The 117,803-nt window shown below is 38.1% G+C and overlaps 5 protein-coding genes and 2 long non-coding RNA genes across 20 annotated transcripts; 6 read left to right on the top strand and 1 right to left on the bottom strand.

The window, feature by feature from the left end:
- Window positions 1-8,701: 8,701 nt before the first annotated feature.
- On the bottom strand, window positions 8,702-20,970 carry LOC141909594 (uncharacterized). Of its 2 annotated transcripts, none has more exons than XM_074800075.1 (4): window positions 18,985-20,970; window positions 17,798-17,941; window positions 16,683-16,817; window positions 8,702-13,096 (listed from the first exon to the last, which is right to left on the bottom strand). In XM_074800075.1, exons 1-4 carry the CDS (start codon window positions 19,067-19,069, stop codon window positions 10,341-10,343), a joined length of 3,120 nt encoding a protein of 1,039 aa, XP_074656176.1. In that variant the 5' UTR covers window positions 19,070-20,970; the 3' UTR covers window positions 8,702-10,340. The 2 variants fall into 2 exon arrangements, with proteins under 2 accessions (XP_074656176.1, XP_074656175.1); XM_074800074.1 differs by lacking the exon at window positions 16,683-16,817 and adding an exon at window positions 17,322-17,459 and having other exon boundaries at window positions 18,985-19,206.
- An 88-nt stretch (window positions 20,971-21,058) lies between these two features.
- On the top strand, window positions 21,059-49,767 carry LOC141909595 (E3 ubiquitin-protein ligase RNF19B-like). 7 transcript variants are annotated; one of them, XM_074800080.1, is made up of 18 exons: window positions 21,059-21,221; window positions 25,323-25,450; window positions 27,431-28,337; window positions 28,639-28,727; window positions 29,173-29,233; window positions 29,384-29,542; window positions 30,365-30,630; window positions 30,919-31,165; window positions 31,868-31,928; window positions 32,026-32,150; window positions 38,926-38,986; window positions 39,347-39,509; window positions 40,326-40,589; window positions 40,795-41,041; window positions 47,692-47,957; window positions 48,327-48,573; window positions 49,275-49,335; window positions 49,433-49,767. In XM_074800080.1, exons 6-7 carry the CDS (start codon window positions 29,507-29,509, stop codon window positions 30,584-30,586), a joined length of 258 nt encoding a protein of 85 aa, XP_074656181.1. In that variant the 5' UTR covers window positions 21,059-21,221; window positions 25,323-25,450; window positions 27,431-28,337; window positions 28,639-28,727; window positions 29,173-29,233; window positions 29,384-29,506; the 3' UTR covers window positions 30,587-30,630; window positions 30,919-31,165; window positions 31,868-31,928; window positions 32,026-32,150; window positions 38,926-38,986; window positions 39,347-39,509; window positions 40,326-40,589; window positions 40,795-41,041; window positions 47,692-47,957; window positions 48,327-48,573; window positions 49,275-49,335; window positions 49,433-49,767. The 7 variants fall into 7 exon arrangements, with proteins under 7 accessions (XP_074656181.1, XP_074656183.1, XP_074656178.1 ...); XM_074800077.1 differs by lacking the exon at window positions 21,059-21,221 and adding an exon at window positions 21,320-21,622 and having other exon boundaries at window positions 28,007-28,337; XM_074800079.1 differs by lacking the exons at window positions 21,059-21,221; window positions 25,323-25,450; window positions 27,431-28,337; ... (1 more) ...; window positions 29,173-29,233; window positions 29,384-29,542 and adding an exon at window positions 30,158-30,204.
- LOC141909948 (E3 ubiquitin-protein ligase RNF19A-like) lies at window positions 38,547-40,952 on the top strand. Its single transcript, XM_074800633.1, has 4 exons — window positions 38,547-38,584; window positions 39,347-39,509; window positions 40,326-40,509; window positions 40,795-40,952. The coding sequence occupies exons 1-4, from the start codon at window positions 38,547-38,549 to the stop codon at window positions 40,950-40,952; spliced, it is 543 nt and encodes a 180-aa protein (XP_074656734.1).
- Window positions 44,091-45,550, top strand: LOC141910196 (uncharacterized). Its single transcript, XR_012619862.1, has 4 exons — window positions 44,091-44,204; window positions 44,484-44,572; window positions 45,055-45,115; window positions 45,213-45,550. It is a non-coding gene; the product is annotated as an uncharacterized LOC141910196 (long non-coding RNA).
- Window positions 49,768-50,527: 760 nt separating the features above from the next.
- LOC141910056 (E3 ubiquitin-protein ligase RNF19A-like) lies at window positions 50,528-55,570 on the top strand. Of its 2 annotated transcripts, XM_074800762.1 has the most exons (8): window positions 50,528-50,644; window positions 51,240-51,328; window positions 51,812-51,872; window positions 52,233-52,395; window positions 53,225-53,490; window positions 53,688-53,934; window positions 54,796-54,856; window positions 54,955-55,570. In XM_074800762.1, the coding sequence occupies exons 4-5, from the start codon at window positions 52,360-52,362 to the stop codon at window positions 53,444-53,446; spliced, it is 258 nt and encodes an 85-aa protein (XP_074656863.1). In that variant the 5' UTR covers window positions 50,528-50,644; window positions 51,240-51,328; window positions 51,812-51,872; window positions 52,233-52,359; the 3' UTR covers window positions 53,447-53,490; window positions 53,688-53,934; window positions 54,796-54,856; window positions 54,955-55,570. The 2 variants fall into 2 exon arrangements, with proteins under 2 accessions (XP_074656863.1, XP_074656862.1); XM_074800761.1 differs by lacking the exons at window positions 50,528-50,644; window positions 51,240-51,328; window positions 51,812-51,872; window positions 52,233-52,395 and adding an exon at window positions 53,029-53,064.
- Window positions 55,571-55,828: 258 nt separating this feature from the next.
- Window positions 55,829-65,544, top strand: LOC141910054 (E3 ubiquitin-protein ligase RNF19B-like). Of its 6 annotated transcripts, XM_074800757.1 has the most exons (10): window positions 55,829-56,183; window positions 56,778-56,866; window positions 57,303-57,363; window positions 57,461-57,605; window positions 57,766-58,002; window positions 58,290-58,536; window positions 63,327-63,592; window positions 63,880-64,126; window positions 65,029-65,089; window positions 65,187-65,544. In XM_074800757.1, the coding sequence occupies exons 7-8, from the start codon at window positions 63,463-63,465 to the stop codon at window positions 64,035-64,037; spliced, it is 288 nt and encodes a 95-aa protein (XP_074656858.1). In that variant the 5' UTR covers window positions 55,829-56,183; window positions 56,778-56,866; window positions 57,303-57,363; window positions 57,461-57,605; window positions 57,766-58,002; window positions 58,290-58,536; window positions 63,327-63,462; the 3' UTR covers window positions 64,038-64,126; window positions 65,029-65,089; window positions 65,187-65,544. The 6 variants fall into 6 exon arrangements, 5 of the variants coding, with proteins under 5 accessions (XP_074656858.1, XP_074656857.1, XP_074656861.1 ...); XM_074800756.1 differs by having other exon boundaries at window positions 57,461-58,002; XR_012619816.1 differs by lacking the exons at window positions 63,327-63,592; window positions 63,880-64,126; window positions 65,029-65,089; window positions 65,187-65,544 and adding exons at window positions 59,438-59,498; window positions 59,596-60,094 and having other exon boundaries at window positions 57,461-58,002.
- A 753-nt stretch (window positions 65,545-66,297) lies between these two features.
- LOC141910222 (uncharacterized) lies at window positions 66,298-67,510 on the top strand. The gene is made up of 3 exons (XR_012619872.1): window positions 66,298-66,433; window positions 67,009-67,097; window positions 67,501-67,510. It is a non-coding gene; the product is annotated as an uncharacterized LOC141910222 (long non-coding RNA).
- Window positions 67,511-117,803: the final 50,293 nt, after the last annotated feature.

Raw genomic sequence — 117,803 nt, 5'->3', positions numbered from 1 at the left:
AGTTAGGGTTAGGAGTTAGGTTTAGGAGTAAGGTCGAAATTTAATTACGGAGAACTGAGTGAGAAGAGTAATTATAAATGATGATAATTAATAACTAAGTGAGTGAGTAGATAATTAATTAATTAAGGAACAACAAACTAAAACAAATCAAAGAGAAATAAATCAAAATGAAACTATATCAAAGTAAAATAAACCGATGGTATCTAAGAGCAACGAATAACAAGAAATGGAAGTCCGGTTACAATTAATAACAAACGAAATTAGGTTCTGTATCGGGACATGAATCCTAGATCGCGATTGAGGCCAAGATTAACAGGATCACCGCGTTGAATAAGTTTTTGTTCCATGATTTGCGCGATTGTTTATTAGAAGTGTTCATTTTATGTAACGCGGTCACTTTAAGGTTACTGATGGTGTTGTTCGGAAGATTGAAATGTTCGCCGATAGGTTTATCCATTTTCTTGTGTCTGATATCAAATTTGTGACCATTTAAGCGTTGACGTAATGTTTGTCCAGTTTCTCCGATGTAGATGGTTCCAGGGCTAAACAACGTTGGTGGAGTCGCATGTGCAGGGTTCAGTGACTTTGAGTTGTTGGTTGTTGGTTGCGGTGACGGTCGGTGATGAGTTGATGAGAGGGAAGAGTTGACATCTAGATTTATTGCAGGGGCTCGTGTATTTGTTATCTGAGTCTTCTACGGTGGATAGTTTGCTGCTGATGAGGAGTTTTCTAAGGTTAGCTGGTTTGCGGTACGCGATGACTGGTCTCAGTGGTAGTATGTCGCGTAGATGATTCGATTATGGGTTGGAGATCTGATATGATTCGTTGGATTCTGCGCAGGCGCGGACTGTAGGTGACTGCGATGGGGATTCGCTCAGTTTCTCTAGACGTTGCGGATTGGAGTGTTGTTTCTCTGGGTATGTGAGTAGCGCGAGTGATTTGTTGGTCGATGATTTCAGGGTTGTACTGGAGTTGGTGGAACGCATTTTTCAGTTGTTGAAGGTGTTGGTCGCGGTCTTGAGTGTTGGAGCAGAACATTTTCTTCTCACAGCATCGGCCCAAAAAATGCCTTTTTTCGTTTTACTTTTCATGCCTTTTAAATTGGATATGGTGCCGCCCCGTTAACTGTCACGGGGACCTAGGGTTGACCAGTAACAGTGCCCTTTTTCATGAGATCATCCGGAATTTGGGCCCTTTGAAACAAATTGTCATCGTATAATAGGCCCATACAAAGTGTGCTTTTATTTGTCCTTTTTACTTTATGTTCCCTTTTCATTGGATATGGTGCCCTTTTTATCTGTGTTCACCAATCGTCTCGGGGTTGATTTTGTTTTCACAGAAATCTAATGCTTTGATTTTAAAAGGGTATTTTGGAAATTCGTATCCTTCCTTCCGGAAGGCATGGAAGGTAAGCTGGATGCGACCCTGATCCGCACGAATCATGAATTCAACTCAGATGCGGATTGGTCGACGACCTTTTCTTGGTTACATCGTTCTCATGTCTGTGATAAACGGGTCTGGAATCTACTGTACTGTGTCACTGGTCTGCTTGTCTTGTTCACGTTAGGAGCGTTCCTGATAGCGATAAGTCGCAGATTCCGCAGTTTACCTCACGCTATCTATCCGATCGCTTTGTGTCTCAGTGATTCCTTGCACTTTATCAAATTAACACTGATACCTGTTTAACAGTTCGTTCTCTTTCGCGATAAAGGCGTTCCTATATTCATCACGAATTCACTGATCAGTTGTCAAATATATGATCTGTGATGTCACTTGCAGGCTGTAATAGTAAATCGAGACTCGGAGCCACGGCACGAAATTTGCGGCGCTCAGATTGTTCGAATGCGTCGATTTTATGTCGGGGCCGTAGTTTTAGGTGTACAATCAAAGAGAGTTGACAAATTTGCAAACAACACAAACACCTGAATACGGACCACGTTACGCCCCCTAGTGGACGATAAAGTATATAGCGAACAGAGAAAAGAGGTCAGAAGATTATGTTGTATCCACTTTTTATACGATTAGAATTCAATTCCTTTAGGAATTAGCGAAATATCGGAAACAAAACATCTTAGTTAGGACAACAAACTCCCAAGAAGGCAGTGCAACATCTGGAGTCGCAACAACCACCAAACCAATATGTGCCGGTTTTCCCATGACATGTACACGGAGTTCCTCTCTTTTCAATCTGAATTACTGTAAATAGATTGATCTATATTGATTTAACTTGTAAGCAAAATATAAACTCGTGTTTTAAAAAAACCTAACGAAATAACTTCAGTTGCCGCGACAGAAGCTCCAACGACCATAAACAAGGCCAAGGCGATGAACAGAGTTTTAGTAAACAATCTGAAAGTGAATTTGAAATGTTAAAAATAGCCACTGAGATATAACACTGTAACAGTTACTAGAATGGTCGATTTAATCCTTTCGTTATTCGCACTTAATTCGCAAATTTTTACCGTCAAAAAAGTGAAAATATTGTAAACAGATAAAATGGGTACTTGTTCCTTATTGGAACGGAATGTTTAATACAAGAAACGAGTAACTTACTTAACTGCGGTTTTGTTTTGGTGACAAATCACGGATTTATACGAGAAATTCACAAAGCTGGAATAGAAACAAATAAATCCGAGATATTTGGACTGATTTCCAGCAGTCATCAAAAATATTCAATACATCTCTAATTGATCATAAAACCTAGCAAAATTTAACAGAATCAAATACACAATCCTACAAATAGAAATAAGTTTTGATATTTCAAAAATATTTTATCATTTCTGTCTAGAAACAGCAACAAAATATCAGATCAATGTTGACTCGATGATTCAACAGCATCAAAATTGAACTTACCTTCGAATACAAACGATTCCAAGTCGATGAAATGTTGATGAAACTGATTGGTTTATATTGACTGTGTCCGCACCACCCGCCTCTCATCTCAAACTGGGTGAAATTATCAAAGCAGAAATTTACAATCGATCCTTTTTTGTCGAATCAGAAATTGAAAAAGTGAATAAAATCACGGGTTTTCTGATATTTTGAACTCCTCGTGATTTGAACAGGAAATCAGAAGTGTTTTTAATTTTTCAGGGATTTGAAACTGTGTTCGATGTTTGAACTGTTTATCTTGTAAATTAAATAAACTCATCTCCTTCCAATTAAATACATAAAAACATCCAATAATAAATTTTCTTTGACAAAAAATGTGGAACTCTGGATTTTGTGTTTCACACTCAACGCTACAGAATAAATTCGATGACTTCCGATACAGATTCAATGACCTTCAGTAGAAAATGAGCAACATCTCGTGAAATGTGTCAAAATGCCCACGTGACGCGCGGGTCCCATCGAAACCGGTTTCATCTAGTTTACATTACGCATATTTCGTACCAATTAGCCAATCATCGACGAGTATGACTAATTATGCGTCCTATCATTAATGAGGATGTTTTGGAAGGTGGACCCGGTTTTAGCGGCAAATTTAATTATTCAATTTTCAAATTAAATCATTTTGCTATTAGAGATGTGTGATTTATACCGATATATACTTCATGCAGTTCAGAATGGATTGGTATCTTCACTAGAGTCACCGCGCAGTTTATAGAGCGAAGATGGATTATGACCAGTGACCCAATAGTTAGATAATATGAAATATGAAGCTTCATTGTGTTCGACAATTCTTGTCGTTCGCGCAGATTACTACATCTGGGTGTCTTGTATATGTTCGCACCTGGAGGTTATCGCGATGGTGTATGGTTTACCAGTCTGGACAGAGGTGCTCAAACTGTCTCCCGTAAACAATTAGACACCTCTTGTGAACATATTAGGATTTATTCTGAATGTTATCTCGCTGAAACGAAAGATAAACCGTTCTCAAAAACTGAGCCGTTACTGGAAATTCAATGGAATTTGAATTGTTATCTTGTTCAGGATTTATTTGGAATGAAATCGCGCTGAAACTAGTTCCGGATTGATATAAACTGTGCTCAATAAACTGAACTTTTATCAAAAAACACAAGGATTCAAATTGACTCAAGGATAATCATTCATACATTACACACACAGGATTGGATAAACTGTAAGTTAGAAAAAACATTAACAGCTGAAATTATGTTTTATAGGTTTAGTTAGTTATTAGGAACTTACTCGGTGAGTTAGTAAGTTAAAGAAATGCATGAAAATTAGTACAATTTCCAACGAAATGTGTAAGTTTAAGTAAAGGAATTTGGGTGCTATTTGCAACAGGGACCTGTGGAGTCTCTGGTTCTCTGGTCTTGCAGATAGAGAAAGCAGTTTGTTTATTTCGATGCCTAATATATTTATTTTCACTAACGGTTTCACTAATGTCTCTGTCGGTCAAATAGATAAATAACAGGTTAGCCTGGCTGTATTGCGCAATGTTGAATTCAGTTGTACATGTATCATCATCAGGGTCACCGAAACCGGTTCTGTCCAGTTCAGGTCATCATTAGCTATGCGCGCCACTTGACCAATCAGAATTACTTATTGCGCCCCGCATCAATTATGCGGCCAATCGCCGGCCGCGATGACCAGCCGCGCACGAGCCGAGTGCAAAGCGAGCAAGGAACCCGCTTCATTAGAATCCGTCACAATCGCGGTTTAATTTACATCATAAAACACGAAATTAAACGATAAAAAAACAATTCAGAAACGAAAAAACTGATACGGATAAGATGAATGCGATTGTTAGGTGAGTTTGTCGAGATTTCCGCATCGCAAATTTCAACATATTTACGTGAAAAAGTGAGTTGATTTTCACACGTGTGAAACCCAGCAATGTAAACGGTATATGAATTTCTTCTTGTTACTAATAGACTATCTAGATACAAGGGAAGATGCAGGGTTTATTTTTAGGGGGGGGCAACATACGTGGGGTACCTTTTCGATTACAAGGGGCACCCCCCCCCCCCGTAAAGCGAGTGCAGTGAGGCGCGAAGCTGTGAGGGGATTTTGCCCGGGAAATGAATTTATCGGTATTTCGACTATGGTTGTTTGAATTTCTTCTTTGTTTTATTTTTCAGGCTTCACGGAATTTGGAATGAAATCGATTCAATCGGAGTTCAATTTAAATCAGGATTATTGCGATATTACAACAAACTGCGCTCATAACAAACTGTGAACTATTATAAAAAACACGAGGATAAAAACTGACTATAATTTTGAGGATCCCTGGATTCATACATTACACACACATGATTGGATAAACTGTGAGTTAGAAAAAAATAACAGCTGAAATTATGTTTTATAGGTTTAGTTAGTTATTAGGAACTTACTCTGTGAGTTAGTAAGTTTTTAGAAAGGCATGAAAATTAGTAAAATTTCCAACGAAATGTGTTAGTTAAAGTAAAGAAATTTGGGTGATATTTGTATCAGGGTCCTGTGGGGTCTCTGGGTCTCTGGTCTTGCAGATAGAGAAAGCAGTTTGTTTATTATTTATGCCTAATATCTTTATTTCAGGATCCTGTATTTTACGCTTCTATTTCCAGGGTTTCTCTCTATTTTCAGGTGTTTTCCTTTTATTTCAGAATTTCCGTTTTTTTCTAATCTTTTGTTTTATAAGAAAACGACTTTCATGTAAAAACGTCTAGTTGAAATAAAAATGACAATTTCAGGGTCATCGCTGAGACAAGACCCCAGAAGACTAGGCCACAGAGTACGTGTCTTCACCCCCAGCACACAACAGAGTGGCCCGATTCAGGTGCGGCCTGTATGTTCTATTTCAGTGTGAAGAACAAGACCCCCTAGTCACAGAAGATTGAATCTGAAGTTGAATGATGATGACAGAGTGACTGAAGAATTCCGGTGTGACTGTATAACATGTCTCTATTTCAGTATCCCCCTCCCTAACCCCTAAACCCGAGCCTGAATAGGTGGGCCGAATATATAGGTTAGGTTAGAATAGTTAGTTGATAAATCTGTGAATTAGAACATAATTTCAGCTGTTGATATAAAATGCAGTTGTAATTTCAAGTGGAACTTTTTAACAATAAAAGTTGCATTTATTTACAATGAACTTGATTGAAAATGTTTGACAGTTTGTGAGTTAAGTGTGATTTGATTAAGATGAAGAGTTGAACTGTTGAACTCTACTTCTTATAAAATACAAATGACATTTACTTACGTACAACTGGTTTCAGGTTCAGACAGCACCCCCCCTCACCCGGTCGGGTCCTATTCCTGTGGTACCTGGGTTTCTGGTTTATTTGGTTGAATTAATTTACTGATTTTGGTCGCGCTGTTTTTGATGTCGATATTTCTCGCGTATATTTTTAGGAGACGCGGTTTTTTTAATTGATGATTCAAATCATTGAATAATTATTACATTTAAATCATTCACACCTTGTTATTTTGAGGTCTCCTCTCAAATTAATCTCGTAATAGAAGCGGTTGTTTTTGTACCATTGAACATCAGTGTTTTATTGCAAACATAGAAATCCATTACATAAAACAGAATTAGATTCAACAATTTATTACAATTATTCTATATGTAGATTATAAATGTTGGATGTGGCTACGAACTTTTTAAGTCATCATTTTGAAGTCATTTCGTGTTGTTTTATTTTCCTCACGCCGATTCTAGGTAGGTCTCTGTGTATTGTAATTTTGCGAGGTCTGTTCCTCCAATTTCACAACCTTCTCGTTGTCGATAAAATTAAATTTCAAAGTTTTAAAATTCACTGTTGAATTCGTTATAGTTGTGACGATAAACTCAACCAAACGAACATTTCACTTAGAAATAGGCCTGAAAGAAACTAAGGCTCCGATGTAAATGTAACGACTTATCAAAATGAAATTTAATTTCACTTCTTTCAGGTTTTGGTGTCTGTGAAGAGTTCACATGCTACTCATTGCTTCCTCTAAGATGGCGGATGTTTATAGGTTATAGGATGGATATTCTCCTCCTCCACTAGGAGGCGCTGTAGGTAAGACGCGGTACAACAATGTTGACAAAATAGAAGATATTCAGCTGATAATTCTTGATAGCGTCGATAGAAGAGAAAGTCTTTAATTTATTTCTGGCGGCGGCAATTTAGATCAGGTCTGATTAGAAACTGTTGTAATCAGAGAATAATAGCGGGTAGTCAGTGAAGAGTCACCACATCTGACTGGTCACTGGTCACTCATCTGACTGGTTACTGGTCACCGAACCTGACTGGTCACTGGTCACCGCACCTGACTGGTCACTGGTCACCACACCTGACTGGTCACTGGTCACCGAACCTGACTGGTCACTGGTCACCACACCTGACTGGTCGCCGGTCACCACACCTGACTGGTCATCAGTCACCACACCTGACTGGTCATCAGTCACCGCACCTGACTGATCGCCGGTCACCACACTGACCAGACCAACTTACAAACTCGGTTAGTCACTACTGATCTATGGTCCAGTGGTCAACATGCTCGGCTGGTATACTGAGGATCGCAGGTTCGAGTCCTGCTAGGGTTAGGATCGAACTAGGATTAATGTTACCAGAGCTAGGGCTTAGGGTCGAACTAGGGTTAGGGTTACCAGAGCTAGGGTTAGGGAGATTAAGGGTTATTTCTGTTCTTCCCAGCATGTCATTTTGGTGGGAAAGGCGTAATTTATTACCGGGGGCGATCGGGTCTGATTAGAAATTGTTGAAATCAGAAAGATCATAACTTTTTGATATTTCACAAGCAAGATAAACTTGTTCGACTTTTATAAAACAGAAGTAGACCGTATGACGTAAACATCAAGCGATTGAAATATTCACTTAACTTTTATTTAGCAAAAAATCCTCGAGATGATTTTGTTTGCTAGATTTAACTTGTTCAATTAAACAACTTAGTATTCAAAAATGATGGTAGTTTTGTTTTTATAATTTTCAATATCAATGGTGGGACTTACTTTTTAGAATATTTGATAACGCAATCGATGCTTCAAAAAATACCGATAGAAAAGGAGGAATTAGATATATTTATTACATAATAACATATAATTTTCTGACCGATTAGAGGGATTGAGATCGGCCCAAGTGGAATTCTAATATGAGGAGCAAACTAAGGGCAATAACCTAATATAGCAGCGGTAAATATCAGTAAAAATTGAATATCTAATAATAGTTTATCGCAGTTACCCGAATATTTTAAAATCTGTGTTTAATTCTATCGTTGCGAGGAAAAATGAAATTGGTTTTTTCAAAATGAAAATTGTGAATTCTTTGAAATGCGTCGAAAGTTGGTTTACGGTTTTTGGGAGAAGGCTATCAATACTCACTGTGATCAGCTTAGTCGCGACCCGGATCACAGTTGTGTCATCTCTCAGTCGCGACCCGGATCACAGTTGTGTCGTCTCTTAGTCGCGACCAGGATCACAGTTGTGTCGTCTCTTAGTCGCGACCCGGATCACAGTTGTGTCATCTCTTAGTCGCGACCCGGATCACAGTTGTGTCATATCTTAGTCGCGACCCGGATCACAGTTGTGTCGTCTCTGTCGCGACCCGGATCACAGTTGTGTCATCTCTCAGTCGCGACCCGGATCACAGTTGTGTCGTCTCTTAGTCGCGACCCGGATCACAGTTGAGTCGTCTCTTAGTCGCGACCCGTCTCTTAGACCGGGCCCAGTCCATATAGAAATGGAAACTTGTGTAAGATTAGACCGGGCCCAGTCCTATCTCCTCACAATGAAAAATGCCCAGCTCCAAATAAACACCACACAACAATCTGTATAAACTAGATGACACAGTCTTTATTTTCAGCAGAATATATTGGGCTTAAGGGCACCATCTTTTCCAAGTAACAACTTTTCCGTACCCTTCTTTTCACAAAACAAACAACACTCTTCACCATCAAACACCCTTTTCCTCTTAACTGACTCCATTCAGCTGCATTGCTTCATCCATGGCAAAGATCTGAGACATGATTTTAAAACAACACCCATTAGGCTAAACAAAAAGATGCCTTGTTTCTCCATAGCGGCCGGGTCATTTTTTTAAAATATAAAATTTATAAACAGTTCATTTCTATAGCGGCCGGGTCTGTTATGGTAAAATTGATCACGATTTTAAAAAAGTAATGTATAGGGTAGATAGGCGGCTGGCCGGGTCAACATTTAAGCTCAGCAGAGCGGAGAAACAAGGTATCAATTTTTTTTTGCCTTATTGTCGTTTCCAAGGATATTTTGAGCAAACCTAAATTTGAATCATTAGCTGCAAATGAAGTCATGATCATTTCATCAAAATACAATGGATTTATATGGGATATGATGATTCCAGAACTATTTATTAGTGGTCGGACTACTAGATTTTCATTTTATTTAAGTTGTAGCTTTTTTCTCTGCCCAAAAACGGGTAGAGCGACCCGGAAAACATAGCAATCGATACCAGTATCACTTTTCTGCGACAACTCGAGATCGGACTGTAACCAAAATAATTTCATAGGCATTTTCCGCCTTGGTTACCATGGAGACAGTCAACAATGTTGGAGTACAACCTTTAACAGTATGTGCTTCCATGGTAACGGAGTTTGTTTGATGATGATGTCCCACAGCAACAGGAAAGTCGGTTATCCATTTATCCATTAATTGAATCTAAATCTATGGTGTCATAGCAACGACGTTTCAACAATGATGGTCATTATGATTCGTCATGTGAAACACGGGCAATAAATGAATTATGTTATTATTTAGTTAACTAAAACTGATTAATATAATTCCCGTGTCTTTGCATTAACAGAAATTTTCAGCCCTGTGAACAGCGCCCACATTAGGTTGCTAGGCAGCAGCCAACAATATATGATTTTAAACGTTGGATTCCTGGGTTTGACAAAACATGTATAAGCGTATATATATATATGAAACCATACTCTGCTGACGCGCAAAAGGTTAACAACCTTTTAAGGTTAATTTGCAATATATTTGACGATTTTCCTTCCTAACGAATACCTCGTATTTAGCGCCCCCTATAGGTCGAAAGTGAAAAATCACATAGTGGCAGACAGGTGTTTCAGGGGGTGGGGGGAGTCTCACCTTTCATTTAAGCCCGGGTGCCAAGCTCTACCCAAAAATGCCCAAAGATTGGTCTTGGATAGCTAGGTTGAGACCTTCTCTGTCCCGTACAGTGAATAAACATTGGTTAACAATAAAATAGACACGAAATACACAATTATATAAACAATTGACTACAGCGAGCAAGATAAAAATGGTGAAACGATTAAAATCAGTAAGAAGAGAACAAAAATTGAAAAGATACATGAAGTAATAATTAGTCCATATCTCACACTTGACGATATCTTGTGCGAGATCGAATCCTCGGGTTTTTTTAACTTGATTGAATAAATTCTTGATTTATTTACTATATCTCTATTCCTACTCTCACTCTTTTATTGAGTTTTTTAAGTTCTGATATGATGTAATCTCTCGTCGTATCGCGGTCGGTGCTCCTGCAGTCGATACACAGGTCAGAAAGATGCGGAAGATTATTGATTAATTCGACGATTGATTTGACGAATAAATCGATATCGTGCTGTGTATTAATCCGCGCTCGGAGTGAACTGTAGAACTTTAAATAACGAATTGATGAGACGTGTTTTAGTTGTTTAAAGATACGATTGTTCTGTTCCGGTCTATCGAGACAGCTATCAATACGGACTTGTATCAGCTGATTTACCGCATCTGTTGATAGATACCGAACAAGTGCGTCAACATCAGCTTCTGACTGCAACTTTATTTCTAATACAGTCAGCCGCGGCAGGTGACCTAGAACGCGGTGTATTGGTAAATTAAATCCGTAAATGCCAAGACGTTTTAGTTTCTGCATTGAACCGACACTATCACTCATTGCTGCACATTCATCTGTCGTTAGTTCGTCCAGTCCTTGCCGTCCGAGCCGAATTGTTTCGATGTCTGACGATTTTAATGTGTTGTTAAAATCATTCAATTCCTCCGAACCGATCAAATCTTTATCGAATATTACTCCACCAAGACATAAGGTTTTCAAACTCGGAATGATGTTTATCAGCCCTCTGATTGTATTTCTATCGAGCTGATATTCCTGCCGTAGCAGAGATCTGAGATATAGATGTTTTATGGGTGGATACGATTTGTGAATATTGACTAAAATATTACCTAAACTTTCCGCACTAACATCAATAATCAGACTCTCCACTGTATTGTGTGTGTTAGTATCACCACTGATCAACCGCGCGTCAGCTTCAGATTCAATCACGTGACTTGTAATAATCCATTCATTATTGAGTTTCTTGTAACATTCACCAGTGTGGATTCCCCCTAGCCGCACAAACCAATTTATACTGTTGCTCTTCTTACACATAGTCAAGTACTGATCGGGTTTTGCTGACCAGTCTGCATCTATTATCATACCGTGAAGACTAGTGTTACTCGCTATGGCTGTTTCTAATACGCGGTATTCGTCGGGTTCCAGTTCGTGAATACCCAGTATGTAAACTAGCTCGATCTGACATTGTTTGTGTTCGAGTATTTTTGCGAGCATGTTTATCCACGATCTGCCATATGCAGATACGGACAACATTTTCTGCATGTAGGGAACTATTTCACTAATGGCGTCGTCCGGCCAGTCGGCTTCATCCATGCAGATTAACAACTGATCAGATAACTGATGAGATAAAACAGTTCTTTCGGATCGGAGTTCGATGTAGCGTTCGTAATCGGGGATGAGCGGCATATCTGCCGATTCCCTAGTAACCGTAACCAAGGGCTCGTACTCATCCATTATTGTGACTGCTTTTAAATGTTCATCTATTAAAGTCTTGAAAAGTTCACCGAGGCCGCGGTTAAACTTGTAACGATACAGCAGCCCTGCCATGAATCTCGGGTATAATTCACCATATTTCACAAGTTCGTCCGGTAGTTGTTCAAACGCGCATTTATTCCAGGGTGTTTTCCAGGGTATTTCATTACTGTTGTTGAATTGCACGACCGAGTGTACCGCCGCCAGAAATTCGTGCACAGATTTGTGTATGAACCGTAGCTGGACGGAGCGGTCTGATTTCCGTCGCGGCGACATCTCTTTGCACGTCAAAGCCGTCCTTTTCGATTCGTCGAGTTCAAGACGACTTTCGGTGAAGCTGTTTTGATGCTCGATGAGCGTCTCATACGCGACTTGACAAATTTCTTTAAGCGCTTCAGAATTTCCGATATTGCGGAAAAAACATTCCTTCGACAACTCGAGGCCCTCGCGTTTACTGATTAGAAAACATGTCAAATCGATGTAGATATCGGTGAGTTTTGATGGTATCGTAATTTCTTCCTCGTCCATATACAGAAAACAAAACATATGTAGTATCAGCGGGTTGTAGTAGATACTTTTAAATATAGGTGGCGCTGCGGCTTTAAGCCTGTAGAATAGCTGATATGGATTGCACTCGGGGAATTTTCTCTCCAGAATATCGATGACTTCTTCCTGTTTGAAGCCGGATATCGATACAACGGTGAATTTGGGATCAGTGACGATCATGCTGCCCCCGGACTCACGTGTTGTTATGACGATATGCGCTTTCGGTAATTTATTGGTCACGTGTACGATGTCTATTTTCGCTTTATCGTTTTTCAACTCGTCGAAGCCGTCTAGAAAAAATATCGATTTTTCTGCATTTTCCTCAACGAATTCTTTAAAACTATCAATCGGCAGAACCTTTCTGATTTCTCGACTCAAAAGATTTTTGTAAATGTACTTATAAATACACGCGTTATCAGCGGGCAGTTCATTTAACGGTATATAGAATAACATAGGAAATCTTTTCAGAAACGGTGATCGCTCCCATGACAACACTTGATTAACAATCTGAGTTGTTTTACCCATACCGGGTTCACCTACGAGGCACACGGGTTTCACATCACTCTCTTTATAAGTGAAAAGCTTCTCGAAATGATCGGGTAAAATAACTGGCTGCTCCTCACTTCCTTCATTTTTCTTCGGGTTTCGTTTTTGGGCTCGAATTTTCGCGTGTTCTTGGGCGAAGAAGTCGTTGAAATTGACGAATTCATCGCTCCACGAAACCTCTTTGTAATTTTCATCATCGATCATTCGTTTATACGTTTCTTTCAGGTTCTTCTGAACTTGATCAACATCTGTAAAAATAAAACCAGTTTGAGATTTTTTTAGAATTTCTATGGCGGCTGATTTTGCCTGAAAATCATAGAATCATAGAAAATGTCATGAGCTTAAATTGTACAATTGACCGCAGTTACAAAATATGCCTAGGTACCAAGGAACTAATGAGTTATTCTGCTATTCAACGCCCCCTAGTGACCTTAAACAAAAACCAACGAACCTGAAACTCACCACAATCATACATCATGTCATGAGCTAAAACTTTGCAATTGATTGCGGTGACAAAATATGCACCAGAAAGAATCTTTCTGTGGGGTCGGATTAGCAACAAGTTCGATCAGAGACATTCAAGGTCCCATCTACACGAGTGGAAAAATCCTTTATTTTCAATCTACACGAGGAAAACATTTCCAAAAAGTCACCTTTAAAAAAGTCGGCTTTTTCACCTTTTTTTAAAATTATACTTAATCTAAAGATAAACGGCTTCATTGATTTTGGTGAACTTCACGTGTTACTAAAACAAGGGCGCTATCATCACAGCTCCGCAGTAAATACTGCAAACTACGCCGCGCATCAACATGCAATTTTCAGCACAGGACAAGATGTTTATTAATCTTTCTCATCTTTCTCAGAATTTCAGTTTGAGTTAATCAGATGACAACAATTCATTTCATTTAGTTCTTAACTTTTGAAATGAGGATCGGAAAACTGTATTAGTCACGTGATACACGATGAACTATGGTTTTCTAAACACAAATGTTAGCTGCTTACGCGCATAAGAAGTGCTGGTTTTAAGTCCTTGCGCAGGTAAACCAAATATACTTTGTTAATTTAGATTTCATCAAGAAATTGTTTCTAGGCCTGGGATATACAATACAATAAGTAGCGGCACACTTCAACGAGTATGAATTACTTTTTTAGAAAGGTCGATCAGCCATATCGGTGCGCAAAAGACAAGGGATATCCCGATATGACATCAGGCGGGAAAATAATTATTATTTTACAGAATTCCTTCGATTTCTTCTTTTAGAAATAAATTCATTCGTTCTTTCAATAAACCCAGGAAAGTGCAACAAATTTCCCTGAACTAATTACAAAGCTACGTATCTTGTGTCAAATAACAGAAAAAATGGGAAAATGAAGTCGAACCACTAAAACATCGTGGTCGGCGTTGCTACGCGACCCGACCACAAAAATGAAATCAGTTTGAGATATTTTAAGCCGGGTGTAAGTCGGTTGCGACGCGATAAGTCTTTTTACAGTTGCCAGGCGCCATTTTTGGGTACCCACCGGGTCCGCATTGTTGAATTCTTGTCCCAATTTTTTCCTCAGTTTAATTTTCTTATTTCGTTCATATCTCTGGATTGGATTAAGATAGAAATAAGGTAAAAATATCGATGAACTCAGCTGATAATTAACTTTTCTATGATATCACTCATTCATAAATTTAAAGCAACAATGCGCGCTGGTGAAGTTATAAACATTCATATCCTCTTCCCGATAATTCAACTTGAATTTTTGCTCATCTCATTCAAAAGTTCATAATTCTTACAAATCTTAATCTACATTTTCATTGTTCAATTTTGAAGGCAGGGTCTGGACTACCGATTCCCAACCCCGAAGTCTGTCCTTGTTTTACTAGAACTGCCTATATATCTTTATTTGCCATTTTTTTCAAATGGCTAAGTACCCTTATTTCCATAGTTATTGATTTCAATAAAGCAGGGGCCGGTAAAATTGTGAAATTTCCTGATATAAAGATAGGATCGTACTTGCGATTGTCACGTGGTAACTAAAATTGGAACCAAACCACGCAAAGATAAAAAGTTTCGAATTCTGGCCTATTAGGGAAAATTGGGTTTCAACACAGCTATTTAGTAATAGTCATTGACTTAGAGCTAAAATAACTGGTCTTTATGGTCAAAGCAGCTTGAAAACAAATGAAAGAGATTAAATTCTCGATAAGAAATTCTACGAATCCTTCAAAAAAAATTATTTCAAAACGCATCTCACAACTATTGTGGGTTCGAATCCCAGTATTACTGGATAAAATCGCGCATCTCCCAGTCACGAGAGGGCGTAGCCGTAGGTTTATTGCGACGATCGCGTCGCAGTAAGTAGAACATGTGCGACTTGCTGCGACTGGCGTCGTTAAAATTTCTATGCTCGCTGATTTGGTCTCAAAATTTCCGGTCGATTGAGAAAAATTAGCTAAAAGAAAATATTTGTTCCAGCTTGTTCGAAAACAGCTTTTATTTGAGCGCTCACTGAAAAAAACTTATAGGTCCTGATATCAACGAGTTGATTTAAGCAAATCAACTTTTAAATCAATTCATTGATCGCGTTTACAAAATATGCAGAGTTACCAATATAAATGGAAAATTTTATTCAATTCAATATTTAATTCTCCTGGTGGCTTGAACAAAAGACCGAAATTCCATGTCCTATGACAATGCTGATAACGACCAAATATCAAGACTAAGTTAAAATCACTTACCCACTATGTGAAAATGACATTTTCCCCCAAAACACCTCTTTTCATATGTGTGCAAGAAATTACGTTAAAATTGAATGATGAAAAAAACCTGTCTGATGTGTCAGGAAATCCCCTTTCCAAAAAAATACCCATCACAAATTTCAACAGAAAATACCAAACAATTAGGAAGCTACAGGTCTCGGAATTTAGACCAAAAATAGGTACAAAAAGGTCTCAGGACGGCCATATTGAGTCCGATCGACCAAATTTTAACTTTTTCTTATGCTGATGTGCGCTGTGGAGATATATATACTTATAAAAGATAAAGGATATTGATTAAAGTCATTCCAATTCCAATATTTGATGAATTTTCATTATAAGTAATCTGTTTATTATTAAGATTGAAATTATGTTATTTTCGTTTTTCAATTCTCAAGTTAATCAAATCATTGTAACCTTTAGAAAGTATTAAATCATCATTTCTTTCTTTAAAAGGAGTTTCAAGAATATTCATTATTTTTTCATCTAAATTACCTTTATAATCTAAAACTGTATTGAATATTTTAGGATTTCTGGAGCCATTATGGAAAGTATCTATTAGTTCAGTAATTAAATATGTTTCATTTAATAATATTTGATTAATTACAGTAATATTATCAATTTTATTTTGTCGTCCATAAACTAAATTTGTTGCTGAGATATAATTTTTAATGTTTAACAATCGAGGAATTCATGCCTGAAATGTGGCTATAAAAACTGATCGTAAGTTTACTAGATTTTGAGTAGGTGTCAGTCACAAGTTCTTCCAATAGCAATAAATATGTATGAACTGGCTGCCTGTCAGCCATCTTGATCGTGAACAGGGACAATCCGAAATAACTGGATTCCATCTACGGACGAACGGGCAAAAAGTGAAATCAACAGCCAACTGGGACTAAAGTCCCAACTGGGCTTAAACAATCGTACGCCACCTGGTGGATAGAATGTCTTGAAATAATTTTCTATCATTTTAGTTAAAGATTTAGAACGATCTTTAGAGACATGGTCAAAGACTTCGGACCCGTCTTATGATTTAGGATCACATTTGGACTCAAGCACGAGTTCTGATGGTAGAAATCTATAATTACCGAGATTCTCAGCAGGTCTGTCGATAGTTTGTGTATCTCCAAGGTAAAAATTCATCGTATTATTGCCACCCATTTGAACCATTGATTCATTTACATTCACTTTATTTACATTACTCTGTACCAAAGCACCACAAACTGGCCTTCACACGCAAACCTCTCACTTGATACTAAACAAAGCGAAGTGACTCACTACCGGAACCAGTTGACCCGCACCTGGTCCGACGTTTTTGGTCGGGCCAAATTGGGCCCAGGCCCATTTTGAATTATAGGGTTAGGATTGAAACGTGATAGTATCTGATCACGGTAACTTTCACCCGGCGGTCTTATTTTACTGTTAACAGTATTTATACTGTTAATCTGTTTTTATTCCTACTCGAGACTGATAAACAAACTGTGTCACCAGATGTGATAAGAGACCATAATTCAAAATACCGATTATAGAACCAGACCCTGACAGTATTAGTCAAAGATTTAAAACAATCAGGTTGGTGGGTCCATTTTGGTACTCAGAATCTTTAAAGACAATATATTACTTTCGCCTCAAAACTTTACACCGGATTTATATACGAGATCACATTTAGACTCAAGTCACATCATTCTGTACTGAACTGAACTCTGATGGTTAAAATCTATAATTACCGAGATTCTCAGCAGGTCTGTTGCTGGCTTGAGTAACTACGTGGATATTTTGATTCACTGTATTATTGTCACCGCTTATACTTAAATTAGAATTATCTGCATTTATTCCTGGATTACTCGCCGCCATAGTAACGTTTACTGAAAAACAGAATTTAGAATTCAGTCATTTTATCTCAACAAGTGCAGCACAGTTTTCCTGAAAGAAATATGCTGGTTGGCCAAATTGTAAATTAGTACATATCACATGCAGAAGACCAGATAACAATGATAAAAGCTTACTATAATACAAGTGTAGCAACCCAAGAGATCTCAATAATAACAATAATGAAATGTATGAATTTGTGAGCAGTATTCGCCTGTTAATAATAAGACATAAACTACATGAAACACATTCTAGCCACAAATATTACCAGTCTCGCTAGCCATATACTCATTCTGTACTGAACTGAACTTTGATGGTTAAAATCTATAATTACCGAGATTCTCAGCAGGTCTGTTGCTGGCTTGAGTAACTGCAGGGATAATTTGAGTCACTGTCATCGTATTATTGTCACCGCTTTTACGCATTTTAGAATTGTCTGCATTTATTCCTGGATTACTCTGTGCCATAGTACCACGAACTGAAAAACAGGATTTAGAATTCAGTCATTTTATCTCAACAAGTGCAGCACATTTTTCCTGACCTAATTGTTGTGTCCAGTATTTACACAATCAGCCTCTACTCATATTCAGACTGAAGTTTTCTTTGTTTCCGCTACTGATAAAGGATAATGGAATGTAGGAAAAAAATGGCCGAGGAAAATTTATGAGAACTACTGACAATGTTAATAAAACATTAAGCCTTCAAAATAATGACATCATATATTTTTCATCGGGCTTAAAACAATTAAAATCGGTATTAATGAGTTCAGAAATTTGATTAACTTACATTTCATTTCATTACAGGATTGCTACATTGGAGAGTCATTGAATCCTATGTCTGAACTCAACTAACCCATGATGAGTTCACTCCTACATGTAGCAATCCTCCACCTAATATCAATTATATCTGATATTGTGCAACTCGATACTAACGACTATAGCCGCGATCACGGGGAGACGATTTGACCCGGGCGGCAAAATTGGTACGGATCAGGTTCGAGTCAAATTGGCCTTAGAGATTGCATTCACACGCAAACCTCTAACTTGATACTAAACAAAGCGAAGTGAGTCACTACCGGAACCAGTTGACCCGCACCTGGTCCGACGTTTTTGGTCGGGCCAAATTGGGCCCAGGCCCATTTTGAATTATAGGGTTAGGATTGAAACGTGATAGTATCTGATCACGGTAACTTTCACCCGGCGGTCTTATTTTACTGTTAACAGTATTTATACTGTTAATCTATTTTTATTCCTACTCGAGACTGATAAACAAACTGTGTCACCAGATCTGATAAGAGACCATAATTCAAAATACCGATTATAGAACCAGACCCTGACAGTATTAGTCAAAGATTTAAACCAATCGGGTTGGTGGGTCCATTTTGGTACTCAGAATCTTTAAAGACAATATATTACTTTCGCCTCAAAACTTTACACCGGATTTATATACGAGATCACATTTAGACTCAAGTCACATCATTCTGTACTGAACTGAACTCCGATGGTTAAAATCTATAATTACCGAGATTCTCAGCAGGTCTATCGACGGTTTGCTCCTCGTCATCGCGAACATTTTCTGCATTTATTCCTGGATTACTCTCCGCCATTGTAACGTTTACTGAAAAACAAAATTTAGAATTCTGTCATTTCATCTCAACAAGTGCAGCACATTTTTTCTGACCTAATTAGATGTTATCGATTTAGAGTTAGAGTTTTTTGTTACATGAATTTGTATAGCAATATAAAGTTCCATCAAAAACGATAAAAGTCTGAAATCTGTAATTGTGAATTTTGTATCAGTTTCAGCCCAAACTGTCGTTAGTTGTGTTCTAGTTGTGTCTGACACGCGATTTCTAGTGGTAAATAGCGGATATCAAACTGTCGTTAGTTGTGTTCTAGTTGTGTCTACCACGCGATTTCTAGTGGTAAATAGCGGATATCAAACTGTCGTTAGTTGTGTTCTAGTTGTGTCTACCACGCGATTTCTAGTGGTAAATAGCGGATATCAAACTGTCGTTAGTTGTGTTCTAGTTGTGTCTACCACGCGATTTCTAGTGGTAAATAGCGGATATCAAACTGTCGTTAGTTGTGTTCTAGTTGTGTCTGACACGCGATTTCTAGTGGTAAATAGCGGATATCAAACTGTCGTTAGTTGTGTTCTAGTTGTGTCTGACACGCGATTTCTAGTGGTAAATAGCGGATATCAAACTGTCGTTAGTTGTGTTCTAGTTGTGTCTACCACGCGATTTCTAGTGGTAAATAGCGGATATCAAACTGTCGTTAGTTGTGTTCTAGTTGTGTCTACCACGCGATTTCTAGTGGTAAATAGCGGATATCAAACTGTCGTTAGTTGTGTTCTAGTTGTGTCTGACACGCGATTTCTAGTGGTAAATAGCGGATATCAAACTGTCGTTAGTTGTGTTCTAGTTGTGTCTGACACGCGATTTCTAGTGGTAAATAGCGGATATCAAACTGTCGTTAGTTGTGTTCTAGTTGTGTCTACCACGCGATTTCTAGTGGTAAATAGCGGATATCAAACTGTCGTTAGTTGTGTTCTAGTTGTGTCTGACACGCGATTTCTAGTGGTAAATAGCGGATATCAAACTGTCGTTAGTTGTGTTCTAGTTGTGTCTACCACGCGATTTCTAGTGGTAAATAGCGGATATCAAACTGTCGTTAGTTGTGTTCTAGTTGTGTCTACCACGCGATTTCTAGTGGTAAATAGCGGATATCAAACTGTCGTTAGTTGTGTTCTAGTTGTGTCTGACACGCGATTTCTAGTGGTAAATAGCGGATATCAAACTGTCGTTAGTTGTGTTCTAGTTGTGTCTACCACGCGATTTCTAGTGGTAAATAGCGGATATCAAACTGTCGTTAGTTGTGTTCTAGTTGTGTCTGACACGCGATTTCTAGTGGTAAATAGCGGATATCAAACTGTCGTTAGTTGTGTTCTAGTTGTGTCTGACACGCGATTTCTAGTGGTAAATAGCGGATATCAAACTGTCGTTAGTTGTGTTCTAGTTGTGTCTACCACGCGATTTCTAGTGGTAAATAGCGGATATCAAACTGTCGTTAGTTGTGTTCTAGTTGTGTCTGACACGCGATTTCTAGTGGTAAATAGCGGATATCAAACTGTCGTTAATTGTGTTCTAGTTGTGTCTGACACGCGATTTCTAGTGGTAAATAGCGGATATCAAACTGTCGTTAGTTGTGTTCTAGTTGTGTCTACCACGCGATTTCTAGTGGTAAATAGCGGATATCAAACTGTCGTTAGTTGTGTTCTAGTTGTGTCTGACACGCGATTTCTAGTGGTAAATAGCGGATATCAAACTGTCGTTAGTTGTGTTCTAGTTGTGTCTACCACGCGATTTCTAGTGGTAAATAGCGGATATCAAACTGTCGTTAGTTGTGTTCTAGTTGTGTCTACCACGCGATTTCTAGTGGTAAATAGCGGATATCAAACAAGACGCAGGTCTTTGTTTTTACCTGATTCTCCCTGATGTCTCATTCTGTGTGTATTTTTATAAAAACTACTCCCTTCCCCTAATCAGAATCACGTTCTGTTCAAACACAATTCCCGAAAATGACTACAATATTTAAAACAACGTACCTCTTGGTTTGTGACAAAACTGTATGAAAAATGTCCGTAGAAACTACTGCGCATTGGGTAAAACACTGAACTGCGATCAAATTGAGATTTCACCGACCAATATTTCACCGCACTCCCGTCACGTGATATATCGTATTTTTAGATATGAGGTAATAATCTTCACGTGTCCTGTGAACCCCGTACATTACCTGACATTACGTCGTTCGATTAGAATAAGACACTGATTATTTTTAGACCCCGTAGAAAACCGCTGTCGTTTCGGGCCACACGATTGGTCGTAACATTAAGAAATATTTGTGTAATCAACTAGATTTCAGCGTCCAATGAAATCAATTTTTAGGTCCTGAAAACAACAATCTCAAAGAAATTGTTCCGAGTAAGAGTTCAATTTCAAGTCACGGCCCAGGGTATATAGTTTGAGAGTCTTGTGACAAAGGCATCATGTGTTATTTGAGTATATTTTAAGTGACCACATTTCACTCAGACTCCAGATCGACTTTGATAAACAAAGCTTTGAAGATGTCCGATCAAATAAACCTAAAATAATATCGTAAGTTATCAATGTAGCTAGATTCAGATAGCGCTGTATAAAATACTAATAATTAAAAGTGAATAAAATCACGGGTTTTCTGTTTATTCGAACTCCTTGTGATTTGAGGCAGTATTTTCATTGGTTGAGATTTGAACCTGTGTTTGATGTTTGCGCGGTTGGTCTTGTAAATAAATAAACTGATATTATTGAAAAGTTCTCATGTTCTTGGTCAGGATTGAGATTCTATGGAGATATTACTGTTTCACTAAACAGTCACATATAAATTTTAAGAACCGTGGAATTCGGTCCAGATTAGATATAAACTTTGTATAAAGGTTTTTTTAAATTTTAAAGTTCAATCTGTGATCAATGCAAAGCTTATATCACCTCTTTAAAATCGAGACGTTGCTTGTGACATAAAAATGATAAAGTTCTATGCATTCTGATAAGAGTATTTGACTCATTGAGCTGAACGACAGATTTCAGTAAACAATTGAATTGACCTGATTGTACTTTTTAATGGTTTCATATATAATTTTGTCGCTCATTCTAAGGAATATATATGTTAAACAATAAATTCAGCTAATGACCATCTGTACTATACATAATCAGGACTCAAACAGGACCTAGCGCCTGATGTAGGTTCAGACATACACATTTTTGGTTAAGTTAACATTTTTAGAATTTTGATTTCAATCCATAAACATGCTGAACAGATTTAAGAGTCTTTAAATCAGCTGGTATATACTGGTCTATTATAACTGCTTTTTATTGTGTTAAATATCATCCTCGCTTGCCAGGGTTTGATTGCGAGGACGGTTAAATATATGATATTGAAATGATGCGCATACGACCAAGAGAATTCGAATGTTGAGACCTCTGTTGCCCGGTACAGATGCAGCAACTATTGATGTCTCGGTTATAGTTTGCACGTAATTTAGGCCCTAGATTTTCTTGTTGTATTAAGTCTAACATGTCTCACTTAAACCAATAAGTTTTTATGTGGAACCTGGGCCATTTTAACCTAACCAACGTTTGATTCTGATGGTTCGGTTAGATACGTGTTCATTGATGACAGGTGCGTCAACATATATGACATGTACATGTCACATGATAAAAACCACTCGCAGTGAAAAGACTGATATTTTTGCTAATTTTAAGAATTGTATAAAATGCGTCTCATTAATCGATGTTATCGATTTAGGGCCAAACTATTGTCGGAAGATTTAAAGCCTAGCTAAAGATGAATTAAACTTCTTTCAACTGTTTTAATAGCAGCTTTGCGAAATTCCGCGAAATTCCGCGAAATTCCGCCGGTAGCATTTTATTTTAGTGCAAAGCCATTGCAACAGACGGGCTGAAATAAACACCATCAGAAATTGTCACCTTTCTGCCTTCAACCAGCCCTGGCAGTGGTTGTCTCCACAGAGATCATCCTAGTGTACCCAACTGCCCAAACACCTCAAATTCGCGTGACTTTGACACCGACCACAGTTCAAGCGGCTTTTTTATCTGTGTTTAAACTGCGATATCTCAGCTCATAAACAACTGATTTTGATAACTTTCTACACTGACCTTAAGACGTTTTACGTTTATATCTTTTTGACGATTGAATTTAATTACGGTCACCAGTCACCAGTTTGAACCGGTTGTTTTCACAGTACGTGATATTTTCCATGAATTCCTTTCATCAATTTATAACCATTTTTATATCTTTATTTCTTGAAGAAAAGCTGTTACTATTGGTCAAACAATATCAGTCACATGATTGACCTATTTCTGTACGTTATAGCATTGTTTATCGGTGTCCCGGAAAAAAATGTCCCATTTTTGTAAGGTAGGAAAACATGTCCCGGTCTATCATTACTAACTTTTTAATTTAGTCAATTTCACATCAAAATAACACCAGAGAACAAACTTGGTAATACATTTTGATTACATTTTTAACATCTAACAAAGAATGGCTCTACTTTGATTTGATTAATTTGTATGTAAAATCCTCTTAAGTTTGACGTATTTATTTAAGTAACAGTGCTTTTACTTAATAACTTTTCATAATGTTCTCCATTAATAATATATTATTTAGCAACTGCGCATTCATTCAATTCGATTGTAAAACCTTCTTAAATTTGACGTATCATGATAATGTTAATATACACAATGAATTCTCATGTTCACTTGATAAAACTCGTTCCAAATGTGTGTCGTTAAAAAAGAATTCATACAATCTTATAAAGCGTTGACGCGGCCTGTAAAGGGAGATAAGCCTCATTCACTTTCCTAACATGTACGCCTATATATAATCTATACTTTCATATTTGCACTGAGTTTGTTTTTTTATTACTTACACAATATCAATTTCCATATGAAATGAACATTGCCAATCTTATTCCAACACTGATCGCTTATTAGAATTCAATGGTTTAGTCATCATTATGATTTCACATGATGATTGTCCCGACTAAGACTTTACTCTCACAAGGTTTGACGACTTAAAAAATAATCTCCTCTCTTCGCTTTTGTATGAAGGCGAGTATTTCTTATAACGATTTTTTAAGGTGCTAATATATTTTCAATGCGGTTTATTTTTTATAGCGGAATTATTTTCACTTGTGAATATATTTTGATGGAAATCTATTTTTTTCAAAACGAAATAGTTTTTTGTGAAGAAATATTTTAATTGCCCTTATTATCAGCCACCATGGTATGATATTTGATGATGACTGATATTTCCTTTAACGAGTCAAAATACCATATATAGTTGATGGATAGATTTTTATGCCAAATGTGATTAAATTGCATCTCACAGACTAAAAAATTTAAAATAAAAAAACCGACCCCCTTATTGAGCTATGGCATATATAACAGAGATCTTAAGATTTGTGAAATGATATGAATCAGTTGTAGCTCACAATATCCGTGATAAAACGATAAGTGTAAAATCAAACCCACATAAATGAATCTTTTTTTCTTAATATTGTTCTATTATTTATTTATTTATTAATGTGGCATACACATATAATTAGATTAACATATAACATATAAATTGGTGCCCAGCCCAAAAAGTCACAATTGTATTTTCAATGCTATATATAAGCTACAAGTCATAAGAAACGTATGAGAGATTTAGAAAATAACCTAGATCAAACACAGCTATGGCCAAAATAATTGATAGCTAAAAAGATTTTAAAAATTATTAGAAATATTTCGGGTGGTTCCTAAGTCTAAAAATGGAAAAAAATAGTAGATAAAAACAGCCACTTGTCTATGGAAAACCAACATTGGAAAAAAATGTTTAGACCGGGAAAGGGTGGTAGCAACCACCCGAAATATTTCTAATATTTTAAATAAACATTTATAGCTCTCAACTCATTTATTGTTGTATTTAAGTGTCTCATATGGTCAAATTTTTGACGAGTGAAATAAACCAATTCGTTTAGCCTATATGACTTCTCTTCCGGCGGAAAAAGGATTTATTAACCGTATTCGTGCTAAACAAAACCAAAACAAAAAAATAGGAAAAGCATTGACGAAAAGTAATTAAGAGATATAGTGTATTTTATTAAAAGAAATAGTGTAATTGATATTTAAAAAAATCAATCTTTAATATATCTGAATTGTATGAATCTTCGGTGGGCTCATTTAACATGAATTCAAAAAGGTATTTTATCTATAATATTGGCGTCTGATCTTTTCAATTTCTAATTGTTTTTTTCAGAAATCATTCGAATTGGAATCGCATTCAGGATTAATATAAAACGTTTCTGAAACTGAAGGGTTTAAATTGACTTTAAGGATCCTCACTGAATTCATACATACACACACATGAGTCGCAGAATCTGTAAGGTAGGAATAAATATTGATCGCTGAAATCATATAAACTGCGCCCGATATTAGAATTCCTGAAATAAACCACGTGATATACTGCGAGATTTTAACACCGAAGATTCTGATATTTCTTACTCTACCTGATGTGGGCTTACGAGTCGATTGTGACCCTTAGCCTAATTCTGTCTCTGTATCAGTTAAATACATCAATATTGTCAAAATAGAACAAATTCAGCTGGTAAATTTTGATAGCGTTGATAGAAGAGAAAGGCTTTAATTCATTACTGGCGGCGGCAATTTAGATCAGGTCTGATTAGAAACTGTTGTAATCAGAGAATAATAGCGGGTAGTCAGTGAAGAGTCACCACACCTGACTGGTCACCAGTCACCGAACCTGACTGGTCACTGGTCACCACACCTGACTGGTCACTGGTCACCACACCTGACTGGTCACTGGTTAACACAATGACCAGACAAACTTACAGTCCGCGTTTATCGTTACGTTACCGGTGTATGGTCTAGTGGTTAACATGCTCGTCTGGCATGCTGTTGGTCGCAGGTTCGAGTCCCGCTAGGGTTAGGGTTACGGCCGATCTAGGTTAGGGTTGGCGAGCCAGGTCTAGTGTTGTTGCCTATTATTTGGGCTTATTTTGTCGACTATTTTGCCTTTGTTTGGGGCTATTTCATGATTCCTGTCGTCTCCTAAATGCCATTTTGGTGGAAAAGGGGTAATTAATTATTGGCGGCAATGGGGCCTTGATTAGAAATTGTTGTTATCAGGAAAATGATAGCTTTTCGACAGATTACAGACCAGATAAAACAGAAAACAGAAGCAGACCGTATGACGTAAACATAAAGCGATTGAAATATTCACTTAAGGTTTTATTTATTACAAAAAATCCTCGAGTTGATTTTGTACGTTACAATTAAGTTGTTCAATTAAACATTATTAAAGAAAATGATTGTTGGGTTTATAATTTTCAATATAAATGGCGGAACTTACTTTTTAGAATATTTGATAATCGATGCTTTAAAAAATACTAATAGAAAAGGAGAAATGGAAGATGAAATGAAATAATTTTCAGATTGACTAGAGAGATTGAGATCTTCTGGTGTTCTACATCTTATGTTCAAAATACACGTATTTATTATAGTGGTACCTGGTTTATCGTGGGCTGATTATATGTACAGTCAGTCTGATATTCAAAAGGTTAACTAAATCTGGTAAACATGTAGTCCAAAACCTGGGCCCTATAAGTGTCAATTTCGTAATCTTAATTTGCTCTAACTGACATTGAATCACATAACTACGTGATAGGGGGAAATGTTCGTATTTTCAAAGCGTGGATTCCCGAACATCATCTACGGTGAATCAAACAGTGAAACAGTCGATACCGTATACAACTAGTGAAGATGGAGGAATTCAAATTTGATCAGTGTCATTAATTCAAGTCAATTACAGATAATACAGTCGTCTGTCAACAAAACGGTTACTATTATCAGTCACCAGCTGTCCTTGTACAACAACGCGCGTCACACATATAGACAATACAGATGTTTATTACTGTAGAAATTGTTTTTTAATTTCGAGGTTTTACTTGAAAAAGCCGCCATCTTGATTTTGATCTTTTAAAGGACATTTGACATTTGAAATGTAGTTTCAGATTTAAATAGCTATATCAGACAGGAATAAAACACGTTATTGATAGTTTATATCATTATGATGATATTTATGTAAAGAAGACAGGTTCTGTTACGGGTGATGAAGCTCTGCAGTTTTACACCCGGAGACGGTTTAGGACGGCGTCCAGAATAGACTGAACGAGCTCCAGAGTGTGGAAGGTTTTTGTATTGTATCGAGTTTGCCGGGTTTTGATCGTCAGTTTGTACGTAAACATCGACCATGATTTGTGGAACTCGACGTATTGTATTCTAGCGATCAGAATTAGGCGCAACAACAAAATGGCAAAAAAGCTTTTGATTTCTAGTATTTTTCAGCATTTTATTGTTTACTGGAGAAGTTACTCCAGATTTTTGGTCGGATTTCTATGAACTCGCTCTGCCCTTTAAGTTTATATTGTAAGCGTTCATTGGCAGACCTCGATCTGCGGGTCCTACAGAACTAGCCCTCCTCAGTGTGGAGTATGTACCATTCAACATGGCGGACGAATCAATCGAGGATTTTCACTTGAAATATTCAGAAACTTCTCTTTCAACGCAGAAGCGACAGAATGTCTTCAAACCATTTCAAAATTGAAATACAGTAAGTAAATTTACTTATGAATCGAACACTCGTGATGTATGAAGGTGATTCGAGATGGAGAGCGACATAAAACAATCGGGTTTAACCCCACGAGCTTGAAGTTAACCTTGAAGTTCTGGACCATATTCAAACTAACGTTAAGTTCAGTAGAGCAGTAGCGTGAGGGTGGCGTACGTGGATAGTGGATTTGTGACTTCGTCATTCAAGAAACAATTAAATGTGATACATATCAAGTGTGGATCGAGATCTAATTACTATCGATACTGATGGAGTATTTGACCCTGGATTTAGGATTTTTATGTTTATTTCAGGGTGATGCTCTACCAAAAAACTGCATTCATCAGGAATTCAAATTCCGAATTTCGTGGTATTTCCCGCAACCATATATTCGGAGCGGCATGTAAAGTTTACCGCGGGCACTACCGTGAACTCTTTAGTTGGTGCCCGGAGCGCTCTTGCCACTGAGTCCTAGTCGACCTCGATCTGCGCGGACTACAGAACTAGCCCTCCCAAGTGAAGTATGTCCCATTTAAGAATGATGGCGGACGAATCAATCGCAATTTTCACTTGAAATATTTAGAAGCTTCTCTTTCAACCAAGATGCGTCAGAATGTCTCCAAACCATTTCAACATTGAAATACAGTAAGTAAATTTACTTATGAATCGAATACTTGTGATGTATGAAGGTGATTTGAGATGGAGAGCGACATAAAACACTCCGGTTTAACCCCACGAGCAGCAGCAATCTTAGTTAGTTACCTAATCGTTGGTGGTAAGCTTTTATAATCGGATGGGCTTATACCAACGTGAAAATATCCGATCGTGAAACTAAACCACAGACAGGTTACTGACTACAGCGATCTCTATTCACTGATGCGTGCTGTAAAACCATCATCATTCAGTAAAAAGTGCTTTCTCTGACAGGTTTCTATGTTTATTTCAGGGTGATGCTCAACTAAATAACTGCAGTCATCAGGAAGTTCAAGGAATAACTGTTTGGCGATGAAGTGAACAAGTGATCCCTCAATTCAGGTAGATAAATCTTAGGCCCTAATCACAGACCTCTACAAACCAGTTTCAGTGGTGTTTTAAAACCGAGTTAACCAAAATCCAAGCAGGTTTTCAGCGCCGTTCTCAAATCATTGATGCCATCATTATTTGAAAGCTTGTCAAAGATTGCGGCTCAATTTACTGTGGAAATATCAAACATGTTTGAATGTTGCGATTCACCTGCTGCTGAGCAACGAACACGCTGCAAATTTCGATTTGAAATCTGTAATTTCAGACGGTGTGGGAATAAATTCATATAGTGTTCCCTGCTCTAAGTCTGAACCAATTTACCGTTAAGTCTTGTATGAAAAAAAGATTGTACCACTGAAAATTCTTGGCACTAAAAGCATTTTGAATCTTGTTGAATCTGTTTTCATTTTTTATCTGATGAAGAAATAATGATTTTCAGTGTTTTGTATTATTTCAGATGTAGGCGTAACGCTAGAGTTTTGTTTATTCTACTCAAAAGAAGGTGATGTTTAGATCAGGTTCGTTTAGTTACTCTTATTTATATCGAATATTTGATATGATTTAATTTGATTTGATTGTGAATTGTTCTAATGATGTTTAATCGATGATAAAGGTTTATAAGTCCTTAGAAATTGAGTAATAATTTAGTCGATTATGTTGATTTTTAGTCCGTCTGGCTGCACTTTCTGGGGTAAAAGCCATGGAACCGAAAGAAGATATTGTGGCAACTCGGCACGTTAGTTGGCGCTCCGGTCGGTATCGGACTCGTTGCTGGAATCGCAGTTCCCGCGATGATCATAGGGATTCCCGTCTGGGTCGGACGCAAGGTAAATTATCGACTAATATTAGGAATCCATCTGCCGTCTGTCTGTGAGAATCTCAATTTAGTGATCATTATTATATTTCCACACGAGTCACAAGGGCCTCGTGCCCAAAAGGTCATTTTTGGTCTGAATTCCGAGAACATATACGCATGGACACATAACTGAAAGTCTTTTATACGTGAGGCCTACCACACAGGGTGACCACGTGAGACATAAAATGATAGCTTAATATGTGTGGTAGGTCAGCTTTCCGACTACAGTTTGTCAATTTGAGGAAATTGTTGAACTAAAGGAATTTAAACCAAACAGATGAACTGGGATTCAAAGTGTTCATTCAATTGAATGCCTCATTACAGATATCATTATGACCTTTGAAAAGTCCTTCATGTTGAAATTAAACCCACACAACTGTTAAACTCAATACAAAGTCAATTCCAGTCAATCCCAGTTTTTCAATAATTGAATATAGCCAAAAACTGGGATTGAATATAGACTGTATTCGAATTGAATTCACAGGGTGACGTTGAATAACCAACACTTAGAAGTAATAAATCCTTATTGATTTGATTTGTCAAAATCCTAGTTCTAAACACTGCGCATAAACCAGATCAAGTGGTTACTGTGATTTAACCGTAATGACAAGGACATATGATAAGGCTTATCGGGTGAAATACAGGATATCGACAAATTCAAGTTCTGAAATTACTCGCTTGATGGCGCTAGTCAGAAACAGAAATTGGAACCTAAATCCACCACACGCGAGATTTTTATCGCAAATTTTACCATGAAAAATGCTATTTCTCATGTGTTTATCTTGTGTTTCAGTTACATACACGTTACGGTCACCTACCACAGCACAAGAGGAATATGGTAATAGCCGGTGGTGTAACTGCGTCTGTTATCGTAGCGCCAGTTGTCGCTAGTTTAGCCGTTGGTATCGGTGTACCGATATTATTGGCGTATGTTTACGGCGTGGTACCGATATCGCTGTGTCGCAGCGGTGGTTGCGGCGTATCGACGACTGACTCCGGGCGGAGTTCGATTTGAGTTCGAAGAGAACGAAGGAAGTGGCCCATCGGGGCCTTACGCCCGTAAGTACTTAAACCATACTTTTCATATAGCGCAGGGTCCGGAATCAGCTGTCTTTCTAGGAATCTGAAGGGATAATTTGATGATGTCAAAGGGGGGATTTATTGGAGGTGGCCAACTTTTCTACATTTTGTATAGACTAGCCATAAAGAGAAAGATAATTTGATGATGTCATAGGGGGATTAACTGATAAAGCCATGTTGTCTGGTGTGGCTGCTATATAAATCCCCCTATGACGTCATTTAAGTTAGTTCAGTACTAGTATGAGTGAATGTTTATATTTGTTGTAGCTGATTCTCACAGTATAGAAACGACCAGTCACCGGGTAGCGAACCCCAGTATCGGACCTAGTATCGGTGAGATGTCTATGGCTATGACTGGCAGTCTTAGCGCTAGCGGAAGCCACATCGACCGAGTCGGGATAATCCGCGATGAGAGCGATCGCTAATCGGCCAGTAACAGAGCGATTGCTGGCTCCAGTTTGAACGGTAGTTTATCGGGGAGCGCCGTTGCCGGACCGAGCGGATTCCAAAACAGGTAAGAGATTTTCCCGACTACAATCTCCAGTTGCTGCTGTATCTGTTCGACATAAGCCGGCTTGCGACGGCAACCCGACGCCTACCGACTCGTCCCAAGCCGTATCGGGCTAGTTGCCCGTGTTCTACTCCGGCCTAGGGTAGGCCAACAGTTGCTTTCGATGGCAACTGACACAAACTGCTGTGATATGCACGGCGTTGCACCACTTTTAGTTGACGAATAAAAAACCCACAGTAGATTTGTAGAAACAGTTTCGAAGTTAAAAACTGTGGTGTTATAAAACCGAGTTAACCAAAATCCAAGTAGGTTTTCAGCACCGTTCTCAAATCATTGATGCCGTCATGATTTGAAAGCTTGTCAAAGATTGCGGCTCAATTTACTGTGTTTGGGACTAAACAAAAATTTTGCTGCAATGAAATTAACTGTGGAAATATCAAACATGTTTGAATGGTGCGATTCACCTGCGGCTGAGCAAAGAACAGGCTGAAAATTCTGGTGTGAAATCTGTAATTTCAGACGCTGTGGGAATAAATTCATATAGTGTTCCCTGCTCTAAGTCTGAACCAATTTACCGTTAAGTCTTGTATGAAAAAAAATTGTAACAAATTCTTGGCACTAAAAGCATTTTGAATCTTGTTGAATCTGTTTTCATTTTTTATCTGATGAAGAAATAATGATTTTCAGTGTTTTGTATTATTTCAGATGTAGGCGTAACGCTAGAGTTTTGTTTATTCTACTCAAAAGAAGGTGATGTTTAGATCAGGTTCGTTTAGTTACTCTTATTTATATCGAATATTTGATATGATTTTTGTGAATTGCTCTAATGATGTTATAATGAATGTTGTTTGATTTATTTTCAGTCTAATGGAGGAGGATCTCAATAACTGAAACCTGCGACACGTCTACACCTAAAATTGAGTGCGAGTCAAATGAATGAATTATTGATTCTAAATGACTGTGATGTTTCATGCTGTTTAGAGGATTTGTAAGAAATGTCCCAAGTTCAAACCCAGTGATTTTGATCAGATGATAAACCAGGGTGTATGATATATACTGATGAATAGTTACTACGACATGATCGCCGCCTATTAGAATTTTGCTGAACTACCAAATTATTGGATTTAACTGTTATCACATATGCCATCTATTGGAAATTTAGAAATTTATATCTCGAGTGTCAAATTAAACGTGAAATTTATTTTAGATAAACACAAAATAGTTCTCAAATTGAGTCTGAACTGTTGGTTTGATCTGAATGCAGTGGAACACAATATCTGAGTGACTGTTAAAACCCTTCCAGGATTGGCACTGTCTTCCAGAGATGATTTTGATAAAACCAGTGTCTCTAGTTAACTTTGCATCATTCAGAATCTACTCAACCAAAATAGGGAAACTTGAAACCAATTTCAATAATCTACAGGGCTTCATTTCTGAATGATTGTTGTTTGTTTTGACTGGTGCGTTGTCATGGTGATGGCAAGGTGATATTCTGGATCCGATTTTTGGAAAAATAGTAATTCCTGAAAACAGAGCCAAATTTTATACTGAAATGAATAACTACACTTATTTTCATCGATATGATTACAGAATGAGTTTATTTGAGCAAAAAATTTCACAGATATTTGTTACAGAAATACAAAACTTGTCGATACTCTCGTCCGTGCCCCGCTGAAAAAACTATTCGGTTAAATACGTGTTGTGAGTCACCAATTCAACGTAAAAGATTATTTGATTGTTTTATTAATTTGTAATAATTTTAGAATGTTTTATTCGAACAATAGCTCGGAAGTTCAGTAGAATTGCTTCGTATTGCTAATTCCATGGAATTCATTACCCCCGCTAGTAATCCGGAGCGGTATCTAAAGCCATCCGCGGCTAGAACCGTGAACTCTTTAGTTGGTGCTCGGAGCGCAAAGCCTGAGTCCGAGTTGACCTCGAGCTGCGCGGTCTGCAGAACTAGCATGGCGGACGAATAAATCGCTATTATTTTCACTTGAAATATTTAGAAGCTTCTCTCTCAACCTAGATGCGTCAGATTGTATCCAAACCATTTCAACATTGAAATACAGTAAGTAAATTTACTCATGAATCGAATACTTGTGATGTATGAAGGTGATTCGAGATGGAGAGCGACATAAAACAGTCCGGTTTAACCCCACGAGCAGCAGCGATCTCTATTCACTGATGCGTGCTGTAAAACCATCATCATTCAGTAATAATATTAATATTAATATGTGTCTTATATAGTGCTAAATCCAGCCAAGCTGCTCAGAGCGCTTTACATTTTTCGGTATTATTACCCCGGCCAGTTTTAATACTCTAACATGTATCAGTCATCTCTCCCTTTTGAGAAGTAACACCGAGCTGCTAACAAGCGCTCAGGAGTCTTCTATCTGGCCAGGTACCCATTTACTCCTGGGTGGAGAGAGGCAGTGAGGATAAGTGTCTTGCCCGAGCACACAACGGGGATCGAACCCATGACCTGGCTTCCCAGAGCTGAACGCTCTTACCACTAGCCCTCACCGCAGTAAAAAGTATCAATAACATAAAGAGTGGATCGAGGCCTAAACTATTACTATCAATACAGATGGAGCATTTGACCCTGCTGATACCCTGGATTTTAGAGTGCTTTCTCTGACAGGTTTCTATGTTTATTTCAGGGTGATGCTCAACTGAATAACTGCAGTCATCAGGAAGTTCAAGGAATAACTGTTTGGCGATGAAGTGAACAAGTGATCCCTCAATTCAGGTAGATATATCTTAGGCCCTAATCACAGACCTCTAGAAACCAGTTTCAGTGGTGTTTTAAAACCGAGTTAACCAAAATCCAAGCAGGTTTTCAGCGCCGTTCTCAAATCATTGATGCCATCATGATTTGAAAGCTTGTCAAAGATTGCGGCTCAATTTACTGTGGAAATATCAAACATGTTTGAATGTTGCGATTCACCTGCTGCTGAGCAACGAACACGCTGCAAATTTCATTGTGAAATCTGTAATTTCAGACGGTGTGGGAATAAATTCATATAGTGTTCCCTGCTCTAAGTCTGAACCAATTTACCGTTAAGTCTTGTATGAAAAAACAATTGTAACACTGAAAATTCTTGGCACTAAAAGCATTTTGAATCATGTTGAATCTGTTTTCATTTTTTATCTGATGAAGAAATAATGATTTTCAGTGTTTTGTATTATTTCAGATGTAGGCGTAACGCTAGAGTTTTGTTTATTCTACTCAAAAGAAGGTGATGTTTAGATCAGGTTTGTTTAGTTACTCTTATTTATATCGAATATTTGATATGATTTTTGTGAATTGCTCTAATGATGTTATAATGAATGTTGTTTGATTTATTTTCAGTCTAATGGAGGAGGATCTCAATAACTGAAACCTGCGACACGTCTACACCTGAAATTGACTGCGCGTCAAATGAATGAATTATTGATTCTAAATGACTGTGATGTTTCATGCTGATTAGAGGATTTGGAGGGATGTCCCAAGTTCAAACCCAGTGATTCTGATCAGATGATAAACCAGGGTGTCTGATATGTACTGATGAATAGTTACTACGACATGATCGCCACCTATTGGATTTCTGCTGAACCACCAAATTATTGGATTAATAGGAATACGTATTCGTATTGGATTAAACTGTATATCACAGACGCCATCTATTGGAAATTTAGAAATTTATATCTTGATTGTCAAATAAATGTGAAATTCATTTTAGATAAACACAAAATAGTTCTCAAGTTGAGTCTGAGCTTTTTTTTGATCTGAATGCAGTGGAACACAATATCTGAGTGACTGTTAAAACCCTTCCAGGATTGGCACTGTCTTCCAGAGATGATTTTGATAAAACCAGTGTCTCTAGTTAACTTTGCATCATCCAGAATCTACTCAATCAAAATAAAGAAACTTGAAACGAAATTTAAGAATCTACAGGGCTTCATTTCTGAATGATTGTTGTTTGTTTTGACTGGTGCGTTGTCATGGTGATGGCAAGGTGATATTCTGGATCCGATTTTTGGAAAAATAGTAATTCCTCAAAACAGAGCCAAATTTCATACTGAAATGAATAACTACACTTATTTTCATCGATATAATAACAGAATGAATTTTTAGCAAAAAATTTCACAGATATTTGTACAAAACTTGTCGATACTCTCAGCCGTGCCCCGCTGAAAAAACTATTAGGTTAAATACGTGTTGTGACTCACCAATTCAACTTATAAGATTATTTGATTGTTTATTAATTGGGAATAATTTTAGAATGTTTTATTCGAACAATAGCTCGGAAGTTCACTAGAATTGCTACGTATTGCTAATTCTGTGGAATTCATTACCCCACTCGTAATCCGGAGCGGTACCTAAAGCCATCCGCGGCTAGAACCGTGAACTCTTTAGTAAGTGCTCGGAGCGCAAAGCCTGAGTCCGAGTCGACCTCGAGATGCGCGGTCTGCAGAACTAGCATGGCGGACGAATAAATCGCTATTTACACTTGAAATATTTAGAAGCTTCTCTTTCAACGCAGAAGCGACAGAATGTGTTCAAACCATTTCAACATTGAAATACAGTAAGTAAATTTACTTATGAATCGAATACTTGTGATGTATGAAGGTGATTCGAGATGGAGAGCGACATAAAACACTCCGGTTTAACCCCACGAGCAGCAGCAGCAATCTCTATTCACTGATGCGTGCTGTAAAACCATCATTCAGTTAAAAGTATCAATAACATGAAGAGTGAATCTAGGCCTAGTATAAACCATTACTATCAATACAGATGTAGCATTTGACCCCGCGGATACCCTGGATTTTATAGTGCTTTCTCTGACAGGTTTCTATGTTTATTTCAGGGTGATGCTCTACTAATTAACTGCAGTCATCAGGAAGTTCAAGGAATAACTGTTTGGCGATGAAGTGAACAAATGATCCCTCAATTCAGGTAGATATATCTTAGGCCCTAATCACAGACCTCTAGAAACCAGTTTCAGTGGTGTTTTAAAACCGAGTTAACCAAAATCCAAGCAGGTTTTCAGCGCCGTTCTCAAATCATTGATGCCGTCATGATTTGAAAGCTTGTCAAAGATTTCGGCTCAATTTACTGTGTTTGGGACTGAACAAAAATTTTGCTGCGATGAAATTTACTGTGGAAATATCAAACATTTTTGAATGGTGCGATTCACCTGCTGCTGAGCAACGAACACGCTGAAAATTTCAATGTGAAATCTGTAATTTCAGACGGTGTGGGAATAAATTCATATAGTGTTCCCTGCTCTAAGTCTGAACTAATAAAAAAAATTGTAACTGAAAATTGTTGACACTAAAAGCATTTTGAATCTTGTTGACTCTGTTTTCATTTTTTATCTGATGAAGAAATAATGATATTCAGTGTTTTGTATTAGTTCAGATGTAGGCGTAACGCTAGAGTTTTGTTTATTCTACTCAAAAGAAGGTGATGTTTAGATCAGGTTTGTTTTAGTTACTCTTATTTATATCGAATATTTGATATGATTTTTGTGAATTGCTCTAATGATGTTATAATGAATGTTGTTTGATTTATTTTCAGTCTAATGGAGGAGGATCTCAATAACTGAAACCTGCGACACGTCTACACCTGAAATTGACTGCGCGTCTAATGAATGAATTGTTGATTCTAAATGACTGTGATGTTTCATGCTGTTTAGAGGATTTTTAGGATGCTCCAAACCCAGTGATTCTGATCAGATGATAAACCAGGGTGTCTGATATATACCGATGAATAGTTACTACGACATGATCGCCACCTATTGGATTTCTGCTGAACTACTAAATTATTGGATTTAACTGTTATCACATATGCCATCTATTGGAAATTTAGAAATTTATATCTTGAGTGTCAAAATAAACGTGAAATTTATTTTAGATAAACACAAAATAGTTCTCAAATTGAGTGTGAACTGTTGGTTTGATCTGAATGCAGTGGAACACAATATCTGAGTGACTGTTAAAACCCTTCCAGAATTGGCACTGTCCCCTAAAGATGATTTTGATAAAACCAGTGTATCTAGTTAACTTTGCATCATCCAGAATCTACTCAACCAAAGTAAAGAAACATGAAACCAAATTTAAGAATCTACAGGGCTTCATTTCTGAATGATTGTTGTTTGTTTTGACTGGTACGTTGTCATGGCAAGGCGATATTCTGGATCCGATGTCGTAAAAATAGTAATTCCTGAAAATAGACCCAAATTTCAAACTGAAATGAATAACTTATGTTCATCGATATGATAACAGAATCAATTTATTTGAGCAAAATATTTCATAGATATTTGTCACATAAATATAAAATTCGACCTCGAATGATATGAAAGGGGTAATGTTGAGTCTTGGTGACCTCTAGATACTTCAGACCGCACAGATGATGATGATGATGATGATGATGATGATGATGATGAAAACTGTTATTTGTGTTCTCCTCTTCTTCAGAATCAGTCTATAAATAGATTGAGAAAAGATATCTGTATTTTTACTCTAAAAACAGTCAAGTATTTTGCTTTCATCAATATCAATAGGGTTTGCGCCCCCGGGCCGGGCAGGCCTTCTAAATCAGGTTGCACTTTATTTCCGGATTGTTGATAATCTCGCGAGAACGAAACTAGATTTATACAATATTAGCGCTAGTCTCGCGAGATTATCAACAACACAGAAATAAAATTCATAAGTCAGTTTGCCGGCTTTGGCTCTGTGCCAGATCCATCTTGATACCTTCTAAAAAATAGTTTATTCCTCTCGTAAAGTCCACATCAGTCTCGGAGCCCTTCTCGTCGTTTGACTTCAACTGAATATCATTGCATCACTTCACACCTAATCAGTTTTCACAATAGGTGCCATTCCACGACGGTATAACGGCGATCAAACTCGTCTAAAGATCATGAAAATGTCATCAGCTGTTTCACAAAATCTACCGGAGCACCACCTGTTAGATATTTACTCCAACCGGGAAGGGTCGAGTCCCGCTTAATACCCAGTCAATCGGACGTTGTTTGTGTCTGGACGTATTTATCCCGTTCAGATTGATACCAATTTGTTGCAGGATTTTAGTAGGAAATTCATCTGTTCAACTATTGCACGGAAATCGCTACAAATTTCTAATTTCGTGGTATTATTTCCCGCAACTATCAATTCGGAGCGGCATGTTAAGTCTACCGCGGGCACTACCGTGAACTCTTTAGTTGGTGCCCGGAGCGCTCTTGCCGCTGAGTCCTAGTTGACCTCGATCTGCGCGGACTACAGAACTAGCCCTCCCAAGTAGAGTATGTCCCATTTAAGAATGATGGCGGACGAATCAATCGCTATTTTCACTTGAAATATTTAGAAGCTTCTCTTTCAACGCAGAAGCGACAGAATGTCTTCAAACCATTTCAACATAAGTCCTAAATCCAAGTAGGTTTTCAGCGCCGTTCTCAAATCATTGATGCTATCATGATTTGAAAGCTTGTCAAAGATTGCGGCTCAATTTACTGTGGAAATATCAAACATGTTTGAATGTTGCGATTCACCTGCTGCTGAGCAACGAACACGCTGCAAATTTCATTGTGAAATCTGTAATTTCAGACGGTGTGGGAATAAATTCATATAGTGTTCCCTGCTCTAAGTCTGAACTAATAAAAAAAAATTGTAACTGAAAATTGTTGACACTAAAAGCATTTTGAATCTTGTTGAATCTGTTTTCATTTTTTATCTGATGAAGAAATAATGATTTTCTGTGTTTTGTATTATTTCAGATGTAGGCGTAACGCTAGAGTTTTGTTTATTCTACTCAAAAGAAGATGATGTTTAGATCAGGTTTGTTTAGTTACTCTTATTTATATCGAATATTTGATATGATTTTTGTGAATTGCTCTAATGATGTTATAATGGTGGTCTTAAATCTTGGGACTGGTCTTAAGTTGTTAGATTAGCTATAGAACTAAGTTGGTCTTGGACTAGTCTTAAGTCTAAGCCATGACTATGCAACTGGCCCCTGCACACATGGCAATTCTCTAGTTGTCAGAGCTCTGAATCAAATGGTTGCAAGTGATAGAATAAATCCATTGATATTTATGGTCCTTCCTTGTAAACCCGAGCTCGGCCTTTAATCGATGATAAAGGTTTATAAGTCCTTAGAAATTGAGTAATAATTTAGTCGATTATGTTGATTTTCAGTCCGTCTGGCTGCACTTTCTGGGGTAAAAAGCCATGGAGCCGAAAGAAGAAGATATTGTGGCAACTTGTCACGTTAGTTGGCGCTCCGGTCGGTATCGGACTCGTTGCTGGAATCGCAGTTCCCGCGATGATCATAGGGATTCCTGTCTGGGTCGGACGCGAGGTAAATTATCGACTAATATTAGGAATCCATCTGCCGTCTGTCTGTGAGAATCTCAATTTAGTGATCATTATTATATTTCCACACGAGTCACAAGGGCCTCGTGCCCAAAAAGGTAGTTTTTGATCTGAATGCCGAGAACATATACGCATGGATACATAACTGAAAGTCTTTTATACGTGAAGCCTATCACACAGGGTGACCACGTGAGACATAAAATGATAGTTTAATATGTGTGGTAGGTCAGCTTTCTGACTACAGTTTTTCAATTTGATGAAATTGTTGAACTAAAGGAATTTAACCCAAACAGATGAACTGGGATTCAAAGTGTTCATTCATTGAATGCCTCATTACAGATATTATTATGTCCTTTGAAATGTCCTTTCATTTTGAAATTAAACCCACACAACTGTTAAACTCAATACAAAGTCAATTCCAGTCAATCCCAATCCCAGTTTTTCAATAATTGAATATAGCCAAAAACTGGGATTGAATATAGACTGTATTCGAATTGAATTCACAGAGTGACGTTGAATAACCAACACTTAGAAGTAATAAATCCTTATTGATTTTATTTGTCAAAATCCTAGTTCTAAACACTGCGCATAAACTGTATCAAGTGGTTACTGTCATTTAACGTTAATGACAAGGACATATGATAAGGCTTATCGGTGAAATACAGGAGATCGACAAATTCAAGTTCTGAAATTACTCGCTTGATGGCGCTAGTCAGAAACAGAAATTGGAACCTAAATCCACCCTGCGCGAGATTTTTACTATGAAAAATGCTATTTCTCATGTGTTTATCTTGTGTTTCAGTTACATACACGTTACGGTCACCTACCACAGCACAAGAGGAATATGGTAATAGCCGGTGGTGTAACTGCGTCTGTTATCGTAGCGCCAGTTGTCGCTAGTTTAGCCGTTGGTATCGGTGTACCGATATTATTGGCGTATGTTTACGGCGTGGTACCGATATCGCTGTGTCGCAGCGGTTTGCGGCGTATCGACGACTGACTCCGGGCGGAGTTCGATTTGAGTTCGAACAGAACGAAGGAAGTGGCCCATCGGGGCCTTACGCCCGTAAGTACTTGAACCATACTTTTCATATGGTGCAGGGTCCGGAATCAGCTGTCTTTCTAGGATTCATATGGGATAATTTGATGATGTCATAGGGGGATTAACTGATAAAGCCACGTTGTCTGGTGTGGCTGCTATATAAATCCCCCTATGACGTCATTTAAGTTAGTTCAGTACTAGTATGAGTGAATGTTTATATTTGTTGTAGCTGATTCTCACAGTATAGAAACGACCAGTGACCGGGTAGCAAACCCCAGTATCGGACCTAGTATCGGTGAGATGTCCATGGCTATGACTGGCAGTCTTAGCGCTAGCGGAAGCCACATCGACCGAGTCGGGATAATCCGCGATGAGAGCGATCGCTAATCGGCCAGTAACAGAGCGATTGCTGGCTCCAGTTTGAACGGTAGTTTATCGGGAAGCGCCGTTGCCGGACCGAGCGGATTCCAAAACAGGTAAGAGATTTTCCCGACTACAATCTCACAAATCACGAGGATCCCCTGGAAAATTGGAGAAGGGCACGGCGAACGTACGGGTGCAGATTTAGGAAAATCTCATAGAGAAGGAAGAGCAGTTCTCTGAGAAAGCAGGATTAAGACTGACTTATGTCGACAAGCAACGCGATGCCTACCGACACAACTGGGTTTATCGCCGATTAACGGCCTACGAGAGGCCGCCAGTTGCTGCTCTATCTGTTCAACGTAAGCCGGCTTGCGACGGCAACCCGACGCCTACCGACTCGTCGCAAGCCGTATCCGTCTAGTTGCCCGTGTTCTACTCCGGCCTACGGTAGGCCAACACTTGCTTTCGATCGCAACTGACACAAACTGCTGTGATATGCACGGCGTTGCACCACTTTTAGTCGACGAATAAAAAACCCACAGTAGATTTGTAGAAACAGTTTCGAAGTTAAAAACTGTGGTGTTTTAAAACCGAGTTAACCAAAATCCAAGCAGGTTTTCAGCGTTGTTCTCAAATCATTGATGCCGTCATGATTTGAAAGCTTGTCAAATATTGCGGCTCAATTTACTGTGGAAATATCAAACATGTTTGAATGGTGCGATTCACCTGCTGCTGAGCAACGAACACGCTGCAAATTTCATTGTGAAATCTGTAATTTCAGACTGTGTGGGAATAAATATATATAGTGTTCCCTGCTTTAAGTCTGAACCAATTTACCGTTAAGTCTTGTATAAAAAGAAATTGTAACACTGAAAAATCTTGGCACTAAAAGCATTTTGAATCATGTTGAATCTGTTTTCATTTTTTATCTGATGAAGAAATAATGATTTTCAGTGTTTTGTATTATTTCAGATGTAGGCGTAACGCTAGAGTTTTGTTTATTCTACTCAAAAGAAGGTGATGTTTAGATCAGGTTTGTTTAGTTACTCTTATTTATATCGAATATTTACTATGATTTTTGTGAATTGCTCTAATGATGTTATAATGAACGTTGTTTGATTTATTTTTAGTCTAATGGAGGAGGATCTCAATAACTGAAACCTGCGACACGTCTACACCTGAAATTGACTGCGCGTCAAATGAATGAATTATTGATTCTAAATGACTGATGTTTCATGCTGTTTAGAGGATTTGGAGGGATGTCCCAAGTTCAAACCCAGTGATTCTGATCAGATGATAAACCAGGGTGTCTGATATATACTGATGAATAGTTACTACGACATGATCGCCACCTATTGGATATCTGCTGAACCACCAAATTATTGGATTAATAGGAATACGTATTCGTATTGGATTAAACTGTATATCACAGACGCCATCTATTGGAAATTTAGAAATTTATATCTCGAGTCAAAATAAACGTGAAATGCATTTTAGATAAACACAAAATAGTTCTCAAGTTGAGTGTGAACTGTTGGTTTGATCTGAATGCAGTGGAACACAATATCTGAGTGACTGTTAAAACCCTTCCAGGATTGGCACTGTCTTCCAGAGATGAATGTCTCTAGTAAACTTTGCATCATTCAGAATCTACTCAACCAAAATAGGGAAACTTCAAACCAAATTTAAGAATCTACAGGGCTTCATTTCTGAATGATTGTTGTTTGTTTTGACTTGTGCATTGTCATGGTGATGGCATGGTGATATTCTGGATCTGATGTCAGGAAAAATAGTAATTTCTCAAAACAGAGCCGAATTTCAAACTGAAATGAATAACTACACTTATAATCATCGATATGATTACAGAATGAGTTTATTTGAGCAAAATATTTCATAGATATTTGTCACATAAATATAAAATTCGACCTCGAATGATATGAAAGGGGTAATGTTGAGTCTTGGTGACCTCTAGATACTTCAGACCGCACAGATGATGATGATGATGATGATAACTGTTATTTGTGTTCTCCTCTTCTTCAGAATAAGTCTATAAATAGATTAAGAAAAGATATCTGTATATTTACTCTAAAAACAGTCAAGTATTTTGCTTTCATCAATATCAATAGGGTTTGCGCCCCCGGGCCGGGCAGGCCTTCTAAATCAGGTTGCACTTTATTTCCGGATTGTTGATAATCTCGCGAGAACGAAACTAGATTTATACAATATTAGCGCTTGTCTCGCGAGATTATCAACAACACAGAAATAAAATTCATTAGTCAGTTTGCCGGCTTTGGCTCTGTGCCAGATCCATCTTGATACCTTCTAAAAAATAGTTTATTCCTCTCGTAAAGTTTACATCAGTCTCGGAGCCCTTCTCGTCGTTTGACTTTCAACTGAATGTCATTGCATCACTTCACACCTAATCAGTTTTCACAATAGGTGCCATTCAGCGACGGTATAACGGCGATCAAACTCGTCTAAAGATCATGAAAATGTCATCAGCTGTTTCACAAAATCTACCGGAGCACCACCTGTTAGATGTTTACTCCAACCGGGAAGTCCCGTTTTACTCCCAGTCAATCGGACGTTGTTTGTGTCTGAACGTATTTATCCCGTTCAGATTGATACCAGTTTGTTGCAGGATTTTAGTAGGAAATTCGACACGATTATCAAACACGTATCAAACGAATATAAAAAATATCACTGATTCATTTGGCTTTTTAGACCAGAAATGAGTCACTTAAAAAACAGTGTCTGGCTTTTAAGTGATCTAGTTGATGGAATTTTCTACAGGACTTTTTTGAAACGAAATTGTAGCTCAATCTTAAGTCGATATTGTCGGCCGCGCCCCGATGATAAACTAGGTGAAATATCTATTGTGAGTCACCAAGTTATAAAGTTTCTTTGCTTGAAATACTGGTATTTAATTTGGAATATTTTTTACATAATTTTTCTGTGAACTATTGCACGGAAATCGCTACAAATTCCTTATTTCGTGGTATTATTTCCCGCAACTATCAATTCGGAGCGGTGTGTAAAGTCTACCGCGGGCACTACCGTGAACTCTTTAGTTGGTGTCCGGAGCGCTCTTGCCGCTGAGTCCTAGTCGACCTCGATCTGCGCGGTCTACAGAACTAGCCCTCCCAAGTGGAGTATGTCCCATTTAAGAATGATGGCGAACGAATCAATCGCAATTTACACTAGAAATATTTAGAAGCTTCTCTTTCAACCAAGATGCGTCAGAATGTCTCCAAACCATTTCAACATTGAAATACAGTAAGTAAATTTACTTATGAATCGAATACTTGTGATGTATGAAGCTGATTCGAGATGGAGAGCGACATAAAACACTCCGGTTTAACCCCACGAGCAGCAGCAATCTCTATTCACTGATGCGTGCTGTAAAACCATCATTCAGTTAAAAGTATCAATAACATGAAGAGTGAATCTAGGCCTAGTATAAACCATTACTATCAATACAGATGTAGCATTTGACCCAGCGGATACCCTGGATTTTATAGTGCTTTCTCTGACAGGTTTCTATGTTTATTTCAGGGTGATGCTCTACTAATTAACTGCAGACATCAGGAAGTTCAAGGAATAACTGTTTGGCGATGAAGTGAACAAGTGATCCCTCGATTCAGGTAGATATATCTAAGGCCCTAATCACAGACCTCTACAAACCAGTTTCAGTTGTGTTTTAAAACCGAGTTAACCAAAATCCAAGCAGGTTTTCAGTGCCGTTCTCAAATCATTGATGCCGTCATGATTTGAAAGCTTGTCAAAGATTTCAGCTCAATATACTGTGTTTGGGACTAAACAAAAATTTTGCTGCGATGAAATTTACTGTGAAAATATCAAACATGTTTGAATGTTGCGATTCACCTGCTGCTGAGCAACGAACACGCTGCAAATTTCATTGTGAAATCTGTAATTTCAGACGGTGTGGGAATAAATTCATATAGTTTTCCCTGCTCTAAGTCTGAACCAATTTACTGTAAAGTCTTGTATGAAAAAAAATTGTAACAAATTCTTGGCACTAAAAGCATTTTGAATCTTGTTGAATCTGTTTTCATTTTTTATCTGATGAAGAAATAATGATTTTCAGTGTTTTGTATTATTTCAGATGTAGGCGTAACGCTAGAGTTTTGTTTATTCTACTCAAAAGAAGGTGATGTTTAGATCAGGTTCGTTTAGTTACTCTTATTTATATCGAATATTTGATATGATTTTTGTGAATTGCTCTAATGATGTTATAATGAATGTTGTTTGATTTATATTCAGTCTAATGGAGGAGGATCTCAATAACTGAAACCTGCGACACGTCTACACCTGAAATTGACTGCGCGTCAAATGAATGAATTATTGATTCTAAATGACTGATGTTTCATGCTGTTTAGAGGATTTGGAGGGATGTCCCAAGTTCAAACCCAGTGATTCTGATCAGATGATAAACCAGGGTGTCTGATATATACTGATGAATAGTTACTACGACATGATCGCCACCTATTGGATATCTGCTGAACCACCAAATTATTGGATTAATAGGAATACGTATTCGTATTGGATTAAACTGTATATCACAGACGCCATCTATTGGAAATTTAGAAATTTATATCTTGAGTCAAAATAAACGTGAAATGCATTTTAGATAAACACAAGATAGTTCTCAAATTGAGTTTGAACTGTTGGTTTGATCTGAATGCAGTGGAACACAATATCTGAGTGACTGTTAAAACCCTTCCAGGATTAGCACTGTCTTCCAGAGATGATTTTGATAAAACCAGTGTCTCTAGTTAACTTTGCATCGTTCAGAATCTACTCAACCAAAATAAAGAAACTTGAAACGAAATTTAAGAATCTATAGGGCTTCATTACTGATGATGTTGTTTGTTTTGACTGGTGCGTTGCCATGGTGATGGCAAGGTGATATTCTGGATTCGATGTCTCGAAAAATAGTAATTCCTCAAAACAGAGCCAAATTTCATACTGAAATGAATAACTACAGTTGTTTTCATCGATATAATAACAGAATGAATTTATTTGAGCAAAAAATTTCACAGATATTTGTTACAGAAATACAGAACTTGTCGATACTCTCAGCCGTGCCCCGATGAAAAAACTATTAGGTTAAATACGTGTTGTGAGTCACCAATTCAACTTAAAAGATTATTTGATTTTTTCATTAATTGGGAATAATTTTAGAATGTTTTATTCGAACAATAGCTCGGAAGTTCACTAGAATTGCTACGTATTGCTAATTCCGTGGAATTCATTACCCCGCTAGTAATCCGGAGCGGTATCTAAAGCCATCCGCGGCTAGAACCGTGAACTCTTTAGTTGGTGCTCGGCCGAGTCGACCTCGAGCTGCGCGGTCTGCAGAACTAGCATGGCGGACGAATAAATCGCTATTTACACTTGAAATATTTATAAGTTTCTCTTTCAACACAGAAGCGACAGAATGTCTTCAAACCATTTCAACATTGAAATACAGTAAGTAAATTTACTTATGAATCGAATACTTGTGATGTATGAAGGTGATTCGAGATGGAGAGCGACATAAAACACTCCGGTTTAACCCCACGAGCAGCAGCAATCTCTATTCATTGATGCGTGCTGTAAAACCATCATTCAGTAAAAAGTATCAATAACATAAAGAGTGGATCGAGGCCTAAACTATTACTATCAATACAGATGTAGCATTTGACCCAGCGGATACCCTGGATTTTAGAGAACTTTCTCTCACAGGTTTCTGTTTATTTCAGGGTGATGCTCTACTGAATAACTGCAGTCATCAGGAAGTTCAAGGAATAACTGTTTGGCGATGAAGTGAACAAGTGATCCCTCAATTCAGGTAGATATATCTTAGGCCCTAATCACAGACCTCTACAAACCAGTTTCAGTGGTGTTTTAAAACCGAGTTAACCAAAATCCAAGCAGGTTTTCAGTGCCGTTCTCAAATCATTGATGCCATCATGATTTGAAAGTTTGTTAAAGATTGCGGCTCAATTTACTGTGGAAATATCAAACATGTTTGAATGGTGTGATTCACCTGCTGCTGAGCAACGAACACGCTGCAAATTTAATTGTGAAATCTGTAATTTCAGACGGTGTGGGAATAAATTCATATAGTGTTCCCCGCTCTAAGTCTGAACCAATTTACCGTTAAGTCTTGTATGAGAAAAAAAATTCTAAGCCTGAAAATTCTTGGCACTAAAAGCATTTTGAATCTTGTTGAATCTGTTTTCATTTTTTATCTGATGAAGAAATAATGATTTTCAGTGTTTTGTATTATTTCAGATGTAGGCGTAACGCTAGAGTTTTGTTTATTCTACTCAAAAGAAGGTGATGTTTAGATCAGGTTTGTTTAGTTACTCTTATTTATATCGAATATTTGATACGATTTTTGTGAATTGCTCTAATGATGTTATAATGAATGTTGTTTGATTTATTTTCAGTCTAATGGAGGAGGATCTCAATAACTGAAACCTGCGACACGTCTACACCTGAAATTGACCTAGTTCTAAACACTGCGCATAAACCAGATCAAGTGGTTACTGTCATTTAACCGTAATGACAAGGACATATGATAAGGCTTATCGGGTGAAATACAGGATATCGACAAATTCAAGTTCTGAAATTACTCGCTTGATGGCGCTAGTCAGAAACAGAAATTGGAACCTAAATCCACCACGCGCTAGATTTTTATCGCAAATTTTACTATGAAAAATGCTATTTCTCATGTGTTTATCTTGTGTTTCAGTTACACACACGTTACGGTCACCTACCACAGCACAAGAGGAATATGGTTATAGCCGGTGGTGTAACTGCGTCTGTTATCGTAGCGCCAGTTGTCGCTAGTTTAGCCGTTGGTATCGGTGTACCGATATTATTGGCGTATGTTTACGGCGTGGTACCGATATCGCTGTGTCGCAGCGGTGGTTGCGGCGTATCGACGACTGACTCCGGGCGGAGTTCGATTTGAGTTCGAACAGAACGAAGGAAGTGGCCCATCGGGGCCTTACGCCCGTAAGTACTTAAACCATACTTTTCATATAGTGCAGGGTCCGGAATCAGCTGTCTTTCTAGGATTCATAAGGGATAATTTGATGATGTCATAGGGGGATTTATTGGCGGTGGCCAACTTTTCTACATTTTGTATAGACTAGCCATAAAGAGAAAGATAATTTGATGATGTCATAGGGGGATTTATTGGAGGTGGCCAACTTTTCTACATTTTGTATAGACTAGCCATAAAGAGAAAGATAATTTGATGATGTCATAAGGGGATTAACTGATAAAGCCATGTTGTCTGGTGTGGCTGCTATATAAATCCCCCTATGACGTCATTTAAGTTAGTTCAGTACTAGTATGAGTGAATGTTTATATTTGTTGTAGCTGATTCTCACAGTATAGAAACGACCAGTGACCGGGTAGCGAACCCCAGTATCGGACCTAGTATCGGTGAGATGTCCATGGCTATGACTGGCAGTCTTAGCGCTAGCGGAAGCCACATCGACCGAGTCGGGATAATCCGCGATGAGAGCGATCGCTAATCGGCCAGTAACAGAGCGATTGCTGGCTCCAGTTTGAATGGTAGTTTATCGGGAAGCGCCGTTGCCGGACCGAGCGGATTCCAAAACAGGTAAGAGATTTTCCCGACTACAATCTCCAGTTGCTGCTCTATCTGTTCGACATAAGCCGGCTTGCGACGGCAACCTGACCCCTACCGACTCGTCGCAAGCCGTATCCGGCTAGTTGCCCGTGTTCTACTCCGGCCTACGGTAGGCCAACAGTTGCTTTCGATCGCAACTGACACAAACTGCTGTGATATGCACGGCGTTGCACCACTTCTAGTCGATGAATAAAAACCCACAGTAGATTTGTAGAAACAGTTTCGAAGTTAAAAACTGTGGTGTTTTAAAACCGAGTTAACCAAAATCCAAGCAGGTTTTCAGCACCGTTCTCAAATCATTGATGCCGTCATGATTTGAAAGCTTGTCAAAGATTGCGGCTCAATTTACTGTGTTTGGGACTAAACAAAAATTTTGCTGCAATGAAATTAACTGTGGAAATATCAAACATGTTTGAATGGTGCGATTCACCTGCGGCTGAGCAACGAACAGGCTGAAAATTCTGGTGTGAAATCTGTAATTTCAGACGCTGTGGGAATAAATTCATATAGTGTTCCCCGCTCTAAGTCTGAACTAATTTACCGTTAAGTCTTGTATGAAAAAAAATTGTAACAAATTCTTGGCACTAAAAGCATTTTGAATCTTGTTGAATCTGTTTTCATTTTTTATCTGATGAAGAAATAATGATTTTCAGTGTTTTGTATTATTTCAGATGTAGGCGTAACGCTAGAGTTTTGTTTATTCTACTCAAAAGAAGGTGATGTTTAGATCAGGTTCGTTTAGTTACTCTTATTTATATCGAATATTTGATATGATTTTTGTGAATTGCTCTAATGATGTTATAATGAATGTTGTTTGATTTATTTTCAGTCTAATGGAGGAGGATCTCAATAACTGAAACCTGCGACACGTCTACACCTGAAATTGACTGCGCGTCAAATGAATGAATTATTGATTCTAAATGACTGTGATGTTTCATGCTGTTTAGAGGATTTGTAAGAAATGTCCCAAGTTCAAACCCAGTGATTTTGATCAGATGATAAACCAGGGTGTCTGATATATACTGATGAATAGTTACTACGACATGATCGCCGCCTATTGGATAACTGCTGAACCACCAAATTATTAGATTAATACGAATATACTGTATATCACAGGTGCCATCTATTGGAAATTTAGAAATTTATATCTCGAGTCAAAATAAACGTGAAATTTATTTTAGATAAACACAAAATAGTTCTCAAATTGAGTCTGAACTGTTGGTTTGATCTGAATGCAGTGGAACACAATATCTGAGTGACTGTTAAAACCCTTCCAGGATTGGCACTGTCTTCCAGAGATGATTTTGATAAAACCAGTGTCTCTAGTAAACTTTGCATCATTCAGAATCTACTCAACCAAAATAAAGAAACTTGAAACCAATTTCAATAATCTACAGGGCTTCATTTCTGAATGATTGTTGTTTGTTTTGACTGGTGCGTTGTCATGGTGACGGCAAGGTGATATTCTGGATCCGATTTTTGGAAAAATAGTAATTCCTGAAAACAGAGCCAAATTTCATACTGAAATGAATAACTTCACTTATTTTCATCGATATGATTACAGAATGAGTTTATTTGAGCAAAAAATTTCACAGATATTTGTTACAGAAATACAAAACTTGTCGATACTCTCGTCCGTGCCCCGCTGAAAAAACTATTCGGTTAAATACGTGTTGTGAGTCACCAATTCAACGTAAAAGATTATTTGATTGTTTTATTAATTTGTAATAATTTTAGAATGTTTTATTCGAACAATAGCTCGGAAGTTCAGTAGAATTGCTACGTATTGCTAATTCCATGGAATTCATTACCCTGCTAGTAATCCGGAGCGGTATCTAAAGCCATCCGCGGCTAGAACCGTGAACTCTTTAGTTGGTGCTCGGAGCGCAAAGCCTTAGTCCTTGTCAACCTCGAGCTGCGCGGTCTGCAGAACTAGCATGGCGGACGAATAAATCGCTATTTTCACTTGAAATATTTAGAAGCTTCTCTCTCAACCTAGATGCGTCAGATTGTATCCAAACCATTTCAACATTGAAATACAGTAAGTAAATTTACTCATGAATCGAATACTTGTGATGTATGAAGGTGATTCGAGATGGAGAGCGACATAAAACACTCCGGTTTAACCCCACGAGCAGCAGCAGCAATCACTATTCACTGATGCGTGCTGTAAAACCATCATCATTCAGTAATAATATTAATATTAATATGTGTCTTATATAGTGCTAAATCCAGCCAAGCTGCTCAGAGCGCTTTACATTTTTCGGTATTATTACCCCGGCCAGTTTTAATACTCTAACATGTATCAGTCATCTCTCCCTGGGTAGAAGTAACACCGAGCTGCTAACAAGCGCTCAGGAGTCATCTATCAGACCAGGTACCCATTTACTACTGGGTGGAGAGAGGCAGTGAGGATAAGAGTCTTGCCCGAGGACACAACGGGGATCGAACCCATGACCTGGCTTCCCAGAGCTGAACGCTCTAACCACTAGCCCTCACCGCAGTAAAAAGTATCAATAACATAAAGAGTGGATCGAGGCCTAAACTATTACTATCAATACAGATGGAGCATTTGACCCTGCTGATACCCTGGATTTTAGAGTGATTTCTCTGACAGGTTTCTATGTTTATTTCAGGGTGATGCTCTACTAATAAACTGCAGTCATCAGGAAGTTCAAGGAATAACTGTTTGGCGATGAAGTGAACAAGTGATCGCTCAATTCAGGTAGATATATCTCAGGCCCTAATCACAGACCTCTAGAAACCAGTTTCAGTGGTGTTTTAAAACCGAGTTTACCAAAATCTAAGCAGGTTTTCAGCGCCGTTCTCAAATCATTGATGCCATCGTCATTTGAAAGCTTGTCAAAGATTGCGGCTCAATTTACTGTGTTTGGGACTTAGCAAAAATATTTGCTGCGACAAAATTAACTGTGGAAATATCAAACATGTTTGAATGTTGCGATTCACCTGCTGCTGAGCAACGAACACGCTGCAAATTTCATTGTGAAATCTGTAATTTCAGACGGTGTGGGAATAAATTCATATAGTGTTCCCTGCTCTAAGTCTGAACCAATTTACCGTTAAGTCTTGTATGAAAAAAAATTGTAACAAATTCTTGGCACTAAAAGCATTTTGAATCTTGTTGAATCTGTTTTCATTTTTTATCTGATGAAGAAATAATGATTTTCAGTGTTTTGTATTATTTCAGATGTAGGCGTAACGCTAGAGTTTTGTTTATTCTACTCAAAAGAAGGTGATGTTTAGATCAGGTTCGTTTAGTTACTCTTATTTATATCGAATATTTGATATGATTTTTGTGAATTGCTCTAATGATGTTATAATGGTGGTCTTAAATCTTGGGACTGGTCTTAAGTTGTTAGATTAGCTATAGAACTAAGTTGGTCTTGGACTAGTCTTAAGTCTAAGCCATGACTATGCAACTGGCCCCTGCACACATGGCGATTCTCTAGTTGTCAGAGCTCTGAATCAAATGGTTGCAAGTGATAGAATAAATCCATTGATATTTATGGTCCTTCCTTGTAAACCCGAGCTTAGCCTTTAATCGATGATAAAGGTTTATAAGTCCTTAGAAATTGAGTAATAATTTAGTCGATTATGTTGATTTTCAGTCCGTCTGGCTGCACTTTCTGGGATAAAAAGCCATGGAGCCGAAAGAAGAAGATATTGTGGCAACTTGTCACGTTAGTTGGCGCTCCGGTCGGTATCGGACTCGTTGCTGGAATCGCAGTTCCCGCGATGATCATAGGGATTCCCGTCTGGGTCGGACGCAAGGTAAATTATCGACTAATATTAGGAATCCATCTGCCGTCTGTCTGTGAGAATCTCAATTTAGTGATCATTATTATATTTCCACACGAGTCACAAGGGCCTCGTGCCCAAAAAGGTAGTTTTTGGTCTGAATGCCGAGAACATATACGCATGGATACATAACTGGAAGTCTTATATACGTGAAGCCTATCACACAGGGTGACCACGTGAGACATAAAATGATAGCTGAATATGTGTGGTAGGTCAGCTTTCTGACTACAGTTTTTCAATTTGAGGAAATTGTTGAACTAAAGGAATTTAACCCAAACAGATGAACTGGGATTCAAAGTGTTCATTTATTGAATGCCTCATTACAGATATTATTATGTCCTTTGAAATGTCCTTTCATGTTGAAATTAAACCCACACAACTGTTAAACTCAATACAAAGTCAATTCCAGTCAATCCCAATCCCAGTTTTTCAATAATTTAATATAGCCAAAAACTGGGATTGAATATAGACTGTATTCGAATTGAATTCACAGAGTGACCTTGAATAACCAACACTTAGAAGTAATAAATCCTTATTGATTTTATTTGTCAAAATCCTAATTCTAAACACTGCGCATAAACTGTATCAAGTGGTTACTGTCATTTAACCGTAATGACAAGGACATATGATAAGGCTTATCGGGTGAAATACAGGATATCGACAAATTCAAGTTCTGAAATTACTCGCTTGATGGCGCTAGTCAGAAACGGAAATTGGAACCTAAATCCACCACGCGCTAGATTTTTATCGCAAATTTTACTATGAAAAATGCTATTTCTCATGTGTTTATCTTGTGTTTCAGTTACATACACGTTACGGTCACCTACCACAGCACAAGAGGAATATGGTTATAGCCGGTGGTGTAACTGCGTCTGTTATCGTAGCGCCAGTTGTCGCTAGTTTAGCCGTTGGTATCGGTGTACCGATATTATTGGCGTATGTTTACGGCGTGGTACCGATATCGCTGTGTCGCAGCGGTGGTTGCGGCGTATGGACGACTGACTCCGGGCGGAGTTCGATTTGAGTTCGAACAGAACGAAGGAAGTGGCCCATCGGGGCCTTACGCCCGTAAGTACTTAAACCATACTTTTCATATAGCGCAGGGTCCGGAATCAGCTGTCTTTCTAGGATTCTGAAGGGATAATTTGATGATGTCATTAACTGATAAAGCCATGTTGTCTGGTGTGGCTGCTATATAAATCCCCCTATGACGTCATTTAAGTTAGTTCAGTACTAGTATGAGTGAATGTTTATATTTGTTGTAGCTGATTCTCACAGTATAGAAATGACCAGTGACCGGGTAGCGAACCCCAGTATCGGACCTAGTATCGGTGAGATGTCTATGGCTATGACTGGCAGTCTTAGCGCTAGCGGAAGCCACATCGACCGAGTCGGGATAATCCGCGATGAGAGCGATCGCTAATCGGCCAGTAACAGAGCGATTGCTGGCTCCAGTTTGAACGGTAGTTTATCGGGAAGCGCCGTTGCCGGACCGAGCAGATTCCAAAACAGGTAAGAGATTTTCCCGACTACAATCTCACGAATCACGTGGATCCCCTGAGAAAATTGGAGAAGGGCACGGCGAAGGTACGGGTGCAGATTTAGGAAAATCTCAAAGAGAAGGAAGAGCAGTTCTCTGAGAAAGCAGGATTAAGGCTGACTTATGTCGACAAGCAACGCGATGCCTACCGACACAACTGGGTTTATCGCCGATTAACGGCCTATGAGAGGCCGCCAGTTTCTGCTCTATCTGTTCGACATATGCCGGCTTGCGACGGCAACCCGACGCCTACCGACTCGTCGCAAGCCGTATCCGGCTAGTTGCCCGTGTTCTACTCCGGTCTACGGTAGGCCAACAGTTGCTTTCGATCGCAACTGACACAAACTGCTGTGATATGCACGGCGTTGCACCACTTTTAGTCGACGAATAAAAAACCCACAGTAGATTTGTAGAAACAGTTTCGAAGTTAAAAACTGTGGTGTTTTAAAACCGAGTTAACCAAAATCCAAGCAGGTTTTCAGCACCGTTCTCAAATCATTGATGCCGTCATGATTTGAAAGCTTGTCAAAGATTGCGGCTCAATTTACTGTGGAAATATCAAACATGTTTGAATGTTGCGATTCACCTGCAGCTGAGCAACGAACACGCTGCAAATTTCATTGTGAAATTTGTAATTTCAGACGGTGTGGGAATAAATTCATATAGTGTTCCCCGCTCTAAGTCTGAACCAATTTACCGTTAAGTCTTGTATGACAAAAAAATTGTACCACTGAAAATTCTTGGAACTAGAAGCATTTTGAATCTTGTTGAATCTGTTTTCATTTTTTATCTGATGAAGAAATAATGATTTTCAGTGTTTTGTATTATTTCAGATGTAGGCGTAACGCTAGAGTTTTGTTTATTCTACTCAAAAGAAGGTGATGTTTAGATCAGGTTTGTTTTAGTTACTCTTATTTATATCGAATATTTGATATGATTTTTGTGAATTGCTCTAATGATGTTATAATGAATGTTGTTTGATTTATATTCAGTCTAATGGAGGAGGATCTCAATAACTGAAACCTGCGACACGTCTACACCTGAAATTGACTGCACGTCAAATGAATGAATTATTGATTCTAAATGACTGTGATGTTTCATGCTGTTTAGAGGATTTGGAGGGATATCCCAGGTTCAAACCAAGTGATTCTGATCAGATGATAGACCAGGGTGTCTGATATATACTGATGAATAGTTACTACGACATGATCGCCACCTATTGGATATCTGCTGAACCACCAAATTATTGGATTAATACGAATACGTATTCGTATTGGATTAAACTGTATATCACAGACGCCATCTATTGGAAATTTAGAAATTTATATCTTGAGTGTCAAAATAAACGTGAAATTTATTTTAGATAAACACAAAATAGTTCTCAAATTGAGTGTGAACTGTTGGTTTGATCTGAATGCAGTGGAACACAATATCTGAGTGACTGTTAAAACCCTTCCAGGATTGGCACTGTCTTCCAGAGATGATTTTGATAAAACCAATGTCTCTAGTAAACTTTGCATCATTCAGAATCTACTCAACCAAAATAGGGAAACTTTAAACCAAATTTAAGAATCTACAGGGCTTCATTTCTGAATGATTGTTGTTTAGTTTTGACTGGTGCGTTGTCATGGTGATGGCAAGGTGATATTCTGGATCCGATGTCTGGAAAAATAGTAATTCCTTAAAACAGAGCCAAATTTCATACTGAAATGAATAACTACACTTATTTTCATCGATATAATAACAGAATGAATTTTTAGCAAAAAATTTCACAGATATTTGTTAAAGAAATACAAAACTTGTCGATACTCTCAGCCGTGCCCCGCTGAAAAAAACTATTAGGTTAAATACGTGTTGTGAGTCACCAATTCAACTTATAAGATCATTTGATTGTTTCATTAATTGGGAATAATTTTAGAATGTTTTATTCGAACAATAGCTCGGAAGTTCACTAGAATTGCTACGTATTGCTAATTCCGTGGAATTCATTACCCGCTAGTAATCCGGAGCGGTATCTAAAGCCATCCGCGGCTAGAACCGTGAACTCTTTAGTTGGTGCTCGGAGCGCAAAGCCTGAGTCCGAGTCGACCTCGAGCTGCGCGGTCTGCAGAACCAGCATGGCGGACGAATAAATCGCTATTTACACTTGAAATATTTAGAAGCTTCTCTTTCAACGCAGAAGCGACAGAATGTGTTCAAACCATTTCAACATTGAAATACAGTAAGTAAATTTACTTATGAATCGAATACTTGTGATGTATGAAGGTGATTCGAGATGGAGAGCGACATAAAACACTCCGGTTTAACCCCACGAGCAGCAGCAGCAATCTCTATTCACTGATGCGTGCTGTAAAACCATCATCATTCAGTAATAATAATAATATTAATATGTGTCTTATATAGTGCTAAATCCAGCCAGGCTGCTCAGAGCGCTTTAAATTTTTCGGTATTATTACCCCGGCCAGTTTTAATACTCTAACATGTATCAGTCATCTCTCCCTTTTGAGAAGTAACACCGAGCTGCTAACAAGCGCTCAGGAGTCATCTATCAGGCCAGGTACCCATTTACTCCTGGGTGGAGAGAGGCAGTGAGGATAAGAGTCTTGCCCGAGGACACAACGGGGATCGAACCCACGACCTGGCTTCCCAGAGCTGAACGCTCTAACCACTAGCCCTCACCGCAGTAAAAAGTATCAATAACATAAAGAGTGGATCGAGGCCTAAACTATTACTATCAATACAGATGGAGCATTTGACCCTCTGATACCATGGATTTTAGAGTGCTTTCTCTGACAGGTTTCTATGTTTATTTCAGGGTGATGCTCAACTGAATAACTGCAGTCATCAGGAAGTTCAAGGAATAACTGTTTGGCGATGAAGTGAACAAGTGATCCCTCAATTCAGGTAGATATATCTTAGGCCCTAATCACAGACCTCTACAAACCAGTTTCAGTGGTGTTTTAAAACCGAGTTAACCAAAATCCAAGCAGGTTTTCAGTGCCGTTCTCAAATCATTGATGCCATCATGATTTGAAAGCTTGTCAAAGATTGCGGCTCAATTTACTGTGGAAATATCAAACATGTTTGAATGTTGCGATTCACCTGCTGCTGAGCAACGAACACGCTGCAAATTTCATTGTGAAATCTGTAATTTCAGACGGTGTGGGAATAAATTCATATAGTGTTCCCTGCTCTAAGTCTGAACCAATTTACCGTTATGTCTTGTATGAGAAAAAAAATTTTAAGCCTGAAAATTGTTGGCACTAAATGCATTTTGAATCTGTTTTCATTGTTTATCTGATGAAGAAATAATGATTTTCAGTGTTTTGTATTATTTCAGATGTAGGCGTAACGCTAGAGTTTTGTTTATTCTACTCAAAAGAAGGTGATGTTTAGATCAGGTTCGTTTAGTTACTCTTATTTATATCGAATATTTGATATGATTTTTGTGAATTGCTCTAATGATGTTATAATGAATGTTGTTTGATTTATTTTCAGTCTAATGGAGGAGGATCTCAATAACTGAAACCTGCGACACGTCTACACCTGAAATTGACCTAGTTCTAAACACTGCGCATAAACCAGATCAAGTGGTTACTGTGATTTAACCGTAATGACAAGGACATATGATAAGGCTTATCGGGTGAAATACAGGATATCGACAAATTCTAGTTCTGAAATTACTCGCTTGATGGCGCTAGTCAGAAACAGAAATTGGAACCTAAATCCACCACGCGCTAGATTTTTATCGCAAATTTTACTATGAAAAATGCTATTTCTCATGTGTTTATCTTGTGTTTCAGTTACATACACGTTACGGTCACCTACCACAGCACAAGAGGAATATGGTAATAGCCGGTGGTGTAACTGCGTCTGTTATCGTAGCGCCAGTTGTCGCTAGTTTAGCCGTATGTTTACGGCGTGGTACCGATATCGCTGTGTCGCAGCGGTGGTTGCGGCATATCGACGACTGACTCCGGGCAGAGTTCGATTTGAGTTCGAAGAGAACGAAGGAAGTGGCCCATCGGGGCCTTACGCCTGTAAGTACTTAAACCATACTTTTCATATAGCGCAGGGTCCGGAATCAGCTGTCTTTCTAGGATTCTGAAGGGATAATTTGATGATGTCATAGGGGGATTTATTGGAGGTGGCCAACTTTTCTACGTTTTATATAGACTTGCCAGAAATAGAAAGATAATTTGATGATGTCATAGGGGGATTAACTGATAAAGCCACGTTGTCTGGTGTGGCTGCTATATAAATCCCCCTATGACGTCATTTAAGTTAGTTCAGTACTAGTATGAGTGAATGTTTATATTTGTTGTAGCTGATTCTCACAGTATATAAACGACCAGTGACCGGTTAGCGAACCCCAGTATCGGACCTAGTATCGGTGAGATGTCTATGGCTATGACTGGCAGTCTTAGCGCTAGCGGAAACCACATCGACCGAGTCGGGATAATCCGCGGTGAGAGCGATCGCTAATCGGCCAGTAACAGAGCGATTGCTGGCTCCAGTTTAAACGGTAGTTTATCGGGAAGCGCCGTTGCCGGACCGAGCGGATTCCAAAACAGGTAAGAGATTTTCCCGACTACAATCTCACGAATCACGAGGATCCCCTGGAAAATTGGAGGAGGGCACGGCGAACGTACGGGTGCAGATTTAGGAAAATCTCATGGAGAAGGAAGAGCAGTTCTCTGAGAAAGCAGGATTAAGGCTGACTTATGTCGACAAGCAACGCGATGCCTACCGACACAACTGGGTTTATCGCCGATTAACGGCCTACGAGAGGCCGCCAGTTGCTGCTCTATCTGTTCGACATATGCCGGCTTGCGACGGCAACCCGACCCCTACCGACTCGTCGCAAGCCTGACCGGCTAGTTGCCCGTGTTCTACTCCGGCCTACGGTAGGCCAACAGTTGCTTTCGATCGCAACTGACACAAACTGCTGTGATATGCACGGCGTTGCACCACTTTTTGTCGACGAATAAAAAACCCACAGTAGATTTGTAGAAACAGTTTCGAAGTTAAAAACTGTGTTGTTTTATAACCGAGTTAACCAAAATCCAAGCAGGTTTTCAGCGCCGTTCTCAAATCATTGATGCCGTCATGATTTGAAAGCTTATCAAAGATTGCGGCTCAATTTACTGTGTTTGGGACTAAACAAAAATTTTGCTGCGATGAAATTAACTGTGGAAATATCAAAGATGTTTGAATGTTGCGATTCACCTGCTGCTGAGCAACGAACACGCTGAAAATTTCATTGTGAAATTTGTAATTTCAGACGGTGTGGGAATAAATTCATATAGTGTTCCCTGCTCTAAGTCTGAACCAATTTACCGTTAAGTCTTGTATGAAAAAAGATTGTAACACTGAAAATTCTTGGCACTAAAAGCATTTTGAATCTTGTTGAATCTGTTTTCATTTTTTATCTGATGAAGAAATAATGATTTTCAGTGTTTTGTATTATTTCAGATGTAGGCGTAACGCTAGAGTTTTGTTTATTCTACTCAAAAGAAGGTGATGTTTAGATCAGGTTTGTTTAGTTACTCTTATTTATATCGAATATTTGATACGATTTTTGTGAATTGCTCTAATGATGTTATAATGAATGTTGTTTGATTTATTTTCAGTCTAATGGAGGAGGATCTCAATAACTGAAACCTGCGACACGTCTACACCTGAAATTGACTGCGCGTCAAATGAATGAATTATTGATTCTAAATGACTGTGATGTTTCATGCTGTTTAGAGGATTTGTAGGATGTCCCAAGTTCAAACCCAGTGATTCTGATCAGATGATAGACCAGGGTGTCTGATATATACTGATGAATAGTTACTACGACATGATCGCCACCTATTGGATTTCTGCTGAACCACCAAATTATTGGATTAATACGAATACGTATTCGTATTGGATTAAACTGTATATCACAGACGCCATCTATTGGAAATTTAGAAATTTATATCTTGAGTCAAAATAAACGTGAAATGCATTTTAGATTAACACAAAATAGTTCTCAAGTTGAGTCTGAACTGTTGGTTTGATCTGAATGCAGTGGAACACAATATCTGAGTGACTGTTAAAACCCTTCCAGGATTGGCACTGTCTTCCAGAGATGATTTTGATAAAACCAGTGTCTCTAGTTAACTTTGCATCATCCAGAATCTACTCAACCAAAGTAAAGAAACATGAAACCAATTTCAATAATCTACAGGGCTTCATTTCTGAATGATTGTTGTTTGTTTTGACTGGTGCGTTGTCATGGTGATGGCAAGGTGATATTCTGGATCCGTTTTTGGAAAAATAGTAATTTCTCAAAACAGAGCCAAATTTCATACTGAAATGAATAACTTCACTTATTTTCATCGATATGATAACAGAATGAGTTTATTTGAGCAAAATATTTCATAGATATTTGTTACAGAAATACAAAACTTGTCGATACTGTCGGCCGAGCCCCGCTGAAAAAACTATTAGGTTAAATACGTGTTGTGAGTCACCAATTCAACTTAAAAGATCATTTGATTGTTTCATTAATTGGGAATAATTTTAGAATGTTTTATTCGAACTATAGCTCGGAAGTTCAGTAGAATTGCTACGTATTGCTAATTCCGTGGAATTCATTACCCCGCTAGTAATCCGGAGCGGTACCTAAAGCCATCCGCGGCTAGAACCGTGAACTCTTTAGTTGGTGCTCGGAGCGCAAAGCCTGAGTCCGAGTCGACCTCGATCTCCGCGGTCTACAGAACTAGCCCTCCCAAGTGGAGTATGTCCCAATTAAGAATGATGGCGCAATTTTCACTTGAAATATTTAGAAGCTTCTCTTTCAACGCAGAAGCGACAGAATGTGTTCAAACCATTTCAACATTGAAATACAGTAAGTAAATTTACTTATGAATCGAATACTTGTGATGTATGAAGGTGATTCGAGATGGAGAGCGACATAAAACAGTCCGGTTTAACCCCACGAGCAGCAGCAATCTCTATTCACTGATGCGTGCGGTAAAACCATCATCATTCAGTAATAATAATAATATTAATATGTGTCTTATATAGTGCTAAATCCAGCCAGGCTGCTCAGAGCGCTTTACATTTTTCGGTATTATTACCCCGGCCAATTTTAATACTCTAACATGTATCAGTCATCTCTCCCTTTTGAGAAGTAACACCGAGCTGCTAACAAGCGCTCAGGAGTCTTCTATCAGGCCAGGTACCCATTTACTCCTGGGTGGAGAGAGGCAGTGAGGATAAGTGTCTTGCCCGAGGACACAACGGGGATCGAACCCATGACCTGGCTTCCCAGAGCTGAACGCTCTAACCACTAGCCCTCACCGCAGTAAAAAGTATCAATAACATAAAGAGTGGATCGAGGCCTAAACTATTACTATCAATACAGATGGAGCATTTGACCCAGCGGATACCCTGGATTTTAGAGTGATTTCTCTGACAGGTTTCTATATTTATTTCAGGGTGATGCTCTACTGAATAACTGCAGTCATCAGGAAGTTCAAGGAATAACTGTTTGGCGATGAAGTGAACAAGTGATCCCTCAATTCAGGTAGATATATCTTAGGCCCTAATCACAGACCTCTAGAAACCAGTTTCAGTGGTGTTTTAAAACCGAGTTAACCAAAATCCAAGCAGGTTTTCAGCGCCGTTCTCAAATCATTGATGCCGTCATGATTTGAAAGCTTGTCAAAGATTGCGGCTCAATATACTGTGTTTGGGACTGAACAAAAATTTGGCTGCAATGAAATTAACTGTGGAAATCTCAAACATGTTTGAATGGTGCGATTCACCTGCTGCTGAGCAACGAACACGCTGCAAATTTCATTGTGAAATCTGTAATTTCAGATGGTGTGGGAATAAATTCATGTAGTGTTCCCTGCTCTAAGTCTGAACCAATTTACCGTTAAGTCTTGTATGAAAAAAATGACTTTCAGTGTTTTGTATTATTTCAGATGTAGGCGTAACGCTAGAGTTTTGTTTATTCTACTCAAAAGAAGGTGATGTTTAGATCAGGTTCGTTTAGTTACTCTTATTTATATCGAATATTTGATATGATTTTTGTGAATTGCTCTAATGATGTTATAATGGTGGTCTTAAATCTTGGGACTGGTCTTAAGTTGTTAGATTAGCTATAGAACTAAGTTGGTCTTGGACTAGTCTTAAGTCTAAGCCATGACTATGCAACTGGCCCCTGCACACATGGCGATTCTCTAGTTGTCAGAGCTCTGAATCAAATGGTTGCAAGTGATAGAATAAATCCATTGATATTTATGGTCCTTCCTTGTAAACCCGAGCTCGGCCTTTAATCGATGATAAAGGTTTATAAGTCCTTAGAAATTGAGTAATAATTTAGTCGATTATGTTGATTTTCAGTCCGTCTGGCTGCACTTTCTGGGATAAAAAGCCATGGAGCCGAAAGAAGAAGATATTGTGGCAACTTGTCACGTTAGTTGGCGCTCCGGTCGGTATCGGACTCGTTGCTGGAATCGCAGTTCCCGCGATGATCATAGGGATTCCCGTCTGGGTCGGACGCGAGGTAAATTATCGACTAATATTAGGAATCCATCTGCCGTCTGTCTCTGAGAATCTCAATTTAGTGATCATTATTATATTTCCACACGAGTCACAAGGGCCTCGTGCCCAAAAGGTCATATTCGGTCTGAATGCCGAGAACATATACGCATGGACACATAACTGAAAGTCTTTTATACGTGAGGCCTACCACACAGGGTGACCACGTGAGACATAAAATGATAGCTTAATATGTGTGATAGGTCAGCTTTCTGACTACAGTTTTTCAATTTGAGGAAATTTTTGAACTAAAGGAATTTAACCCAAACAGATGAACTGGGATTCAAAGTGTTCATTTATTGAATGCCTCATTACAGATATCATTATGTCCTTTGAAATGTCCTTTCATGTCGAAACTAAACCCACACAACTGTTAAACTCAATACAAAGTCAATTCCAGTCAATCCCAATCCCAGTTTTTCAATAATTGAATATAGCCAAAAACTGGGATTGAATATAGACTGTATTCGAATTGAATTCACAGAGTGACGTTGAATAACCAACACTTAGAAATAATAAATCCTTATTGATTTGATTTGTCAAAATCCTAGTTCTAAACACTGCGCATAAACTGTATCAAGTGGTTACTGTCATTTAACCGTAATGACAAGGACATAGGATAAGGCTTATCGGGTGAAATACAGGATATCGACAAATTCAAGTTCTGAAATTACTCGCTTGATGGCGCTAGTCAGAAACAGAAATTGGAACCTAAATCCACCACAGGCGAGATTTTTACTATGAAAAATGCTATTTCTCATGTGTTTATCTTGTGTTTCAGTTACACACACGTTACGGTCACCTACCACAGCACAAGAGGAATATGGTAATAGCCGGTGGTGTAACTGCGTCTGTTATCGTAGCGCCAGTTGTCGCTAGTTTAGCCGTTGGTATCGGTGTACCGATATTATTGGCGTATGTTTACGGCGTGGTTCCGATATCGCTGTGTCGCAGCGGTGGTTGCGGCGTATCGACGACTGACTCCGGGCGGAGTTCGATTTGAGTTCGAAAAAAACGAAGGAAGTGGCCCATCGGGGCCTTACGCCCGTAAGTACTTAAACCATACTTTTCATATAGGGCAGGGTCCGGAATCAGCTGTCTTTCTAGGAATCTGAAGGGATAATTTGATGATGTCATAGGCGGATTTATTGGAGGTGGCCAACTTTTCTACGTTTTATATAGACTTGCCAGAAAGAGAAAGATAATTTGATGATGTCATAGGGGGATTAACTGATAAAGCCATGTTGTCTGGTGTGGCTGCTATATAAATCCCCCTATGACGTCATTTAAGTTAGTTCAGTACTAGTATGAGTGAATGTTTATATTTGTTGTAGCTGATTCTCACAGTATAGAAACGACCAGTCACCGGGTAGCGAACCCCAGTATCGGACCTAGTATCGGTGAGATGTCTATGGCTATGACTGGCAGTCTTAGCGCTAGCGGAAACCACATCGACCGAGTCGGGATAATCCGCGATGAGAGCGATCGCTAATCGGCCAGTAACAGAGCGATTGCTGGCTCCAGTTTAAACGGTAGTTTATCGGGAAGCGCCGTTGCCGGACCGAGCGGATTCCAAAACAGGTAAGAGATTTTCCCGACTACAATCTCACGAATCACGAGGATCCCCTGGAAAATTGGAGAAGGGCACGGCGAACGTACGGGTGCAGATTTAGGAAAATCTCATGGAGAAGGAAGAGCAGTTCTCTGAGAAAGCAGGATTAAGGCTGACTTATGTCGACAAGCAACGCGATGCCTACCGACACAACTGGGTTTATCGCCGATTAACGGCCTACGAGAGGCCGCCAGTTGCTGCTCTATCTGTTCAACGTAAGCCCGGCTTGCGACAGCAACCCGACCCCTACCGACTCGTCGCAAGCCTGACCGGCTAGTTGCCCGTGTTCTACTCCGGCCTACGGTAGGCCAACAGTTGCTTTCGATCGCAACTGACACAAACTGCTGTGATATGCACGGCGTTGCACCAATTTTAGTCGACGAATAAAAAACCCACAGTAGATTTGTAGAAACAGTTTCGAAGTTAAAAACTGTGTTGTTTTATAACCGAGTTAACCAAAATCCAAGCAGGTTTTCAGCGCCGTTCTCAAATCATTGATGCCGTCATGATTTGAAAGCTTATCAAAGATTGCGGCTCAATTTACTGTGTTTGGGACTAAACAAAAATTTTGCTGCGATGAAATTAACTGTGGAAATATCAAAGATGTTTGAATGTTGCGATTCACCTGCTGCTGAGCAACGAACACGCTGAAAATTTCATTGTGAAATTTGTAATTTCAGACGGTGTGGGAATAAATTCATATAGTGTTCCCTGCTCTAAGTCTGAACCAATTTACCGTTAAGTCTTGTATGAAAAAAGATTGTAACACTGAAAATTCTTGGCACTAAAAGCATTTTGAATCTTGTTGAATCTGTTTTCATTTTTTATCTGATGAAGAAATAATGATTTTCAGTGTTTTGTATTATTTCAGATGTAGGCGTAACGCTAGAGTTTTGTTTATTCTACTCAAAAGAAGGTGATGTTTAGATCAGGTTTGTTTAGTTACTCTTATTTATATCGAATATTTGATACGATTTTTGTGAATTGCTCTAATGATGTTATAATGAATGTTGTTTGATTTATTTTCAGTCTAATGGAGGAGGATCTCAATAACTGAAACCTGCGACACGTCTACACCTGAAATTGACTGCGCGTCAAATGAATGAATTATTGATTCTAAATGACTGTGATGTTTCATGCTGTTTAGAGGATTTGTAGGATGTCCCAAGTTCAAACCCAGTGATTCTGATCAGATGATAGACCAGGGTGTCTGATATATACTGATGAATAGTTACTACGACATGATCGCCACCTATTGGATTTCTGCTGAACCACCAAATTATTGGATTAATACGAATACGTATTCGTATTGGATTAAACTGTATATCACAGACGCCATCTATTGGAAATTTAGAAATTTATATCTTGAGTCAAAATAAACGTGAAATGCATTTTAGATTAACACAAAATATTTCTCAAGTTGAGTGTGAACTGTTGGTTTGATCTGAATGCAGTGGAACACAATATCTGAGTGACTGTTAAAACCCTTCCAGGATTGGCACTGTCTTCCAGAGTTGATTTTGATAAAACCAGTGTCTCTAGTTAACTTTGCATCATCCAGAATCTACTCAACCAAAGTAAAGAAACATGAAACCAATTTCAATAATCTACAGGGCTTCATTTCTGAATGATTGTTGTTTGTTTTGACTGGTGCGTTGTCATGGTGATGGCAAGGTGATATTCTGGATCCGTTTTTGGAAAAATAGTAATTTCTCAAAACAGAGCCAAATTTCATACTGAAATGAATAACTTCACTTATTTTCATCGATATGATAACAGAATGAGTTTATTTGAGCAAAATATTTCATAGATATTTGTTACAGAAATACAAAACTTGTCGATACTGTCGGCCGAGCCCCGCTGAAAAAACTATTAGGTTAAATACGTGTTGTGAGTCACCAATTCAACTTAAAAGATCATTTGATTGTTTCATTAATTGGGAATAATTTTAGAATGTTTTATTCGAACTATAGCTCGGAAGTTCACTAGAATTGCTACGTATTGCTAATTCCGTGGAATTCATTACCCCGCTAGTAATCCGGAGCGGTACCTAAAGCCATCCGCGGCTAGAACCGTGAACTCTTTAGTTGGTGCTCGGAGCGCAAAGCCTGAGTCCGAGTCGACCTCGATCTCCGCGGTCTACAGAACTAGCCCTCCCAAGTGGAGTATGTCCCAATTAAGAATGATGGCGCAATTTTCACTTGAAATATTTAGAAGCTTCTCTTTCAACGCAGAAGCGACAGAATGTGTTCAAACCATTTCAACATTGAAATACAGTAAGTAAATTTACTTATGAATCGAATACTTGTGATGTATGAAGGTGATTCGAGATGGAGAGCGACATAAAACAGTCCGGTTTAACCCCACGAGCAGCAGCAATCTCTATTCACTGATGCGTGCTGTAAAACCATCATCATTCAGTAATAATAATAATATTAATATGTGTCTTATATAGTGCTAAATCCAGCCAGGCTGCTCAGAGCGCTTTACATTTTTCGGTATTATTACCCCGGCCAATTTTAATACTCTAACATGTATCAGTCATCTCTCCCTTTTGAGAAGTAACACCGAGCTGCTAACAAGCGCTCAGGAGTCTTCTATCAGGCCAGGTACCCATTTACTCCTGGGTGGAGAGAGGCAGTGAGGATAAGTGTCTTGCCCGAGGACACAACGGGGATCGAACCCATGACCTGGCTCTAACCACTAGCCCTCACCGCAGTAAAAAGTATCAATAACATAAAGAGTGGATCGAGGCCTAAACTATTACTATCAATACAGATGGAGCATTTGACCCAGCGGATACCCTGGATTTTAGAGTGATTTCTCTGACAGGTTTCTATATTTATTTCAGGGTGATGCTCTACTGAATAACTGCAGTCATCAGGAAGTTCAAGGAATAACTGTTTGGCGATGAAGTGAACAAGTGATCCCTCAATTCAGGTAGATATATCTTAGGCCCTAATCACAGACCTCTAGAAACCAGTTTCAGTGGTGTTTTAAAACCGAGTTAACCAAAATCCAAGCAGGTTTTCAGCGCCGTTCTCAAATCATTGATGCCGTCATGATTTGAAAGCTTGTCAAAGATTGCGGCTCAATATACTGTGTTTGGGACTGAACAAAAATTTGGCTGCAATGAAATTAACTGTGGAAATATCAAACATGTTTGAATGTTGTGATTCACCTGCTGCTGAGCAACGAACACGCTGCAAATTTCATTGTGAAATCTGTAATTTCAGACGGTGTGGGAATAAATTCATATAGTGTTCCCTGCTCTAAGTCCGAACCAATTTACCGTTAAGTCTTGTATGAAAAAAATGATTTTCAGTGTTTTGTATTATTTCAGATGTAGGCGTAACGCTAGAGTTTTGTTTATTCTACTCAAAAGAAGGTGATGTTTAGATCAGGTTCGTTTAGTTACTCTTATTTATATCGAATATTTGATATGATTTTTGTGAATTGCTCTAATGATGTTATAATGGTGGTCTTAAATCTTGGGACTGGGTGCAGTTTCACGAAAAAGTTTAAGGCTTAAACGGTTAAGTTTGAATTGTTGTGTTCATTGAAGAAATGAAGTAACCAATGGCAATTACACCAAGAATTTGAGTTTAACTTTTTTGTGAAACAGGGCCCTGGTCTTAAGTTGTTAGATTGGTTATATTATTAACTAAGTTGGTCTTAGAGTAGTCTTAAGTCTAAGCCATGACTATGCAACTGGCGATTCTCTAGTTGTCAGAGCTCTGAATCAAATGGTTGCAAGTGATAGAATAAATCCATTGATATTTATGGTCCTTCCTTGTAAACCCGAGCTCGGCCTTTAATCGATGATAAAGGTTTATAAGTCCTTAGAAATTGAGTAATAATTTAGTCGATTATGTTGATTTTCAGTCCGTCTGGCTGCACTTTCTGGGGTAAAAAGCCATGGAGCCGAAAGAAGAAGATATTGTGGCAACTTGTCACGTTAGTTGGCGCTCCGGTCGGTATCGGACTCGTTGCTGGAATCGCAGTTCCCGCGATGATCATAGGGATTCCCGTCTGGGTCGGACGCGAGGTAAATTATCGACTAATATTAGGAATCCATCTGCCGTCTGTCTCTGAGAATCTCAATTTAGTGATCATTATTATATTTCCACACGAGTCACAAGGGCCTCGTGCCCAAAAGGTCGTTTTTGGTCTGAATTCCGGGAACATATACGGACACATAACTGGAAGTCTTTTATACGTGAGGCCTATCACACAGGGTGACCACGTGAGACATAGAATGATAGCTTAATATGTGTGATAGGTCAGCTTTCTGACTACAGTTTTTCAATTTGAGGAAATTTTTGAACTAAAGGAATTTAACCCAAACAGATGAACTGGGATTCAAAGTGTTCATTTATTGAATGCCTCATTACAGATATCATTATGTCCTTTGAAATGTCCTTTCATGTCGAAACTAAACCCACACAACTGTTAAACTCAATACAAAGTCAATTCCAGTCAATCCCAATCCCAGTTTTTCAATAATTGAATATAGCCAAAAACTGGGATTGAATATAGACTGTATTCGAATTGAATTCACAGAGTGACGTTGAATAACCAACACGTTGAATAACCAACACTTAACCGACTCGTCGCAAGCCGTATCGGGCTAGATGCCCGTGTTCTACTCCGGCCTACGGTAGGCCAACAGTTGCTTTCGATCGCAACTGACACAAACTGCTGTGATATGCACGGCGTTGCACCACTTTTAGTTGACGAATAAAAAACCCACAGTAGATTTGTAGAAACAGTTTCGAAGTTAAAAACTGTGGTGTTTTAAAACCGAGTTAACCAAAATCCAAGCAGGTTTTCAGCGCCATTCTCAAATCATTGATGCCGTCATGATTTGAAAGCTTGTCAAAGATTGCGGCTCAATTTACTGTGGAAATATCAAACATGTTTGAATGGTGCGATTCACCTGCTGCTGAGCAACGAACACGCTGAAAATTTCATTGTGAAATTTGTAATTTCAGACGGTGTGGGAATAAATTCATATAGTGTTCCCTGCTCTAAGTCTAAACCAATTTACTGTGCAAATATCAAACATGTTTGAGTGGTGCGATTCACCTGCGGCTGAGCAACGAACAGGCTGAAAATTCTGGTGTGAAATCTGTAATTTCAGACGCTGTGGGAATAAATTCATATAGTGTTCCCTGCTCTAAGTCTGAACTAATTTACCGTTAAGTCTTGTATGAAAAAAAATTGTAACAAATTCTTGGCACTAAAAGCATTTTGAATCTTGTTGAATCTGTTTTCATTTTTTATCTGATGAAGAAATAATGATTTTCAGTGTTTTGTATTATTTCAGATGTAGGCGTAACGCTAGAGTTTTGTTTATTCTACTCAAAAGAAGGTGATGTTTAGATCAGGTTTGTTTAGTTACTCTTATTTATATCGAATATTTGATATGATTTTTGTGAATTGCTCTAATGATGTTATAATGAATGTTGTTTGATTTATTTTCAGTCTAATGGAGGAGGATCTCAATAACTGAAACCTGCGACACGTCTACACCTGAAATTGACTGCGCGTCAAATGAATGAATTATTGATTCTAAATGACTGTGATGTTTCATGCTGTTTAGAGGATTTTTAGGATGTTCCAAGTTCAAACCCAGTGATTTTGATCAGATGATAAACCAGGGTGTCTGATATATACCGATGAATAGTTATTACGACATGATCGCCACCTATTGGATTTCTGCTGAACCACCAAATTATTGGATTAATACGAATATACTGTATGTCACAGACGCCATCTATTGGAAATTTAGAAATTTATATCTTCAGTGTCAAATTAAACGTGAAATTTATTATACATTAAGACAAAATATTTCTCAAATTGAGTGTGAACTGTTGGTTTGATCTGAATGCAGTGGAACACAATATCTGAGTGACTGTTAAAACCTTTCCATGATTGGCACTGTCCCCCAGAGTTGATTTTGATAAAACCAGTGTCTCTAGTAAACTTTGCATCATTCAGAATCTACTCAACCAAAATAAAGAAACTTCAAACCAAATTTAAGAATCTACAGGGCTTCATTTCTGAATGATTGTTGTTTGTTTTGACTGGTGCGTTGTCATGGTGATGGCAAGGTGATATTCTGGATCCGATGTCTGGAAAAACAGTAATTCCTGAAAACAGAGCCAAATTTCATACTGAAATGAATAACTACACTTATTTTCATTGATATTAGATCAGAATGAATTTATTTGAGCAAAATATTTCATAGAAATTTGTCACAGAAATAAAGAACTTGACCTCGAATGATATCAAAGGGGTAAAATTGAGTCTGGGTGACCTCTAGATATTTCTCTTTAAAAAAAAACCTCAGTCATCCTCATTAATCTGGGTGTCTAGTTGACTCGACACAAATTACGTAACAGTAAAATAACTAACTGCGTTACGATGATGAAATGTGGTTTTATGTCGGTTTGATAGTTTATACGAGTTGAATTTACAAAAATGGATTATTAGGAATTAAACTCAGGAATATTTTGAGAGAGACTCAGTAAGAGAGCGGTTCCGCATTAGAGACACAGGGCGGGGTAAGAGAGCGGTGCCGCATTATAGACACAGGGCGGGGTAAGAGAGCGGTGCCGCATTAGAGACACAGGGCGGGGTAAGAGAGCGGTGCCGCATTAGAGACACAGGGCGGGGTAAGCTGTGTTTTAGGTCGCGCTCTATTATCAACTACATCTCATTTTGCTGATTATCACTGATCAGCTCTTACAGTAACTCATTATACTAGTTTGATCTTTGATATAAAGAAAAGTCGAGGAGAATTGGCGGGATTTGTACTGGTATCAGGGGGTAGATAGCAGACTGCAGAACTAGTTTCACTTATTTCAGTATTGATCAGTTATGACAAAATGAGACAATTTGTAGACTGCGTTATGTTTTCCAGGGTTTGATTAGCTTAAAGTTGTATGATCATGATCGACAAATTGGTTACACATATTAATGTACTGATCTAAAGTTTATACATTGGTTAAATGGGACATTCGAAATAAATTCAAGTTAAATGATTTTCAACTAATAAAGCTACGATAGCGGTGTTGCATTAGTTCATCACGTAGGAACCTGTCACAAAATCATACACAGATACATTCAGTATTAAAACGGTCCAGTTTGAGATGATATTGATATTGTATTGTTAATGATTAGCGTATAGTGACCTGCATTGAGTTAACGATGTAAAGAAGATGATTTATAGTCTCGTGAAATGTGTCAAATGTCATTGTTTATTGTTCTCGGACAATACGATACAAATGCCTACGTGACGCGCGTTCAAACGGTTTCATCCAGTTTAGATATTCATATTTTGTACCAGTTAGCCAAACACCGACGAGTATAACTAACTTTGTATCCAATCACCGACGAGTATGACTAATTATGCGTCGAATCATTGATGAGGATGTTTTGGAAGCTGGACCCGGTGTTGGCCTAACCTCATGAAAATATAAGTTAATCAATAAAATTCAAATTTCAAGTTAAATCAATTGCTATAAGATATTTCTATAGTATCTGATTTATACTGATACATACTTCATGCAGTTCGGAATGGATTGATTTCACCAGAGCCGCGCAGTTTATAGAGCGAACATGGATTATGACCAGTGACCTCAATAGTTAGATAATATGAAATATGAAGCTTCATTGTGTTCGACCATTCTTGTCGTTCGTTGTGTCCAGCACAGATTATTACATCTGGGTGTCAAGTGTACATTATTCGTATGACTGTCGGACTTAGAGGTGCTCGCACGTCATGTCTACAGTAAAAATCAGACATTTTAACATACCTACCTCTTGTGAACATATATACGGATTTATTATGAATGGAATCGATTAATATGACCTGTTCTCAAAAACTGTGAACTGTTACTGAAAACTAAATTTCTTATTCAGGATTTATTCGGCACGTTATTAAAAACACAAGGATTCAAATTGACTCAAGGATTATCATTGGATTCATACATTACACACACAGGATTGGATAAACTGTAAGTTAGAAAAAACATTAACAGCTGAAATTATGTTTTATAGGTTAAGTTAGTTATTAGGAACTTACTCGGTGAGTTAGTAAGTTATAGTATTACATGGAAATATAATGGGTTAATTTAAGTGATGAAATTAGGGTGCTATGCGTGGTGTCCTGGGAGTTCTCAGTTGGAGGAAGCTGTTTGTTTATTTTGATGCTTAATATCTTAATTTCAGGATCCTGTATTTCATGCTTCTTTTTTTCCAGGGTTTCTCTCTATTTTCAGGTGTTTTTCTTTTTTTCAGAATTTCGGTTTTTTAAATCTATTGCTTTACTAGACAACGCCTATTATGTAAATAAATTATTTGAAATAAACATGACAATTTCAGGGTCATCGCTGAGACAAGACCCCAGAAGACTAGGCCACAGAGTACGTGTCTTCACCCCCAGCACACAACAGAGTGGCCCGATTCAGGTGCGGCCTGTATGTTCTATTTCAGTGAAAAGACCAAGACCCCCTAGTCACAGAAGATTGAACCTGAAGTTGAATGATGATGACAGAGTGACTGAAGAATTCCGGTGGGACCTGTATAACATGTCTCTATTTCAGTATCCCCTCCCTAACCCCTAAACCCGAGTCCGAATAGGTAGGCCGAATATATAGGTTAGGTTAGAATAGTTAGTTGATAAATCTGTGAATTAGAACATAATTTCAGCTGTTTATATAAAATACAGTTGTTATTTCAAGTGGAACTTTTTGACAATAAAAGTTGCATTTATTTACAATTGAACTTGATTGAAAATGTTTGACAGTTTGTGAGTTAAGTGTGATTTGATTAAGATGAAGAGTTGAACTGTTGAACTCTACTTCTTATAAAATACAAATGACATTTACTTACGTACAACTGGTTTCAGGTTCAGATAGCACCCACCTCACCCGGTCGGGTCCTATTCCTGAGGTACCTCGGTTTCTGGTTTATTTGGTTGAATTAATTTACTGATTTTGGTCGCGCTGTTTTTGATGTCGATATTTCTCGCGTATATTTTTAGAAGACGCGGTTTTTTTAATTGTAGATTCAAATCATTGAATAATTATTATATTTAAATCATTCGCACCTTGTTATTTTGAGGTCTCCTCTCAATTTCATATATTAATCTCGTAATAGAAGTGGTTGTTTTTGTACCATTGAACATCAGTGTTTTATTGCAAACATAGAAATTCATTACATAAAACAGAATTAGATTCAACAGTTTATTACTATTATTCTATAGATTATAAATGTTGGATGTGGCTACGAACTTTTTAAGTCATCGTTTTGAAGTCATTTCGTACTGTTTGATTCATATCATATTATGCCATCGAAATAATAACAGGGGTAACCTAGTGTTTTATATATATATAATATCGGTTAGAATATCGGTATTCGATGATGGATTCAATCTGAAAAGATGGGTTTAGGCGTATTGAACTGATTTCAAATAGATAGGTTGAAAGAATCAGAGATTTTTTTAGCTGAATATGGTCCTAAAGATGATGAATTCTATCTTAATTGATGGGTTAGGGTGTGCTGAACTAATTTTCAATAGATTGGTTGAAAGATTCAGAATTTTCTGGCTACTTATGCTTCTGAAGTTGATGGATTCAATCTGAAAAGATTGGTTTAGGCGTATTGAACTGATTTCAAATAGATAGGTTAAAAGAATCAGAATTTTCTGGCTGCTTTTGGTTCTGAAGATGATGGATTCAATCTGAAACGATGGGTTAAGGCGTATTGAACTGATTTCAAATAGATAGGAGGAAAGATTCAGAATTTTCTGGCTCCTTATGTTTCTGAAGATGATGGATTCAATCTGAAAAGATGGGTTTAGGCGTATTGAACTGATTTCTAATAGATAAGTGGAAAGATTAAGAATTTTCTGGCTACTAAATGCTCCTAAAGATGATGGATTCGATCTGAAATGATTGGTTAAGGTAAACAGCACTGATTTCGAATAGATGGGTTGAAAGATACAGATTTTTCTTGCTAAATACGGTCCTGAAGATGATGAATTCTATCTTAATTGATGGGTTAGGGTGTACTGAACTGATTTTCAATAGATTGGTTGAAAGATTCAGAATTTTCTGGCTTCTTATCCTTCTGAAGTTGATGGATTCAATCTGAAAAGATGGGTAAAGGCGCATTGAACTGATTTCAAATAGATAGGTTGAAAGAATCAGAATTTTCTGGCTGCTTTTGGTACTAAAGATGATGGATTCAATCTGAAAAGATGGGTTAAGTCGTATTGAACATATTTCAAATAGATAGGTTGAAAGAATCAGAATTTTCTGGCTGCTTTTGGTACTAAAGATGATGGATTCAATCTGAAAAGATGGGTTAAGTCGTATTGAACTGATTTCAAATAGATAGGTTGAAAGAATCAGAATTTTCTGGCTGCTTTTGGTTCTGAAGATGATGGATTTAATCTGAAAAGATGGGTTAAGGCGCATTGAACTGATTTCAAATAGATAGGTTAAAAGAATCAGAATTTTCTGGCTGCTTTTGGTTCTGAAGATGATGGATTCAATCTGAAACGATGGGTTAAGGCGTATTGAACTGATTTCAAATAGATAGGTTAAAAGAATCAGAATTTTCTGGCTGCTTTTGGTTCTGAAGATGATGGATTCAATCTGAAACGATGGGTTAAGGCGTATTGAACTGATCTCAAATAGATAGGAGGAAAGATTCAGAATTTTCTGGCTCCTTATGTTTCTGAAGATGATGGATTCAATCTGAAAAGATGGGTTTAGGCGTATTGAACTGATTTCTAATAGATAAGTGGAAAGATTAAGAATTTTCTGGCTACTAAATGCTCCTGAAGATGATGGATTCGATCTGAAATGATTGGTTAAGGTAAACAGCACTGATTTCGAATAGATGGGTTGAAAGATACAGATTTTTCTTGCTAAATACGGTCCTGAAGATGATGAATTCTATCTTAATTGATGGGTTAGGGTGTACTGAACTGATTTTCAATAGATTGGTTGAAAGATTCAGAATTTTCTGGCTTCTTATCCTTCTGAAGTTGATGGATTCAATCTGAAAAGATGGGTTAAGTCGTATTGAACATATTTCAAATAGATAGGTTGAAAGAATCAGAATTTTCTGGCTGCTTTTGGTACTAAAGATGATGGATTCAATCTGAAAAGATGGGTTAAGGCGTATTGAACTGATTTCAAATAGATAGGTTGAAAGAATCAGAATTTTCTGGCTGCTTTTGGTACTAAAGATGATGGATTCAATCTGAAAAGATGGGTTTAGGCGTATTGAACTGATTTCTAATAGATAAGTGGAAAGATTAAGAATTTTCTGGCTACTAAATGCTCCTGAAGATGATGGATTCGATCTGAAATGATTGGTTAAGGTAAACAGCACTGATTTCGAATAGATGGGTTGAAAGATACAGATTTTTCTTGCTAAATACGGTCCTGAAGATGATGAATTCTATCTTAATTGATGGGTTAGGGTGTACTGAACTGATTTTCAATAGATTGGTTGAAAGATTCAGAATTTTCTGGCTTCTTATCCTTCTGAAGTTGATGGATTCAATCTGAAAAGATGGGTTAAGTCGTATTGAACATATTTCAAATAGATAGGTTGAAAGAATCAGAATTTTCTGGCTGCTTTTGGTACTAAAGATGATGGATTCAATCTGAAAAGATGGGTTAAGGCGTATTGAACTGATTTCAAATAGATAGGTGGAAAGAATCAGAATTTTCTGGCTGCTTTTGGTTCTGAAGATGATGGATTCAATCTGAAAAGATGGGTTAAGGCGCATTGAACTGATTTCAAATAGATAGGTTGAAAGAATCAGAATTTTCTGGCTGCTTTTGGTACTAAAGATGATAGACTCGATCTGAAATGATAGGTTAAGGTAAACTGAACTGATTTCGAGTAGATGGGTTGAAAGATACAGATTTTTCTTGCTAAATACGGTCCTGAAGATGATGAATTCTATCTTAATTGATGGGTTAGGGTGTACTGAACTGATTTTCAATAGATTGGTTGAAAGATTCAGAATTTTCTGGCTTCTTATCCTTCTGAAGTTGATGGATTCAATCTGAAAAGATGGGTTAAGGCGTATTGAACTGATTTCAAATAGATAGGTGGAAAGATTCAGAATTTTCTGGCTGCTTTCGGTTCTGAAGATGATGGATTCAATCTGAAAAGATGGGTTAAGACGCATTGAACTGATTTCAAATAGATAGGTTGAAAGAATCAGAATTTTCTGGCTGCTTTTGGTTCTGAAGATGATGGATTCAATCTGAAAAGATGGGTTAAGTCGTATTGAACATATTTCAAATAGATAGGTTGAAAGAATCAGAATTTTCTGGCTGCTTTTGGTACTAAAGATGATGGATTCAATCTGAAAAGATGGGTTAAGTCGTATTGAACATATTTCAAATAGATAGGTTGAAAGAATCAGAATTTTCTGGCTGCTTTTGGTTCTGAAGATGATGGATTTAATCTGAAAAGATGGGTTAAGTCGTATTGAACTGATTTCAAATAGATAGGTGGAAAGATTCAGAATTTTCTGGCTGCTTTTGGTTCTAAAGATGATGGATTCAATCTGAAAAGATGGGTTAAGGCGCATTGAACTGATTTCAAATAGATAGGTTGAAAGAATCAGAATTTTCTGGCTGCTTTTGGTACTAAAGATGATGGATTCAATCTGAAAAGATGGGTTAAGTCGTATTGAACTGGTTTCAAATAGATAGGTTGAAAGAATCAGAATTTTCTGGCTGCTTTTGGTTCTAAAGATGATGGATTCAATCTGAAAAGATGGGTTAAGGCGCATTGAACTGATTTCAAATAGATAGGTTGAAAGAATCAGAATTTTCTGGCTGCTTTTGGTACTAAAGATGATAGACTCGATCTGAAATGATAGGTTAAGGTAAACTGAACTGATTTCGAGTAGATGGGTTGAAAGATACAGATTTTTCTTACTAAATACGGTCCTGAAGATGATGAATTCTATCTTAATTGATGGGTTAGGGTGTACTGAACTGATTTTCAATAGATTGGTTGAAAGATTCAGAATTTTCTGGCTTCTTATCCTTCTGAAGTTGATGGATTCAATCTGAAAAGATGGGTTAAGGCGTATTGAACTGATTTCAAATAGATAGGTTGAAAGAATCAGAATTTTCTGGCTGCTTTTGGTTCTGAAGATGATGGATTCAATCTGAAAAGATGGGTTAAGGCGCATTGAACTGATTTCAAATAGATAGGTTGAAAGAATCAGAATTTTCTGGCTGCTTTTGGTACTAAAGATGATAGACTCGATCTGAAATGATAGGTTAAGGTAAACTGAACTGATTTCGAGTAGATGGGTTGAAAGATACACATTTTTCTTGCTAAATACGGTCCTGATGATGATGAATTCTATCTTAATTGATGGGTTAGGGTGTACTGAACTGATTTTCAATAGATTGGTTGAAAGATTCAGAATTTTCTGGCTTCTTATCCTTCTGAAGTTGATGGATTCAATCTGAAAAGATGGGTTTAGGCGTATTGAACTGATTTCTAATAGATAAGTGGAACGATTAAGAATTTTCTGGCTACTAAATGCTCCTGAAGATGATGGATTCGATCTGAAATGATTGGTTAAGTCGTATTGAACTGGTTTCAAATAGATAGGTTGAAAGAATCAGAATTTTCTGGCTGCTTTTGGTTCTAAAGATGATGGATTCAATCTGAAAAGATGGGTTAAGGCGCATTGAACTGATTTCAAATAGATAGGTGGAAAGATTCAGAATTTTCTGGCTGCTTTTGGTTCTAAAGATGATGGATTCAATCTGAAAAGATGGGTTAAGGCGCATTGAACTGATTTCAAATAGATAGGTTGAAAGAATCAGAATTTTCTGGCTGCTTTTGGTACTAAAGATGATGGATTCAATCTGAAAAGATGGGTTAAGTCGTATTGAACTGGTTTCAAATAGATAGGTTGAAAGAATCAGAATTTTCTGGCTGCTTTTGGTTCTGAAGATGATGGATTCAATCTGAAAAGATGGGTTAAGTCGTATTGAACTGATTTCAAATAGATAGGTTGAAAGAATCAGAATTTTCTGGCTGCTTCTGGTTCTGAAGATGATGGATTCAATCTGAAAAGATGGGTTAAGGCGCATTGAACTGATTCCAAATAGATAGGTTGAAAGAATCAGAATTTTCTGGCTGCTTTTGGTACTAAAGATGATGGATTCAATCTGAAAAGATGGGTTAAGGCGTATTGAACTGATTTCAAATAGATAGGTGGAAAGAATCAGAATTTTCTGGCTGCTTCTGGTTCTGAAGATGATGGATTCAATCTGAAAAGATGGGTTAAGTCGTATTGAACTGATTTCAAATAGATAGGTTGAAAGAATCAGAATTTTCTGGCTGCTTTTGGTACTAAAGATGATGGATTCAATCTGAAAAGATGGGTTAAGTCGTATTGAACTGATTTCAAATAGATAGGTTGAAAGAATCAGAATTTTCTGGCTGCTTCTGGTTCTGAAGATGATGGATTCAATCTGAAAAGATGGGTTAAGTCGTATTGAACTGATTTCAAATAGATAGGTTGAAAGAATCAGAATTTTCTGGCTGCTTCTGGTTCTGAAGATGATGGATTCAATCTGAAAAGATGGGTTAAGTCGTATTGAACTGATTTCAAATAGATAGGTTGAAAGAATCAAAATTTTCTGGCTGCTTCTGGTTCTGAAGATGATGGATTCAATCTGAAAAGATGGGTTAAGTCGTATTGAACTGATTTCAAATAGATAGGTTGAAAGAATCAGAATTTTCTGGCTGCTTTTGGTACTAAAGATGATGGATTTAATCTGAAAAGATGGGTTAAGGCGTATTGAACTGATTTCAAATAGATAGGTTAAAAGAATCAGAATTTTCTGGCTGCCTTTGGTTCTGAAGATGATGGATTCAATCTGAAACGATGGGTTAAGGCGTATTGAACTGATCTCAAATAGATAGGAGGAAAGATTCAGAATTTTCTGGCTCCTTATGTTTCTGAAGATGATGGATTCAATCTGAAAAGATGGGTTTAGGCGTATTGAACCGATTTCTAATAGATAAGTGGAAAGATTAAGAATTTTCTGGCTACTAAATGCTCCTGAAGATGATGGATTCGATCTGAAATGATTGGTTAAGGTAAACAGCACTGATTTCGAATAGATGGGTTGAAAGATACAGATTTTTCTTGCTAAATACGGTCCTGAAGATGATGAATTCTATCTTAATTGATGGGTTAGGGTGTACTGAACTGATTTTCAATAGATTGGTTGAAAGATTCAGAATTTTCTGGCTTCTTATCCTTCTGAAGTTGATGGATTCAATCTGAAAAGATGGGTTAAGGCGCATTGAACTGATTTCAAATAGATAGGTGGAAAGATTCAGAATTTTCTGGCTGCTTTTGGTTCTAAAGATGATGGATTCAATCTGAAAAGATGGGTTAAGGCGCATTGAACTGATTTCAAATAGATAGGTTGAAAGAATCAGAATTTTCTGGCTGCTTTTGGTACTAAAGATGATGGATTCAATCTGAAAAGATGGGTTAAGTCGTATTGAACTGGTTTCAAATAGATAGGTTGAAAGAATCAGAATTTTCTGGCTGCTTTTGGTTCTAAAGATGATGGATTCAATCTGAAAAGATGGGTTAAGGCGCATTGAACTGATTTCAAATAGATAGGTTGAAAGAATCAGAATTTTCTGGCTGCTTTTGGTACTAAAGATGATAGACTCGATCTGAAATGATAGGTTAAGGTAAACTGAACTGATTTCGAGTAGATGGGTTGAAAGATACAGATTTTTCTTACTAAATACGGTCCTGAAGATGATGAATTCTATCTTAATTGATGGGTTAGGGTGTACTGAACTGATTTTCAATAGATTGGTTGAAAGATTCAGAATTTTCTGGCTTCTTATCCTTCTGAAGTTGATGGATTCAATCTGAAAAGATGGGTTAAGGCGTATTGAACTGATTTCAAATAGATAGGTTGAAAGAATCAGAATTTTCTGGCTGCTTTTGGTTCTGAAGATGATGGATTCAATCTGAAAAGATGGGTTAAGGCGCATTGAACTGATTTCAAATAGATAGGTTGAAAGAATCAGAATTTTCTGGCTGCTTTTGGTACTAAAGATGATAGACTCGATCTGAAATGATAGGTTAAGGTAAACTGAACTGATTTCGAGTAGATGGGTTGAAAGATACACATTTTTCTTGCTAAATACGGTCCTGATGATGATGAATTCTATCTTAATTGATGGGTTAGGGTGTACTGAACTGATTTTCAATAGATTGGTTGAAAGATTCAGAATTTTCTGGCTTCTTATCCTTCTGAAGTTGATGGATTCAATCTGAAAAGATGGGTTTAGGCGTATTGAACTGATTTCTAATAGATAAGTGGAACGATTAAGAATTTTCTGGCTACTAAATGCTCCTGAAGATGATGGATTCGATCTGAAATGATTGGTTAAGTCGTATTGAACTGGTTTCAAATAGATAGGTTGAAAGAATCAGAATTTTCTGGCTGCTTTTGGTTCTAAAGATGATGGATTCAATCTGAAAAGATGGGTTAAGGCGCATTGAACTGATTTCAAATAGATAGGTGGAAAGATTCAGAATTTTCTGGCTGCTTTTGGTTCTAAAGATGATGGATTCAATCTGAAAAGATGGGTTAAGGCGCATTGAACTGATTTCAAATAGATAGGTTGAAAGAATCAGAATTTTCTGGCTGCTTTTGGTACTAAAGATGATGGATTCAATCTGAAAAGATGGGTTAAGTCGTATTGAACTGGTTTCAAATAGATAGGTTGAAAGAATCAGAATTTTCTGGCTGCTTTTGGTTCTAAAGATGATGGATTCAATCTGAAAAGATGGGTTAAGGCGCATTGAACTGATTTCAAATAGATAGGTTGAAAGAATCAGAATTTTCTGGCTGCTTTTGGTACTAAAGATGATGGATTCAATCTGAAAAGATGGGTTAAGTCGTATTGAACTGGTTTCAAATAGATAGGTTGAAAGAATCAGAATTTTCTGGCTGCTTTTGGTTCTAAAGATGATGGATTCAATCTGAAAGGATGGGTTAAGGCGCATTGAACTGATTTCAAATAGATAGGTTGAAAGAATCAGAATTTTCTGGCTGCTTTTGGTTCTGAAGATGATAGACTCGATCTGAAATGATAGCTTAAGGTAAACTGAACTGATTTCGAGTAGATGGGTTGAAAGATACAGATTTTTCTTACTAAATACGGTCCTGAAGATGATGAATTCTATCTTAATTGATGGGTTAGGGTGTACTGAACTGATTTTCAATAGATTGGTTGAAAGATTCAGAATTTTCTGGCTTCTTATCCTTCTGAAGTTGATGGATTCAATCTGAAAAGATGGGTTAAGGCGCATTGAACTGATTTCAAATAGATAGGTGGAAAGATTCAGAATTTTCTGGCTGCTTTTGGTACTAAAGATGATGGATTCAATCTGAAAAGATGGGTTAAGTCGTATTGAACATATTTCAAATAGATAGGTTGAAAGAATCAGAATTTTCTGGCTGCTTTTGGTACTAAAGATGATGGATTCAATCTGAAAAGATGGGTTAAGGCGTATTGAACTGATTTCAAATAGATAGGTTAAAAGAATCAGAATTTTCTGGCTGCTTTTGGTTCTGAAGATGATGGATTTAATCTGAAAAGATGGGTTAAGGCGTATTGAACTGATTTAAAATATATAGGTGGAAAGAATCAGAATTTTCTGGCTGCTTTTGGTTCTGAAGATGATGGATTCAATCTGAAACGATGGGTTAAGGCGTATTGAACTGATCTCAAATAGATAGGAGGAAAGATTCAGAATTTTCTGGCTCCTTATGTTTCTGAAGATGATGGATTCAATCTGAAAAGATGGGTTTAGGCGTATTGAACTGATTTCTAATAGATAAGTGGAAAGATTAAGAATTTTCTGGCTACTAAATGCTCCTGAAGATGATGGATTCGATCTGAAATGATTGGTTAAGGTAAACAGCACTGATTTCGAATAGATGGGTTGAAAGATACAGAATTTTCTTGCTAAATACGGTCCTGAAGATGATGAATTCTATCTTAATTGATGGGTTAGGGTGTACTGAACTGATTTTCAATAGATTGGTTGAAAGATTCAGAATTTTCTGGCTTCTTATCCTTCTGAAGTTGATGGATTCAATCTGAAAAGATGGGTTTAGGCGTATTGAACTGATTTCTAATAGATAAGTGGAAAGATTAAGAATTTTCTGGCTACTAAATGCTCCTGAAGATGATGGATTCGATCTGAAATGATTGGTTAAGGTAAACAGCACTGATTTCGAATAGATGGGTTGAAAGATACAGATTTTTCTTGCTAAATACGGTCCTGAAGATGATGAATTCTATCTTAATTGATGGGTTAGGGTGTACTGAACTGATTTTCAATAGATTGGTTGAAAGATTCAGAATTTTCTGGCTTCTTATCCTTCTGAAGTTGATGGATTCAATCTGAAAAGATGGGTTAAGGCGCATTGAACTGATTTCAAATAGATAGGTGGAAAGATTCAGAATTTTCTGGCTGCTTTTGGTTCTAAAGATGATGGATTCAATCTGAAAAGATGGGTTAAGGCGCATTGAACTGATTTCAAATAGATAGGTTGAAAGAATCAGAATTTTCTGGCTGCTTTTGGTACTAAAGATGATAGACTCGATCTGAAATGATAGGTTAAGGTAAACTGAACTGATTTCGAGTAGATGGGTTGAAAGATACAGATTTTTCTTACTAAATACGGTCCTGAAGATGATGAATTCTATCTTAATTGATGGGTTAGGGTGTACTGAACTGATTTTCAATAGATTGGTTGAAAGATTCAGAATTTTCTGGCTTCTTATCCTTCTGAAGTTGATGGATTCAATCTGAAAAGATGGGTTAAGTCGTATTGAACATATTTCAAATAGATAGGTTGAAAGAATCAGAATTTTCTGGCTGCTTTTGGTACTAAAGATGATGGATTCAATCTGAAAAGATGGGTTAAGGCGCATTGAACTGATTCCAAATAGATAGGTTGAAAGAATCAGAATTTTCTGGCTGCTTTTGGTACTAAAGATGATGGATTCAATCTGAAAAGATGGGTTAAGGCGTATTGAACTGATTTCAAATAGATAGGTTGAAAGAATCAGAATTTTCTGGCTGCTTTTGGTTCTGAAGATGATGGATTCAATCTGAAAAGATGGGTTAAGGCGCATTGAACTGATTTCAAATAGATAGGTTGAAAGAATCAGAATTTTCTGGCTGCTTTTGGTACTAAAGATGATAGACTCGATCTGAAATGATAGGTTAAGGTAAACTGAACTGATTTCGAGTAGATGGGTTGAAAGATACAGATTTTTCTTGCTAAATACGGTCCTGAAGATGATGAATTCTATCTTAATTGATGGGTTAGGGTGTACTGAACTGATTTTCAATAGATTGGTTGAAAGATTCAGAATTTTCTGGCTTCTTATCCTTCTGAAGTTGATGGATTCAATCTGAAAAGATGGGTTAAGTCGTATTGAACATATTTCAAATAGATAGGTTGAAAGAATCAGAATTTTCTGGCTGCTTTTGGTACTAAAGATGATGGATTCAATCTGAAAAGATGGGTTAAGGCGTATTGAACTGATTTCAAATAGATAGGTTGAAAGAATCAGAATTTTCTGGCTGCTTTTGGTACTAAAGATGATGGATTCAATCTGAAAAGATGGGTTTAGGCGTATTGAACTGATTTCTAATAGATAAGTGGAAAGATTAAGAATTTTCTGGCTACTAAATGCTCCTGAAGATGATGGATTCGATCTGAAATGATTGGTTAAGGTAAACAGCACTGATTTCGAATAGATGGGTTGAAAGATACAGATTTTTCTTGCTAAATACGGTCCTGAAGATGATGAATTCTATCTTAATTGATGGGTTAGGGTGTACTGAACTGATTTTCAATAGATTGGTTGAAATATTCAGAATTTTCTGGCTTCTTATCCTTCTGAAGTTGATGGATTCAATCTGAAAAGATGGGTTAAGTCGTATTGAACATATTTCAAATAGATAGGTTGAAAGAATCAGAATTTTCTGGCTGCTTTTGGTACTAAAGATGATGGATTCAATCTGAAAAGATGGGTTAAGGCGTATTGAACTGATTTCAAATAGATAGGTTGAAAGAATCAGAATTTTCTGGCTGCTTTTGGTACTAAAGATGATGGATTCAATCTGAAAAGATGGGTTAAGGCGCATTGAACTGATTCCAAATAGATAGGTTGAAAGAATCAGAATTTTCTGGCTGCTTTTGGTACTAAAGATGATGGATTCAATCTGAAAAGATGGGTTAAGGCGTATTGAACTGATTTCAAATAGATAGGTTGAAAGAATCAGAATTTTCTGGCTGCTTTTGGTTCTGAAGATGATGGATTCAATCTGAAAAGATGGGTTAAGGCGCATTGAACTGATTTCAAATAGATAGGTTGAAAGAATCAGAATTTTCTGGCTGCTTTTGGTACTAAAGATGATGGATTCAATCTGAAAAGATGGGTTTAGGCGTATTGAACTGATTTCTAATAGATAAGTGGAAAGATTAAGAATTTTCTGGCTACTAAATGCTCCTGAAGATGATGGATTCGATCTGAAATGATTGGTTAAGGTAAACAGCACTGATTTCGAATAGATGGGTTGAAAGATACAGATTTTTCTTGCTAAATACGGTCCTGAAGATGATGAATTCTATCTTAATTGATGGGTTAGGGTGTACTGAACTGATTTTCAATAGATTGGTTGAAATATTCAGAATTTTCTGGCTTCTTATCCTTCTGAAGTTGATGGATTCAATCTGAAAAGATGGGTTAAGTCGTATTGAACATATTTCAAATAGATAGGTTGAAAGAATCAGAATTTTCTGGCTGCTTTTGGTACTAAAGATGATGGATTCAATCTGAAAAGATGGGTTAAGGCGTATTGAACTGATTTCAAATAGATAGGTTGAAAGAATCAGAATTTTCTGGCTGCTTTTGGTACTAAAGATGATGGATTCAATCTGAAAAGATGGGTTAAGGCGCATTGAACTGATTCCAAATAGATAGGTTGAAAGAATCAGAATTTTCTGGCTGCTTTTGGTACTAAAGATGATGGATTCAATCTGAAAAGATGGGTTAAGGCGTATTGAACTGATTTCAAATAGATAGGTTGAAAGAATCAGAATTTTCTGGCTGCTTTTGGTTCTGAAGATGATGGATTCAATCTGAAAAGATGGGTTAAGGCGCATTGAACTGATTTCAAATAGATAGGTTGAAAGAATCAGAATTTTCTGGCTGCTTTTGGTACTAAAGATGATAGACTCGATCTGAAATGATAGGTTAAGGTAAACTGAACTGATTTCGAGTAGATGGGTTGAAAGATACAGATTTTTCTTGCTAAATACGGTCCTGAAGATGATGAATTCTATCTTAATTGATGGGTTAGGGTGTACTGAACTGATTTTCAATAGATTGGTTGAAAGATTCAGAATTTTCTGGCTTCTTATCCTTCTGAAGTTGATGGATTCAATCTGAAAAGATGGGTTAAGGCGTATTGAACTGATTTCAAATAGATAGGTGGAAAGATTCAGAATTTTCTGGCTGCTTTCGGTTCTGAAGATGATGGATTCAATCTGAAAAGATGGGTTAAGACGCATTGAACTGATTTCAAATAGATAGGTTGAAAGAATCAGAATTTTCTGGCTGCTTTTGGTACTAAAGATGATGGATTCAATCTGAAAAGATGGGTTAAGTCGTATTGAACTGATTTCAAATAGATAGGTTGAAAGAATCAGAATTTTCTGGCTGCTTTTGGTTCTGAAGATGATGGATTTAATCTGAAAAGATGGGTTAAGTCGTATTGAACATATTTCAAATAGATAGGTTGAAAGAATCAGAATTTTCTGGCTGCTTTTGGTTCTGAAGATGATGGATTCAATCTGAAACGATGGGTTAAGGCGTATTGAACTGATTTCAAATAGATAGGTTAAAAGAATCAGAATTTTCTGGCTGCTTTTGGTTCTGAAGATGATGGATTCAATCTGAAACGATGGGTTAAGGCGTATTGAACTGATCTCAAATAGATAGGAGGAAAGATTCAGAATTTTCTGGCTCCTTATGTTTCTGAAGATGATGGATTCAATCTGAAAAGATGGGTTTAGGCGTATTGAACTGATTTCTAATAGATAAGTGGAAAGATTAAGAATTTTCTGGCTACTAAATGCTCCTGAAGATGATGGATTCGATCTGAAATGATTGGTTAAGGTAAACAGCACTGATTTCGAATAGATGGGTTGAAAGATACAGATTTTTCTTGCTAAATACGGTCCTGAAGATGATGAATTCTATCTTAATTGATGGGTTAGGGTGTACTGAACTGATTTTCAATAGATTGGTTGAAAGATTCAGAATTTTCTGGCTTCTTATCCTTCTGAAGTTGATGGATTCAATCTGAAAAGATGGGTTAAGGCGCATTGAACTGATTTCAAATAGATAGGTGGAAAGATTCAGAATTTTCTGGCTGCTTTTGGTTCTAAAGATGATGGATTCAATCTGAAAAGATGGGTTAAGGCGCATTGAACTGATTTCAAATAGATAGGTGGAAAGATTAAGAAGTTTCTGGCTACTAAATGCTCCTGAAGATGATGGATTCGATCTGGAATGATAGGTTAAGGTAAACTGAACTGATTTCGAGTAGATGGGCTGAAAGATACAGATTTTTCTTGCTAAATAAGGTCCCAAAGATGATGAATTCTATCTTATACCGGGTTAGCCCAATTTTCAAACTGGGTTTATCGAGCCAAAACTGGGCTTACTAACCAGTTTAAGGCATTCCGAATCGCGTGGCGTTTACAGATTTCAGATCGGACAAATACTTTCGGAGATAAGTGGCGGATAAACAGTCGGATGACTAAAAATTCCCGTGCTCCAAGGCCACTGACGATTTTCCAAGTCGGACTACTCCGTGGTCTTTGGTCCGATATCGGATTTGTAAAGGGGAACTTTACGACAAGAAATAAAGACGATAGTCTAATGGTAGACCGGGATATGGACTCTGGGTATCCGATGTCAATTGTGGCCAGGGGGCGCTAGGCGCGAAATGGTAGGGCGGTAAAGTCGGACCCATCGGGGTCGGACCCATCGGGCTTCGAAACCACTCAAAAAACGTCAACCCTAAGTCAACCGCGCCCCAAGGCCGATGACTCTAACACCCGGTCCATTTTAGGCCGGTCTTTAAACCGATTCTAAGGTCGTCTGACATGGCGAAATTAATTTTAATCTATAGCCGGGGATACCTAGCATCTGTAAACGATAACGATTCGGTCGTGTAAACCCACATAGCTTAAGCTCGGTCCGACGAAAAAAATCTCGGGTCACTTTTGAGCGGTAGGATAAGTGACAGCTATGCGGCACACGATGCGCTTGCTGCCGCATTCAAAACGTCATTACGCTTGTTACGTGTCTAGGCCTACGAGAAACTAACGTGCGCCAAGGTCAATGACTCTAACGCGTGCTTAGCCCTAGCGCCCGGTCACTTTTGAGGGGGTCTTAAAACCGATTTCACAAAGGCCAACAGTTAGAGGACTCGATCCGTACACAAAGGCCAACAGTTAGAGGACTCGATCCGTGCACAAAGGCCAACAGTTAGAGGACTCGATCCGTGCACAAAGGCCAACAGTTACAAGACTCGATCCGTGCACAAAGGCCAACAGTTAGAGGACTCGATCCGTGCACAAAGGCCAACAGTTAGAGGACTCGATCCGTGCACAAAGGCCAACAGTTAGAGGACTCGATACGTGCACAAAAGCCAACAGTTAGAGGACTCGATCCGTGCACAAAGGCCAACAGTTAGAGGACTCGATACGTGCACAAAAGCCAACAGTTAGAGGACTCGATCCGTGCACAAAGGCCAACAGTTACAGGACTCGATCCGTGCACAAAGGCCAACAGTTAGAGGACTCGATCCGTGCACAAAGGCCAACAGTTAGAGGACTCGATCCGTGCACAAAGGCCAACAGTTACAGGACTCGATCCGTGCACAAAGGCCAACAGTTAGAGGACTCGATCCGTGCACAAAGGCCAACAGTTAGAGGACTCGATACGTGCACAAAGGCCAACAGTTAGAGGACTCGATCCGTGCACAAAGGCCAACAGTTACAAGACTTGATACGTGCACAAAGGCCAACAGTTAGAGGACTCGATACGTGCACAAAGGCCAACAGTAAGAGGACTCGATCCGTACACAAAGGCCAACAGTTAGAGGACTCGATCCGTGCACAAAGGCCAACAGTTAGAGGACTCGATACGTGCACAAAGGCCAACAGTAAGAGGACTCGATCCGTACACAAAGGCCAACAGTTAGAGGACTCGATCCGTGCACAAAGGCCAACAGTTAGAGGACTCGATACGTACACAAAGGCCAACAGTTAGAGGACTCGATCCGTGCACAAAGGCCAACAGTTACAGGACTCGATCCGTGCACAAAGGCCAACAGTTAGAGGACTCGATCCGTGCACAAAGGCCAACAGTTAGAGGACTCGATACGTGCACAAAGGCCAACAGTTAGAGGACTCGATCCGTGCACAAAGGCCAACAGTTAGAGGACTCGATACGTGCACAAAAGCCAACAGTTAGAGGACTCGATCCGTGCACAAAGGCCAACAGTTAGAGGACTCGATACGTGCACAAAGGCCAACAGTTAGAGGACTCGATACGTGCACAAAGGCCAACAGTTAGAGGACTCGATCCGTGCACAAAGGCCAACAGTTACAAGACTCGATACGTGCACAAAGGCCAACAGTTAGAGGACTCGATACGTGCACAAAGGCCAACAGTAAGAGGACTCGATCCGTACACAAAGGCCAACAGTTAGAGGACTCGATCCGTGCACAAAGGCCAACAGTTAGAGGACTCGATACGTGCACAAAGGCCAACAGTAAGAGGACTCGATCCGTACACAAAGGCCAACAGTTACAGGACTCGATCCGTACACAAAGGCCAACAGTTACAGGACTCGATCCGTGCACAAAGGCCAACAGTTACAGGACTCGATCCGTGCACAAAGGCCAACAGTTAGAGGACTCGATCCGTACACAAAGGCCAACAGTTACAGGATCGACTCGATACGTGCACAAAGGCCAACAGTTACAAGACTCGATCCGTGCACAAAGGCCAACAGTTAGAGGACTCGATCCGTGCACAAAGGCCAACAGTTAGAGGACTCGATCCGTGCACAAAGGCCAACAGTTAGAGGACTCGATCCGTGCACAAAGGCCAACAGTTACAGGATCGACTCGATACGTGCACAAAGGCCAACAGTTACAAGACTCGATCCGTGCACAAAGGCCAACAGTTACAGGACTCGATCCGTGCACAAAGGCCAACAGTTAGAGGACTCGATCCGTGCACAAAGGCCAACAGTTACAGGATCGACTCGATACGTGCACAAAGGCCAACAGTTACAAGACTCGATCCGTGCACAAAGGCCAACAGTTACAAGACTCGATACGTGCACAAAGGCCAACAGTTAGAGGACTCGATCCGTGCACAAAGGCCAACAGTTAGAGGACTCGATCCGTGCACAAAGGCCAACAGTTACAAGACTCGATACGTGCACAAAGGCCAACAGTTACAAGACTCGATACGTGCACAAAGGCCAACAGTTAGAGGACTCGATCCGTGCACAAAGGCCAACAGTTACAGGACTCGATCCGTGCACAAAGGCCAACAGTTAGAGGACTCGATCCGTGCACAAAGGCCAACAGTTACAAGACTCGATACGTGCACAAAGGCCAACAGTTAGAGGACTCGATCCGTGCACAAAGGCCAACAGTTACAAGACTCGATACGTGCACAAAGGCCAACAGTTAGAGGACTCGATCCGTGCACAAAGGCCAACAGTTACAGAACTCGATCCGTGCACAAAGGCCACGGACGTCGGCCTTGGTGCACGGGTGGCCTTCGTGCACGAAAAACTTAGTTTTCGGGTTTTTGAGGCTTTTTAAAGGTCCATATTGGGCCCAGGGGTTGGGACCCTTGCGGATGGCGTAAAGTTTTGAAACTCCTTGGGCGTATACAGGTCTTTGGGCGTATACAGGTCCTTGTATACTATCGTAAGACGTATTTATTGTGTTTCTGAGATGACCGAAAGTCAGGGAATTCCCCCTGGACAAACCCTTACTCGGACGTTTTCGGTCATTTTTCTCCGTGCCCCAAGGCCACTCACCAACTCGCTGGACTCTGTTGTTTTTGAGTGTGTAAGGGGCCTTTGTGTACGGAAATGAATAGCACGAATGGCCTACGAGCACGGAACTTGATAGTTTTCCGGCCTTCATGCACGGATTTCATAAGCTTCACGGCCTTGGTGCACGTTTCTGTTAGGAGAATGTCTTAGGCGTTTACGGCCACTTTGGGCCCCTGTCCCCGGGCCCCTGGGGGTATGGTAGGGCTCGATATCCCCTGGGTGCCGTACAGCGGGTCGGGCTGTGTGGATTGGGGTCGTTCTTTAGGTTCTTAGTCTACCGGAAGTCGGGGGTATTCACCCCTTAAAACATGTGTAGATACGTGAATTTGTGTAAAATTTCGAAAAATTCAAAGTAAACCGTGCACGAAGGCCACTCACCACGGCCTTGGTGCATGGACGTCTTATATCGGAATAGCCTTCGGGCACGGAACTTGATAGTTTCATGGCTTTGGTGCACGGTGTATGAACGAGTGCTTAGCCCGAGCGCCCGGTCACTTTTGGGGGGGGGGGGTCTTAAAACCGATTTCTAGGTCGTCGAACATCACGACACTACTTGACTTTTGTAGCCGGGGATGTGTAGCTTCGGTAAACGATGACGATTCGGTCGTCGAAACCCACAAAGCTTAAGAATAAGAATCGCAAAACCGTTCCTCGGCTGCGAGAACTCGGCGAAAAATGACAAAGTAAACCGCGCCCCAAGGCCAACCCGTTAGAATACCCTAGAGATTTGGGTTCGAATCCCGAAATTATCCGTACACCAAGGCCAAGTAGTTAGAAGATAGTGCTTTACCCTAAACGTCTCGGTAGGATAGGTGAGAGCTATGCGGCACGCGACGCGCTTGCTGCCGCATTCAAAACGTCGTTACGCGCGTTACGTGTCTAGGCCTACGAGAAAAAAGTCAACTGCGCACCAAGGTCAACCGGTTAGAGGACAGTGCTTTACCCTAGATATTGGGTCGATTCCCGAAAATATTTAACTTTTAGAACGAGCTGAACAACGCTTTGACAATTTACCCCTATAGAGGAGATACTCCTGAACACGTTTGCGTAAAAAGAAACGCGCCTAAGTCACCAGGATAGCAAAACATGCACCAAGGCCAACGAACTACTCGCCAAGCTAACCCGAAATCAAAGAAAACACAAATCCGTGCACCAAGGCCACTCACCAAGCTAACCCGAAATGGAACTTCTAACACCTATAAAACCCTTAAAACTAATGTTAGGACTTTGAAACTTTTAGGGTACGTAGAAGCGACTTAGTAGATAGCGGGCAGTCACCGAAATCGTATACACAGATGCCAGCGCCCCCTGTATAAGTCATTTTATAAGTCAAAAATGTCGAAATTATCGAAGGTCCCATTTTGGAAAAGAAATTTGAACCCTTAAAACGACTCGGAAATCGCCGAAACTTCTCAGGCATATAGAAGACGGCCTGGTGCGAGTGGCCAAATGAGTTGATAGTACCCCAGACCCTCACAAGGGGAATTCTGACCGTTTTTGTAGTAAAAAAATATCCGTGCACCAAGGCCAGCCGTTCTATCCACCAAGCTTATCCGAAATAAATGACCAAAAATTCTGACCACTATAAAACGCTTAAAACTGACGGTAAGACTTCTAAACTTCGACAGTGAAAATAAGTGCATAGGGGGCGCCAGGGTCAAGTTTCGAAAATAGAAAAAAAATTCTTTTTTTCGATATCAACATTGTTGGCTAGACGAGTTGCACCCCCGGGGTCGGTTTTGACCCCCCGAATGGAAGGCTTTGTCAGGGCTGGACTTTGAAAATTTCGAAATCCGTGCATCAAGGCCAGGTAAAAAGCTAGGGTTAGCGTGAAAGTTTGGCCTAAAAGGTTGAGGTTTCTCGTTTCGAATCCAGCTGAGAACTACTTGACTATCAGACCATAAAAATAACTTCAATGGAGATTTCAATACAGGCTCCAAAGATTTTTTGACATGGTTACACAATCTCGCATTTATTGTCGCAGCCATTAATTCGAGTTTTGAATTGACATACCATTCAAGGGCGAAACTTTATTCTTTGACATAATGAAAGCCGAATCTTTATCACCTTTCAAAAAAGCTACCGTACAATAACCACGTGAGCTGGAATCTCAAATTACATGAAGTTCGGGCTCTAAAATATCACCACAAAGATATCGACGATTGAAATCCAACTTGAGAGACGCGTTTAAATCTTTATGGATAGAACTCCATTTTTCAACAATTTCACATGGAAGTTCAGAGTCCCAATCAAGTCCTGCCTTCCTGATGTCCTGTAACAAAATCTTTGCGCGTATAGTCACAGGATTCAAATACCCAAATGGGTCAAATATAGATGCTATCGAGTGTAAGACATTCCTTTTGGTTACGGGAGATTTTAAAGGCAATTAACTATACGGAAACAAAAATTTATCCAATACAAGATTCCAATTCATCCCTAAAATTTTGACATTTTCCCGAATTATCCAAAATACCATGTTCTGAGGCTAAACTATTCAATTCTGAACAATTTGGAGCCCATGACCGAAAATTGAAACTTGTCGATGACTTCATAGATCTGCATTCATCATAAAATTTCACTTCATCTACGGAGCTAGAAATACTAGTTATTACGTTATCGACATAAATGTCACGTAAAATTTGATCTGAAAATAATTCACTACTAGCCCGTAAATGGTAAATAATAACACTGTTCAAGATAAACGGGGAACAAGTGGCCCCAAATAATACCCTCTTAAATCTGAAAGTTTCAAATTCGCTTTCTGGTTCATTCGGATCAACCATAAATATCGAGTTACGTCGTATTTAGACAATCTAAAGCGTATTAGAATTGAAGAAATATCATTCAATAAAGAAGGACCTGATTCTAGACAATCATTAAGATTACATGTGTTCTTGGTCTGAAGACTACTGCAGTCAAAAACAATTCGTATTGGAATTGTACTGGATTGTCTGAAAACGGGATGATGAGGCAAATAATGTAACTTATCATAATATTCACAATCATTAGAATCAACTTTCTCTATAAATTCCCGCTCTAATTGATACTTAATTATGTCATGATATTTGTCCAGCATATCTGAAGTTTTAGCTAATCGACGAGCTAATGAACGTGTTCTGGAATTAACTAGACCAAAATTATCTGGTAAATTGCCGTGCTATTCTTTCCAGGGCAATCTGGCAATGTACATATTATCTGACTTAGAAATATAATTGGTGCAATAGTTTTCAAAGAAATTCTCTTGCAGTGTAGGTGGTTGTTTCAAGACTCCAATAATTCTCTTCAGGTTCAAAAACAACGCTCATTTGTCTCAGAACGACTAGAATTAAATTCATAAAATACAGGTCCAGATATAATGTACCCTAATCTGGAATGTAATGCTGCAGGTCCAGTTGAAGATTTAATTAGATTGGACTGAATGAATTTGTAATAGTAATCACTACCGATTAGAATATCAATCTCAAACGTTGAGTTATTAGACGTAAGTAATTGGGAAAGTAGGCTTTCATACCAGAGTACGAGAGTACTAGCTCTCATCACCACAAGTAATTTTTTTCCTAATAAATGGGGGAGAATGAACACCAGCCAGAAAACAATAATGTTAATAAAAATCAATATTATTGCCCATATTGTAAAAATACATCGATAAATCTAATAAATCTAAACATGAAAAATCTTCAAAACATAAAAAATGTTATAGATTTTGAAACTTCAGAAAATTCCAATGAAAGAAAAGAACGATTAGAAAATATGAATGTGGATGAAATAAAATGTGAAGTTTGTAATGAATTTATAATAAAAAGGAATTATAGTAGACATCTCGAATCACAAAAACACCATCAAAATTTGAGTAATAATGTCTTAGGAAAAGATTATTTCGATGATAAACCTCAAAAAGTAAAAAAAACCAACTTCAAAAACTAAATCCATTTCAAATAAACCCTACGTGGAAAATGTTAGAAATTATATTGATTCACTAGAAATAAAAGATACAATTGAAATTTTAGAAACATTACACAGTAAAATTGGACCTGCAGCTATTATATTTAGATTTTTTAAAGGTACAACAATAGAAGATTATAGTAAATTTAATGAAATAATAGAAAAAATACTAGATTGGATAACAGATGTTGAATATCCAAAAATAAGTATCTCTGGGAAAGTAAGTTTTATAAAGTCAGAAGAAAAAATGTATTATAATATTCATACACACTCTGAAGAAATAATTTCAAAAACACAAATAAAAGAGAAGTTAGAAAAAATATTTAATGAATTTAAACGTCATATTGAAGAAAGATATTTTGAGGGTTCTGGCTTAACATTGAATGGAATTATATTTTTAGATTTAAATGTTTATAATACAAAAAGGAATAAAACATCAAAAAGTAAAACAATGTTTAAAAATGACTCAAACTTTACAACAGAAAAGGATATTAAGTTATATTGAATTTCCATTTACAACAAAAGCAGTAATAAATATTCAAAATGAAGATAATAAATGTTTTCTATGGTCAATTATTAGTTGTTTACATCCAACAGAATGGTCAATTATTAGTTGTTTACACCCAACAGAAGATATTACACATAGTTTTAGAATAACAAATTACCGGAAATATGAAACATTATATAAAATTGATCAATATCCAGTAACTATAAAAATGATTCCTAAAATAGAAAAAGTTAATGATTTAAAAATAAATAAATAAATTAATTAATTAATGCAATTACCAAAGACAAAAGGTGATAAAAGATTTTACATTGGAAGCTTTATATTTAACAGAATATTATGATGATGAAAATGCTATAGATTTGTTATATTACAAAAAAGATGAAAATGAACATTATATGTGGTTAAAACAAATTGATTTATTCTTTAGAACAGAAAGTGATCACCATAATAAAATTTATCTATGTAGAAAATGTTTATCTAAATTTATGACTGAGAATGCGTTACTAAAACATAAAGAATTATGTGATGATAAAGATTTTTGTAAATTAATAATGCCAACAGAAAAAGATTATAAATTGAAATTTACTAATCATAAATTTAAGAATATTGTTCCATTTGTAATTTATGGGGATTTCGAATCGTTGAATAAAGAATTAACCGATCAAGATAGAAAAGAAATATATAACAAAAAGCAATTTTTAAAATCAATGGATAAAGGAAATGAACTAAATGAAGATATAATTCAAGACCCACCTATTTTAAATACAATTAAAAAAGTTCAAAGAGCTGCTGCTTATGGAATTTATATAAAATCAAATTATCCTGAATTATATGAAAGTCAATATATTTCTTTTAGAGGTGAAAATGTAGTTAATGATTTTTGTAATGAAATAATTGAATTAGAAAGTGATTTTGCTAAATTATTAAACAAAAATAAATGAATAGTTATGACAAAAGAAGATGAAATTGATTTTAATTATGCAACTCATTGTTGTTATTGTGAAAAACGTTTTTATTCATTTGATAAAAAAGTTAGAGATCATGATCATTTAAATTCAAAATATCGTGGAGCTGCTCATGAAGATTGTAATTTCAAGCTAAGAAAGTTAATTTCGTACCAATATTATTTCATAATTTATCAGGCTATGATACCCATCTATTTATAAAACAATTATCGGGAAAATTGGGCGCAATTAATCAAGAAATAGAAGAATATAATGCTATGAATGGTGTAAATGTGAGAAAATATGATTTTAAACTATTAGCTAAAACATTCGAAAATTATATTTCATTTCAATTTGGTTTTTGCATTAGATTTTAAGATTCTTATAGGTTTCTAGCAAGTTCATTAGATAATTTATCATAAAGTTTAGTTGATAATGATTTTATAATAACTCGATATTATTATCCAAATGAACAAGATTTTAAATTATTGAGATATAAAGGTGCAATTCCTTATTCATTTTATAAAACACACAATGATTTTAATGTAACAGAATCATTAAAAGATCAATTTTATGATCAATTAAAATAGGAGTATATGAAAGATGAAGTGTTTAATAGAACATTAAATATTTGGAACCATTTTAAGATGAAAAATCATGGTGAATTAGTTGATTTATATTTAAAATCAGATGTTAGAATTTGAAAGTGATAAAAAAGAAAAAATATTTAAAAAGTAAAATTATATATTATCTTATTATTAGTGGTTCAGTTACAATTAGTTCTGTAATAACATTTCTAGCAATATTCTCACCATTAACACCTTTAGCTATATCAATTGGTGTGTTAGGTTTAAGTTAAAGTGTTTTAACCGGCATAAGTTCAAAATGAAATATAAAAAGTAATAAAGAAAAAATTAAAACTAATATAAAAGAAATTAATAAATTGAAGAATAAACTAGATTATATAATAAGTTTAAATGGCCATATAACAGTTGAAGAACAAGATAAATTATTAAAAGAATTAATAAATTATTAATTTTTTAATTATATAAATGGGGTTTCCAAAAGCTTACCAATATAATAAATCATATAGATATTTAATTCCACCTATAGATTTTAATAGTATTATAACATATAAAAATGTAGTTTTACCTTCATTAATTAATTTAGAAATTTATGTTACTGAAACAAAGTTTTTCATTTCTAGAATGGAAAATATATTTAATACATATGAAGTTACTTTTACTCAAGATGAATATAATATATATAAAATAAAATCTAATATGAAATATTGGAAGAATCAATTAAATTTTGCTGTTTATTGTGCAACAACAGGGTGTGGTATAAGTTGGAATGATCACTTGAATAATTTATTTAACAATTTGATTTAAAATTAATTCATACAATATTTAGATTTCATGCATACTTTCAAATTAGAATTATATTAAATGAATTAGAATGTCCTTTACTCGGATCGAAATATTTTAAAGAATTGGATAATAATATTCATCTAAGTTTTAAAAAATATGTAATGAATTTAAGGTAAATTGCAAGGTATTGGTGAAGAGTATGAAATAAAAAGAATTGATTATATGCATACAATTTCAGCTTATCATAATTATAAAATCGATAATGATGATGCTTGGAATAATTTCATTGTAGATAATGGTGAAGGTTTAGAACTAGAATTAGAACTTATTTAATTTGTATTTTAGGTGCACAAGTTGGAACAAGATCACCAATAGTTGGAAATGATAGTACTTCATTTGATGCGCAGAAACAATTCAAAGTATTATTTGAAGATTCTATTCATAAAAATAGATCGATTCCAGAAAACCTTGTAAGATATCAAAATTATTTAGATAAATCACATATTAGATTAAATTATTGTATAGGCCCTAATCTATTAATTATTTCTAATGATTTAGTATTAAAGTGGGAAATATAATTGGTTATAATAATCTAATTAAAACTGCAACAATAAATAATTCATTTGGATTAAATGATATAAATAAAAAGATTTTTACTGCTCCAAAATTAATGGAAGGTGAAAAAAATAAAAAAACATATTCAATCAACTGAAACTAAAACTAAAAATATTAAATTGGATAATGATTCTAAAATAAAAGATTACAATACATCAGAAAATATTAAAACTGATATTATTCAACATGAAATAATTAAACTAAATGATGATAATAAATCCCATGAAAATGCTAAATTAGCTTTAACTTGTATAGGAATTGTTATAGGAGGAATATTATATTTTAAATTTTAATTGTTTTATTATGTAAAAGGAATTAGAAGGTGTAGAAGATTATGAAATGGAAAATAATAATGAAGGATATATTGATGATGATTATAATGATGCAGAAACTAATATTGATAATGATGATGAATCAGCATATAATACTAATTTAGATGATTCTAGTGGGCCTATATTATATGATTATGATAAATTTAAAGATAATACTGAAAAAAGTGAAAAATTAATTGATTATTTAAGAACCCGCGATGAGATAATAATTAAAACTATACCAGAAAGAAGAGAATTATTTAAAGAATTAGAATGAACAGTGAGAAAAGAATTATTTTACATAAAAAATATTGTAACAAATACAGTTATTGAAGGATTATTACCAAAAAATATAACAGATAACATTGAACCAGAAGATATTGCAATAAAAATTAGAAAAGATGATCCATTTTTCATGAAAAATTTAGAATTTAAAAATGATTCATGGTTTTATAAAGTTGAATTAAATAACGAAACAGTATCAATTCAATTATCTAAAATGGGACAAGAAAATCTGTTCCGTCCAGAAATGCGAGCAAGATCTACAATTGAACGTTCAAAAGGAGAATTTCTCAGAATTATATGGAATGCAATCGATAGAATAAATGAAAAAGAACCAATTCCTAATATTGATATAAACAAATATTCACCATTTAAAAATCCACATCCAAATCCTACTGATTTTGATCCAGAAATGGAAGAGTATGCTGATCGATTAGATAAATTAAGAACTTCAACACCAGAAACATCGAGAAGAGATATTCAACAAATTGATAATGGCTCAAGTCAATTACAATTAGTATTAGAAAAACAAATTGATAGCATGTTAGATACACCCGGTGCTGAAACTGGAATAAATCGAATGCAATCTTTACTAGAAAAAGGATTACTTGATTTAACTGATGATGAATTAGAAGCATTTCCTGAACAAACGCGTAGAGAAATTAAAGGCGTACAAATATCAGCTAATAAAATTGCGCATGATAAAAGTATAAGAGATCAAAAAATTATGTAATTGGAAAAAGAAAAAACTGATAGAAGAATTTAAACAATTAAAGTCTGATCTTAATCATCAAGTAATTGATGAAATAAAATATAGGCAAAAAGAACTTTTAGAAAAAGAAATAGATGATTTAAAATATAATTCAGAATTACAAAAAGGTGAAATAGATATATTATTAAAAGAATTTGGTAATAATTTTAAAAGATTAAAAGATGTTTTTAAAGATTTAATAATTAAACCAAATTCTGAAATACCATTAAAAGATAGAATAAGATTATTATTCAAACTAGAAGGAACAACAATTCTTTCAATTGTAACAGCTGTAACTATGTTAACAATTGGTTTAATTATATCAAATTCTTTGAAATCTACTCCTACTCCTACTCCCAATAAACCAGATAATAATTCTATAAAAGATAAAGTTAAGGATGGTTTAAAGAAATTAGCAAAATATTTATGGGAACTATCTAAAAAATCTGCTGCAGCATTACCCGGAATTATTGCATCAATTGTTGGTTTTATATTGAAATCTGCTGGGAATATTCTTAACTTTGCTGCTGAACATATTATTTTATTTTTAATTACAGTTGTAAGTGCTATTATTTTTGGGTTAGTGAATATGATATCAAAAAATATCAAATAAACATAATCAAAAATAAATAATTAATTTTTTTCTTAAATAAATGAGTGGGAGTTATATAAGTCCTTCTAAGATTTTTAGAATATCTAATGCTATTAAAGCAGAAAGATCGCATCATATAATTACTCATAATCCTTCAAATATTAATCCCGATGAAACTTTATGTTAGAATTCCTCGATTAACACAAAATACTTTTTATGTTCCAAATAGTATTTATTTATCAGCCGATATAAAAGAAACTGGCCATGATAATAATTACGTTGTTGATAATGTTGGAAGATATTTGATTAAAAAATTAACTACATCGGTCCAGAAACAGTTTTCTCATTAGATGATGATAATTTATTTATGAATTATAAAGATTTATGGTTAACTAAAGAAAATAGAAATAATATGATATTTCAAGGAATCAGAAAACCAAAATAAATTAAGATCAGGAGCTAATGACGCAATAGTAACTCGTACCGCAGATAATTTGATAAAAAAAGATTTATGGAAGCAAATATAGAATTCCATTAGACTTTGAATTGATAAATAATAATGCGCCTTTATATAAATACGCAATTCAAGAAGATATTATATTCGAAATAACATTGATACAATTGAAAATGAAATTGTATTATCTAGCGTTGTTAAAGATATGGGTTATAAATTATCGAATATATGTTTAGAATATAATACAGTAACTAATGAAAATATTGCTAATACAATTCACTCTGGATACAATCAAGGATTTTCATTATTATATGATTATATTGATAAATTTAAAACTGTAACTATTAATGCAAATGATGAAATAATTAATGAGAATATTAACTTCCCAAGAAGATCTATTAAAGGTATATTAATATTTTTTTTCCCATTGCAACATATTCTAATGGCGCAATAAAGGTAGATAATTATTATAGTCCTGAAATAACAAAAGTAGAAATAACTATCGAAGGAATAGCAAATAAAATATCTTGTCAAGGAATGAGAATGATAGATCAATGGCCAGAAATTAGAAAACATTTTATGAATGAAAAAGTAAAATCATTTGAAAATTGTAATATTGATCAAATTGATTATTATACCGGCAATAAATATGCATTATGGTTAGATTTTAGAACAACTGAAGATAATTCATTACATGGTTCTGGGTAAAAACTACAGAACACTAAAGATGGAATACAATTATTCGTGACAAAGAAAAAAGAAAGCTTAAATTTCAAAATGCATATTCATATTATATCTGACGCACAATTAAATATTGTAAATTCACAATTAGATAGTATTCAATATTAGAAATATAAAGTTAAAATTAACAATATATAAATAGGGTGGTAAAAAAACTCCTAATACTAAAGAACAATATTTAAGAAATATATATTACAACCCTGAGAGTTCGGTTGCTTATTCTTCTACCAAAAATATATGGCGTCAAGTAAAACAAGATAAATTAGATAAGATAATCCCACAACATTTAGTTAAATATAAAGATATAAATGAATTTATGTTAGAACAACCAACATATACAACACATAATAAGATTGTTAGAAAATATAAAACTCGTAAAACTATGGTAAGTTATGTAGATCAACAGTGGCAAGGAGATTTAATTGATATGAAAAATGTTAAGAAAGATAATGATGATTATTGGTGAATATTGAATGTAATTGATATTTTTAGTCGTTATGTATGGAGCTTCCACACTTTATAGAAAAGATGCTGTACAAACATCAAATGTTTTAAGAAAATTTCTTTCGGATGATAAACTAAAACCAGAAAAAATACAATTTGATGATGGAAAAGAATTTGATAATTCATTTGTTCATGAACTCTTAGACAATCATAATATTAAATATTTTTCAACAAAATCGGATAAAAAAGTAGCAGTTGTTGAACGATTTAATAGAACATTAAGAACAAGAATGTGGAAATATTTTACAGCAAATAATACTTTTAAATGGATTGATGTTTTACCAAAATTGATAGAAGGATATAATAATTCTTATCATTCTTCTATTGGAATGAAACCTATTGATGCTAGAAAACCTGAAAATGCTGAAATTGTTTGGAATAATTTATACGGAGCATTTCTTGTAGATGATTTTGGTGAACCTAAATTTAAAGTTGGTCAAAATGTTAGAATTTCTAAGTATAAAAAGATATTTGACAAGGGATACGATCGAAAAAGGTAATAATAACAAAACCATATGTTTATAAATTAGAAGATTTAGATGGTGAAGAAGTTGATGGGTTTTATGAAGAAGAATTGAGTTTAACTACTGAAAATCTAGAACAAGAATATAAAATTGAAAAAGTATTAAAAACAAAAACTGTTAAAAGAAAAAAAATGTTCTTTAGTAAAATGGGTTGGATGGCCAGATAAATTCAATGAATGGATATTATCAAGTAAAATTAGAAATATATAAATGAATAGAAATTATTCTTATATGAGCCTCATAATATGGTAATTTCTGGCGTAACAAATTGTGGAAAAACTTATTTTATATTAAATTTATTAGAAACTGTTTATAAAAACTATTTTGATAATATTATTTTGTCCAACATATGAATTTAATCAAACTTATGATAGAAATATTACTAGAAATAATAAATTTATTATATTAGATCCTTAAACAGTAAAAGAAAATTTAGATAATTGTATTAAAATAGCAATTGATATATATAAAGGATCAAATACATTATTCATTATAGACGATTGTGCAAATTTACATGATTCTAAAGTTAGCTTTTTCTGGTAGACATTTTAGGATAACAACATGGGGTTTAAATCAAAAATATAATTCAATTATTAAAGATTTTAGAGAAAACATTAGATTTTTAGTTTTATTCTACAATAAAGATAGAAAATCGATGAAAAATGCACTTGAGGAAAATGATATAATTCCACATGATATACATAATGAATATATGGATAAATTGAAAAATAATAAAAGATCAAAATTACTATTTAGATTACAACACCCATTTAAATATGAATTTATTTAAATTCAACTGGCTTGTTGATCTATTTGAATTCTAGTTACATTCTAGTTGAATTCTAGTTATTGGTAGTTGGAATAAAAATCAACTAGATTTAACAAGAAATAAATAAAAACAATAATAATTCAACTAGTTTGTTAATCTAGTTGATTTTTAGTTACATTCTAGTTAAATTCTAGTTGCAACATCACAACTATTTTTTTTGTTATATAAATGGGAGGTGAAAAGAAAATAAAATCTAAAAATGGTGATGTTCCAATTGAAAAAACTTTAGATGATTTAGGAATAACAGAAACAAAATTAAATCCAGATGATGGTGCTTTAAATAATGTTACAACAAATAATAATCATGAATATTATCATTATTGTAAACATCAATTAGAAATATTAATAGCATCTGGAAAATGTAAAAATTTAACTTATAATGAATTAGATACAATGAAATCAGATAAAATTATTAAATTATTTAAGATTTATGAAACCGCGAGAACAGCTAGAATTAATGACGCGATATCAGAAAATGTAGTAAAAGGTTATAGTAAATTATGTAATTATATGCTGCCAATTCAAGATGAAAATAGATTATATGCTGATTTAAAAAATGATTATTTAGTTATGACCGAATTAAATAAATGGATTGGATATTTATCATTTCAATTAGGTGGATTTATGACATTATTATCAACTGGAGTTACAACATTTTCGAATATTGAAAGTAAAAATCTTTCTACAATAAATGAGCGAAGTGGAAGAAGTGAAGGAATTAACTGTGAAGAAAAACCTGAGAAGTCTGAAACAAATTGAACAGTCTCGGATATTAGGAATTCAATCACAAGAATATAAAAAAGCTAAAAAAGAAAAAATAGATAATAAAGATGTTTATGAAAATGGTGAAAATATTTTTATTTCTGCTACTTCTAATAATAGAATATTTGATAAATATTTATATTTTACAACTGGATTTGTAATTATATTCATTTTGATTGGATGTATGAAAAATCAAATAAAATTTATGATATTGATAATTCTGAAACAACTGCTATCAAAAATGAAAATACTTCTGAAATTCCAAAATTGATAACAAAAAAAATGGATTAATCATTAATGGATCACTACTTTTGTCTATCTATGCGGAGCAATTAAATTGTTCAGATAAGTCATTTCGGATTCTAGATATTCATTAATTTAATTAATGTATTTTTTAAAAATTTAATCAACAATTTGTAAATCATGATGACCATCTTCATTTTTTCCATGATAGATTATTTTAAATCCTTCTAAATCTTTTAATTCCTTTGTACTCAATGAAACCCATTTATCTGAAACCCCACTTTTCCTATTACTGACGTACAAAAACGTGCCAACCTCAACCCATTGAATTCCGGAATTTTGCTTAGATTTAATTGGAAATTAACTAAGGGTCAAGTGATCAAGGGGATGACTAAAGCTTCGATTATTTCTATTGAATTATCATTACATGAAACTTTAATGCTAACTACGTCAACTTCTTGATTACTCGGCATGTTAGATCCAAAACTACCTGTACTAATTAATTCTTTGCCAATTGGTTGAACACCCAACTCTCTAACCAATTTCTCTGCGAAGAAGGTCCGTTGAGATCCGTCATCAAATAATAAATTCGCGTCCAATTTTACGCTTTCTGACTGCAACGAGACGACCGCGGTTTTCAAGCAAATTTTCGGACTAACATTCGCTGAGCTCTGAGATATTGGGACATGATTTGATGATGACGCGACTTTTGACGTAGGTTGATTCGGTGTTCACTCCAATTGATGAATGGACGATTCGCTTCACAGGATTAATACGATTCGAAAACACGGCACCGCACAAAGGCGTATGATGATTTTGCGAACATTTTTTACAACGATTTTTGAACGACACAAATTAAGCCGGTGTTTGCCGAGACAATTAAAACACAAATTAGACTCACGAACTTTTCGAAGCCTTTTGTTGACATCCGTGACCTTATCGCTGAGAGTGGGGGTATGGTTACCACCACAGTAAAGACAGCTGTATCTCCGGACATCTCGAGTTGTATTGGTGCGAAGTGTAGAGGTGTAGTGCCCACGTTCTTCTGGTAGGGGTGAATCGCTGCAAAAATCCAAAATTAAAAATTTCAGTTAACAATGCTTGCAATAATCATCCAATTACCATTCATTTTTACATTAATCCGAGTAAGATTGGCCTTGATAACATTTGGTAATTTCGATAAGATTGCTGGTACTAGTAATGTCTCGTAAGAATTTTTATGTCGGCCTAACGAACGAACATAAACTTCTATACTGTCATAAAACGAACGAAGTGATTTCTTATCAGACGATGGACGGTGCAAATCTGTTTGTTAACGCTATCAAGTGCGCCTCCGCAATTTTGTGTGGTTGACCATAACGTGAAAAAAGTAATTTCTTTGTTGACTGATAATTCGTTGCCGACAACGATAACCTTTCTACTGCAGTCTTGGCCTCACCGCTTAAATAACACAAAAGGTGGCTGGACTTTTCAATATCTAATAATCTGGTCTGATATCCACTGTGACAATAAACAGATCCCAGAAGGATTGACACTCCAACAACTGACCACTAAATACATGAATTCTTAAGACTCGGTAAGTTAATCGACTGACTATTAGCGCCCCTCGAATTTTGTGAATTGGTGGTTGAAGCTTTCATCCTTAATGCCAGCTCACTGAAAGCCAATGTGTCCACCTCAAGCTTCCGTTCTCAAATATACTCGTCGAATTCGACAACCAAGTCTATATAAGATGTGATAGACACATGCGCTTCCTCTAAGATTTGACAGTCCAAACTTTCTAAGAGTTCAAATTTTGAATTTCATATTTTACAAAAATGACGTACCTTCTACTAGATTTTCCTCACGCAACGACTGGTCACATCACTTCAGCTTAGTAAATTGTCATCGATGGGTTGCACGTGACGCTTTGAGTTTCTCCATTTTTTCCATTTCCAAATCACTAGTAGAGGCTCGAGGGACCAAATGTACTGAAATGCGGCGGACCCAAAGTAAACGACCAACACGGTGTAGTAATATGAACTCTACTGACTAACGGCTTTATTCAGAGGACTGTATATAGCGTACATGATTATATGGTTGGTTAACATTTAACAGTTGATTGGGAATAGTTTGTGGTATGACTGGATGCCAACTTGAGAATACTGTATACAAAACCATAGACTGTAACTTATAAGATATTGAAATGTAAAATATAGCATAACAGTCATGACATTGAAAGATTCCGAATTTTCTGGCTACTTATTTTCCTGAAGTTGATGGATTCAATCTGAAAAGATGGGTCGTGGGGGTCCGTTGGGTCTGGGCGGACCCAACGCGAAAAATCAGTGTCAAAATACGCCAAAATACACATGAGACATGAAAAACGTGAAAAATGACGCTTCTAACATCTCCTACGACCTTAATAGTGGCCCTAGGGCTCTGAAACTTCTCAGTGACCTAGGGGAGGGTCTAATCAAAGTGTGCAAATCTTATAAAAGGACCCTAGACCTGCAAGTCACCCCTTTCTACCTTTTGACGCACGGATTTACCAGAGGTCTCAGACGGCCGTGCGAGCACATTTCAGGGGGTCACAAGACCCTTTGTAGATGCTCAGGGCCCTGAAACATGTCAGGTATTTAGAAGGGGCCCTATAGTATGTATAGAAGCATTAAAACCTCGGGTGCGGGCTTCCATTGAGCCTAGGTTGCGAAAATGAGTGTCGGAGATAGGTGAAAATACGCGAAAATACTCTGTCCAGACCTGAAAATATAACCCCTTAAAACTTGTTTTAATTCCCTTAAGGATGATCGTAGTTGCCTGAAATGTTTCAGGCAGAGAGAAAAGACCCTTACGCAAGTGAACAACCTATGAAAAGGGTTGAATAATAGTCAATGAGTTAATAATTCGGTGCGTTATTAATGGTCAAGAGCCACAAAACCTCTATCTGTGATCCTAACACTAGTCTGTGCCAGAAGGCTAACAACGAATCAAAGGTGAAAACCAGCAAGTCACCCCGATAGCTCAAGTGGTAGAGCATCGCCTGCCTGGCAAGCGAGACATCCGTGGTTCGAGTCCCGGTGTCGGTGGTTGACAGATTTTCACTAGTACTTCACTAATTCTCTAAATCTCTAATTACACTCATGATTATGATTAGTTACAAGCTAGGGTTAATGGGATTAGGCTAATCCTCCAATTCTCTAATTACACACATGATTACGATTAATTACAAGCTAGGGTTAATGGGATTACGATTAAGGTTAATAGGATTACGCTAATTATCCGATTCTCTAATTTCACACATGATTACGATTAATTACAATGAATTAGGGTTAATGAATTAGGGTTAGGGTTAATGAATTAGGGTTAGGGTTAATGAATTAGGGTTAGGGTTAATGAATTAGGGTTAGGGTTAATGAATTAGGGTTAGGGTTAATGAATTAGGGTTAGGGTTAATGAATTAGGGTTAGGGTTAATGAATTAGGGTTAATGGGTTAGGGTTAGGGTTAATGAATTAGGGTTAGGGTTAATGAATTAGGGTTAGGGTTAGGGTTAGGGTTAGGGTTAATGAATTAGGGTTAATGGGTTAGGGTTAGGGTTAATGAATTAGGGTTAGGGTTAGGGTTAGGGTTAGGGTTAGGGTTAGGGTTAGGGTTAGGGTTAGGGTTAGGTTTAGAGATAGAGGTTAGGGGACCAAACCGAAGGTTTGGAGACCCCACTAGTGCACGGGCAGCGGGTTATCCCTGTAAAAAAGTAGTGAGAGTTAATTGTTGTAGTGAGGCGGTCTACGGGACGTTCATGCCTCGGGGCGTGTTCGTGTCGAGTCGTCGTATCCAGTCTTGTTCGGCTGCTTCGCGGATCGGTCTCGTGGAGCCTGGTAGGTGTTGGAGACCGTACACCCGAAAGTGTTCGCGGGTGTGGTCGACTTGGTTGAAGTGGTCCGAGACTGGAGTCGAATTCTTCGTTCTGATGCGTGAGACGTGATGAGTGACGCGTTCTCGTAGAGACATTCCGGTTTGGCCGACGTACAGCATGTTGCACTTGGTGCATTCGATGCAGTATACAATTTCACGGGTCGCGCAATTAATTGTGCTGCGGATCGCGTGCATTTTGTTGTGGCTGCGGCAAACGGTTGTTTCTCGGACGAGTGGACACGTACGACATCTCGGTGTTCTGCATTTCTCGGTGCCTCGACGTCGGGTTGACGGAGTTCTTTGAGTAGACCTGGAAATAGAAGAATTGGAAACAACGGAAGTATTTCTGTTACGATGCGGTGAAGAGGGGACTCGGGGAGGGGGTGGCTCCGTGGGTTTGAGCTGCGACGAAGTTAGGAGATCTTTGAGACTCTTGTGCTTGGTGTAGGCGGTGACCGTGGTTACCTCGTCCGACCGGCCGGTGGCCGTAGCCAGTTCCGTAAATCTGGTTCGGATGTTACGGGCTAGGGTTCGGTTGGCTTCGGAGTGAGGTAAGATAAGCGGTAAACGCTTTTTCGGCGGTTCGTCGGCCCGTTGTTGTTCTCGTAGATCTCGTTCGGCGTGGTGCCGTAGAGCTTGGCTTTTGATGTGTCGCAGTTCGCGGTCTTTGTAGCCACGACCTCTGAGTACTTTAAGGACGGTTCCGGACGCTGCGTGTAAGTCCGAATCGTTATTGCAGATGCGCCGGAACCGGAGAATTTGACTTTTAACTATACCGGAAAACGTGTGTTTAGGGTGAAACGAGGATCGATGTAGTAATTGATGCGAATCGGTTGGTTTGAAGTAGACTTTGGTGTCTACTGTGCCACTTGTCTCGAATCGCGGGCCTTTGAAAGTGGTTACGTCCAGGAAGTTGACGCTGGTGTCGCTGATTTCGAACTTGAGTTTGATGGATCGGCTCACTGTTTGTAGGACGTCGATGAATTGCATCAACGTTTCGCGGCCGTGTTCCCAAACTATGTAGATGTCGTCGATGAACCGAGCGTATAGCGATGGTTGGAGTTCGCTTCTGGACAGACCTTCTTTTTCCCATTCGGCTACAAAGATATTGGCATAAGAAGGAGCAAAACGCTTACCCATTGCGGTACCTTTTACCTGTAAATATGTGTTTTCGTTAAAGTTAAAGTCATTTTTCTTCAGGCTGATTTCGAGTAGTTTCAGCAGCTCGGCATCCGGGCGTCCCGGGTTCGGGTTATCTCGGAGAGCTTGTCGGATGCTGGCGATACCCTCTTCGTGGGGGATGTTGGTGTAGAGCGAATCGATGTCCATGGTGACGAGTAACGCATCGGCGCTAAATTGTTTACCGGCCAAAATATCTAGAAAGTGGTTGGTATCTTTGACGTACGACGGGTGACCGCGGGCGATCGGCTGCAAATAGTAGTCGATCCATTCCGAAATTTCGTAGGTTTCGGAGCCGCAGTCGGAGACGATCGGTCTCCCCGGCGGTACGCGATCGGGTACCGTCCACTTCTCGCGTTCTTTATGGATTTTGGGAAGCAGATAGAACTGCCTCTGTTTCGGATTATCGGGCGGTAATAGATATTCGGCGGTTTTTAGCGGGATGATTTTTCGTCGAGCCATATTTTCGATGATTTCGCGAATTTCTTCCCCGGTCTGTTCGAAGATCGGTTGCTGCAGCGGCTGATAATACTCGAGATCGGCTAGTTGGCGCATGGCTTCGTGGACGTAGTCGTCGCGGTCCATGATAACCGTAGCGGAACCCTTATCGGCGGCTTTGATGACAATATTAGTGTTGTCACGCAGCTGCTGGAGGGCTTCGCGTTCCTGTTTAGTGAGGTTATCATTTACGCGACGCGTATCCCTGGTTTGTTGAGCCAATTCGTGCGCGTCGTTGCAGAACCCGGCGATTACTGGTTCTATTTCATCCGGAGCCCAACTGCTGGGCAGACGGAAACGCGGAGCCTCGCGGTCCGGTTTGTCTCGGAAGTGATGGTCGAGTTTCACTAGCCGGTTGAATCGGCACACTCCCTTGGTGCGCTCGGTCGCGGCGGCATCAGAACCGATTTTTGGAGTCGGGCAATAAGTGAGGCCCTTTCGGAGTAGCTGATGTTGCGCCGGACTTAGGCGGAGTGAACGTGTGAGGTTGACCACCGGGCTCCCGAGAGCGGTGACCGGATCGCGTCGCGCTCGGTTTGGTGCCGGTTCTTCGTGTTCGTCGGACCTGGAAATGGAAGAAATCAGAGAAGCATTGGTTAATTCCGGTTGATTTAACTCACCAATAGTGGACCCGTTGGTCTCACTAATACTTAGTTTAAACCACTGAGCCAGTGGTCCAGCAGGGTGTTAGCTGTACCACGGTTCCAGTGGATCCCGTCACCAACAACTCTGAAGCGTCGATCATCGATGGGTGGTATCGCGGTGACGTCGTCGTGAATCTCGAGGAATTCGTTGAACTTCCGGGCGAACTGCTGGTGTTCGCGGGTCGTGTTGAGTTGAACGAAGTGGACGAACGAGTGCTGATACTTCTTGACTGCGGCGTTGATCAGGCGCTGTGTGGTCTTCCTGGCGGTCGCTTCGAAGTTGTTGTCGCGGTTGTTGATTCCGACGCTGATGATCACCGTATCCGGGCGATCTCGGCGCTCCGGTACAGCATCGATCAGGTCGGCGAGATGAGCTATCTTGCAGCCGGGGAAGCTCTCGATCTGGACGTCATCCGGACGGCGGCTTGATGTGATGTTACTCAGATTTGAGTCACCAATCACCAGAATGGGTCGCCGGGTTGGTGGCAGACTCCAATCCTGTTTCTTCCGACCCGTATTCGGATGACGGCGAACTTCCTGGGGCGCCATCGGTCTCGGTGTTGGCGTCGGACTTCGCGCTGGCAGTAGGCGCCCTGGTGACCTGTAATGAGACGGAGAGCTGGAAAGAGAAGAAGAGAGAGACGGCGTCGGACTGCTGGTTGGTGCGGTCGGCGTTCTCTGCGGCGGCGGCGGCGTCGGGTTTCGAGGCGGCGGCGTCGGACTTCTCGGTGGCGTCGGACTTCTTGGTGGCGGCGGCGGCGGCGTCGGCATCGGACTTCTCGGTGGTGGCGCCATTCTGGTTGGTGGCGTCCTGGTGACATCCGCGTAGCTTCTCGGTGACCTGGAATCAGAAAAAGAAGGAGGCGCTGTGGGCGCGGCGGGCGCGGCTGCGGTTGGTGCAGGCGTCCTCGGCGTCGCGGGCTTTCGAATCTTCCGGCTCGGTCTCGGCGGCGGACGAATCTTCGGCTCCGTGGGTGCCTCCTGGTGGTGTGACCTGAAATGAGAAGGGGAAGAAGGTGGGTTAGATAGGACATTTCTGAGTTTGTCAGACAGAGCCTGACCGCGGAATTTCGACCGCAAATCCAGCGCGATGTTGAAAAGCCGGATCGTTCCGGGGCTCAGACGGGAGCCGAAATTCCTCCGGGCCCATGTCAGGGCGACATCCTGTGCTGATAGACAGTCCGGCAGAGGATCACCCATTAGCTCGACAAATGTGGCAGCGTAATGGATGGTCAGCTCTTTCGAAACTGTCTCCATCCAGACGTCCGCGGCAGCGTGCAGCTGCACCGTTACTGCTTCGGTGCAAGCCGCCGGCCGCAGGAACATCTTCAGATGGTCCTTCTTCCTCCGAATCGCTTTCGGACCAGAGCTCAACTGGGCAAGGTGGTGCGCCACTTGAAGAGCTCTATAATACGTTTTCGGCGACATCCCGGGTTGCTGGTGTCGCTCAGGGCGTCCTCCGCCCTTGCTGGTCTTCTCAGCTGGTGGTCGTTTCTTCTTTCGAGTAGATCGCTCCATTGACAGATATTTCGGCGAGGTTGCCTTCGTCAGTGTCAGTGCAGGAATCATGCTGAACTAGGATTAGACACGGGTTTTTATACACGCAGCGCGCAACAAGTGAACAGTATTTGAGTTAGAAGTTAAGTGACCATATGAGACCTTGTGATCTAGACTAATTGTACTTCTGTGATCAAGCTAATAGACAAACTAGGGGTCTGACTAATTATGCCTTTGATCCAGAGTGACTAGAAAACAGCACTAATTATGGCCCTTGATCTAGCTGTTGAATAGTTTGCTTTGATGTATAGTTCTAAAGATCTAAAGAACGGCGTGTCTAATATAGAATTGAAAAGTTTATTTCGATATAACCTAATAAATACTCAAAGTGTTTTCTATAAAGAGAAATCTAGAATATGTATTATTAATATACGTGAACCGGAATGTTCGAAATATGTCCGAGTTCAGTTTCAAAATTGCTTAATTCCTAATTAGTTTAGATGCGTTAATTAGCGGTGCGCGGCCGAGGCGTATTCCGATATACGCGTGTTTACTAAATAGTCGTAAATGGTGAAATCCGGTTCTTAGTTAATCAAGTTTTCTCCGTATTCTAAAGCTTTAAAGAGCGGATTTTGAAATATCTACGCGGTATTCTACCGAAAATTGGATGAATTAGACAGCGCGGCGTCGGCGATTTAGTAGGAAGTTATAACCCGTAAGATCTAAATTACTGAGTGAGCGCGGGTGGTTAATTAGCCCTAATTATGGGTGACGAGTTTTGATAGAAATGTCTTACTAATACGTCTGTTTTAATTCTAAGTTCTTAAATATAATTCTATTAGATAAACTACGCTTATTTAGAGTTATTAGGATCGAGTAAAGCTATGTGAACTTGAACATGTGACAAATATATTCAGACCGGAGCGCGGGTATTCAGTAAATCGGTTTAAGCTTGCGTAGTTTGAGTGGTTCAAAAACACTATGATCTCTTCTTTAATCCGAAGGTTGAAATATATACGTGATTTTAAAACTCTTTTTGAATCGGGAATATTGGGCTGTGTTCTTTGAAAAAAACTGATGAGTTTGAAGGCGTCGTAACTGCGATTTTGTATAGAATTGTGTCGGATAATTAGTCAAGAGGCGCAGGTGGCCGATCGGTCACTAATTAGGAGTGAATCGTAAACAGTGATTGATGTCCGTGGACTAGTATTTATCCTATAAACTTCTTATACTTCTACAACCTATAGTGCGGTTTTTGAATATAGCTACTAATACTTTTGAGCGATCTCATTAGAATTGTTATCCGAAAATAAACTGTCTGTTTTAGAGAAATTTGAAACTTGACACCCGGATCTATATAGAGTATGTTCCAAGAGTTGGCGCGTAGATACGATAATAGTTAATTAGGACGTAGCGGGTTAGGTCCCCGACCGAACGTTATAGATTAAACGGAGGTTAATTAGGGTGCCGCGGGTTCGAGTCCCGACCAGGCGCCGTTTAGTAATTGAATAGTTCTATTCTAAATGTTTTTTTACCTATTCTGGATTCCTTTTAATTCTGAATCTTTGACGGATACAATAGTACTTTTCAGATGTTTCTACGATATAATCTTAGTGCCGACGCATATTTTCAAAATAAATAAGAGCGGTGGACTGGTTGCCGGTATCTAACGCGGGACACCGGCAACCCGTCAGTACTAGCGGTTAATTTCGGAGCGGCGGGTACGGTTCCCGAGTATTCTCCGGAGCTTAATTCGGGTGCCGCGGGTTCGAGTCCCGATCAGGCGCGCCGTTTTAGTAATTGAGTATATTCTTACCTATTCTAGATTCCCTTTCTTTCTAAATTTATAATAGATTAATAAATACTTTTCGGGTGTTTCTATGATATAATCTCAGTGCTGACGCATATTTTCGAAATAGATAATAGCGGTGGACTGGTTACCGGTTTCTATCGTCCTGGGACAGGCAACCAGTCTGTACTAGCGGTTAGGGTTCGGTTCCCGATATCGCGCTTTTGTTTATTTTTCTAACTGTTTCTGATATTTGGTTAGGGTTAGGGTTAGGGTTAGGGTTAGGGTTAGGGTTAGGGTTAGGGTTAGGGTTAGGGTTAGGGTTAGGGTTAGGGTTAGGGTTAGGGTTAGGGTTAGGGTTAGGGTTAGGGTTAGGGTTAGGGTTAGGGTTAGGGTTAGGGTTAGGGTTAGGGTTAGGGTTAGGGTTAGGGTTAGGGTTAGGGTTAGGGTTAGGGTTAGGGTTAGGGTTAGGGTTAGGGTTAGGGTTAGGGTTAGGGTTAGGGTTAGGGTTTAGGGTTAGGGTTAGGGTTAGGGTTAGGGTTAGGGTTAGGGTTAGGGTTAGGGTTAGGGTTAGGGTTAGGGTTAGGGTTAGGGTTAGGGTTAGGGTTAGGGTTAGGGTTAGGGTTAGGGTTAGGGTTAGGGTTAGGGTTAGGGTTAGGGTTAGGGTTAGGGTTAGGGTTAGGGTTAGGGTTAGGGTTAGGGTTAGGGTTAGGGTTAGGGTTAGGGTTAGGGTTAGGGTTAGGGTTAGGGTTAGGGTTAGGGTTAGGGTTAGGGTTAGGGTTAGGGTTAGGGTTAGGTTAGGGTTAGGGTTAGGGTTAGGGTTAGGGTTAGGGTTAGGGTTAGGGTTAGGGTTAGGGTTAGGGTTAGGGTTAGGGTTAGGGTTAGGGTTAGGGTTAGGGTTAGGGTTAGGGTTAGGGTTAGGGTTAGGGTTAGGGTTAGGGTTAGGGTTAGGGTTAGGGTTAGGGTTAGGGTTAGGGTTAGGGTTAGGGTTAGGGTTAGGGTTAGGGTTAGGGTTAGGGTTAGGGTTAGGGTTAGGGTTAGGGTTAGGGTTAGGGTTAGGGTTAGGGTTAGGGTTAGGGTTAGGGTTAGGGTTAGGGTTAGGGTTAGGGTTAGGGTTAGGGTTAGGGTTAGGGTTAGGGTTAGGGTTAGGGTTAGGGTTAGGGTTAGGGTTAGGGTTAGGGTTAGGGTTAGGGTTAGGGTTAGGGTTAGGGTTAGGGTTAGGGTTAGGGTTAGGGTTAGGGTTAGGGTTAGGTTAGGGTTAGGGTTAGGGTTAGGGTTAGGGTTAGGGTTAGGGTTAGGGTTAGGGTTAGGGTTAGGGTTAGGGTTAGGGTTAGGGTTAGGGTTAGGGTTAGGGTTAGGGTTAGGGTTAGGGTTAGGGTTAGGTTAGGGTTAGGGTTAGGGTTAGGGTTAGGGTTAGGGTTAGGGTTAGGGTTAGGGTTAGGGTTAGGGTTAGGGTTAGGGTTAGGGTTAGGGTTAGGGTTAGGGTTAGGGTTAGGGTTAGGGTTAGGGTTAGGGTTAGGGTTAGGGTTAGGGTTAGGGTTAGGGTTAGGGTTAGGGTTAGGGTTAGGGTTAGGGTTAGGGTTAGGGTTAGGGTTAGGGTTAGGGTTAGGGTTAGGGTTAGGGTTAGGGTTAGGGTTAGGGTTAGGGTTAGGGTTAGGGTTAGGTATAGAGATAGAGGTTAGGGGAACCAATTTTTGAATTTGAATATTAATTATATGACAAGTGTGTTCTTCAGATTAACCCCCGAGACTGTTAATCGAGATGTATTAATTAATTTCTTTTTCAGTTCCCCACTAGAGCACGGGCAGCGGGAAATCAGGCTAACTCCCACCTGTCGGAAGGCATTAGAGTTAGGGGCATCGGGAAAAGCACAGTCCACCACCTAGACCGGGACTCGAACCACGGACCTTTCGTTTGCCGGACGACTGCTCTACCAGTTGAGCTACCTGGGCAGACCGACGACTGTCATTTCCTGTGACCTCGCATTCCTTCATTCCTGGCACAGGCTGAGGTTAGGTATAGAGATAGAGGTTAGGGGAACCAATTTTTGAATTTGAATATTAATTATATGACAAGTGTGTTCTTCAGATTAACCCCCGAGACTGTTAATCGAGATGTATTAATTAATTTCTTTTTCAGTTCCCCACTAGAGCACGGGCAGCGGGAAATCAGGCTAACTCCCACCTGTCGGAAGGCATTAGAGTTAGGGGCATCGGGAAAAGCACAGTCCACCACCTAGACCGGGACTCGAACCACGGACCTTTCGTTTGCCGGACGACTGCTCTACCAGTTGAGCTACCTGGGCAGACCGACGACTGTCATTTCCTGTGACCTCGCATTCCTTCATTCCTGGCACAGGCTGAGGTTAGGTATAGAGATAGAGGTTAGGGGAACCAATTTTTGAATTTGAATATTAATTATATGACAAGTGTGTTCTTCAGATTAACCCCCGAGACTGTTAATCGAGATGTATTAATTAATTTCTTTTTCAGTTCCCCACTAGAGCACGGGCAGCGGGAAATCAGGCTAACTCCCACCTGTCGGAAGGCATTAGAGTTAGGGGCATCGGGAAAAGCACAGTCCACCACCTAGACCGGGACTCGAACCACGGACCTTTCGTTTGCCGGACGACTGCTCTACCAGTTGAGCTACCTGGGCAGACCGACGACTGTCATTTCCTGTGACCTCGCATTCCTTCATTCCTGGCACAGGCTGAGGTTAGGTATAGAGATAGAGGTTAGGGGAACCAATTTTTGAATTTGAATATTAATTATATGACAAGTGTGTTCTTCAGATTAACCCCCGAGACTGTTAATCGAGATGTATTAATTAATTTCTTTTTCAGTTCCCCACTAGAGCACGGGCAGCGGGAAATCAGGCTAACTCCCACCTGTCGGAAGGCATTAGAGTTAGGGGCATCGGGAAAAGCACAGTCCACCACCTAGACCGGGACTCGAACCACGGACCTTTCGTTTGCCGGACGACTGCTCTACCAGTTGAGCTACCTGGGCAGACCGACGACTGTCATTTCCTGTGACCTCGCATTCCTTCATTCCTGGCACAGGCTGAGGTTAGGTATAGAGATAGAGGTTAGGGGAACCAATTTTTGAATTTGAATATTAATTATATGACAAGTGTGTTCTTCAGATTAACCCCCGAGACTGTTAATCGAGATGTATTAATTAATTTCTTTTTCAGTTCCCCACTAGAGCACGGGCAGCGGGAAATCAGGCTAACTCCCACCTGTCGGAAGGCATTAGAGTTAGGGGCATCGGGAAAAGCACAGTCCACCACCTAGACCGGGACTCGAACCACGGACCTTTCGTTTGCCGGACGACTGCTCTACCAGTTGAGCTACCTGGGCAGACCGACGACTGTCATTTCCTGTGACCTCGCATTCCTTCATTCCTGGCACAGGCTGAGGTTAGGTATAGAGATAGAGGTTAGGGGAACCAATTTTTGAATTTGAATATTAATTATATGACAAGTGTGTTCTTCAGATTAACCCCCGAGACTGTTAATCGAGATGTATTAATTAATTTCTTTTTCAGTTCCCCACTAGAGCACGGGCAGCGGGAAATCAGGCTAACTCCCACCTGTCGGAAGGCATTAGAGTTAGGGGCATCGGGAAAAGCACAGTCCACCACCTAGACCGGGACTCGAACCACGGACCTTTCGTTTGCCGGACGACTGCTCTACCAGTTGAGCTACCTGGGCAGACCGACGACTGTCATTTCCTGTGACCTCGCATTCCTTCATTCCTGGCACAGGCTGAGGTTAGGTATAGAGATAGAGGTTAGGGGAACCAATTTTTGAATTTGAATATTAATTATATGACAAGTGTGTTCTTCAGATTAACCCCCGAGACTGTTAATCGAGATGTATTAATTAATTTCTTTTTCAGTTCCCCACTAGAGCACGGGCAGCGGGAAATCAGGCTAACTCCCACCTGTCGGAAGGCATTAGAGTTAGGGGCATCGGGAAAAGCACAGTCCACCACCTAGACCGGGACTCGAACCACGGACCTAGGGTTAGGGTTAGGGTTAGGGTTAGGGTTAGGGTTAGGGTTAGGGTTAGGGTTAGGGTTAGGGTTAGGGTTAGGGTTAGGGTTAGGGTTAGGGTTAGGGTTAGGGTTAGGGTTAGGGTTAGGGTTAGGGTTAGGGTTAGGGTTAGGGTTAGGGTTAGGGTTAGGGTTAGGGTTAGGGTTAGGGTTAGGGTTAGGGTTAGGGTTAGGGTTAGGGTTAGGGTTAGGGTTAGGGTTAGGGTTAGGGTTAGGGTTAGGGTTAGGGTTAGGGTTAGGGTTAGGGTTAGGGTTAGGGTTAGGGTTAGGGTTAGGGTTAGGGTTAGGGTTAGGGTTAGGGTTAGGGTTAGGGTTAGGGTTAGGGTTAGGGTTAGGGTTAGGGTTAGGGTTAGGGTTAGGGTTAGGGTTAGGGTTAGGGTTAGGGTTAGGGTTAGGGTTAGGGTTAGGG

This window comes from Tubulanus polymorphus, chromosome 8 (genome assembly GCF_964204645.1).
Source record: "Tubulanus polymorphus chromosome 8, tnTubPoly1.2, whole genome shotgun sequence".
Classification (NCBI taxonomy): Eukaryota; Metazoa; Nemertea; class Palaeonemertea; order Tubulaniformes; family Tubulanidae; genus Tubulanus; species Tubulanus polymorphus.
Note: the sequence above shows the minus strand (reverse complement) of the source record. Positions and strands in the feature narration are given on the sequence as shown.

Excerpts from the sequence above, each read along its gene's own strand:
- LOC141909594 (XM_074800074.1), bottom strand. The coding sequence starts at position 19,069 with ATGGCGGAGAGTAATCCAGGAATAAATGCAGAAAATGTTCGCGATGAC. Across the intron at positions 17,460-17,797 it reads CAGACCTGCTGAGAATCTCG|TAAACGTTACTATGGCGGCG; the intron begins GTAATTATAGAT and ends TCTGTTTTTCAG. Across the intron at positions 13,097-17,321 it reads CAGACCTGCTGAGAATCTCG|ATGTTGATCAAGTTCAGAAG; the intron begins GTAATTATAGAT and ends TTATTTTTACAG.
- LOC141909595 (XM_074800077.1), top strand. The coding sequence starts at position 30,501 with ATGTTTACGGCGTGGTACCGATATCGCTGTGTCGCAGCGGTGGTTGCG. Across the intron at positions 30,631-30,918 it reads CCCATCGGGGCCTTACGCCC|CTGATTCTCACAGTATAGAA; the intron begins GTAAGTACTTAA and ends TATTTGTTGTAG.
- LOC141909948 (XM_074800633.1), top strand. The coding sequence starts at position 38,547 with ATGTCTTCAAACCATTTCAACATAAGTCCTAAATCCAA. Across the intron at positions 39,510-40,325 it reads CTGTCTGGGTCGGACGCGAG|TTACATACACGTTACGGTCA; the intron begins GTAAATTATCGA and ends CTTGTGTTTCAG. Across the intron at positions 40,510-40,794 it reads GTGTCGCAGCGGTTTGCGGC|CTGATTCTCACAGTATAGAA; the intron begins GTATCGACGACT and ends TATTTGTTGTAG.
- LOC141910056 (XM_074800761.1), top strand. The coding sequence starts at position 53,361 with ATGTTTACGGCGTGGTACCGATATCGCTGTGTCGCAGCGGTGGTTGCG. Across the intron at positions 53,491-53,687 it reads CCCATCGGGGCCTTACGCCC|CTGATTCTCACAGTATAGAA; the intron begins GTAAGTACTTAA and ends TATTTGTTGTAG.
- LOC141910054 (XM_074800757.1), top strand. The coding sequence starts at position 63,463 with ATGTTTACGGCGTGGTTCCGATATCGCTGTGTCGCAGCGGTGGTTGCG. Across the intron at positions 63,593-63,879 it reads CCCATCGGGGCCTTACGCCC|CTGATTCTCACAGTATAGAA; the intron begins GTAAGTACTTAA and ends TATTTGTTGTAG.